The sequence below is a fragment of the Lycorma delicatula genome, chromosome 4 (genome assembly GCF_047948215.1).
Source record: "Lycorma delicatula isolate Av1 chromosome 4, ASM4794821v1, whole genome shotgun sequence".
Lineage (NCBI taxonomy): Eukaryota > Metazoa > Arthropoda > Insecta > Hemiptera > Fulgoridae > Lycorma > Lycorma delicatula.
In genome coordinates, this window is record NC_134458.1 from 110,365,023 (window position 1) to 110,490,339 (window position 125,317).

Consider the following 125,317-nt stretch of genomic DNA (forward strand, 5'->3'; position numbering starts at 1 on the left):
TGGCTTGCTCATTGAATTGAATGTTTAATTTTAGTCACAGACGTATTGAAAATATTAATTCCTTTTGTCACATCTTCCCTCTGTGAAAAGGGGTTTTCCATCTATGGTTGCGCAAAAAACTAAATATGGGAATTATCTTTTATCATTTCTTGGAAACAATTTGCTTTTGTGCGTTTTTAACATAGATCCAGATATGGAGAAACTTTTAAATGAAAAACAAATGTAACCATCTCATTAATTTATTTTCTTTATATGTGTACTTATAAATTAAAGTAAAATCTTTATATAAATGATTTTCTCATAAAAAAATAAATGTCTTTTCTTGTAAAATGATTTCATTATTGTTTACATGTAAAGTTGTAAGATAATTTTGCAACCCCCCCCCCTTCATATCACCATAACCCCCAGATTTAGAAATGCCTACCCCTTAACTATAATTTCAAGGTAAGGAGGTTTTAGAGATGCTTCACAATTAAGACAACCTGTAGAAAACTTGTACTGCAGAGAACAAAAAAAAAATTGTTATGGAGACATTAGTAGAGCCTTAAGATGACAACCAGAAAGATTTCCTTCTGTTAGGATGGAATTATTCAAACAGGTTTATGAGAAATTCTAATGATATTGAAATTCAGGTGTTATTGGCAAAGATTACTTAATGCACTATGTAAAGATTTTGATAGAAGAAATTTTGTAAGGAATCTACATTGCTGTAAACCAGATTCTCATTTCTCTACTTCAGTAATATGATATGTTGAAGAATGCCTCAAACTGAATAACCTAGTAAACCATTGTAGTAGTGTTTGTTGCCTGAGAAAATTATCTTATAATTAGGGAGAAGATATTTAATGGATATTCTTTAATGGATGCATAACAGTCAACTCACATCTTGAAATGTTAAAGAGATACTGTTATTCCCTTGTTAACGATCCTGTGTTTGATACTGAATGTCCCTACACTTGACAACATAATGATGTACTTTCTAATTTCACAAGTTAAGTTACCATTTTGATTAAACTTTCCCAGACTGGATGCAACACAGAGAAGGAAATAAATGACAACCAAGCACATGTAATTTGACAATTGTGATATTTCATTCAAATGAATCATCAAAAATATTAATAAAATTAGTTATATGCTGCATTAAATGTATAAGGGTAGAAGAACAACACTTTTCTGATGTGTAATTTGTGTGTATTTACTCAATTCTTATTACTAATTAGGGAATGTTTATAATTTTTACAAATGAATTGAACTTATTACAATATTTAATAAATAATAATGTTTCATTAGTACCGTTCTTGTCACTTCCTATATGCCTTCATCTTATATTTCATTTACTTATCTTACTTTTGGTCATTTTAAGTAGCTAATGAAGTTATAGCAATGCAAAGGTGGCAAAATATTTATATATTGTATACAAAAAGGATAATTTAGTACAAATGTATAGTAACCATTTTACATTTAAAACAATGGATTTTCAATTTTGCCAAGTTTAATCATTTGAATTATATGAATAAATTAATAGCAATTTATTAAAAACATTGAAAACAGCACAAATCCAAGTATTTACCTGGAAATCAACAGATATTAGTAATGCAACAAAAACAACCTGGTGTTATTTCCTTATTACCAGTTAATAAGAAATAATATTTTTAAATATATACTATACGTTTTTTTAATTAAATATAGTAATTACCACAGCAGGAGTATGACATTAAGAGTTTTAGTGTAATATTTCTGTAAAAGAAATAAGTGATATACAAAGCTAATCATTTTCCACACAATCAAATTATGATATAAAATTGGGACATTCATTTTGATTACTTTAACCTTATTTGAAAAATGAGCAATACTAGTAAACCATATGCTAATTGCTCAATTTGGATGAGTACAATTACAAGTTGTTTTTATTATAGTATATTTTAGAAGTTTTTTCATGCTTCATACAGATGTAAATTCAAGTTAGGTAAAAAATCTATCATAAAATTGTACTTTTAATTTTTCTCCAATTATTTTGAAGGAAAGTTTAATAATAAAATAATACACATCAGCTCAGAGTAAAACAAATGGAAAAAAAGAATAATTACTTTTAATTTTTTACTGTCATAATAAAGCATGTTTTGGGCTTAAAATTCATCAGTGAAGTGATAGCATGACTAGAATTAAGTGATGGGGAAAAGCTCATAGTTTCCCAGGATGAACTGTAAAGACTGGTACCTTATTATCACAGAAGCACTTTTTTTCAAATTCACATACTTTTAAATTTTTATCTCTCAGGATTTCTTTGTTTTTGATAGGTCAAATCATAGTTCGGTTCACTATGTTTTGAAAGGTTTACTTTTAACAATTTACAATCATTTTGTAATTACTAAATGTCAAGTAATTAATTTTAGCCCTTCTTCGTACTGATTTTTCTTTAGATTTTTTTCATCTATTATATACAACATACCCATAAGACTAATTCAGCATAACCTGTTTTACCTTGTAATATTTATAAAATTCATATTGATTTTGCTTGTACTTTTGTATATAGCCGAGAGCTTCAGCACCAAAAAGATTCAAAATATTTTATCATGGTTAAAATAATACTTTTGAATTATTTTACAATTCTAAATTTAAAGTTAGCATACTTTTGAATTTGATTCAACAAGATAAAATAAGAATATTAAATTAGATAATTAATATTTTACAGTTACCATTTCATTTACCCAACAGTATTTCTTGATCTTGATCTTGATCTAGGTCAATAACATTAACCTATGTTTCTTGAAAAAAAATCAGTTTATCCTACAGTCTAAAATTCTTGAATTACAGGTTTCTCAAGTTTTCATAAATATTTCAAAACAGAATTATCTGAAAGCGATACTCTTATCACAACTAACTCAACTAGCGTGACTTGAACTGTTGTCACATAAATAGTTTATATCTATTTGAATGGCTGTTGCAATTTGCAATAACCTTGAAATAATATAGATATTTCAAGATTATTATTATTATTATTATTATTTTCAGATTATTCTTAGATACCTTAGATATTTCTATATTCTTAGAGCTTTTATTTTACAAAGCTGTTTTGGTGCACCATAAAAATATTACACTAATAAAACTGCTAGTAAAGGAAAATTTGGATGAAATAACAATGAAAAAATAACATAGTGGAAATTCAATTCAAAATAAAAAAAACTGGGCTGTTTTGTATACCTAATAATAATAAATAATGTACACAATAATTATAAATAATAATAATAATAATAATAATAATAATAATAATAATAATAATAATAATAATAATAATAATAATAATAATAATAATAATAGAGATAGTCTGCTTTTAGTGAAGTTAAAATTTAGCACTATTCTTGTCTATCAGTATTTTTGTACTAACAAGAAACTAACATAGTGGGATTCAGTACTAATTTGCTACACAATCCCACTTATATTTGTATAATTTGTCCACTCATAAACAAATTGCAATAATAAAATTGTTTTTTTTATTAAAACAACATTTATGATAACATAACATTGTTATCACATAATATTGCCTGAAATCACAGTTGAGTACATATATTAATATTAACTTTATAATGTACAGTGTATCAGTACACTGAGATCACAAAAAACAAGTTTCCTTCCCTGAACATTGTACATCATTAGCTCTAACAATTTATAAAATTGTGTTTTTTCCTCTTAAAGAGTAATACCTAGCAAACAGCATTTTTATTTATAAATTGTAAGTGGTTTACAGTCATAGTAAACATGAAATTGAATTTCCCAGATGTTATTTGTAACAAGAATCAAATAAAGCGAAGAGTATTTTTAAAGGTACAATTGATGTTAAAATTCAACTTTAAATTTTTTTAAAGAGCCTTTTATAACCTAATAAAGAAAGAAGACATCTGAATTTTGAGTTATAATTTTAAAACTAATAATGAAAAAACTTAATACAAACCAAATTTAAGCTTGCTTCTCATTTTTTAAGACAGACTAAAAAAATAATATTTTTACACACATGCATTTTGTGCAATTTATAAACATTTCCAAAAAAATTCTGTAAGAGATAAGTAACCACAAAAATGTGTAAGTCAACCACAAAAATTGGATGGATGGTTGAAAAGGAAGAGTAAACTGAATGGAAATAGATATTAAAAACCTTCAGTCAATGCCTAGCTTTACTGCATAACTATAGCCGCCTTGAGCAAAAGGTTCCATAAGGTATGAAAATAGCTCTAGACCTTTGTCAATTATTTTTAATTTAAGGTTGCTTTCAAAAATCTATGTAGCAATACTTTATTTGTGCTTCAATATACTTAACACTCTGGTGGTGACACGAGGTGGCATATGTCACCCAATACATAGTTTCTATAGATTTATTACAAAAGAACTCAATGAATTAGGATGAAGTTTAACTTACTATGCAGTTTATGTAATGAAGTGTAATGTAATGTAATGTAATCCTCAATTGGACTTTAGAGAGCTCATACATAAAATTGCAGGCAATATCTATTATTCAGTTTTTCTAAGTTTTTGTTTAAGAACCTACACTTGGGTGTCATTCACACATATGTCACCCGTGCTATTGAAAAATGTGAAGTTGATGTAAATAATTACGTTATTGCTGCTAAACAGGGACGTACACAAACACTATCTGCATGATTACATTTTCCTGGTTGATATTTATATTTTACTATAATTACAGTTTATCATTTATGTTAATTTATTACTCACAGTTTATCTTATTTGTATATATTGATATGGCTAAATTTGTTAGCGTATTATGCGTGTCATATAATATGTACTACGATGATATATCTCATCTTTCTGCATTTTTTTCAAAACACCACTGTTGCTGTTATATTTGTGAAATGTTTACCAGTATTATTTAAAGGTTTTCAGAGAAATATAAATTTGATGTTTTGTTTTGAAAAGAATGCAAATAAAGTTTTAGTTTAACTACTGTTAGGTATATTTGTTGTATTTTGCGAAAAAACCTTTTTAATTCGAAACAAATAAAAAACATAAATAACCAATAATTCAAGACAAAAAATAATTTAGTTTATGTAATAGAAATTATCTATAAAAAATATAGGTGGGTGTGACATATCACCCACATGACTACTCTCATTAATATTTTGTTTGCATCTATCTTTGTTAATCTACTTCAAAACCTACAAACAAACAAAAAATCATAAACAATTCCTGTCTACACAAACTATGATATGAATAATCTACTGTCACGCACAACTTCATGTTATGATGATTTTAATGACTTGGTTAACAAGCTGACATAAATCATGCTTTACAACAATAGCTAAGATTATTATCACAAAATATTTTTAGTTTTGTTTATAAAACAATGAATACAAAATTTCCATAAATATGTTGAAATAAGTAATAGAATAATACTAACAACAATAATGGATAGCGTGATAATTTATTGTGTAATTTTGTTTTATTCTGCAAATTATTTTGTATACAAATGAAATACATAACTCTCAATCTCCAAATAATTAAAATATACCACATAAACACAGTCAACTGGGCAAAATCAAGCCTACTCTCATACCTCATCCATAATATAGTCACTGGCCAGTGATGAAAGTATTACGAAGTGCTTTTATAAGTAATAGTCAAATAATTTTATTATAATAGTTATAATTTTAATTCACTTATAATAAATAATTTCTATTAAGTATTATTATTTTAATAATATCTACTACACCAGAGGTAATTTAAATTTACATATATGGATTTTAATATTTTAGTTAATATTTTTAAATATTTCAATATCCGAATTTAATATTTACCAAAATTTATTTGCTATTTGTAAACATATCAGTCTTCAGTTATAATATTTGAAGTGGTTAATTGGTCTAAATGGCTAAAAAATAAATCTTTTATGTCAAAAATAAATGCTCTTATACTGTGTAAAAAATGATGTTACATCTAACTCATTATTGTTACAATAAGCAAAATAAACACTGAAATAAGCAAGTGTCATTTTCTTAAGGATTTATTGGTTAAAAAGTCTTACAAAAAAACTTGAAAAATTAGTTTATAACAATTAAGGAATGTTATAAAAAAAAAATTAAACTGCTATATTAAATTATTAGAAGATTATCAGTATTTTCTTTAATCAATGATTTTGGTAGAAGACTTATCAAACTTCACCACTCAGAAGTCTTGAATAATGCATAGATTAACCCAAGCAATCTCTGTTACTTATATTATTATCTAACACAAAAAACAATATATTATACTAATAAATAAACAATTATAAATGACAATTGAGTAAAATAAACAACTGTCATTTATAAAAGTTGTTTGTTTATAACAACTTTACGTTTTATTTTTTTATTCAGAGGGGTAAAAAGGGGATAAAAAATTACAATTAAAAAAAATCAAAATTACAATAAAAAAATGGAGTTTTACAGTAATTGTTTACTTAAAAATAAATATCTTTATTAATAAATTATAAATACATTATGAAAATATACAAAAAATAAATATTGGAACAAAGCAAATAATATCAATAATTAATAAATATGCCAGAAAATTTATCATTGATAAACTATAAAAAAAAATTGTTAAAAGTCGAGACAATTATTAACTTTGTTACAAATTTATAAAAAAATTTGTACACAAAATTAAAATGCATAAAATAAAATTGTAGAAAAAATGTCTAAAAATGGGCTTGTTACACTGGACCCTAAGAATTAGTTTTATTTGTAAAAATCAGTAAATTTCTTTTATTATGTTATCCCTTAAACAGTTAAAACTTTAAAATTGAACACATAATTTCAAATTTTATAATCTGTAATAAATGTATAAAAAAATATTTTGCTTGCTTATTTCACCTGTCTGCTAATCTTATTTTAATTATAGCAATCAGTTTTCTAAAACTCTTGGAAGTTCAACTACAAATATAATCTTTAACAATAAAACAAACTCTTGGAGTTACGACAGATATTGATTTTCAGTATCCATAAAGGAATCACCATCTTATGAAAAATTAAGGTAAAAATAAAAAACTAATTAATGCAGAGATATCTACAATTGTTAGCACATTTAAAAAAAATAGAATATAGATAAAGAAAGTTCAAGTTATTCATATATAACTTGAACAAAAACAATAGTATATATTCATAAAGCAATAATAAATATTGAAACAATGATATAACAATCCAAATAATAAATTCTTCTTCCCTAATGTTCAGAAGCAGCAATTATTTTTCATGTAGAAATCATAATTAAAAATTATGACAGCTCACAGATATTACATTTCATAAGAGTGAGGCAGGAGGCAGTGTTATTGAACCATGTCCAGACAATGTCGTTGGTAATTCAGCAATACCACTTAACCAAGCACCTCTCTGAATATTCCAGCTTTCAACATCATTCAAAGCACACATTCGTTCTGTCGATACACCACCAATAACAAGCATAGAACTTCCTTTAAACAAAAAATTAATTTAGTTTTATAACTGTCTGAAATGTTTATAAGTAAGATCCACAAACTAGGTCTTATTAAAAGACTACAAAATTAGTTAACATAAATTTTCTATTATGAAATATAAATTGCCAGCATAAGCAAGTAAAGAAATTTAGTAATAATACCTCAACCACGCATGAGTCATGGATGATATAAATCCAGTGTTTTTTGTCTCCTTTACGCATCACACGCTAGCGCATGGTCGTGTTTTTCAGGTTTTTAAAACATTTTATATTCCAAGACATGTATAAATGTTGATAACCAGTATACTTAAGCGAGTTAAAAATAAAATAATTCATCATGGACGGTTAAATACACCGATGAAAAGCAAGCGGTGAATGTGCTAAAATAAGATTACAATTCTTAGATTAAGCATACTTTGAACTAATTATTAAAATAATGATTCTAATACTTACATTAAGAGAAAATTTTAATTTTTAATAACAGTTCTATACAAAAAATAAAATCAGATAATTTTTTTTATTCAAAAAGAAAACTATTTGATTTTATTATTTTTTTAATCAATGCTGAAATTATTGCCACAATTAAAAAAGATAACTTCAAAAAATGTTTAGTCCAAAAGTGTGGGAAAATAGCTTATAAAAACCTCAGAGAAAAAGCAGTTTCATGTTTAGTTAATTTAAACCCCTAATACCATAATGGCACCCTGATGAAGCATAAGGATCTTTAGGCCATTCATATTCTATTTCTGCTCATTTTTGCTTTTTTTATTGTCTATTTACATAACCCCCAAAAGTTTGAATTCGTTGAGGCAGTTTTCTAAAATTAATAATTTTAAAATTTGTTTACATTGTATACACAGAGAAAGTTTTCTGAGAACATGTCATGTAAGATTTTTCCAATAAATAAGGAGGAAACTCCAAGAAGAGAATGTTGAGTAAGATACTAGTGATTTACCATTTTACTTCAGTTAATATTCTTTTGTACAGAATGAGGAGGATGTGTTTATCAACAAAAATTAAACTGATTATCAAAAAACAGTTTAAACAGAACTGAGCTTTATAAAGTAGTTTTTTTTAATAACGTAAAGTAGTTTCAAAATAAAAGAAAGGAGAATTAAAATATATTACAATGACAATAATTTTCTTCAAATTTCCAAGTTATTCTAAAAACTATGATAATATATATGAACATTATATATGATTACATATAAACCAAAATTTATTCCTTTTGATTAAAATTTAATTAATTTACCAGAAAAGTATTCCATTATTAACATTTTACTTTCCAGATAAGAGGGGAGTTTTAAAATTTATTCAAAATTTAGTGCCTGTGTACAGTCAGATATATCCAATTATAGTTGGACAAAAAATACATAAGCAAAATATGTAACAATTTTTGGTTCCAAATAACTGCCAATGCAAAGTGTTGTGTAAATGTATGCAAGGAGAAGTGGTTTCAATAGGTATATCCATAGTTATATAGCGACAAAAAACCTTATTATAATGAACGTGTGAAAAGTAATTTCAGCTCTCTTTCATGGAAACTGAATAAGCTGTGATTAAAGTACATAAACAAAAAAAAGGAATTTTCAAGAAAACAGATTTGAAGTTGAAACTGTAACAATTCAAAAGTTTGACTCCATCTTCTTGCTGGTCTTCTAATTTCCTTTTTATCTGCTTGAAATCAAATTTGGTAAATTTTTGTGGTTAAATTTTGAATTCTTGATTAAATTTTTAATTGTATTTAAAATAATATTTATTACAACAATAAAAAAATGTTTAATTTAAAACATGTTACATCAAGCTCTCTTGGCAGTTTCATGAAATACATACGAAACATGATCTGTTAGCTTATTAAGTTATAATTTCTTTATATACCTACTACAAAGATAAAAAAAAAAATTGAACAACATAAGATCACATGAATACAGTGCAAGCTAAAGATTATGAACACAAACTCCAGGTAAAAATTCACTCCACTAGCATTTTTTGATGCTCATAAAAAACAAACTAATTTTTTGAATCCATTTTTACTTTTAAGCAATAAGATAGTACTTTGTAGTTACTATTCATTTCAAGTCCTAGTAAAGCCAGTTATTTTTACACGGATTTGAATACTAGATCGTGGATACCGGTGTTCTTTGGTGGTTGGGTTTCAATTAACCACACATCTCAGGAATGGTCGAACTGAGAATATACAAGACTACTACACTTCATTTACCACTCATACATATCATCCTCATTCATCCTCTGAAGAATTATCTAAACTGTAGTTACCGGAGGCTGAACAGGAAAAAGAAAGAAAGTTACTATTCACTTAAATGCAATAAAATAAATGTATATCATGTTACTAACAATTCTGTACTGATATTGCTAGGTAAAACCCAAAAAGACTTTGGATCCTCCAAACCACATTTGAATAGAAGTCATTAAAAACTGGAAAATTTTTCTGCTGGTCATTTCCAAATGTTATGGCCCATCAAAAATAAGATGTTGGAAATTCACAATTGAAAAATCTTGCTTCTATTTTCTGGTAGTCCATCTAAATTAAAATAAATTCTTTCATTGTCTCTAATTATAGTCTAAGCTATAATTCTGACTCTCCACTCTTTTTACTACTATAAAATTATTTTCCCAGAGTTGTGATTATTTAACTCAACCTTCAGTTTTCGAAGTAACAAGTTTAATAAAACAATATCTCTGACTTGTATGTTTATTTGGGCTCAGAAGTTTGGTCTGTTAATTTTATTTAATCTATCTCTTGGAACTCATCTTGTACATGTTCGAAATATTTGAGAAAAGTGTACTAATATCTAAATCACAACTTTTGGTAATTCTTCTTAATGTACCTCACCTGTGTCATTTTATAATGTGAGATTCTAGATCAAGAGTTGATACTCCATTTGGTCAACTCTCATGTTGGTTATCAATATAACAAGTACTTACAAGCAATTGTTCAGCAAGCAGTGAAAATTTGTACATTTTATATAATTTTTGATATACTTCTTGAGCATTTCGGTGTAAATTTCAGATGGTTTTGCATGCTCTAAACATAAACCTTACCGCTGAATATTTTTCTTCAAAGGAACAATTTTCAGGAGGTCTTAACATTGTTTAATGGTTGATAATTAATTATGAGTATTAAAATAATTTTCAGTTAGACTTTATAAATTGATGATAGGATACCAACTTATGATTTTCAAAGTATCATTATATCTTTCTATTTTATTAGTTTTTTAACTACTCATATTTATCAGTTAATTTATTGAATAACACTCAAAGCTTCAAGTACTTTTAAATTGCTGGTAAGAGTAATTGCATGAAGTAAATATGAATGACATTCAAGAATTAATTCGCTGTTAATAAATAATTTGTTTGACATAATTAGGTAGCAATAGTAATGCTACTACAATTGTAATGATTTTATACGTGCTGTAATATTTATTAAAAAAAAGCAAAAAAAAAACAATATAAAATTACTAACATGTATATAGTACATGTCACTACCCGTATCTTATTAAAACTTATACTAATTATTAATTGTTAAAAGGAATTGAAACTGAAATGTTAGTTATAACCATGAGTTCACATTATATTAAAATTATTCCATACCTAGATAGCACACAGAATGAGCATGACGAGCAGTATTCAGCTGAGAATGTACCCTCCATTCTTGTTCTCTATCATCCCAAACATCTACATCACTTACGCTTATTATATTTCGATTACCAGTACTCGTATTTTCTGTGAAATCATTACTAGCGCCACCAATAAGGAATAAAGTATCATTCATAACAAACAATGACGTGAAACTACGAGGAATTCGAAGTGGAGGATTTATATGCCATCTGTATTTATAAATAAAAAACAACACTGAAAATTAAATAATTAAAAAAATATATTATTACATAAGTTATTAAACATACAATCAATACTATAAATAAAGTATCACAAAACACATCACTAAATACAGCAATCACAAATTAATAATAGTTGTACTAACAATTTGGCCTATTTATTAGTAAGTTTAATTTACACAATTGAATAACACTGGTCAACACAATTTTTGGAACTGGAAAGATAACTGATGTTTTACAAAATATTTTTCATGCTAAATCAGAATATATATTCCAGACATTACATTTTCAAATTATTATAAAAAGTTATAGTATGTGTATAGTATGCAAGTTATACAACATACAAATTTGTTAATGTTCTTTTAATAAAATGTTTAATCAGGTCTAATTTCCTGCATGAATAATGCTGTTGATCTAACAACATAATGCTATAAAAATACAGTTGTAATAGCCACTTAAATGTGAATAAGTAGAATGAGTCAAATAATGAGTCATTCCACTAGTTACATCAATTTCCTTCAGGATGACTTCATCTCATTACATTAATTCATACAGTTTACTTTTAAAATTTCTTTTGAAAATTTACAATGTGAATAGAAATCACTCTGGTAAAAATTGTTGTACATCCAAAATTATTTCAGAAGTGATAGTAGCTACTAACAATCATAACTTTGAGATAAATTTTCTTATGAAATTATTATACTGTTAATCAAAAAAATTAATTAAACATTAGAACACTAAAATTTTAAGAAATTGGGTAAAGGAAAGGGTCACTAAATTAGCAAAATCATCAAAATGATGGTTGTGAATTTCTAGCGTTATGAGGTATTTATCAAACATTGGAAGACAACACACTGTTTTAAATTAAAATAAAAGTTATTTATTTTTTTTGCTAAAAGCTTCTCAGTACTACTTATGATGACCATTTATTAGATTCTAAATAACACATTTTAATCTGGCAATTCAGGGTGCAACAAAGTACAGGTACATTAATTACATTTAAAACAACAGGATATAGTTTCATAAAGACCCTAAATTAACAAAGCTGCACTAGATAATTGGAGATTTCCAAAATACCAATCAATTTGAATCAAAATAAAAACACAATCAGTCAATTTATTTTTATCACTAATACATTTATAACTTTAACATCACTGTAATTAAATGTAACACAGAAATGTTAAGGATAAAACTAGACCTGTTGAAAGACTGGTCATTTATAAATTAATTTATAAAAACAAAAAATGTACAACAACAATAAAGGTTATGCCTTCTCTTAAATTTTTCTCATAGGAAAGGTTATAATTGATAATAAGGTTCATGCTACCTCTGTCTTCCTTAAGATAATTATTTTCTCATTTAACTATCAGGATTATGCCCAACTCAGTGGTTTAAAATGTTTAAAAAAAAAACTTTATACACTTTCTTTTGGAATTGCCTAAAATAATACTTCTAACAACTTCTGTTTTTACACCATTCTATGGTGTTTTTTGTTAACAGGTTTTTTATTTGTTGATTTAATGTTCATTATTTTTTCATTGTTTATTTATTTATTACTCTTTTTGACTTCTAATTAATATTTTTATTAATACTAATGGTGATGATTGTTTAGCAATTCAAATAAATATCTTGATTTTAATTTTTTTTTTTTTACAAAAGGAGTTTCAGCATTTTCTTGTTTTCCAATTTAATTTAATAACCAAATTAAAAAGCCCTTTTTTATACAAATGCCTTAGTACAAAGGACTTTTATTAAAATATCTATTTTGCTTTAATTCTTTTATGATACAAATATCTTATTACATCGATGAAACAATATCCCAGTAAGTTAAACATTAGAAATCCTATAAGAGTAAGAAGTCAGCTTAGCTTAAAGTAAAAATAAAAATAAATTAGCATAGGAAAATCTACTAGACCTTATTACTTTAGTTAATGAATGATAACATATAAAACAATTTACCCACCCATTAATTAGGCAGTATTGTGCTAACATTCTTAGTCCTAACATAAACCATGTATACAGTGTTGAACCAAAATATTGTTAAAAAATAATAAATTTGACCATCTTTAGTGAACCTGGAGATGCACAGTAATAAGATGTAAATTTCCGTTACTGAAATCTACATAAATAAAAATGTAAATGTTCATTTGTTCAAAATCTTAAATCTTCTAAAGTTCTTCACAGATTGCTTTGAAATTTTGACAACGCTGCATTCGAATACGCATGTGTTTTTATATACCCACTTTATATACCTAAGATGTCAACACCTGTGACAGGTAAAAACATGCTTTTTCTGAAAAACAGAGCTATTTGTTGGATGTAAAAACAACACACGCTGTACTAATGTTTTACATTTCCATTTCAATGTTTCTGATATGTGTGTCCGCTACAGACTAAAAAAACTACTGGACCGATTTTCGCACAGAGAACAAAGGAACAACAAGAAAAGGGAAATTGGGAAAAGTCAAAAAAGGTAAAAAGGAAAAAAGAAAAAGGGAAATGAAAAGGGGTAAGTAGAGAAAAGAAAACTGGGAAAAGGGAATGGTAAAAGAGAAATGATAAAAGGAGGAAGAAAATGGGAAATGGGGGAAGGAAAAGGGAACAGGGGAAAGGAAAGGAAATGTAACTTGGGAAAAAAAAATACAAAGGGGGAAGAGGAGGAAAAGGGGAAAAGGATAAAAAGGAGAAAGGGTAAAGGTTAAATTTTGTGAAGTTTCATAATGTACATTTTATTAATGTTTTTTATCAAACTTTCAATTGTGTTCATTTAATCTATATGTATATATATATATACTCAAATCTAGCAATAGCAAAGCATTGCCGGCTCTTTTTAAACTATCATTGCTAACTGTCATGGATAAAAACATAGCAAAATAGAATAATGTAGTCGAGTGGAAGCTTGTGTTGCGGTCGGACGTATTGTTGTGCGCTCTGTCTTATACTGTTTTTTTTTTTTTCGGATCAACGGTTTTATATCTGATTTTTGGAATTGGGAATTGACGGTGGAAAATTTTCGGAAGTGTTTTAATATAATTTGGTGATATTTGGTTGCGGACTGACCTTTTTATTGAATTTTTTTATCTGAGTAGCCTTATAGCTATTGGCAATAAGGTTCATAGTTGACTGCTGGTCGCAGTGGTTAGTGTGTGTTAGTAGTGGTGTACCTTGAGTTGTTTTCAATTCGGGTGTAGCTTATTTGTAGTGGATGGCATAGACAATTGTAACTGGCATCGACTGATAATATTGTTTATTATTATTCAAGTGATTATTAGTTATTAGTTTATTATTAATTTCGGTTGTTCACAGATAAATTTTGCAAGTCAAGCGATAAGCTCTGGCTTGTTCGTGACGTCATTGAAATACAAGTAAACAAGGACTTGTAAAAATTTTCAGAAGTTTTACGGTGTACTAGTAGAAATTTTTCTAAGTGTTTGCGATACTTCACACGGGCAAACTCCTATCCTCCATATCTCCTATAGTTTTTACCATAGAACCAAAATTCCCAAATATCTATCCGAAACCAAAGATTTCTGACCTTCTGACCCCCCCTCATATTTTGACCCCCCCCAAAATTTTTGACCCCGGATTTGGACACATACATTTTACTTCCCCCCCCCCAATTTTTTTGGGGGTACCCGCCCGTGTGGGGTATCATAGGACTCGGAATCAACCCCTGATTTCGAATCCGAGTCATGAGAAGACGAAGCTCGCTTCCAATAGAAGATAAGGCCTCTCCAGAGGCTGGGCCCTCGAGGGGAACTGCCGGAAAGATGGATGGTGTTTCTGAAGTCTCAGAAGACATGGACATTGCAGGATTAAATCAAGGAAAAGCAAAGTGGAAGACAGTAGAGGGGAGAACCGCCAAGCGGCCGAGAGCAGGCTCATCAGAAGAAGAGGAGGCCCCCCTTAATTTGAAGGAGGTTACGTACAGGCTGGGTAATGCACTATTACAGCTTAGGCAACTAACTGGCAAGGCCAGTGTAACGGCAATCAAGGCTCATGAGAGGGAGCTGACAGAAATTTATAAAGATTTACAACGAATAAATGATGAGACTCCAGACACAGTCGACCAAAGTACGCAAACCGAAAGTCATGGCAGGAACGAGATGTCAGATATTCTAGATGTAGAGCTGACAGATGAACAACTGATAGACAGATTACCCACACGATGGTCAACCTGGGTAATGAACAGGCTGACCCAGGAGAAAGATCTAAGACCAGGAGATGACAGCTGTTTTTTCATCGATTTGAATGGATTAAAGCCATCCAGCCGGTATGCTGGGACGGCACCTGGGGCAATGATCTTACAAGACTCCACCATCCTCGAAGATGGAAAGATCACAAATACCGGAACTAGGTACACGGTAATCTATGATTCTAGAGAAGGAGATAAGATAATGGCCTCTCATATTATAAAGGCCTTACGAAGAGCTGTAGGTAGGCTGGAGTCAGCTGTCTTTGTGGTTCCCAGTGGTCCAGCGAGCATCATAGTGAGGAAAATAGTAATATACATGATGAGGAAGGGTAAGACCTTGCCGAGGATGTTACTCCCCAGCCTGAGCGAACAAGGGAGGGCAAGGTCGAGGTTGGTATCAACAAGAAGGGGAACCCCCCCGGTCGTTGAAAGTAAAACGGTCGTAGTAAGGGCCCCCGGTAAATCTTATGCCGATCTGTTGAAAACCATGAAAGAAAAGGTTAAGGTTGAGCAGGCCGGCGAAATACTGTCAATTAAACAGGGAAGGGATCAACAACTAGAGGTCCGAATTAGTGTGGCGCAGAAGGCGGGGGAGTTTTCCTCCCTGCTGAAGAACAGAGCAGAGGATCTCCAGGTGGATATAAGAACAAGAGGAGACCGTAGAACAGTTGTTCATGTAAAAGACATGCTAGGCGACACTACTGAGCGAGAGATCAGGGAAGCGGTAGAGAAGGTACTAGGACAAGGAGAAAACTTTCAGGTCACATCACTAAGGGAGGCATTTGGAAACACAAAAAATGCCACGGTGGTCACAAGTCAAAGGAATGCAACGAAATTAATTGCAGCAAGGCTGAGAGTAGGGTGGGTGAGTTGCAGGGCCTACATCCGGACGGATATAGAGAAATGTCATCGATGTTGGGATGTCGGTCACAGCAGAAGAGTGCAGAGGCCAGGACTGTTCAAACCTCTGCTTCAACTGTGGTAAACCCGGCCATGTAATTAAAGATTGCAAGGAGGCGACCATATGCCTGGACTGTGGAGCCACTTCACATAGGACCGGGAACCCGTGCTGTAACAAAGGTCATGACTAAAGTAATACTAATTAATAATAATAGAAGTCGCTTGTCTTGTGATCTGTCTGAGGAGATTGCAACAAGGTACGATGCCGACTTCTTGGTGGCCACGGAACCAAATGTGTACTTGGCGGCCAGGGGACATTGGGTGACTGACAGGAATGGGGATGTGGCCATCAGAAGGATTGCTGGCAATGTGGACTACAACCTGTATCATAGGGGTGATGGTATGGTAGCCGTAGAGTTAAGCAATATAATAATAATAGGAATTTAGATTAGTCCTAATTGTACTACGGAAGCTTTTAAAAATAGACTTTTTGACTTACAGCAAGTCATGACGCGCTCCTGTAAGAGAACGCTTGTCCTAGGCGATTTCAATTGTAAGACAGCGCTAGCTGGTGCGGCCTACACGAATATTAGAGGAAGAATACTAGAGGAACTGCTTAAGGCTAATGGCGCGAATTGTGTTAACGACGGGACCGCCACTTATAGCGCAAGAGGACATAATTCGATAATTGATTTGGTTATAATCGACAGTAGGATCCGTACTGACTCAATCGACTTTGAGGTCCTTAACGAAGAAACTGCTAGTGACCATAGGGCCATTTTAGTCACCCTTAGAGAGTACCCACCAGGAAGAAGACAGTTAAACATCTTCAGTAGAATGACAGAACAACAGATTCACCGCGTTACCAACAATGCAGCAAACAGAATCAAAAATTGTCCACAAATAACTCCTGAGGCGTTCCAGGATATAATTAAAGAGGAGATAGCTAAAATACCGCCGAGTAACAATAAATATCACCCGGTTTATTGGTGGTCTGCAGAGATAGAAGAGCAGAGAAGAATCATGCAACGATACAAAAGAGCAGCTCAGAGATTACCCGCTAGAAATAGAACGGAAGAAGGTCGTCTTGCGATAGAGCAATACAGACAAGCTAGGAAAATACTTAACTTCCTTATCAAACAAGCTAAAAAAAAGAAATGGCTGGAGTTGTGTGAAGAGCTTAACGAAGACCCCTGGGGAAAGGCATTTAGGATAGTGACCAAACGCCTGGGAAGATACGTGCCGACATTGAGTGCTGAAATGTCGGCACGACAGGTTAAATTGCTATTTCCCAGAATAGAAGATCTCAATAGAGAGGTAATTGAGTGTCAGGCTGGCAGGTTCACTCAAAAGGAGGTTTTGGAAGCCATCATGAAATTAAAAAATAAAAAAAGTCCAGGACCGGATGGCATACCTGCCGCCATCATTAAAGACCTTGCCAGGATCATACCCTGGGAATTAGTGGATGTTGCAAGTTATGGCTTACAAAACCGTAACTTCCCCAATAGTTGGAAAGAAGCCAGAACTGTTTTCATTCCTAAAATAGGACCAAATCAAGAACAAGTAGGATACAGACCAATCACACTAATAAATAACATGGGTAAGGTAGTCGAAAGATTACTAGAAACCCGACTCAGAGAAGAAATCGAGGAAAAAGGTTGTTTACATGCTGAGCAATATGGTTTTAGAAAAGGCCGGTCTACGATAAACGGGATCGACAAAGTTAAGACCTGGGCATTAAATAGTAGAAACGGCACGTGGAGAACTAGGAAAATCCCACTTATTATAATGTTGGATATAAAAAATGCTTTTGGATCTGTTCCTTGGAGAGCCATTATCGCAGCATTACAAGCCATGAATATAAGTGATTATCTAGTCAACCAGATTAATCAATACCTTTACCATAGATTCATTGAGGTTAAAACGTTAGAAGGAAAATCCACATTTGAGATATTTGGAGTTCCACAAGGATCAGTCCTTGGGCCTATACTGTGGAATATTTTTTATGACAAAATTTTTAGATTAGATTATCCCGAGGGGGTTTTTGTTGTTGGATATGCTGATGACATTGCTATCCTAGTAGAAGACAGAGAAGTTAATAACCTAGAGGATAAAGCAAATCAGGCGTTACGAATAATTGATGAATGGCTGGTAGGAAGCATGCTACAGATATCCCCTAACAAATCCTGTTGTTTGGTGTTTTCAGGTAGAAGACCTATTACAAACCTCAATATAAACATTAGAGGAGAGAGAATTAAGGAGGTCAAAGAAGCAAAGTATTTAGGGGTTCTTTTGGATAAAAGCCTAAGATTTAGCAAACACGTAGAGATGATTTGTAACAAGGTCACCCCTTTGATTAAGGCATTGAGGACTCTTTTCCAGAACCATGGTACACCGAAAATGGTAATAAGGAGACTGATAACTGCGGCTACCACGTCAGCAATTTTATATGTGGCCCCGATATGGGGAGATACAATGAATATTCAGAGAAACACAACAAAATTAAAAAGAGTACACAGGCTTGCTTTACTGCGTGTAGCCGCGGGATACAGAACAGTGTCATACGACGCGCTGTGTATACTAACGAAGGTTCTACCCATTGATTTACAAATTAAACAAAGAACATTTAGATATAGGGGTATGTCCAAAGATGAAATTGAATGGCTAATTGATCAAGAGTGGCAGGATACATGGACACACTCTAGAGTTGGGGATTGGACCAGGCGACTAATCCCCAACATAAATATGTGGACTAGTAATAGAATAGGTAATGTAGATTTTTATACGACACAACTGTTGACGGGGCATGGCTCGTTCGGCCATTATCTGTTTAGAATTGGAAAAAGACCTACCCCACAATGTGTGTACTGCCCAGAGACTGATGATGCGGAACACACTGTGTTTGTATGCCCAAGATGGGCTCCAAATAGAAGAGAAATTTCGGACAACGGACTTACACCTGAAAACCTCTTAAATTGGATGGTCTATAGTGACGATAACTGGGATTGGTTCCGTAGGTTTGCCGGGGAAATCTTATGCACCAAGGAAGAAGAGGACAGAAGAAGGGGTTTATGAAATTAGGGTAGGGAGGACAGTCCCTCCGTGGAGGGCCCGTACGCCGTGGTGTGCGGGTTCCTGAGAAGGGGGGGAACTCCTGGGGAGTGTGGGACAAATAAAAGACCGAGTCCCGGTTGGCGGTGCCGCTCCTGCGGGTGTCTCAGCGCTTAGTGGGGGCGGTACCGCTGATTAGAGGCAAAGACATAATGACCGAGACCCGGTTCCCTGCTGAGGGGATGGGAGGTGGCGTAGCCATACCCCGTCTCCGAGGCGGGGGATTAGAGGCAGGCGAATAAAATAAAATTAAAGATCCGAGACCGGGGGAGCTAACCTGCCGTGCCGGGTGTACAACCGGTGGGCGGGGGACACTCCCTTAAAAGGACACTCTCCCCGACTGAGTATACTTAAATGGATATCCGGTCGGGGAGAGTAGGGGAAGAAAAAAATAAAAATAAATAAAAAATAGAATAATTTATTAGTATGACTATTATGTTTTATCATTTATTATTATATAAGCTACTCACTCAATGCATGTTGATATATGATCTGTATTATTTTTTGATTTAAGATTTTTTTAATCAAGTTTTGTCTTTATTAAATAAATGTTATTAATATTTAATATCTTTACACAAGAAATAATTTTATTATAAATCATCTATGAGTATTACTTTTCTACTTCTATAAAGGGCGCTGAAAAATGTAATAGTGTACACACTGGAACCTAACAGAAGAACAAAATTCCAGACAAATTGTCAGGTGCAGCCATCTTGTAGTTTCATTCCCTTAGTACTAACATTCCAAAACTTGCTGACCTACACTCTCATTTCCTGTCAGTCACCATTGTTAGGGAGTTATGTCAACAAATTTTTAAAAATGTGCAGTGACTGAACAGTAAAAAAGTGAACACTAGTGACATTCATCATTGTCTAAAAGGCATTAAGGTGATGAGATTGTTGATTAAAGTACTCTGAGCAGATGGGTAATAAAATTTTGTGCATCAGAGCTGATAAAGCAAATATTGAGGATGAACCTTGCAGTGGTCATCCATTTTCTGTGATTAACGAGTACCACTGAAAGGAAGTGGATAATTGATTCAAATTATAGACAAAAATTCAAAAATAGCTTGGGAAACATTTGTCATGTTTTGACAATTCACAAAACAATACCACTTCATCATCAGCATCACTTGCAACATCAAAAGCAATAATGCTTCAACATCATTTGCAATCGCTGAGGCTCTTGTGGAGTTGAAATTTTAATTTATAACATGTCTTAAATATTCACCAGTTGTGCTCTGTGATTTTCACTGGTTTCTTCAATTAAATAGGTATTATTAAGGGTATTCATTTACCATGGATGATCAACTGAAGGATGCAAATCAAGGAAATATCCCTAGCATTATTTATTAACGAAATGAGAAAACTGGTTCAATGTTGAGAGATATGTAATTATATAAAGAGTGACTAAATTAAAAAATAAAAATAAGTTTTTGTAGCCAATAAAATGTACTTTTAAGTTGTATTCATTTCATTTGACTATTTCTACTTGCAAGTTATGAATATCTGTGCATTACATTTCAGCCACCCCAGTATAAATTACATTACTACAATTAAATGTGTGCTAATTATGTTCACCAAGTTAACTTGATAACACTGATTTCATGTAAAAATGTCTGAATATAAATAAAAATTCTTATTTCTTACAGTATGTAAAATCTAAAGTTGGGTCCCTCCTACAAACTGTCTACTTGCCTCCTTTACCCTACTCCTGTAACATTTAAAAATATGGCACGAATTAATGTTTTAATTAATTAAATTAATTTTGACATTTATTATAGTACTAACTTTTTTTTTGTTTGTTTTTTAACCACTCGAGAGCTTAATATCTCATAAGTATTCACAATTTTTTTATAATAAATATAATGATGATTATAATTATATTACTTCAACACTTTCTTTAACTCTATGTATTTTTTTGTACAATTTACTATTAGTTTTGTAGGCCTATAAAGCTCAAAAAAATATTAGTTACTGGTGCATACATTTTATTTAGAAATAATTTTCGTAAATAATTACACCACATCAAAGAAAACCATAACATTATAGCCTATAATAAAATATACAACTCATTTCATATACTTTTGTATTGCATCATTGTTACTTACATCATTTATAGCAAAACCTTAGTTTAAAATACTTCAGAAAAAAACGTACTTTCAAGAAATAAATAAATTACTTGATATACATCTTGAACAAAATATTACGCATACTTTTATTTGTAATAAATTGTGTTCTACTTTGATGAATCAGTTCTGGGGATCATATAATGACACCAACATTTCAATACATAAGTTAAAATAACTCATGTTGAATAATGTATCACTAGCTTTTTATCCAAATGACATTCTGTTAAAGTATGCAGAGATTTATATAAGCAATTAACTATGGTAAACACTCAATATAACATAGTTACTGCATAACACACTTGCACCTAAATTCAATCTAGGTTCAGCTTTTTTATAAAATATAAAACAACTACATAATATTGTGGATTTGCTGAAGTATGCTGGTAATTTTTCACACAGTGAATCATGAAGTGAACAAGTTATTTCTATTCAGAGTTAGTCTATTCTATTCTATGAACCATGTCTCTACCATAAAACATTATTTTGAAGTATTCCAACCTTATGATCTTCACCATCTAATTAATTATACATTTATTCTATCTATTCTAATTCAAGAAAGCAAGCATTAGTGATAAGCAGGTAACACAAAAGAACAAAATTAAAATAAACTCTTACATATTCTGTCGCTGATCGTAACACTCAACACTTCTTGAAAGCATATTCCTTTTTGAGGGAATAAAACCTCCAGCAACCCATATAGTATCCCTATATTTAGTAGCAGCTAGACCCATACGTGCTGTATTTAATGGTGCTACCTCTTCCCATGTTTTTCTTAATGGGCAATAACATTCGACTGATGAAAGTAACCTGGGAAAACTAAATTGCATAGTTTACTTTTATTTTTAAAAAAAATGTTTATTTTTAAAAATTATGCAACTAATTATTATTTTCTTCAATATGAAAAAAATTCAACAAAGTTGAATTAATATTAAGAATAATGTTGAATTCTACTATTTTCCCTCCTCTACAAAGAATATTGGATATTGTTATTGTAATAAACATGTTATGAATTCAGATGAGGAAAAAAATACATATAGGCAACATGTATCTTAAAATATGAAACATACACATATATATATATATATCACCAGCCACTAGAAATACATACAGTTTGTTAACTGTAATTCCAAAAAGTTTTTTTTAAATGAAACTCTTATACATTATTGTATATACTGATTTTATTTTTAGAGCTGATGACTAACTTTTACAATCATTTGTTTTGGGTTTTTAAAAGCTGAAAAACTAAGGATATAATAAACACAACACTTCTAAAAAATTAAATCAATACCTAACAATGAAAAGTAATTTATATAATTTATCATTTCCTACGCTACAACTCCTTAAAAAGAAGCTAGTTTTCATTAATATGTAACAATTCTCAAAAAATATAGCACTTTCAAGAACACCCAAATCTTCAAAAATTTTAAATCTTTATTTTCAAAATTAAATACTAATTTAAATTTACCCTGATTTTTTTTTATAATAAAAAAGTGAAATTGCTGGAATTCCAGAGTATAAAACGATTTTTTTGTATCTCCTTTCTGCACTTCAATAATTTTTTTAATGCTAAGACATTTTGCTTATTATTTGACATACTGTATATAATAGATTATTTTGCATGTATTTACGAGAGGTGGATTAAAAAGTAAGTTACACCCTTGCCATGTTCTTGAACTGAAAAGGATATATTACTGTCTTGTGATGGCAGCACTGGCTGCATTGTCTTCACGCTCCCACAGCAGCAATTCTGTACGACATTCAGTACATGTGTAGTATTCACTGTCAATATGGCATGTCCTCTAGAGGTTTTGTCCAGCATAGAAGTGCGTTGAGTAGTCAGATTTTTGTGCGAAAAAAATTATAATTGTGAAATTCATCGCCAAATTGTTGAGGTATGAGGTGAAAATGCAATGTCATGTCTGATGATCACAAAATGGTACAAAATGGTGCCAAATGTTCAGAAATGGAAGAACAAATGTAAGTGACAAACTGCGTGCTGGCTGTCCTTCAACTGCAAACTGTGAAGGTAAATGGAACGCGTGAATGAAATGATCTTGAGTAACTGGCTCATTAAAATCAGAGAGATTGCAATTGAATTTAACATCAGTTGTAGTAATGTGTTTGTGATTATCACGATCAGCTTGATTACCATAAAATGTGTGCACGATGGATCCTACATATGCTGACCGACAATCACAAACATCATCATTTTGCATCTGCTCTTTCTTTTCTTCAATGTTATTCCAGGACTGGTCCACAGTTTTTGAAACAAATCATCACAGGGGATGAGATTTGGGTGCTTCATTACACTCCTGAGACTAAATGAGCATCACACATGAATGGAGATATAAAAATTTTCTGCAGCCAAAAAAGTGAAAACATCCATACATGTTCAAAAGGGTTATGCTGACAGTCTTTTTTGAATGTGAGGGAGTTGTTTACAGTGAATTTATGCCCCAAGGAACAACAATCAATGCTGAATCTTACCATGAGACTTTAAAAAAAAAATTGCATAAAACCATTAAAGATCGAAGACTCGATGGGGTGAGTGATGGGGTTGTTTTTCTTCATGACAATGCTACTCTTCATTCAGCTCATGTGACAAAGGAGTTACAGCAAAAATTCAAGCGGGAAGTGTGGTCTCGTCTGCCTTACAGCCCTGACCTTGCGACTACTACCTGTTTTGTCCTCTCAAGTGAGACCTGGGAGGAGAGCATTTCACTAATGATGATGATTTCAGTTCATCATCATTAGTGAAATGCTCTCCTCCCAGGTCTCACTTGAGAGGACAAAGAAAGAAGTCCTTATAAATGGTTGAAGGAAATTGGATGAAAATTTTTAAGAGAGGAACTGAAAAACTTGTTGCAAGGTATGAAAAGTGTTTAGAAAAACTTTGTGATTACGTTGAAAAATAGATGAAAATATGTAGTTTTTTGTTCAATAAAAAAAAATAATTGTCTTATAAATATATTTTTGTTTCATAGATGGGGTGTAACTTTCTTTCTGATCGTCCCTCATATATGTATGTTGCTAGTGCTGCAACTGCATGTATACACGTGCATTTGCTCATTTGCAATTATTTGACATCCATCAGTTTTCTATCTATTGATAGAATTAAGAATAAACAAAATTTTCTTAATATTAAATATTACCCTTCAATTAAATTTTAGGCAACATCTAACTAAAACATTGTATTTAGCTAAGGATTTTATGTTGGTATTTAACCCACTTTACATACAAAGAGCATGTTAATTCCTTGGTATGTAAATTTAAAAAACCTTGGGATTTGTGTTGAGAACATATTCTTTATTTTGTGTTTGGTAGTTTATGCTTTTTACTTATACATGTATTGAACCAAAGTATTATGGAATTTACTGCATTTTTTGTTGGAATTATCTAAAATTATATTCATAAAATAAAAAAAATTAAAATAATTTCTGTGTTATATTTATTTTGAATGTTTGGATGTTTTTGTCATGCTGGCTTTCTAGTTGATGAATTATAGGAATTGTTCAAGGTTCTGCCCTTGAGTGTATCAAAATATTTTATTCCTGCAACTACTGTACTTTCTTTGCATCATCAAGCACAATTAATCAATTTTATTCCCCAGTGTTGAAAATTTCTTGATTTTTTTCAGTGTTAACTGTAGATCTTTTTTTTCGGATATTTGGACTCTTTAAATCTTAATTTTTGTAACTTGCTTTCATATAGCAATATGGTCTTTGCAGATGGTTTTTCAATTTATCAGATGTTAAGAATTCAATTAATTTTTTTGTTATTAAAACTTGTTTTTTTAGCATTGTATAATTAGTTTTTTGCTTTTGTACATTTTTTTTACTCCAGTAATTTTTTTTATTCTTTCTCTGAAATAGTAAATAGTTTTTTTTGTAATTTGTATCAAAAAATCAAGGTTTGGTAGAAAATGTTGCTGCTACCATTTGTTACAAGAAATAAAGTAAAAAACAAATTTAATCTGTATCAACTTGATTCTAGAAGTATGTTATGTTTAAATGCATGATTTAGCAGATGTTTTTAAAATTGTCTGAATTTTTGAGGAGCTAAAAAAACATCATTTCACTGACATCATGGATCATGGGCATATGTAATCAGTTTCTACACTATATATATTATGTTGGGTAAAGTTAACAAAAAACACACAGCTAGTATTTGCCAAAAGAAATTGGACTTTATTGAAAGTGTAACAAATGAACTTATGTTAATCATAATCTTAAAACATAACAGGAAATTATGAAATTAACATAACTTAATAATACTTAACATATCAGCTGAATCAACAAAGGAATAATGCTGTTAAATACAAAAATACATGAATAGACCTTTTTTAAAATACACAATGTAACAGAGCCTGAAAATAAGAGAACGTAAAACCCCTTAATTTCAAATTAAATACTTAAGACATACACTCAACAGAAAGTGGAACTGGAAAACAGTTGCACTACTAACATGTACTGAACTATGAAGATTAGCAATGAACAGATTTCATTAGGTTAGGAAACATTAATTAGAATAATTTCAGTATAGAAGGCGTTAAATCACAATATAATCACATTAAAATAAATAATAATATAAATAGAATTTATTCTAATAGTAAGCTTTCTTGAAAATATTAAGTTACAAAGAAGTACAAAAACATAACTTCATATCAGGAGTATTTTTCTTTAAATTAATTTAAGAGAATATGAATTCAGTGGATGAATAGATAAGAATTAATCTCGGCGATTAACAAGTTATATTAGATTAAATGATAGAGTTGATTGCAATAAACATTTCAAGTAAAGGTAATTTGCTCTGAGTAACTGACGTTTGAACACGAACTTTTGATGAACAACACGAAATATAATAATAGTTATCAATAATAATATATGAAATATATCGCACATAAGTTTTATAATTCTGAAGTAGTGTTTAAATTAAAAGTAGATTTGATAAGAACGATAGTTTGCATTTAATAACCCATAAAATGGGCTACACATGAACGAGGATAACATAAACGTTTAATATGAATAATAATGAATAATCTGCACTTGCCTGTATCACACACAAATATTAGCAAGAGATGAACTCGTAAAGGCAAGTACCTATGAATACATATGTAATCCTGGGCGTAGTCCGCACTGGTGTATCAGGAATACAGAGGTGTGATGTGGTTTAGTGGTAGAATGATGCGTAGAATCTCAGATGTGTAGTGACGAGTTTTGAGATTCTGCTTGAATGAGAATATTACCACAAAGTTTGCAGGAGAGTATGGCCATAGGCGACTGCACTGGTGTTGGATCTACTCTGCCGAAAAGATGGCGAAAGAAAAAAGGGGCAAACCAGATCCAGGTAGTGGACAGGAGAGAGTATGTGTAAAAGACAAGAAATGTGTGCATGTATTAGTAAGGGAACGAAAGAATAACGGGTGTATGAAAAGGGTAGTCAAAAATAATTCGATAGAAGAATGGACGCGGTCACTAAGGATGACGGAGGGAGTGTCGAATGCGAGAACAAATAATAAAACAGGAATAAAAGACAAGCCCAGAAATACGAAACAAAGTGAAATTTAACATTCCTGTAACAAAACAACGGGACCCACGCTAGTTTGGAATTCATTGAAAATAACGGAAACTTTACGCCAAATGGTGTAAACATATTATTTATATATTTATATATATTTATATTTTTTGATTTTCACTTATGTACTTTGTTTAGTGTAATGAAATTTGTGTAAGTATAAGTTTTAAGTATTTTAATAATCGATGGATGAAGCCTTTATTTTGTGAAAATCAATCTTAAAAAGAAAATGAAAACAAAATATACTTTTTGATTTTCACAAAATTTATTTAAAAAATGACAGCTGATTCGGTACACAATTACCTTCCAGAAGGTTCCAGGGAGGGAAGTTTTTGTAACCTGTATGTAACATCTGTGGAGGATACTGTGTATCAAAAACACGTCATTTTTTAAATAAATTTTGTGGGAATTGAAAAAAATTTTTTTTGTTTAATTTATCTACAAGTAGCTACAAGTATTTATCTACACTTATAAAAAAATTGAATCAAAGGGTTTTACTCTTTATTTGTTTTTAAAGCAATTATTTGCTGATTTTTCTTTTCTTTAGAAGAAACTAAAATTGTTATACCCAAAAGAAAAAGAAAACAAAAGAAAACAAAAGAAAACGCTCATAAAAATGATGGTAACGGTGGCAGTGATGATGAAAATGATAAACCAGAGAATAAAAAACAAAAAGAAAACATACAAAATGATGAAAGTAATAATGACGATGCTGATAAACTGCAAGAAAACTTGGTAAATTTTTTGCTTATTTTATACCTTTATTTCGTGTTTTTTTACCGTTACGAAAAATATAACATTTATAGTTATATAACACTAAGTTTTTTTTTGTGATTTCTGCCTTTTTTTAAGACAGACTTTTTATATTAATAAACTTTCAATAAAATCAATAATTCCATAAAAGTAATCGGTTACTGTGCATCTAGAGAACATCATGATTTTTCTTATTATACATAATAGTATGCGAGTGTAATTACTGATTGATTTTATCCAGTCTAAATTCTTCCTTCCTATCTTAGTTCTGGCAAACAAAAATGTATATTATTTCATAGAGAACATCAGATGATCATATTGTTTTTCAGGAAACATTTTTTGATACAATCACTTTTTTGTGTTAAAGCCAGATTGTTGATTTTTCTAGTTCTTTGGCCATATGTATGTTCTCCAGGTAAAATTTTTGACTGACTAAACTTTTCATAATTTGTGTTTGGATCTATGCCAGGTAGTTTCATAAACTTATCAATGTTTAAGATATAATTATTATATCGTGGTTTTATATTCAACCAAGATAGATATATTCAGCAAAATATTTCCCTTTTTATATTATCGTTGATGAAATAATTAATCTTATTTACAAACTTTTTTTTTCTTTTTTTATCCTGATTTATTTTAATTTCACTAATACTTGTGGGGTAAATAAATAATTTTAGGTAAAGATGAAATTTTTCACCATTAAGAAGCTATTTAATTTGTCATATTTATTTTCATGTACAAAAACTATATAAAACAAAATTAATAAATGTTAATTTAATGTTTCTGTGCAATTTTAAAAGTGTAATGAAACCACTGATTGGTTATGTTTTTGTATTGTTTTTAAGAACTATCTTAAAATTTATAATATGGTTGTTCAGAAACTTAACCAAAGCAAACAAGTTATAATTGTAGAACTACATCAGTGACATTACATTGTTTCTTTCATTATTTTGATAAATAAATTCTTAGTTAAAACCACAATTTGCTTCAATTTGTTTGGTTTCTATATTTTTTCACAAATTAATACAAACTAAAAACAGTTTTCAGTATAAAATCATGTTACAGTAATGTTATTTATGAAATCATGAATATTAAGATATATTTTTTATATATGGAATGGATGAAAATACCTTATACAGAAAATTTGGCACTTTTTCAGAACTAAATTCGTAGGTGATCAAATTACATAGTAGTTCAGGAACTATCCCCATCATTTAAGATTTAAAAATTTTTCTTCTGATTATAATCTGTTTTTATACAAAAAAAAAAAAAATAACGTAACTCTTATCATCCCAATGAATATATTAAAGATCTTGTTCAAAATTAATTATTTTGTTTAAAATATTTTCAGAAAAAGAAGATGGCTGTTGTGACAGGAAAAGTTACTGCTCCATATCCAAAGGAATTAATAAAGAAGGCTGAACAGCAGGAATATAAATTAAGAGAAAAAATGGTTCAAAAAAATATAAGAAGTTATATGCTAGCATGATGAAAGCAGATAGAAAGAGAGATAAAAATGTTTTGAATAGGAAACAAATTAAAATCGAAAAGCAGAAAAAAAGAGAATCATCTGGCATGTAATATTAATTATAAATAAATCTGATTGTTATACATTTTTAATAAACTTCTGGTTAAAACTAAAACAACATTGGTCTCTTATTAAAAATGCAATTTAACATTTGTTTCGTGATATTAATTCATATTTACCCATTCACTAACAAAAAATGGTAAGAAAATTCTTCAAAAAAATAATAGAAGTTTAGCAAAAAGCTTATACAAGCATCACATGAATAGACATAAAAATTTGCTGCAGCCAAAACAGGTGAAAACATCTCCCTCCACATGTTTGAAACGTTATACTGACAGTCTTTGATTCTGAAGGAGTTGTTTACAGTGAATTTATGCCCCAAGAAGCAACAATCAATGTCAAATCTTACTGTGAGACTTCAAAAAAATTGCATAATGCCATTAAAGATCGAAGACCCGGAAGATTGAGCAATGGGATCGTTTTTCTTCTCAAAAATGCTATACCTCATTCAGCCTCATGTGACAAAGAAGTTACTACAAAAATTCAAATGGTAAGTGTGGTCTCATCTGCCTTCCAGCTCTGACCTAGCACCCTACAACTACCACCTGTTTGGTCCTCTCAAGCAAGACCTGGGAGGGGAGCATTTTGCAATGATGATGAACTTACGGAAGTGGTCCTTAAATGGTTGAAAGAAATTGGACAACATTTTTATGAGAGAGGGATTGATAAACTTCACAGGGTATGAAAAATGTTTAGAAAAACTTTGTGATTATGTCAAAAAATAGAAAAAATATGTAATTTTTGTTCAATAAAAAAAAATTGTCTTGTAAATATGTGTTTGTTTCATACATGGGGTGTAGCTTACTTTTTGATCATCCCTCCTATGTGTGCGCGCACACACACGTGTTCATGTGTATTTGTTTTTCCATCAAATGCTGCAACCATCTGGGAAATTACAACTTTGTCTACAACTCTCTGAAATAAAGGACTGATTAATCTGAAAACCCCTACCTTAAATCCTTCAAACTATAAATTATTCTTTGACCTAAATTTCAGTTTCCCACAATTTCATCTTGAGTATGACATGAAAGCCAATGCTTCCCTGAATGTCTTGTCACAAGACTGGATTCTGAATTTCAGCACAGGAGTTTTAAAACTGTTAAGTCTTTTTTTAAGAAAAATGTTAGATATAATAAGGAAACGATTGTGTTGCCATGTATAATTGTGCTGCTATGCATAAAAACTGAGATAAGTTGATTTTAATTTCTTTGCGAAGAATGTGTTGCAGTAATAAAGTAAAATCCATAGTAGATTACAATCAATCTGAATTTGTGGAATTTTATTTTACCCATGCTATAGAAAATCCACTTAGTATAATAATTATGAAGTAACCTGCTTTATAAAAAATAAATTAATTTATAAATGATTTCCATTACATTCAGAGAATTACAGATTAAAATTTTAACACTAAGAAACTTCCTATGTTTTTGTCCATGACAGTTGGCTCTTTTGATGATGAAGATATTTAAAACTACCAACTTTTTAAATTATAACTTAACCAAATCTAAATACAGAATTTTGAAAATCACACATCATACTGCTTTCAGTTGTTCTTGCAGCTAATCTTCAGTGATAATGTTCTCACTCTGGTGTCTGCTGATATCATTGCTGGAGATTTTTTTTTTTAAATTTAGAATATGGCTGTACATTAAGTCTGAATTTTATTATTTTATGTTACATTGTTTGTATTGTGTTTGTGTACTGCATAACAGTTGGGGGTTCATCTATATGGATAAATAACACATTATTTTTTAGCAGAATTAAACATTACAAAGTATATAAATCATTATAAAATATTACTAAATGAATTAACACAATGTAAATCCAACATACTTTAAGACAACACTGTAAATGCTTGTTTACCTAGCTAAAAAGAACAGCCACCAATATTATCAGCTGGCACCAGATCGAGAACAGCAGTACCAATGACTGAAATGATTGCTAGAATGACAAAAGCATTATAATTTATGTTTTAAATATTCTACATTCAATAAATCTATTTGGTTTGTCATGTTTAGAGATGATAGGTTTAAATAAAAGTTTTGTGTAAAACTACAAACAACTGTACCTACTTGCAGAATAAAAATTACATTTTATGTTATAAAAACCAGTTAAATTCATATGAATAGCTGTCAGCCATTTTTTTTATTACATTTTTTTATTTCTGTGAAATCTCTTAATGTTTCAAAATTAGCAATCTGTTTGTATATCAATATTTTTTTTTATTAGAAGAATGAATTTTATACTCCATCTGTTTTATCCTAAATTGCTGAGATATGTAGTTGGTTATTATTACTGTACTGCAATTATTTAGAATAAAGAGAACTTGTAAATTAAAGGTAATGAAGCTCTTTAACTTAAAGACACCTATTATAATTCTTCCTCTTCATGGTTTACAAGTTTAATATGTTATTTAGAGATAATAACATCATTACATCAGGTATTATTCAGCTGTTCATCATAGTTATATATTCAGCTGTACTCAGCTCTTCATTATAAAGTAATGGCATCATTCAGTTTGGTCAAAAATATTCCTCTTCAAAACTACTAATGTGGAATCCATTACACAAGGTCTGTAAAAATATAGCCACTTTTTCTAAATAAAATATAATATATACTGATTTTTTTAAACAAAACTCACATTAGATGAATGAGCTGTCATGGTAAAACAGCTGTAAGTTGTCACAATAAAATTCAAGTCTCTTCTTCCTCACATTTTTGGAGTTTTCTGATGATTTCTAGGTAGCAGTGGCAGTTGACAGTTTCTCCTAAAGGTAGAAAGTCATAAAGAACAATGCCTTTAATATAAAAAAGACTGTCAGCATCACTTTTGTTTTGAATGTCTTTTGGGTGCCTTTTTCATCCTCAGTAATTTTCTGACTCACTACAATGACTAAGATTGTTTCAACATCAAAACCATACATATATATCTCACTGCCAATCATAATTTTGACAACGTTTCATCATCATATGCACAATTCATAAGTTCTTTACAGCTTGCTATACGATTGTCTTTCTGCCCTTGTATCAGAGTTTTCAGAACAAACTTGCCAGTGACAATGCATTCCTAATTTTTCAGTAAGGATTTTGTGACATGAACCCATTAAAATCAAAGCCTCTTCTGCATTCTCACCAATCATTCATTCAAGTAATGTGGGATATGTGTCCCACATTACTTGAATGTAATGATACTTGAATATATAAATAATATATTCATTCTATTTAGGTTGTTATGTGTATTTTTTTAAATTATTTTTTTTGTGGTAGTTTTAGTTTAAACGGTCTACTTGCTGTTTAATTTAATTTATGATTGAATTTTTATTATTATTTGATTATATTTTGTGTTTTTGCTGTATGTTTATTTAATAAATCTAGGTTGAACTGGTAAAGGTCACCTTAACAATCAAAATAAATTTTATATATATATCTGCCTCTAGAGATATTTGATATTTTTCTTCCAAAATCAGAAGTAATAGTTATCACCAATTTGTTTAACATTATACAAATATAATGTTAATAGATGTATATTTTAATACAGAGATTATGTAATATATTTCTGAGTGCAGTATCAATATGATATGCAGTTAGTATATATGCAGTTACTATACAATATGTAGTATAAGTTTCTTACAGTCTCAGGATAAGAACCACAATCAGTAGTATTTATACCTAATCACAAATATAGAGCTAAACATAAAATAAATGTCATATATAAGTAAAGTTTTTATGACTCGTTATAATTTATAGATTTCAATTAAAAATTCTGAAATTTTAAATCTATTAAGATTATTATCACGAACTAGATTACTTTAATAATGCATACATAAATATATATTATATAAAGTTGTAAATACCTTTCCTGATTATTTTCACCACCAATAGCATAAAGTTTTCCAGAACAAGCAACTAATCCAAAATTTTTTCTTCGTATGTTTAATGGTGCTTCAACTGACCAAATCCTAGAGACTGGATCAAAACTATAAACAGTTCCAACAACACCAGATTTATTTTTTTCATTTATACCCTGTGGATCAGCACCACCTAAAAATAAAATGATGTAAACCACTTAAATTCATTAAAACTCCCTAACATATTCTCTTAAGATAATTAAAAATATAGTCGCTAACTGTAATAAGTTTACAGATAAGAAATGGACTTCTAAATAAGCCTACATTTGATTAATGGTAACATGATGGAATGGTTATTAATGAAAAATGGTAAGCAAAAACTGTGAATCATACTCAATACCTGTAAGCATACAACTCAGTTCCTCATCTTCTGAGCTACCATAAATTTGGTCATCCTAACAATAAACAGTTTGGCAATGGTATAAACTAATGTTTAATTCTTATTTAAAACATTTTAAAAATAAAAATCATTAAACAATATGTATAAATCACACATTGCTCTTTTTAAAAAAGTTTTTTATGAATCACTTGTTGAAACCAGGCATAAAATTATTGCAAATAATGAATCTGATAATTTCTGATCACACAAAATAATTAAGACATCATTGGCTTCTGGTTTCACTAACTGGTCATTGATATAAACACAATTTAATTTTCGTTATATTAGTTTCAAATGAATTCCTGCAATCTTTCAATAGTTTTCTTGTCAAAATTCAAAACTGAGAATGAGAACCACTTACATAAATGGAAGCAGGCTATGTGTAATACTGTAGGGGTATTCCAGAAGAACTTCAACTTACCCCACTCGCTTATAACAAAACTTACATATAGATTACTAATAAGTTATCACACCTATTCAAATAAGATGTAAACTATAGGGGCTGATTGCTCTCCATTGCCATTTTTTACATAATTCTTTTTTTTAAAATAATAAAATTTTATGCAACAAAGAGTAATAATAAAACTTTATGTTCTAATTAATTTTTATTATCTTTTCCAATAAACCTAACACCTACAGAGATTATTACAGCAAATATAGCACTCAGGGTAACTAACTACAATAGACACTATAAAAGTAAATTTTGATAATACTAAAAATAAGGCAACTTAATGCGGTCTTAATTTTCTTTAGATTGAGTAAAATATTAAGCTATTATGTCTCTAAAGACTAGCTACTAATTATTCTAAATTTTAATTGCATATTGCCTTGAGTCTGTTGAGGTTTGTAGTTCTAGGCTGCAGTGCTTGATATTCCTTCACACAAAGAATCCCAATTTCAATTAGAAATAAGGAATTCTAACTCCTTATTTCTAATAAAACTTATTACAATTAGGAATTCTAATCGCACTTTATCACAAAATGTAAATAATCATTATTTATAATTGGTACATAAACTCACACAGTTAATACCAACCAATTAAATAAACTTTTCCTTTGAAGAAAGTAACAGCATGATGGTGTCTTGGTTCTGGTAATTTATCAACAAGATCCCAAAATCGTCTATTTAACACATATCTGAATACACTTTTACCATTATTATGACCTGCTCCATAATCATGATGTGGATCAACACCACCAAATACTAAAACTGCTTCTTTATTTGGTAAAAATAATGATCCATCTATAAGATATTCTGTGGGAATACCACCAATTCTAACTGGTCTGGAAAAAAAAGACTATCAGATTTTTTCCAATGAATAATTATACTTTTCATAATAAACTTTTTTTTTTAAATTATAAATAAATTATTGTTAAGGAATTACGGTTAAGTTTATAATAAAGGATTTTGTTAATCCAAAATTTTCAGATTTTGCTCAAAGATTTTGAAATTCTAGTAGAAAAGGAAGCACAGCCTGACATTCATGTGAACAGCAGAGGGAAAATGGGGCAGAAAGATTAAAAAAGAATGCTTAATTGCCACAAGAAAGCAACACTGCACCTATGACTAGAGACAAAACACTAATAATTTTAAAGACATATTCCAATGTTCCTCCTATTATTTCCTATTCTATGGAAAAAGATGCTAAAAATAGCAGCACTTATACTAGTCAACATTTACAGGTGTAGCCATGAACATAAAACAAAAGTATTGCAAGGGTAAATAATATAGGTTCATAAAATAACAATAAAATTTATGAAATGTGGATTGTTGCTAACTTACTCAAACTGTTTGTTGAATTTTTCAAATTGTTGAAGGTAGGAAATCAAAAGAAGCAACAGAGCCAAGTTCAGAGTATAATGATTTGTGGAGCAAAAGCAAGAAATGTATGTTAAACAAAAAAAAAACTTTTAATAACTTTAAAACTTTTGATAACAGATACAGATGTTCTGAAAAGATGAGAAGCAGAGAAGATTCTGGTTGAATAGTTAGGAATGATGGCAAAGAAGAAAGTATTCAAATGGACAGGGATATCATGGGCAATATCCAGAAAAAGCAGTTAACAGCATGGTTTGTCCATTGAATAGAATGAATGATTCGAGACTTCCCAAGAAGCTTTTATTCCTTTTAACTACGCACAGGAGAAAAATGAATAGCTGAAGGAAAATGTTCATAAATGGTGACTGTGAAGATGGACACAAGTAAAAACTGAGTTCAGAATAATTCCCCACAGTAAAATATATACGTAAATATGTATGTAATATAAAATACATATAGTAAATATGTTGTAGGTAGGGTCTACATTTGGGTGGAGACTGAAGAGCTTAGGCTTTGTAGTGTCTATATTTCGCCAAATGTATCAACAGAGGAGTTTGTGCTAGTGCTTGACGGTATCAGTCAGCTTAGGTGGTGCACGTACAAGGACATGGTGATATCAGGTGACTTTAATGCTAAGAAAGTGGCTTGGGGCGGAAACATTACTGATGCAAGAAGCACATACCTCGATGAGATTATGACTGGGTTGGGGCTCACCTTTATGAATGACTGTGAGCTTCCGACCCTGGTTCATGATATGGGTGTGTCTTTTATAGACCTCACCTTTATATTGCCACAATTGGTACGTGGGAGATGCTTCAAGAAGAGAACCTTAGAGACCACGAGGCAGTTTACTTTGAGATGGGGGCTTCATGGTCACAGGATTTAGCTGTTCCGTTAAGAAGACTGATTAGTGTGACGGGAGTAGAGAGAGTCAAACAGGTTTTAGTAGAGCAGTTGGCACATTTGGGTGAGATTACACCTGAGTTTCTGGAGGTTGTTTCGTGTGCTTGCCGTGTGCAAAGCCGGCTAGGAAACCAGTTTATTGGTGGTTGCTCCTGGTGGCAGAGGCGAGGTTGGCTTGTTTCAGAGCTTAGAGGCGGCTCCAGAGAGCGAGGAGAAGAGGTGTAAGAGGATATTGTGTTAGCACAGCGGGAGTTGAAGAGAAGCAGAAAGGCTTTTCGATATGGGACTGCTAGTAGCAAGAGGGCCAGATGGAAAGAGCTCTGTGAGCAACTTGTTGAAGACATTTTTAAAATTGTGAGCAACAGGTTTGGCAGGTTGCTGTCGACACTTGAGAGTGTTATTCTAGAGAAGGCTGCAGAAGGAATATGAGGAAGTTGCCAAGGTGGAGATACCACTATTTACGCATGAGAATTGCACAGGGCTCCAACTAGAATGGGGAGAAAGAAGAGAGAGTCCTGATATGGATTAAATACCTAATGAGGTGGTTGATGATTTTACCAGATAGGGTTTTGTCTGCATTCAATAGGGTGCTCCATGAAGGGGTTATTCCATGACGATGGAAAATTGCAAGGCTTGTGCTCTTAAGAGTGATAGGCATGAAGAGGACCCCACCGGTTACAGGCCTTAATGCCTGCTTAGCTGTATTGCAAAATTATTTGAAAGAATGTTGTCAGAGCGGTTGATGAATGAGATCAATGGCGGTGTGGGTCTTAGTGATTTATAAATTCAGCTTCCATAAGGGCTGCACCACTGTGGATGCCATAAACTGCGTTATGCAGCTGGTGGATGAGGCAGTCAGTGGTGTCTGGAGAATGAGATCATCCCAGCGGTGGTATTGTTGGATGTGTTCAATGCATTCAACTTGCTGCCATTCGGGTGGGACCTCAAAGAGTTAAGGCACAGATAAATAGGGCCTTATATTTATCACCTTACTCAGGACTATTTTAAGGACAGAGCCATAGTTGGGATATGCTGATGGCGTTCTAATGGAAGTGGAGATGCAGGCTGGCATGCCACAGGTTCTGTCATAGGCCCGTTACTTTGGTATATTGTCTATGACGGACTCCTTCAATCAATTGGGCTTCCTGGAAGGGGTTTTCCCAACTGGATTTGCTGATGACTCTCTCTGGTCATCACTGCAAAGACGGAAGTTGGGCTTATGGCCAAGGGGAATCTGGCGGTTCATATGGCTATTGCCATATGAACGTGGTAGAGAAGACGAAATTCATTGTCATAACAGGTAAGAGAAGATTGAGAGATGTCAGACTTACAGTTCCTGGTACGGACATTCTACCAGTCCCTCGAGTGAAGGAAGACTGCAGGAGAAGTTTTCATCCACACATGATCGAGGCTGTGAACAAAGGAGGGAGGACCGTGTCAGCCATTTCCAGGCTGATGGGTAGGGTCGGCGAGCCAAGCTCATCTATGAGGAAGGTGGTGGCGTCTGTGGCAAGGTCAGTCATCCTGTATGGGGTGTCAGCCTGGAGCAGAGCACTTAAAATGCAAGCTGTCATAAGTAAATTGCTATTGTTAAGTAATTTGCTATTGTCGACCGAGGTGCTATTAGAGATTGCGGCCATACCGCAGTTGGATTTAATCACAGAGGAAGTAGTCGAACAATTGTTTGGCAAAACTACGAGCCAGGCAAAGGGAGAAACACTCGAGAAGTGGCAAAGATGAAATTTGTCATCAGTGGGTCTGTGGACCAGGAAATTAATCCCAAAGATAAAGTTTTGGCTGAAGAGGAGGTATGGAAAATTGATGTTTGAAATGATTCAGGTATTGTCAGGACAATAAAAAAAGGATATCTGATGGTTGTTGTACTGCGGTTTGTGCAACACAGTTCTAGGTGGGATGAGAAGAGAGGTGGTTAATGTGGTTGGAGTAGTGACGCCAGAAAACATAGTGGAGGTAATGCTGTGCAGGAGGAGGAATTGAGACACCATAACTGGTATGATAAGGAAAATTATGAGCAAGAAGTTCCAGGAGGAGGTAGAGGATGAGGAAGCTAATGATAAACAAGGTGAGTGTCCTAAGAAGTCTGAAGGTCCAACTTGTGCCAATTGTAAACGTCTTTGGAAGGATTCCAACCACTCTGTGAATAGTAAAGACTGTGGTTGTTATCAGAGGATTGTCACTATGTACTTGAACTCATTAGCATTAAGTAGTTAAATTCGGGCAATTAAACACACAGGGTGCTTATATAGTTCAGATTTAGCTCAGTGAGACTGCTCTATGTAGAGGATTGGATGTTGTTTTAATGCAGCACCCATATGTTGTGTCTGGTTTCTCTGTTGGGGAGAGATTCTACTGTGGCTCTGAAATAAATAAATAAAATCTAACCATAGTAATCACTTAATTATTACACAAACTATAAAGTAGGTATTGAATAATGTAATTTGAAAAAACAAATTATCAGAGCCTACATGAACACAACCTTCCTCACTCACTTTCATTAGCACACTGAAAAATTCGACGGCAAACAGCCCTCGCATTGTGGAAGGCGCAGGGCAATTCAGTTGTTAGTCTTTGATTGAAATTATGAAAAACCCTACACTGATTTCTTAGTGCACACATGCAGTCTTCCTACCACCAAGGAACACCAGGCTGCTGTTTTGGCTTTCCAGATGTTAAAAGGATGATTTCATTCACAATATTGAGAATTTGATGTGTAAACTTACCAAGATGGTGGATTGTGCCACTGATCTTGTCATATTGACCAAAGGAATCTTTATAACCAATCCAGTCTGCTTTCTGAACCACTCATCTGTGTGGCTGACTGAGGCAAATTAGTATTATTGACTGAAATTAAAACCGGTCTATGATCGCTTCCAAAGATGTTTTTGGAAACACATAAGATGTGGGAGTAAGACTGCTGAACATAAGAAGAGATCGATGCACAAAAATGTACCTAATGAAGATGACATGAATGTGTACGAATCATTGTTAAATAAGCAGAGATCTAAGTTTTGCTCAGTCAGTCAACTATATTGGCTCGGGAGAACATGATGATGACCCCCCAAGAATGGTGATTGGCATTGAAGTTGCTAGTAATTAGGTCGGATATAGGAATTTTGATAAACACTGGACAGATCATCCTCATGGATACCAGAATTTGGAGAAAGATACAAGTTACAAATATTCATTTTCAATGGCGCCAGTATTTTCACTGAACTGCAAGGATATTTGTCACTAGCTGAACACAGATGGCTATAACGATTTCCCTCGGAAAAACAGCCACACCGTATCCTCTGCCCTCAGTTATATAGTCGCATCTTTTACAAGCGTGTCCACAAAAGGACATAGATTCCATTCTTCCTGAGAATGGAAGTGAGTCTCCTGAATACACAGTATTAAAGAATTTTCTTCCTTTAGAAGGATTTCTAAATCTTCACGATAAAAACAAAGACCGAAAACATTCCACTGAATAATATTTGCAGCCATAGAAAAAACTTATTTCCTGTTATATATAAAAACTCTGCATGCAAATTATTTATCTATTACTACCTGGTTTATGAAGTGTTTCGCTTCTTCAGACACTTCATCCGCCACCATATCTTCGTAGAATTGGGTGGTGGTGGAAGGGATCTGGAAGCCCGGGAGGAAGATGATCTTCACAGGGATTTTGGTTTTCATGATAATGTAACAACTGACATAGAGTTAAGACAACTTGTTCCGACAAGGCTTGGACCAACTTGGTCAGTTCTTTACATGATATGCACTCGCTGTCCTTCAGTACATTCTTAGAAAGAACTTGGACGAACTAACGCCAGTAATACCAGGCTGAGCATTATTCCTCATGCTGAGGGGTTTCTGTATATCCGATGAACCACAGGAAAGGACACTTTCTGTTCAGAATAATAATCCTTAATACTGCCTGTTCTTCCTTAATAAAGGGGACATTTCTCAGGACCTTGCCAAATGTGAACCCTTACAATTTAAACACTTTTCAGTTCCAGAACATGTGCTATCGTCATGTCCCATACAGCTGCAAAGCACACAGACTCGTTCCTTTGTGCAACCAATTTTGGTATGACCAAAACCCTGACACTGGAAGCAGTGTCTAGGGTTTTGCATGTATGGTCGTACACAGACAGACAGGTAGCCTACTTTAATTCGCTCAGTTATTGTCGAAGTAGAAAAAGTTTAAATAAGAGAGGATGTTGGCACATCTACACACTATTCTCCTTCCTCATTATTCTTTGAACAGAAGTGACTGACTGCAGGGACAGTTCTTATATCTCAGATAGTTCAATATCAGCCAAATCACAGCAGAAGATAACCTTTATCTTGCTGGAATTTAGGGTTTTATGTGGTTCAACCATCACCTCATCCTTCCCTATGAACTTAAGGGCCAGTAGCTTCTGACTTCAATGAACAGGGTGCCACACACTATAACAACGCACGTGTTAATTAAGAAAGGTGAAACTTTCTTAAATGATTTCCTTTCTTCCTTACATGAGATTACAAGAAACATTATTATTGACTTTTTGTGTTCTTTATTTTATCTCTCGTTCCATTATCACCAGACACATCTTCAACTGACGTCTGTCAACATCTTTTTAAGCTTCGTTTGTTGGTTTTTCAAGTGAACCAACAACCACTTAAGAAGAATTAATGGGACAGACATATATGGTTTCCATGAATACCGGCAATATAACGGACCACTCCAGCAGAGCACATGCATACTGGAGCTAGAAGTAAATACAAATGGGTTTGCCCAGGTGCCCAGAGAACATCGTTTCGAGACGATGTAGAGCCATCCACCCATCGGCATGATAGTTTTCAACTTGGGTTACGATTGCATTTTGTAAGGTGTCACAACACCACCAAGTGTGAGTGTAAGAAGAATTAGTGCAAAATGTTGTTGTGTAGTTGTGAAAGGGTGTATGTTGTAACTTGTGAAGTATTCTTGGTTTAGTGCATATGTATAGTATAACGTATTCTGCAGCTCTGTGTGTAGTGGTAAGAAAAGCTGCAAGGCTAGGACCATGGGGATGACACACCCAAAGTCTTTAAGAATAAGACTCCCTAAAGTCTTATTTTTCTGAAGAGGAGGGTGTAGTAATAACAATGAATTCCAACTGAGCTCAATAAGACTCCCTATAGAGTCGTATCTTCTTGAACAGGAGGGTGTAGCAGTAACAGTGCATTCCAATTGTTACATGCACATGATACACCTTTTTTTCTGCCAGAACTACAGATGTTAAAACTTAAAATATGATAGGGCTACAGCTCACCCTGTTAGACATTCCATGAACACCCTACGGGGAATTTTTCCCGGTCAATAGCTTTCCAGCTGTGTCCCTTGGCCTTCTCAATCTTCCGACCTCAGTATATCAGACTTCTTTTTGATTTATTTACATGTTAATTTTTACAAGATGAAATACAGAATATATACAATATTGATTTAAAAGTTACAATATAATATGACAGAAAATGAAATGAAAATAAACATTATAAAAAACAAAAGTACCAAGGAAAGAAACAAACCAATGACCTTATACAAAAGAAGAGTGGAAAAGTAAAACATAACTGGTACAAGTTCCACATTAACAGAAGATTGCTAAAGCATAAACAAAACAGGAACAAGAACAGCACTTAACCAAAATAAACAGTTATTTTGATGGAAAAAATATTATAAATTTTAGAAAAAACTAAATTCTGTTGTTTTCAATAGAGAGTACTTGTTGATTGGATTAAAAAGAAAGGCTAGAGTCATTCAACATACAGTGATAAGAGGAGATTTGAAAATTTAAATGGACAGTGTGAAAAATGAAGTAAAATAGCAAGAGAATGAATAGTTTTGTCATACCACCAGAACAGAAAAGTTGATTAAAAAATATTCACAGTAGTATTTGAGCTCTCACTTATGCATCATTAATAATTAAGATTACTAATAATGAAATAAAATATTAGTAGATTCAATATATATAACAGTATTTATTGATTTAAAATTATTAACTCTTGTGTACTTATTTTGCAAAACAAATTATTACTGTAACTGTTGTTTCAAGAATTACCTAATCCATCAATTATTTCATTATTCCTTCAGAACACTAGTTCATCAACATTATTTTTTGTCTTATTTATATTTCATAAAACTGACCTTCACAAACAATAAGTCAAAGTAAAAATTCACAGGCAAGCTCTCAGAACAATTTGAGATTAAAACAGGACTGCATGAAGGCAATGGGTCCTCACCACTATTATTCAACTGCATTCTAGAAATGGTAATGAGGGAATGGCTCAAAAAATGCCCCCAAAAGTAAAAATAGGCTGAAAAATCAAAAACTGTTCTTGGTTTCTCCAACAACTTGGCACATGCCAAGTTGTTGCTTGTAAATGTCATCAACGAAGCTAACATTGCAAATAAAACTGGCTTCAAAGTATCATTAGAAAAGACAGAAATTATGCCCCAAAAACCAACATAATTAAAAGAAGTAAACATAAACTATAATAAAATCAAAATAGCAACCCAATTTTAAAAAAAACTCACAATACGAACATTTTCAGTACTAGAAAGGGCACAAAGATCGGAAAATATGAATAAGTATTGGGAGGACCGCAAGGTCCAAAGAGTCCCATATCAAAGAGACTTGGATAATGGACTGACTAATGTGATCCTATGCGGTCATAAAAGATAATAATTTGAAAAAAAAAATAATTTTTTTTTATACAGTAAAATATATGTTACAACTATCAAAAGGGGGAAAATAAGGAGATATAAAGGGATGAAGAGAGAAAAGTCTGCTGACATGTATATTGAATGTGTAAAACACACTTATCTACTTTTCATCTATATTTAATCAAAGTCTAAAAAGTTAAACTTTTTTCTCTGCATCTTTTGGAAAAAGGCTTTTGAGAAGAGTGTACACATTCCTTTTTTAAAAGTTCGTCTTTTTTAAAGGCTTTTTGAGAGTTAAAAAAAGGTTAAAAAAGCATTATATTGGTATAATTGAAGCTATTAAAAGATCAAACCTATCTGAGTGATTATATGAAAATTGGGCTGAGAAACCAAATGCAGTTTTAGGTGAAAGCTGTTAATTTTCTGCTTATGTGGTTAATAAGAAGAATGTTTAATAAAAGATTATTTTAAATGTAAAAAATTCAAAACATGTGAGGAATTATGAACGATAAGATTTTTTGTAAAGAATCATTTTTGCAGTTCGTAATACTAGTTAATTAAGTATCATAAATATTACTATTATATTTACCTTGGTAAAGATGTACGGCTTTCATCTCTTCTTTTGTTTAACTGTGCTTCTGAGCTATCATCATTCACAGCAAAGTTTACTATGGTTGACTTCTTTCTACAAACAGGATTAATCAATAATTCTTTTTCTTTTGAAGTAAGTTGCATTAATTTTTCTTTTTCTCCAGTTTTTTCCAATTCAGCTTCGTAACATAATTCAGTTTCATTAGATAATTCATTTTCATTAGATAATTCATTTTCATTGGATAATTCATTTTCATTAAATAATTCATTTTCATTAGGTAATTCATTTTCATTAGATAATTCATTTTCTTTATCTAATTTTTGTTGTTTTAGTTCCATAAACAATTTCTTGGCTCTATAACTTCTATATTTTGTCTGTATGATAATAGCAGCCTGTAGTTTTAAACTTGAATAATTCTTTAACTGATAATTCATTTTAATGTCACCAGCACCACTTTTAAAATCTTTATTAGTGCATTCACCTTTTCTTTCATCAAAATCATCACATATATTTTCATTACCAACAGGAGCAGTAAAGTCACTTAATTGTTTTATTTGAGGTGTACTTTCCCCTCTTTTAAGCGATATTCTTTTTTCATTATGAAACTTAAATTCTGTATAATTTATTGTATTTCCATTACCAATCATACTTTGATCATTGTAATTTGTTGAATATCTCTGATTACATACCTCCTCATCACATATATTTTCATTATTTTCACTAGTAATAGTTTTATTATAATCAATAAATTCCTCTTGATATTTATAACAATTGTAGTCAACATTTTCATAACCTCTCCTATTTATAAAATTATAAAATCCACCAAATCGATCATTCTGTACCAAAATTAAACAAAAATCAAAATAAAATGTTAATAAACAAAAAATTATGTAATATATTATAATTAATACTATCTGCTTTTGTAATTGATATAGTTTCCTTTCAGTAATCTATATTACCTGAAACAAAGATAATCTAAAAACTTATTATATTTGGACCAATAAAATTCAGATTAAAAAGAATAATTGATAAATTAGCTGGATAATAATTTAGCATACCTTAACTACAACACCCATGAAGAATTACCATCATTACCATCATTTTAATAGGTTCTCAAAATGTTAAAAAAAGTGTTTAAAAAGATTACATAATGTTTAGATATTCTTTGCAAAAGTTAAATTTGCTTCCACGTGCTAAATACATCAATATGCTGTTTTCAATTTATAGTTGATGCAGAACCAAATCTCATTATATCTCTTTCATTCTATTAATTGACAGCCACCTTAACTTATTATTTTAATAAACACAAATATGAAATTGAACAGTTTATTCTTTTTATATTTACTTAAATATGGGTGGTTTCTTATTTAGGATGAAAAAAGTTTCATTACGAAAACCTAAAATAAAGTTTTTCTGTTTGGAATATGTAAAATTACTCTTTACTTTTTATAGTATTTTTATATGTGGTAAAATCACTTTCTATGTAAATAAAATTTCAACTATAAATTAAACCGTAAATAAAATTTATTAAATCCAGTTCATTAACTAAATCAACAAAAACAACTTGCTTGCTAAATACATGGAAAAATCTCTCGTGAAAGGTTTCTGATCTGAAATAAGCCATCCTTATATGCACCTTTCTATATACATGTCTTAAGAAACTATAACTACATAAAACTCTTATCAGAGAGTGGTAAGTAATCATCTGACAAACAACCTACATTTTTATATCTTGAAAACTCATTCTGACATTTTAAAGGAGCCCCAGGAGATATTATATTTCATGCAGGGATATTCAAATGCATAATAAACAATAATGACTGAAAAATTTGGATGAAGACAATATTATTGACCAAAGTGAATAATAGTGAGCTAAAAATTCAGTTATTTCCTAGAAGACAGGGTTGAGAACCACTACAGTAAAGTCAACCTAATCTTACCAGGGATATTTATCACTCAATTTAACATATCAGTTGTAGAGAAAAAAGGTCTGATCCAGGTCTCTATTAACCTTATCTATTGATGCCAGATTTGATCAAACTCTTCCAACCTAGAACCTTCAAACTGGTTAAAGATTACAATACTCTTACTTTCCTTTTAGTTTTAACAATATAAATTGGCATATGCAGAAAATTATGATAAAAAAACAATTTCTTATAATTCTGCAATTAAATTTTATCCTGAAAAAATAATTAAATTTATAGATTACCTTTACAGAAAAATGGAATGTTCATATTAATTAGATTACTGAAAATCTTATATTACAAATAACAATATTTGTTTACTTATTTTTAATTATCTACTATTTGTGTTGCGTCATGTTGTGCCATCTTATTACAATCTTTACAAGATTTTCTTTTTGTTTCTCATAAATGACAAACAAAAAGAAAATCTTTCACATGTCCTGACAATAAAGGTTTACTAACACTAACTTCAATAAGTTGAAGAGTATGATGAAAATATATAAACACTTGAAAATGATTAAATAACACAGTTCACATTCAAAATATACAACTTTTTTTTATAAGAGGCCTTTCTCAGAGCTAATTAGCAGTTATGACCCCACCCCCAAATACATCACTCTACTAGTAACTCCAGTAGAGAGTGCTGATTTTAGCTCAAAAGTTCCTGTATTTTGAAAACAGCTTCTTTTTATACTTAATTAGAAAATTAATGAATTATAAACTTTTACATTTATATCTATGTATATAACCACCTAGTACAGAATATTGAGATAAGACGTACCTTATATTAATTTTATTAAAGTACTTCGAGATTCCGCATGAATTTACCAGAGTGCTGGTATCTGTTGCAATTTTTATATGACTCCCTCAGACACTGGCTGATGGTTTATCAAATTAAAATTTTGTTTGTATTTATAATATATTTTGTCAGTATTTATAGAATGTTTATTGTTTATTAGATGGTCTACCATATTAGATAAACCTAATTTATTATTTTTGTAATTTCTATAATTTTCTAGAAACAGTTTTAAAGGATCTATTTATTTTTCCTATATACATAGTATCACAATCAATTACATTTAATTTTATAAATTCTGCACAGATTGTTTATTCTATTATAATTATTTTTGTATTTTAAATATATTAATATGTGGTTATTTGGTTTGTACAAAAGAGTGAAAAAACATACATAACTATTTATACACGAATAATATCACTGAAAACATTAATAAAACTTACAATAAAGAAATATTTAAACCAGCATACAAACATAATATAACTACACAAAAAAATATTTAAAATACAAAAATAATAATAGAATAAACAATCTGTGAAATTTATAAAATTAAATGTAATGATTGTGATGATATATAAGAAAAACCAATAGATCCTTTAAAACTAGATTTCTCGAACAGATAGAAAATACAAAAATAATAAAGAGATTTTCTACTAAGGCAGACCATCTAATAAACAATAAAAAATTTATTTCTGATATTTAACACAACTTCAGAAATATTAGAAATTAATAAAGATGACAAAAAACTTAAATATATAGAAAAATATTACATAAATACAAAATTTAGATTTGATAAACCATCAAGCAGTGTTAGAGGTAGCCAGCTTATAAAAATTGCAACAGATAGTAGCACTATTATAAATTAATACACAATTTTCACTATTTTAGTATTTTTATTATGTAATAACAGAATTATTTCAATCATGAGTGAGGATGTGGGATTTCACGGTACTTTAATGAAAAATTATGGTAAGATATGTTTATCTCAATATTCTATACTAGGTGGTTTATTTATATAGGTGGTTTATTTTCTATACTGAGATGTAATTTAACAGTACAGAGGAATAATATGAATCTTAAAAAGATTAGTTTCAGTAATACATACACACGCGTGTGCACATACATGCACACATCAACATACACATGCATGTGTGCATGTGCACACATCAACATACACACGCATGTGTGCATGTGCACACATCAACATACACACGCATGTGCACACATCAACATACACACGCATGTGTGCATGTGCACACATCAACATACACACGCATGTGTGCATGTGCACACATCAACATACACACATAGATGTGCACATGCACACACATACGTGTGCACATGCACACACATACATGTGCATATGCACACACATACATGTGCACATGCGCACACGCACACACACACACACATCAGCGTACACACGCACGTGTGCACATGCACACACACATCAACACACACGCACATGTGCACATGCACACACACATCAACATACACACGCACATGTGCATGTGCACACACACACACATCAACATGCACATGCGTGCGCACACACATTTACATACATACACACACGCATGTGCACGTGCACACACACAACATACTCATCACTGTGCCAATTCAAGTTGGTTTGAAATGTTATTGGAAAACTAAGAAGGTTAAGTTCAAAGACATTGGGCAGTGGAATTTGGACCACCACCACCAACCAAGAGAGTAATAACTGCAAGAATTCATGATACGTTTGAAACTAATAAAACTGTGGAAAATGTAAACAAGGGCCAGTCTGAGTGGAAAGAAAAACAAATTTTGACTAATTAAACAGAATCCTGCTTATTTACCATGTGTAACAGTATGAAGTGGTTTATCTTGGGATTATTAGGTCATTATTCTTTCAGGGGACTGGTGTAATTTTGTACTTACAAATGCTACAAAACAGCATTATTCTTGCTCTACATAACCTTATTGTTTTGAAGAAGTCTGATGAAGAACACTGTTATATCTGACGAACAATGTACATAGCACCATTGATGAATAAAACTGCAGCAGCTGAGACATTAAATTGAAAATAAAAAACATTGAAAATAAAAAACATAAAAAATTGAAAAATAAACATTTAACTTAAGTACAGTTAGCATGTATATTGATCTTAATGGTGGTCATTTGGAACATTTATAAATTCAACTTAAAAAAACACAAGCGCTGAGTATCTGTTTTCTTTAATAAAATATAACTGTTAAGCTTAAAGAGATTTACTTGAAAAATGTAAAATATTAAGTCTTAATCAGGTCTGATTGGAAAATTAGTATTGTAAAAACTAGTTTTGTAACACAAATCAATAAAACTCTCTCGCACATATTTATTTAATTTTTCTTAAATAATGTAATTTTTTTTAATAAAAGCAAAAATAGATTATTTAAAAATTTATACTATAAAATGCATTATGATTAAGGTGTAATAATAGCAATAAACATTTTATTTGACATTTCAGATGATATTTATTTATCTCAGAGACAAATGCATATTATTTTAATGTAAATAAGTTTCTTTTCAAATAATAATAATAATAATAAAAGCTGTTCATTTAACATTACTCATATAATAGTATGGACATAAACCCAATGATACTAATAATATTTTCTAACAATAAATAACACAATATTAAATTGAATTCACTTTCAATAAAAATACCATCAACAAATACATTCTTATACATTCACTAAAATTTATCTTAACCATGCATTCAACCTCAATACAAAGTTAGAATTTCATGAATGCAAATTAATGCTTACTCAAACTGATTGACTGACTGATTTAATCTGGATACATGCCTTTACACTGTAAAAATAATCTGATTGAAAAAAAATTTAAAGAAAAATACATATAAAAATTATGAGAATAATTTAATATACTCACAATCACAAAAACTACTATGATAAAAATAACAGAAGTTTTTAAAGGATAAAAAATGAATAGAATTAAGTAATAGTCCAGACCAAAATATACCTCCCTTATATAAACATAATAAGGAAACAGCTACACAAGAGTAAGACAAAATTAATTTAAAAAAAATATTAACTAGTAAAAGAATATAGAAATAAAAATTCTACAAAACTTATTTACATATGGATATTGTTTGATATTTAATTTAAACAAAAAATACTGGCCTTATTGCATAAATTTTCCAATCAGCCCTAACTTACAATGTATTTAATATTTTTAAAAATTACTTAATAAAATTAAAATGCTCTTTAAAAAAGATTATATCTCACCATTAAATAATCACTGTTTTGATGTCAGAACCAGTCCACAAATAATCTTCACTAAAGGAGATGAAAAGCGGTAAACAATTCATGATTTTTCTCTTTACATATGATTTTATTAAACACGTAATGCTCATTAAGTGAAAATAAAAACACATTACTAACACTTGATTTCTATTTTGTTTTTCTTTTTGTAAGAAATAAATTATCATAACAAATACAAGTTATTCAAACTAAAAAATGATCAAAATAATTAATTAAAATATTTTTTCTTAATGCACTTTTGAAACGATAATTATAACAGCAATAAAAAATAAAAACATTAAAATAGAAAAATATTTTTAAAATACTTATTTTTACCAAGACATAAAATGATACTACTTTTTTTATTATTAAGGCTGGTTGTAAAGAATAGAGGCCAGTATTTTTACTGGGAATTTAAATAAATTTTAATCAGAAAATGACTTACAAAAACTAACTTTACAAAATTTATAATGAACATTTGATTATTGTGAATTAATATTCAACTATTTAAGATTAATCAGTAAAAAATAATTTTTTTTAATTTGTAAATAAGTTATATAAACAATTCATTTAAGGTAAATGTATTTTAATACTGTCTCGGCCTTAAATTGCTTTTTACAAAAATGTTAATATTAAACTATGTAGGAATCCAGTAAATAACATTCAGTATTTGCAAGCAACAAAACACATTAATTCATAATAATAATTTTATTTTAATTACATTTATTTTAGCAATGCAGGCTAACAACCAATTATAATTACTTGTGAAAGATGAATTTTGTAGTGTATAAAAAATACCAGGACTGACTAGAGAACTGAACTCACAACTTCTACATGAAAGGCAGAGATACTACAATTCCACCATGGAGGTTGATGAAGAATATAATAATAATAATAATAAATACTAAGAAAAAAAAATCTATAAAAATGTAACAAATGATTTAACATAATTTTACAAGGAAAATATAAATATTACAACTCTTGCTTGGGCCATGAAAAATCAATAGAATTAGGTTCTCTTTATTAAATTAAATTTTCCAGCAGCAAGTTAAACTCATTTCACCTTCCAAAGATATCTTTGAAGTTTAATTCAGTGAATAATCTAGAACTAATATAACATAATCTGAAACTCTTAAAAAACAAAATAATACCTATCTTGACATCTAATTAAAGAAGTACATGCACTCTAATTATTGATCTTCATATGCCATTCTTGATATCGCTATTGAAATAATTATAACTTATATGAATTATTTTTAGAATAACATTTATCATATGTTCTGTTCAGAAACTAGGACTCTATTTCTAAAGGTGTTATAGTTATTTTCATAAGTGGAATAACTATTTATGATTGATGTAGCAAATCTATGACGTGTTTTCCCTAGAAATTTCAAAAATAATGAGCCAAAATAGCAATTTATAACCAAACATTTCAACTGCTAAAGTTATTATTAATAGTTTTAGAATATTAAATCTCTATTAATACTGTTATTTTAATGTATAAACAAAGAAATACAGCAGGAGAAAAATTAAATTAAAAAACCATAAAAAATGTTGAAATTCATTAACTCGCTGTAATTGGTTAGTCTAAGTAGAGTTCTGTTTGTATAGACAATACTGAAAGTTTAACTTGCTTTAACATGGTCAGCTAGTTGAAAGTTGTACGACTTTATTTCAATTTTTTTTTCTATTTCTTAACTTTTTTGTAAGTTATCATAAGCCATTTTTCTCATTTACATTTATTTTTATGAAATACTAATGAAAATGATTGCTTAACCATTAATGCATATACATAATTCTACAATTTGGCTTTTCATAAATAGTTCTTATACACTGTCTTATTTTGTTATTTTATTCCTATTAACAATTTAGTTACTGTCCATTTTTACAGAAAAGGTGAGAAGAAATAACTTTTAAAATTTCAAGTAGCACTCATCAAAGAAGTAATTAATAATAATAAATCTAGTTTTCAAAAAATTTAGTATTTATACAAATTTGAAATAAACAGTTTTCCAAATACAAGTACATACACAAATTTGAAATAAAACAAAGTAATATTGTGAACTGGTTGGAAAGTAATTGAAAAATTATATTGGCTTCAATAAAAATAATTGTTTTCTGAAATCAAATAATGGTAATTATATTTATTAATGATTACTACCAAATAGCTCTTTAATGAAACCATTTTCTTCTGATTATGGGAATAAATTTTCAAATTACATCTTAAATAAGAACCCTTGTAAATAAGATATTTATTTTTTTGCTATGTTTTCATCCAGAATTCTAAGTGATTAAAACTAGCAAATGTTTTTTTAGCAACAAACCTAAATAAAAATAAACTTTATTATAATGTTTTTAATAATTTTCTTTAAATCTTTTTTTTAAACAAGATTTTAAAAAATGTATTTAAAAAATGATTCAAGTTCTAAAAACATAGTTAAAAAAAGGTTTTAAAACTGAATTTAATAGAATTTGTTCAACTTATATAAAAATGTTTTCCAAAGAAGAAAAATTGTTTATTGTGTATTAGTGTTATTTTTAATCATCTATGCACTGCTTGCACAAGCTAAAAAGGTTTCTGCAATATGGTTTTACACGATATATTAACAGATTAAATTTATGAGTAACTTAATCCTAATTATTAACAAGAAAATATAAAAGAAATAACTTACCTAAAAATAAGATCGTAGATAATAATTTTTAATAATAAATAAATATCCCAACTACAGTTTTGTCTTAACATATTACAAAAAAATAACCAAAAAAAAAAAACATGTACACAAGCCAATATTTTTTTCAATTTGAAACTCATGAATGGTATCAGCATCAACAATCCAAACACATTTTCGCACTAAAAGCAATAATCATCAAGCTGCACGTAAATTGCTTTTTACAAAAATGTTAATATTAAACTATGTAGGAATCCAGTAAATAACATTCAGTATTTGCAAGCAACAAAACACATTAATTCATAATAATAATTTTATTTTAATTACATTTATTTTAGCAATGCAGGCTAACAACCAATTATAATTACTTGTGAAAGATGAATTTTGTAGTGTATAAAAAATACCAGGACTGACTAGAGAACTGAACTCACAACTTCTACATGAAAGGCAGAGATACTACAATTCCACCATGGAGGTTGATGAAGAATATAATAATAATAATAATAAATACTAAGAAAAAAAAATCTATAAAAATGTAACAAATGATTTAACATAATTTTACAAGGAAAATATAAATATTACAACTCTTGCTTGGGCCATGAAAAATCAATAGAATTAGGTTCTCTTTATTAAATTAAATTTTCCAGCAGCAAGTTAAACTCATTTCACCTTCCAAAGATATCTTTGAAGTTTAATTCAGTGAATAATCTAGAACTAATATAACATAATCTGAAACTCTTAAAAAACAAAATAATACCTATCTTGACATCTAATTAAAGAAGTACATGCACTCTAATTATTGATCTTCATATGCCATTCTTGATATCGCTATTGAAATAATTATAACTTATATGAATTATTTTTAGAATAACATTTATCATATGTTCTGTTCAGAAACTAGGACTCTATTTCTAAAGGTGTTATAGTTATTTTCATAAGTGGAATAACTATTTATGATTGATGTAGCAAATCTATGACGTGTTTTCCCTAGAAATTTCAAAAATAATGAGCCAAAATAGCAATTTATAACCAAACATTTCAACTGCTAAAGTTATTATTAATAGTTTTAGAATATTAAATCTCTATTAATACTGTTATTTTAATGTATAAACAAAGAAATACAGCAGGAGAAAAATTAAATTAAAAAACCATAAAAAATGTTGAAATTCATTAACTCGCTGTAATTGGTTAGTCTAAGTAGAGTTCTGTTTGTATAGACAATACTGAAAGTTTAACTTGCTTTAACATGGTCAGCTAGTTGAAAGTTGTACGACTTTATTTCAATTTTTTTTTCTATTTCTTAACTTTTTTGTAAGTTATCATAAGCCATTTTTCTCATTTACATTTATTTTTATGAAATACTAATGAAAATGATTGCTTAACCATTAATGCATATACATAATTCTACAATTTGGCTTTTCATAAATAGTTCTTATACACTGTCTTATTTTGTTATTTTATTCCTATTAACAATTTAGTTACTGTCCATTTTTACAGAAAAGGTGAGAAGAAATAACTTTTAAAATTTCAAGTAGCACTCATCAAAGAAGTAATTAATAATAATAAATCTAGTTTTCAAAAAATTTAGTATTTATACAAATTTGAAATAAACAGTTTTCCAAATACAAGTACATACACAAATTTGAAATAAAACAAAGTAATATTGTGAACTGGTTGGAAAGTAATTGAAAAATTATATTGGCTTCAATAAAAATAATTGTTTTCTGAAATCAAATAATGGTAATTATATTTATTAATGATTACTACCAAATAGCTCTTTAATGAAACCATTTTCTTCTGATTATGGGAATAAATTTTCAAATTACATCTTAAATAAGAACCCTTGTAAATAAGATATTTATTTTTTTGCTATGTTTTCATCCAGAATTCTAAGTGATTAAAACTAGCAAATGTTTTTTTAGCAACAAACCTAAATAAAAATAAACTTTATTATAATGTTTTTAATAATTTTCTTTAAATCTTTTTTTTAAACAAGATTTTAAAAAATGTATTTAAAAAATGATTCAAGTTCTAAAAACATAGTTAAAAAAAGGTTTTAAAACTGAATTTAATAGAATTTGTTCAACTTATATAAAAATGTTTTCCAAAGAAGAAAAATTGTTTATTGTGTATTAGTGTTATTTTTAATCATCTATGCACTGCTTGCACAAGCTAAAAAGGTTTCTGCAATATGGTTTTACACGATATATTAACAGATTAAATTTATGAGTAACTTAATCCTAATTATTAACAAGAAAATATAAAAGAAATAACTTACCTAAAAATAAGATCGTAGATAATAATTTTTAATAATAAATAAATATCCCAACTACAGTTTTGTCTTAACATATTACAAAAAAATAACCAAAAAAAAAAAACATGTACACAAGCCAATATTTTTTTCAATTTGAAACTCATGAATGGTATCAGCATCAACAATCCAAACACATTTTCGCACTAAAAGCAATAATCATCAAGCTGCACGAGATTTTCTTGTGGCCTCTTCACAAGCTGTATGAAAACACAATCTTATTTTACTCTCTACAACAGAGCAGTAATTTATAAATGGAAAAGTTAATGACAAATCATCAGATTTACATTAACATTATATGCTTCTACATTAATATAACATGCACATTATGTTCAGACTTAGTAATGCAAGGTAAATAAATACAAATAAATCAAAGGAAAATGAATTAATTTAATGAAAGTATAGGTTTTACTTACTCCTATCTATATTTGAAATCAATGATTTCTAACTTGATCATAATCAGATCAGTTTGGGTTTTTAATGCTAACATGATCAGAGCATTGTCGATACTTCAAGTATTTGCAGGGACTGCTTTTCCTAACTTTAGGCTCTATGTTGGTATTTTTTTATCATATGAACAAGCAGTTACTGCTAATAAAAACAACTATAAAAATAAAATTAAAGAAATATAAACCGACAATACTACACTTGTAATGGGAACTGAAGATCAGACACCAAGTGTAAAAGAATTTCATGCCAAATTAACTGTCAAAGAAGGTGGTAATACATATAAGAAAGGTAGTAATGGATCAAATTCCAAATATAAAGGACAAAAATTAATTTACAAAAATTAATTTATACAAACTACTTCAATTGCTTAATATATGATAATTCCACAACAGCAATAATGTTTAAAAAAACTGTGCAAATAACCCAGCGTAGTAGTGCACTTAGCATTCAACAGTGCTACATACTGTTGGAATTTTATAGTGGCTAGTGACCATAGCAGTTGATGCATATTAAAATACTAACAAATGATAATAAAAAATGTTTTTAAAGAATAAATTAACACCAAAAGTACATTAATCATTAGTGATACTATAAAGACTCACAGAATTAAAAAAATCTCCCACCACTTTAGCAGTTAGACCAAGAACCTTGACAACAATATACACAATTTTTCAGGTATTTCTGTTTCAACCATATATCACATACCACACAATGTGAATACTTGGCTTTGTACTGCACTAAGTGAAATCACAGTACTTTACAGTTTTACAAAGTGAAATCATAGCAGACAAGTACATGAAGCTTGATGACTCAAACTGAATGATGAGGATGCAAATGCATGATTAATGATACGTATTGCCCTAAGTTATAAAGCTATTAATAAATTGCTGCTTAAGGTCATAAAGTTGCTGATTAAGAGGGTCATAAACCTGCTGATTAAATAAGTCACTAAATCCTACCTATTGCAAATGAATAACAAGAACAGAATCCTCCTGTTTTAGTACTAGTAAGTAAAGAATCCAAACCCTCATGAATTAGGTTAGAAAATTATTTCTGGAATTTAAGTATCTAATTTCTTAGATTCTGTTCATCTAAATAGTAAATTTAGTAACTAACCATTATTCTAATCCACCTGGGAATCATAAACAAGAGTACAAGTTGGAATAAAAATAAAAACAAAAACTATACATAATGCAGCGTATTAGAAAAATTCTTTAATCATTATTACAAAAAATATAATAATAATGGTGCTTAAAAATCAAAATCATAGCAAAAGACATAATGGAACGATTCATAAAAAAAAAGCAATATAAGATCATATAGAATGAAAACATTCGTTCATCACAAAAGTGCAGCAAAAAAACAAAATTACTAAGATATTTAAGAGCATAGAAGAAATTACAGAACTTTATAGAATTATAGGCCATAGAAGAATATTTAAGAAATTAATAAAATTACTTAAAAAGCTGAAGCTACAATTAACAAAAAAAAAGAATATTATAAACCAAAAATCAATCAGTCAAACAGCTTCTAACATCATTCAGACTCAAGATTATAAATTTACTTTTAAAAACACAATTAAAATTTATCATGTATAATATTTTTTTACTGGCCTTATATTCTTTAACAGAATTTATAAAACTTCATTCCATAGCATTCTGTAAATGTATATTATAAATATGTATAAAAATCATCTTACCTGCAAGGTGAAATATATATATATACATATATATATATATATATATATATATATATAAATATATATTACACATTTTAACATACGTAAATTTTTACTCACATAAAGCAACTTTCCTGTAATTCAAAAAATTATGTAGTTTAAGTAATAAACTCACTACGTGTATTCTTCTCAAAATAGAAATGAGCTAAATAGAACATATATTTATTAATATATAAACAGAAGAGATGGTTTTAGAAATGTATGACTCCAAATAAGTTAAGAATAAATTCTATTAAGTATTATTAAAATAAATTAGTAAAATGATAAAAAGGTAGACTGATCTATAAACAGGAATTTTGTAGCTATCATTTACTTATAATATACACACTCTTTCTCAAAGTTATTTCCTGTCTCTGCAATGCACCTCTGGACAAAAGAAAATAAGAAAGACTGTTTGTTGAACCTTTCATGTAAAGCATGATGAACACCTATCAAATAAATTTTTTTTTTTAAATTCCTTCAGTAGGCCAGACAAATGGTGGTCTGTTGGCGTTATACTCACAATGAACTCATAAATAAGATTATTTCCCTGGTGAAAATGTTGTCTTTCAGATGATGTAGGTGAACTTGAATGTCATCACTGCATACTTCATCAACAATTCTGGGATAAAATATTTTGCTCACATTTCATTGCAGGCAGAGCCTAAAAAACTAGTGTCATCTTTTCATATTACTACAGAGCAGTGTAACAACAATCAATGTGTCACAAAAAGCAAAGAACAACTAGCACTCACTTTGCTAAATTTGAGGTTATCCCTTATTATTGTCTATATACTCCCAACACTTTTATCCAGTTTATTAGTTATATTTCCAATGGTAATTCACTGATTTTCATAAAATTTCAATTTCAAGTCTATTTAACTTTATTCACAGAGATTTACAGCCAATGAGCAAATATTAACATTCTTAAGAAATATGTTCTTAATGTTAATATTAATATTAACATTCTAAGATTCACTTTTAACATTCTCCTGAACCTCTCTCTAACTGATGTGAACTATTTATACAAACTGTGAGTTATATATACTCATCCCCAAAATGATTTTTGGTTCAGTTTAATTCCAAGGTAGAATGACCTCTTAATTTATAAAAAAAAAATATTAATCAACTAATATCTTTTGCTCAGACATCATTGATCATAACTTAAGGAAAGAGCAGCCATACTACTGATGAAAAGTTTAGATGATGAAGTGTGTGTCCACAGTCATATTTACTCTACATTCAATGTAACAGTACAGTATCAAAATTCCTGTTTATATTTGAACCTACCTCATAATTATAGTGAAATTATGTTGTAACTAGAACAGATTAATAAAAATTAACATTTTTGATTTTTCTATTATCACCAATTTTAATATGTCTTAACCTATTCAAAGAAAATAATCAGATGTGTTAATTTGAACTGATATAATTTAGAATATGTTGCACCTGTAACTGAAATTAAGCATATTTAATTTCTATTAAATAAACCACCTAGTACAAAATACAGAGATATCTTAACTTAATTCTTCATTAAGTACTCACGAGATCCCGCACCCTCAGTCATGATTGAAATAATTTTGTTTTAGCATAATAAAAATTTAAAAATAAAAATACTAATATAATAGAAATGGTACTTTTTAAGAAGATTCCTGTTAGTAAGTTGTTAGATGGTACCACTGAAAGGAGAAAATAAATAAATAATACTTTTTTTTTCTTTTTAAATACATACAGTGTACTGCAACAGCATTAAAATAATATAATGATACTGTAATAATAAAATAGTAAATAAAGTACAATATTCTTTGACGTATATCATTTACTGTATAACTTAACAAGAACCTAACCTATAATTCTGCATTAAAATATGAGTCAATTTACACGATATCATTATATGGAGAGTGTATTTCATTATATATATTTTATATATCATATAAACTAAATAAAAATATATTTTTTATACATTTCATTATATATATATATATATATATATATATATATACATTTCATTATACACGAGCGTAGGTTAAGTTTGGTTAGATTATATTTATAATTTCATTTATTTATTATATAAAGTTAGATTATAATTTTAATTTATTTATTCTCTCCTTTCAGTGGCGCCATCTAACAACTAACTACGACAACTGAATAACTATAGATAGACTGCAGGCATCTTCTTAAAAAGTACCATAAAAATTACATATTAATCTATAAGAGTGCTGCTATCTGTTGCAATTTTTATAAGTGGCTCCCTCAAACACTGCCTGACGGTTTATCAAATTGAAATTTTGTTTGTATTATTCATGTAATATTTAATTTTGTGTCATCTTTATTATTTCTAAAATTGGTGTTAAATATCATAAATAGAATGTTTATTGTTTATTAAATGGTCTGCCATATTAGAAAACCTCATTTATTATCTTTCTAATTTCTCTATGTTCAAGAAATCTAGTTTTAAAGGATCTATTCGTTTTTCCTATATAAATATCAGCACAATCATTACATTTAATTTTATAAATTCAACACATTTTATTATCATTTCTGTATTTTAAATACTTTATTATCTGGTTATATTAAGTACAAAAATAATAATAATAATAATAGAATAAACAATCAGTGTGCAATTTATAAAATTAAAACTAAATTTCTTGAAATTTATAGAAATTACAAAAATAATAAATTAGGTTTATCTAATATGGCAGACCATCTAATAAATAATAAACATTCTATTTCTGTTATGTAACACAAATTTAGAAATATTAGAAATTAATACAAGACATAAAATTACATACATTAGAAAAATATTACATGTATAAATACAAATCAAATTTCATTTTTATAAACCATCAGGCAGTATTTGAGGGAGCCAGTCTTATAAAAACTGCAACAAATAACAGCACTCTTGTAAATTAATATGTCATTTTTATTATTTTACTATATTTCTTATGAAAAAACGGAATTATTTCAATCATGACTGAGGATGCAGGACCTCGTGAAAGTAGTTCTGTGCTAGGTGGTTCATTTAGTAGAATTTATATATAATAACAAGAACAGAGGAATTACATGATTCTTAAAAAGATTAATTTCAGTAAAGTAATTAAGAATATATATTAAAATAAAATTAATATGATTTCTCTATTAAGATATTAATTAGATTCCTATCACAGACATTAGCACTATATAGTTTGCTAATGAAAGAAGACATGTGAGTTTCAGCAGTTACAATTTTATATGTACTTATTATAAAAAAAAAATAAGTAAAACTAAACCCTACTGTGTTTTACGAGGCATATTCATAAAGTTAAGGGCCATCGGCTTATATTTAAATATTCGCAGGTCTGAACACAGTTTCACACATGCAGGGCCATCTGTTGGCTATTTAGTCACTGCCGTTGTTTTGATGCAGTAGTTTTTTGCCTGCCGGTGAATGCACATAGCAATATCTAAGACAATTGTTTCTCCCACCAGTTGTGAAGTGTGTGCTGTGATTCGATTTTTGTGTGTAAAAGGATCTTCAGCTGCAGAAATTATCAGGAGTTGTGCCTAGTGTATAGACCTACAGTAATGAGTGAAGGAAAGGTTAAACAATGGTGTCAAGACTTTAAAAATGGCCACACAAATGCATATGATGAAGAGCGGAATGGCAGGTCCTGTATTCACATCAATGAAATTCTTGAACAAATGAACCGAAAACTGTGATGTGATCAGTGATTGACGATAAATGCTCTGGCTGATGAATTTCTGCAAGTTGCACGCACCTCTATCTACACGATTGTCACAGAAAAGCTCGGATATCACAAATTATGTGCAAGGTGGGTACTGAAAATGCTCACTGACCAACAGAAAGAGCAAAGAATGTGCAGTGGACAAGCGCTTTTGGACCGCTATTGACAAGATGGAGATAATTTGTTTTCCCACACTGTTATGGACAATAAGATGTGGATATCGTACACCAATGCAGAATTGAACAGTTAATGCAGTGGTGGGTGCCATTCAAGTTCTCCAAAACCGAAAATGTTTAAGCAACCTCTGTACTAGAATTGAAAAATGTTGGCTACTGCTTTTTGGGGCAAAAAGGGTATCATTTTGTATGATTTCATGGAATGTGGATCAACAATTACAGCTGACATGTATTGCGAAACACTCACCAAACTGAGACGTGTGATCGAAAATCTACGACAAGGGAAACCGTCATCCCACATAATCCTCCTTTACAACAACACATGTCCTCACACTACTGCCTTAACCAAGAAGAAGATTCAATAATTTCATTGGGGCCTTTTTGACCACCCTCCATATAGTCCTGACCTTGAACCTAATGACTATTTACTCTTCTTGCATTTGAAAAAGTGGCTTGATAGACAAGTTTGAAAACAACAAGGAACTCAAGACTGCTGCTGTTGTCAACTGGTTCAATTCCCAGGTGGTGAACTTCTATGCAAAAGGGTTAAAGAAACAGGTGCAGCATTACGAAAAGTGCTTATAACTGAATGGCAATTATGTGGAAAAGTGAAGTAGATATGTAGTAAACTAAAACTAAGTAAAAAGCTTTTCTCACGAGTTAATTTTTTTTAATGACCAAATGGCCCTTACTTTATGAATATGTCTTGTATATCAATTAATTAACAACTCATTAAAACAGCAACATGTCTGATAAGATAATACATTATTAAAACATTCATTTTACCTCTTCTCCTTCCTTATTTATGGAATTTAACAAAACTTCTGTAACATGTGAAGGTTAACATATGTTAAATAATGATTTTTATCTTTATAAAATTTAATTTTTTTTATTATTCTACATTGGTAATAAAGTGGACCTTTAAGAAAATGATGTTTTAAAATTGAAATGATGTTTTAATAATTAGTAAACAATTTTATATAATTCATTAAAAATCACAATTTTTAAATTTGGACAGATTATTGAAAGAGTGAAATATATATTTACAGAAACATGCGCTATTCTTGTTCAGGATTCATGATGTATTTTCCTATATTTTTTATATATTTTCTTCATAATTTAAAAAAAAAAAAGATTAAATCCCTTTAAGCTCTAGATATAGTCAATTCATAAAAATATTTTAACTGCAATTTTTTCTTGTTGACCAACTATTATGAACAAAGCAGTTTAATTTAAAAACTATTATTGATTTGAATTTAAATTAACATCTTTTAGAAAATCACTGACTATGAAGTAACAGCTACGAAAGTACTAGGATTAAAACTTTTTATATTGTTGATAAGTGGAAACTTAATTTATACAATTGTATTAATACCATCGGTGCCAAATGCTTAGTAAATTAAATTAAAATGGTAATCACCGAAGTATGATAAAACAATCTATAAATGATAAAACAGTATTATAAAATACAAATTGTATATTATATTTAAACTTGAAACCTTGATAATAGAAAATATATATGTAAAAAAAATAAAACTAACCTTAAAAACAATAAATAAAGGTAAAAATATCAGCAAAACATGACACACACACAAATTTTACATGTAATATTATATATAAATATATATGTATAATGAGTTTAAATGTATGTTTAAAAATATGCACAAATAGATTTAAAATTATTTCTTCAAGAGAACAATCAAGCAGTTTTGTTATTTTAAGTACACTATACACAAGTAAAAATATGTTTATATACATAAAAAAATAAAAAAAAATCAGAGAAATTGTTAAAAGATAATTTTAATCACAAAAAGTAAGTAGGTAGGAGAAGATGGTATTTCAAATAATTTTTTTTAACGCTTGGTAGATTTACCACTTACTGCAGTTTGTTCAGCATTCCGGCGAGCCATAAATTCAGCCATAGTTGGGATCGGTGGAGGTGGTTGAGCGTTAGACTGTATCATATTTTGAGGAATTCTTCTACCGCCTTGAACTAGATTCTGTGCAGCTTGTGCAGAAGATGGTAGGATTTCTCTTGATGGAACTTCATTTTCATCCTGTGATTCAGAACTATCATCAATTTGCGATTGTGATTTATTTTTATCTGAAACTGTTTTATTATGTGTTGTACGATAATTTTCCAGATCAATTAAAAATTCTCGATATGCCAGGTAATTCTGAAATAAAGTGTCAATCTATAAAACTAAAATAAACAATGAAAATGTAATAGAATTTTTTGTTTAATAATTTTATAAACTTTCAAAAAAGAATACAACTGAGGAAAGTTTATAATTTGTTTCGTACGTATGCACTCATTTTACTTTGTTTTGTACTTATTTTGAAATTCTGCAGTAAGAATAATAATTTTTAATTTCCTAATTAGATATCTTCAGATTCATAGAAATGAAAGGTTCCTGGGTCCATAATTCTAAAAAGAGATTAATAATGAATGTTTGGTAGAATACCAAAACAGCAGGATTTAAATATCTAGGGAAGTACACAGTTAAGAAGATTCTTGAACTAAAAACTTTATCTAAGAGAGATAAGGCTACTCAGAAGGTAGAGGGTAAAAGGCAAATAGAAGAAGGGAATAACAAAAAAGAAATTAGGAAAAAATGTAACATCTTAATAACATTCAACTAACAATTCTGCAGGTTGAAGTATGGTTCATGCGCATGCACACACACACACACACTTCCAACCTTCAACAGAAGACTGAAAAAAAGGGTTTGTGAGGGAGATGAAAAAAGAACACTCAAAGAAAGTATTAAATGCAGTAAATAAAGTAAGAAGATACATTTAATCACACATAACAAGAAGTCTGGATAATTAATGACTAAAAGTAAAAAAGATTGTATAGAAAACCATACAAAGAGACCCAATTTAACTACAAACTTCAAAATTGTTAGCAAAATCACCAACATTTTGAAAGAAAACATAAAAACTATCATAAAAATCTATTTATTATACATTATATAAAAAATTATTTACCTTTTCAGTGCCAGCCCAATTGCGGCTAGCAGGTTCAGTTAAACCAAGTAAATCAATCCAATGATAATAATCATGAGACTCATGCCCATACCAATATTTTATTATTGCAAACCTACCCAAAAAAAAAAAAACAATACATATCATAACAGTAATTTCAGATTAATAGTTAAAAAGCCATTAATAAAATGTAAAACATAAAAATGATTTCTGAATATACATCAACATATTATTTTATGTAAATGTCCATAATACCAGCAATTTCTTTTCCAATCCTATACATCTTTTTTATCCTGTTTGTAACTTTATCCTTACATAATATCAGCCAATCCTTTTTCCTCTTTCTCTTTTCTTTACCACATATTTCCTTCAATCATCCTTCTTTGTAAATATTTTCTCTTTAATAACCTTCCTGATCCAGTTTGCTTTCCTTTTTCTATTTACTTTCATCAAAATTTCACTTCTTAATTTCTCTTTATTCTTTATTTTATTCCATTTTTGGTTTCTCTTTTCACCGTTGACTTATTTCACAAGTTAATGATTCTCTTTCTTCTTCTCTACGTTTTCAATACTATACATATTTTTCTTACTGTTAGAAACAGATTAAATTAGGTTTTATTAACCTGTACCAACTTAACCTGTTTCTAAATATTAACCTGTCATATCCAGATTTTTATTTTTACTTTACTTTAAATCGTTATTCTTATCTCTTCTTCCATTTGAAGTCCTAATTATTTAAATCTTTCAATCTGTTTTAATTTCTTCCTTTTAACAACGCCATCCTCAATCTGTTTTTATCAACGTTGTTTCGCTTTTTAACAATCAACCAAAACTATATTCTTGTAAAAGAATTTCTTCATTCGTTATTTATAATTTTCATTTTTTTGCAACTGTCTGTCAATTCACCCATGAACTTCGTAATTTTCTTTAATAAAATAAATGTTTTATCAAAATGTATTAAAGGAGGAAATTGATGGAATTTTTATGAATTGTTAGATTCTTGAAAGGTATCAAGATATCTTCCTTCATGAATCCAACCTACAAGAGAGAATGATAAAATACCATTCTTGATCAGGACTCAAAAAAGACAAAGAAAACTGTGCCACAGTGGTCAGAGGTTGGGATTCATACACTATTTTTTTTAAATATAACACTTATTTAAAAATATATTTTAAAGTAATAGAGAGAATGTTTCATTATTCTTTCTTCTAATTAGCATGAAGGCTTATTTATTGGTTATCTGATTATTTTGATATTTGTAGCATACTACAAAGTGATAAATACTCTATTAAGTCATACTCTATTAAGTGATAAATGTTGATTTACATTTTAAATTATCTTGTATATTTTCTCCAAGTTAACTGTAATTTTCAAAATTTAAATGAACATTTATTTTATTAAATTTAGTGTTTTATATACATATTTTTTTGTAATTTTTTAATCTAGGTTTACTATTAGTTTAAAATTCTTGTTTTTTTTTTTACTTTTGAAATAGAAAATTTCAAAATCGAGAATGGAACAGTTTTACATGCACAACTATTAGATGTTGACTTCTTGTAACTGGATGGAAAGCTCATCAGCCATCTAAAAAGCAGCTTTTAACAACAGCAATGTGCAAAAACAAGCTGAGGACTATAGAAGAATGGAAAAATGTTATGTTTTACCAGACAGACAAGTCACATTTTTATGTTCAGGGGCAAAGGGTTCCATATGTTAGAAAAGAATCAGATGAAAATACATCACTGGCTCATACCCAATAATCGGTTAAACATCCCCAGAAAAAAAAAATTTTGGGGGTTGTTTCACATTTGAAGGTCCTTGTTTATTACTTCCAGTAGATGGTACGTTGAAAAGTTTGTTCATTACTTCTAATAGATGGTATATTGAAAAGTGACTTATATATCATGATTCTGAAAGAAAGAGTTGCAACAACTTCAAAACTAATTACCACAAGGCAATTGAGTGTTCCAACAAGATTTGGTGTCATGCCATACTGCCAAAAAGTGGGAAAAATTTTTGAAGAACAAAATATTAAAGTGTTCCCTTGGTAAGGCAACTTCCAAGACAAACCCAGTTCAAAATCTTTGGGCAATAGTCCAAAAACAATTCTCAAAAATGGATTGTACCACAAACATTGACCTCATTAAAACAATATAAGTGTTGTTTCATGTTTAAGAAATCAAAAAATATGTTTTACACTTATTGAATTGATGCCAAATCATTTACATTAAGTGATTAAGTAAGAATAAAAGAGGGCATATTAATTACTAGATATTCAAAAATTGTACAGGTATGATTTTTTTGCTAAATAAAGTTACTTTTTATTACGTTTCTGTTCAGATTAATTAATTGCAATTATATAGAGCAATTCTGAACTGTATGGCAAACGTCTCAGGAAATTATTCTATAGCTAAAATTAAGAAAAAGGTTTCTAATAAACATAGGTTTAAAAACACTTGTTAGCGAGTTACAGCTAGCAAAAGATTTTACCCGTATTTCTGATCCACCAGTAATATGAAACCATACTGAATTTCACAGGGCATAATTACGACACAACTTTGGCTATTTGTGACCTGAAAAATTGGAAAAACAGGTCCTAAAACCGTATATCTCTTGTAGTTGTTGAGAGATTATTATTTTAAAACCCAAAAAATTGAAATCAGAAAACAATTGTTTAGGTTTGATGTACAATAACTTTGTTAAATGAACAATTAAGTGTTCAATATTTTTTACTTGATTTATAAAAAATTTAATTCTGAGTTGATTGATGTAAATAAACCCCAAAAAAATAATGCTTCAAGAAATCTTAATTTTACTGAATGAAAAACAACACAGAAGCTGCAGATAATTATTACAATTTGTTCAGTTGAATGAAACTTTGTTTATTTTATTACTTTTAAAAACTTTTAAAATTTACATTAATACTTTTTTTTCACCTGTGCATGATTTATACCGCAAGATTGCAATAATCAAAAAGAATTCTGCCAATTGTTATTACATAAAATCACAGATTACAATTGCTTAAACAAATTCTAGTTACAGATAAATGTAAATTTTCAATACACCCGTATATTTGGGCAGAAGAAAACCTAAATGTAACTGTCACACTGCCACAACGCTGTAATATGTGTGTGGAATTCTTGCTGACAGTTTAACTGGGAAGTTTTTCTTACCTCCATGGCTTAATGGAGAAGAGTACCTGAATTTTTTACAAACAAATCTGTATGAACTTATGGAAGTTCTTACAAGAGTACCTTCCAAAGATGACCTTTTGGAAGTTCTCTTCAATACAAAACAGGGATGTGGTTTATACATGATGGGTCATCAGTTCACTTTATCAGTATCAAATTACTTAACTATAATACATATGGTAACCAGTGGATTGGTCGAGCAGGACCCATAAAATGACCAGCACGATCTCCGGATCTTATATCATTAGACTATTACCTTTGGGAATCAATGAGTTTGGTATATTCTACACACACTAATACTTGAGAAGAACTAAGGGATCATATATCACTGAAGTTGCAGCAACTCTCAGAAATAGTCCTGACGCCTTAAGTAAAGTAAGAAAATCTTGGATTCATCATACTAAATGCTGCATTTAACAGAATGAGAATCACATCAAACCACTACTTTGATAATAATTTTATCATATTTTTAATAATTTTTGTATAGTTTGCCATGCAATAAAATTAAGATTTCTTCAATTATTAATTGTATTTTATTAGGTTTATTCACATCAATTAACTCAGAATTAAATTTTTATAAATTAAGTAAAAAATATTGAACACTTAATTAATTAATTGCCCATTTAAAAATGTTATTGTATGTCAAACCTAAACAATTGTGTTCAATTCAATTTTTTGGGTTTTACAATAATTTTCTGAACTACAAAAGATACGGTTCTGGGACCTATTTTTTCAATTTTTCAGGTCACCAAACTGATAGAACAACCAAATTTGTATCATAATTTATGCCCCGAGAAACTCAATGTAGCCACATAATACTCAATGTACACAATACTGGTGGATCAGAAAACCAGGAGAAATCTTTTGCTAGCCATAATTTGCTAACAAAGCGTTTTTGAACCTATGTACATTAGAACTTTTTTCTTATTTTTAGCTGTACAATCATTTCCCAAGAGATTGTGGTGCACTTCATAATCATTTTGCGCGCGCGCGCGCGCGCGCAAAATGATTAGTGCGCACACACACACAGACACACACACACACACACACACACACACACACGGTGTTCAAGAAAAGATGGAGAAACTTTCAAGGCATGTTTTACTTGTGAATATAATGAAAAAAGTTCATATAAACATAGATATGTGAACGCTTTGTTTTTGAGTTACGGTTAGAGACTTCACCTAGATTTCAGCTTTTCTAATACAAAGAACCCCTACTGTAATTTTTAGAATCCAAATTAAGGAGTAAAGTTGGTTGTTTTGTTATTTCCATACTTACACCAGTAGACCTGAAAGTTTCTCAATTTCTTCGTGGGACACTGTATGTATGTATGTATGTATGTATGTCAACAAACAAATATAGCTATTTTAAGTAAATTAATATAAAAAATCCAAGATACATTCAAATTTTACTAATATCTGCTATTACTGTTGCTTTCATGGGGCTTTCCACATTATCAGCTAAAAATTATGTAATTTATAAATAACACCTTTTCTGGGTTTTCGTATGCATTTATCTACTTAACTTTTCCTGTAAAAATTATTTAAAACTTCCTACTCATATGGCAGATAAGGAATATATACCACTCTACCATTTATGTTTTATATGTGATACCATTATCAGTGCTGCAATATGTATTTTTTAATAATTATTGCCCAAATAAATAATAGTTTCAATAATCACTATTTGATATTTAATTATTTATAAGACTAATACAACATATAATTATGATATTCTGCTAAGTCTTCAGACTAAATCCTATTATGAATAAATTATAAATAATTTGACAGTACTGAGTTTCTAGCATCAAATCGGTCCCCAATAAGAAAATTCTAAAAACTCTGTAAAGGCCTTTCACAATTAACACAAAATAAAAATAAAAACATTTACCCAGATATTAACAGTAATCTATATCTTATCTATCGATGTATCTATTTTACATTTATATTTTTATTATTCTTACCCACTTTCAGTATTGATATACTGCCAAAATTACTATACTCATGATAAATGGCAGTTTCATTTTATGTGTTCTTACCAGACATGCTTTTAAATTACAACAGTTTCATAATATAAATAAGGCCAATTATTCATTAATCTCATAACATATTCAACTACACATTACATAAGGTGGTATATGTGTGCGTGCGTGCACACACACACACACACCTTATACTCGCATGCTTCTGGAAAACTCATGACTTAAAAAGAAATTTTTAAAATCATACCGGAATGTAGACAAAGCATTATCTTAATTCATTCTTAGGACATTATAATAAGTACGAGGGTTATTTTTTTTTCAAGGTCCAAATGGTCACGAAATTAAAACCACAGTGAAAATAAAAAATTTTTTATTTGTAATAAGCACTTACATAGTTACGCTATTTCTCTACATAAGTCACCACTCCGATTTAGACATTTGTCGTAGCGTGGTACCAACTTTCTATTACCCTCATCATAGAACGGAGCCGCCAGAGTGTTTTCAACTACGTTTCTACGCGGTCTGCAGCTCGATGTCTGCGCCAAAATGTTTTTCTCCTAGCCAACGTTTCATGTGAGGAAAGAGGTGAAAATCAGATGGAGCCAAATTCCGAGATGTATGGTGGGTGAATAAGAATAAGCGAAGAGGAATGTTGTCTTCAGGCATTATAATTCTCCATGACAATCCTCGGCCGCACACTGCAGCTGTATGTAACAAAGAAGCTCCTGCAGCATTTTTTTCATTGGGAAGCCATACAGTACGGACATGGCTCCATCCGATTTTCACCTCTTTGATAACATGAAACTAGGAGGACAACATTTTGGCACAGACATCGAGTTTCAGACAAGCGTAGAAACATGGCTCAAAACACAGGTGGCTCCGTTCTATGACAAGGGTATTGGAGAGTTGGTACCACCCCACGACAAATGTCTAAATCGGAGTGGCAACTATGTAGAGAAATAGAGTAACTATCTAAGTACTTGTTAAATAAAAAATTTTTTATTTTCACTGTGGTTTTAATTTCGTGACCAATCAGACCTTGAAAAAAAGTAACCCTCGTATTACCATTAAACTTAATAAATTTTATAATGAGTCACTTTTTTAAAATTAAATCTTTTTAAACTACAAAATGTCCTTTTCTCAAGATATAAAAATAATATATACTTACGCAAGCCCATCCTCAACCATTTTTTGCACATCACAATCTTTAGTAATTTCAATGAACTCAGGAGATTCTGGATTACGTCGTATGTCAACTAACTGCCATGGAGCAATTAAACCAAACCTTACACAATGCATCACGTCAACTAAATGTACATTTCTTTTCGGCCAATCGTGCATTAACCAACGTACCCCAGACATAAATACTTCCATTTCACAATGAATACAAATATAATTAGATCTAAGAAATACTGTTACTTCATCGACCTGTAGATCAAGCCAATCTTTAGAGCTGACCAATGTTAAGAAAAATCGTTGAATTCGTGGTACCATAAGTTCCATTACAGCTGAGTTACCAAGCTTCCTTGCATCTAAATAAAGCAAAAATGCAGTATCCTCAGAAAACAGCTCTTCATTATCAACAAATGCCCAACATTGTTCTTCCAGCTCTGAAATAGATTAATGTTAATGAAACATACACTAAAAAAATAATAAAAGAAATTGAAAAAATGTTTAAAAATTTATAGTTATAATTCATCTTTTTTTGTTTTTATTTTTAAAGAATTATCTTGTCAGTTACAAAAGTGAATTTTAGAGACATTCCAGTTCAGCAAATAATAAATAATATAAACAAGGTGAAGTGAACAACAATTATTTACGAGTTAAGGGTAGAAGATAAAGAATATAAAGTTCACATTTTAAAATAAATCCTCAGACCATGCATTAGTATCTAATTATTTATATTCTCTTTTAAATATCAAATAATTCAAAGTATACACAATGAATAAATAATCTTCTTACAGTTTTGTAAAAACTCAATTTCTGACTCATTTAAGACAAAAGTTGTTTTGAAAAATTCATAACTTATACAATATTATGTTAAAAAAAATTTATTTATATGCATAAATAATAAAATAAAACTAATTTAAATAATAGTTCTAAAAATTAAAAAATGGTACACATTTTTAATTTTTTAAGTTTAAAATTTTAGAAGTTACCACCCAATTTATAAACAAACAACTTTATAAACCATTAATTTCTATAACTTCTAAAAATTGAATTTTTAAGAATCAGATGTATATTTTCTAGTTTTTAGAGCAATATTTAAATCAGTTTTATTATTATTACTTTTAAATTATTTTTAGTTTTATTTTTATTTAAAGTTTGGATAAGCTTACAAAAACAATTAATTAGCTACTTTAAAAAATACAAAATTAAGAACCTGTATTTTGATAAATATAAGAAAAGAAATGCAGCAATATGACAAGCATGGGCTACAAATTGTATAATGAAGTATTTTTTACAATAGGTTTTTCAATTAAATTTTTACATGGAAAATATTTTTGCACAAAAAATCTTTGAATGATTTATGGTCAAAATGATATCAAATATATATCACTAAACTGTAATAATCCAAGCATGACACAAAAAAGGAAAATATTTTATACAATATTAACCTTTAAAATGGCAACAATGCCCTCCTAGAAAGATACAATATATTCAGTTTTTTTGTTATTCCACATTAAAAGAAAAATTATAAATAGAATTTATTATATTTTATACAAACATAAAAGAGAATGTAACTGTAATATTGAAATGATTGCCTCACCTTTTTGAGTTCAGTTTTTTAAATTGCACTCACTGGAATACAATTAATGAAATACAACTGTATTTCATTAATTGAATTTTATAAGTACTCAAATGGTAATCCAATTAAAAATAAAAACTTCTTTAAAATTCATTACACACAAATTAAAATAAATTTATAATAAAAATAAAAACAAATGATAATCAAAATACATTGTTTTTATTAAGAAAAAAAAACGTTTTTACCACAAAAAAAAAAATATATATATATATATATTTAAAAAACTGTTTATCAACTAGTATATGATATTCATAATGAAAAATTTATCAAAATGACAATGTTATAATCCAATGTTACAGATCTGATTTTATAACAATCAGTTGAACAAAGAAAATCATTGTACTGTAAAATAACAGACTGCTGGTTTCAGTGTTAAGAAAACTATCATGACTGAAAAGGTCACTGTTAAAATAAATTACATAGATTATAGAAAAAAATAAATTGAAATATATAGAGAAAGAATTATCTTAAAGTTTTATCTTAAAACTTATCAAAGATATTTGTTTACAAACCTCAAAGTTCTATCCTAGAATGGTGTAAGTGTCCTTTTAAGTACACAAAAAATTTAACAAAGATAAAAAATATAGTTTATCAAATATGGACAATATTAAAATTTGTAATTTACATTTTACCTTTCACACCCAAAAATTGAGCAGCCATAAATACTTCAAGTATGTTATCTCTACGCAACAATTGATAACTATCTTGTCCAAGATGTAGCATCCATGCATATAATGCCTCAAATGCTGCACCAGTAATATTATTCTGTAATTTAAAAAAGGAACAAACATTAGTAAGATTTTCATGCAATTATCAATAAAATTTGTTACAAACCAAAATGATGTTACATTAAAACTGATATTTTTGATTTTTAGATAAAAATCAACCATTTTCAATGTCACAATATAAACACTTCATTATCACCTAAACATAAATATCAGACTTTAATATCTTCTTTAATTAGTTCAAGTTGACAGAATGTTATTCTTTAGTAGTATAACTGTTGATCCATCCTAAAAGTGTGTTTTTTAGAACAAAAAAAGGTGTTTTTGAAATGCTCAAATATAGGTCAATGAATATAAAGTACACATTCTTAACTTTCTCAGCAAGATGTTTTGCGTTCTTACATATGAGTTGTCTGAAAAGTTTTTGAGCCAACAAAGAAAGATATATTCTTTCTGTCAAATATAGTTTTATTTTTCAACAGTCTCCTTTCAAGTTGATACACTTTTTCCAGCAATGCTATAACCTCTTTAACTCTTCCAAACAGTAGCTGTCATCTTTCTCCTCAAAGTAGGCGTTTACATATGTGATAACCTCCTCATCCGATGAAAATTTCTTTCCTCCAAGCAAAACTTTAAGGTTAGGAAACAAGAAAAAGTTGCTTGGGGCACGATCTGGTGAATACGGTGAGTGGTCAACTAATTCAAAGTGTAATTCATGAATTTTAGCCATGACGACGATTGAAATGTGAGCAGGTGTATTGTCCTGATGGAAAAGCACTTTCTTCTTCAAATGTGGTTTTTTTTTTCAATTTCTGCCTTCAACTTGTCAAGTAATGATGCATAATAATGTCCCGTTATTGTTTTACCTTTCTGAAGATAATCGATAAACAAAATTCTGTTACTATCTCAAAAAACAATCGCCATCACCTTCTCGGTCGATGGAACAGTCTTCACCTTTTTCAGAGCAGCCCTTTGCAGTCCACTGTTTAAACTGCTGTTTTCATCCCAGGAGTATAGCGGTGGATCCACGTTTCATCTACAATTATAAATCAACACAAAAAATCTGACTCATTTTGCTTTAACTGCTCTATCAGGGCCTTGGAAATGTTCAATCAAATGAGTTTTTGGTCCAAAGTGAGTAAACGCGGCACCCAATATGCAGATGGCTTACACTTATCCAATTCTTCAGTTAATACACGACAAACTCTTTCAATATGCCATAGCCTCTGCTATCTCTTTAACCATAATTCGTCAGTCATCCATACAATTTGGTGAACTTTTTCAATGATATTGGTGGTGGTTGCAGTTTTTGGCCGTCCCAAACACTCATCATCAACCAACACAGTGGCAAATGATGGAACAGAGTCCCTGTAGACAGCGTCCAACTCTGCTTTAATTTGTGTATATGTATTACCTTTCAAATGCAAGTATTTAATCATGGCACAATATTCTATTTTTTCCATTTTCACAAAAACACAATGACTTACTCAAACAACAACTGTGCGTCCAAAATGGTTGAAATTTTAGTGAGTACCATTCAGCATATACAGGAATTCATTCCCTAATTTTTGTTGACGAGTGTTGCCATCTTCATGTTGAGATTCAAAATTTTTCAGACAACCCTCATATAATCAGGAGAATATTTATATTAAAATGGAAATATATTTAAATCTTAAAATTGTATAATATTAATTATATCATACTCCAATAAAATATAAACAAAAACAATACCATGCTCATATCCATCAGCAAACTGTACTTCAATTTACATCAACACTATAAAGTATAAAACAGCCTATCACTAAATTTTCCTAACCTCAACTCAGCCAAAATGTAACAAACTTATATTTAATATGAAGAAAATCCATTACAGTGTTTAACGTGACACATTATCTTCAACATTTCTCCTCACCTCATCTAACATGCTGTTAGATTATTATTTTTTTTTTTTTTTTATACAACATATAACAACTTGCCACAAATAAATCAACCAACTGAAAATAAATTAAACTAAATTCAATGAAACATCTTGATACAAGTTAACAAAAATTTTGCTAATATCTTCTGGCTTTAGTTAAAAAAAAAACATCATGAGGAACATCAACTGTCAGTGTGAGAACACACCACAAAAAAAATTTTTGAAGTAAGTTTTTTTTTTACAAACTTTTATTATAGAATTTAGTTGACTGTCACTGCAAAGTTTAAATTTTTAAATTAATGTCACCAATCATCATGGTTTAAAGCAAGTATAGGATATATAAAAATAAAAATATGCACATTAGAGTTGAACAAATTTTAAACTTTCAGTTTCAATTCATCTATTGTTGAATAAGGTGTTACTAGCCAGGTTCCACACCCAGATAACTAACTGGCAATTGTTGCCATTTGGAGGCGAATTTGTTTTATCTACTTTATCTCATGATGTTACATTAAATGTACAATTATTTCTACTATTTTTTTTATTCAACTGTGTTACTACTGTACTGCTTACATATGTTAAATATGTTTATAGTCAGGAATCTTTTTAAAAAAATTTATAAATCCTTGAAAAACAATTACGATTTAATTTTAATAATTGCTTATAATTCACTCAATACTTACTTGCACCGTAAATTGTAATTGTACTTACTTGCACCATAATTAGCAGGAATTATGAGGTGTATTCATAAAGGGCCGTTTGGTCATTAAAAAAAATAACTCTTGAGAAAAGGTTTTTACTTACAGTTTTAATTTACTGCATATCTACTTCACTTTTCCACATAATCGCCATTCAGTTCTAAGCACTTTTCGTAACGCTGCACCAATTTCTTTAACTCCTCTGCATAGAAGTTCGCCACCTGGGAATTGAACCAGTTAACAACAGCAGTAGAGTTCCTTGTCATTTTCAAACTGTTATTCACAAAGCCACTTTTTCAAATGCAAGAAGAGGAAGTAGTCACTGTGTGTAAGGTCAGGACTATATGGAGGGTGGTCCCAAAGTTCCCAACAAAAATCTTGAATCTTCTTCAGAATAAGGCAGCAGTGTAAGGACGTTCGTTGTCATGGAGGATTATGCCGGACCACAGTTTCCTGCATCATCAATTTTGGATTGCACATCTCAGCTGGGTGAGCGTTTCACAGTACATGTCAGCTGTAATTGTTAATCCACGTTCCATGAAATTAACGAAAATGTCACCCACCCTTTTTGTCCCACAAAACAGTAGCAAACATTCTTCGACTCAAGTACGGAGATTGCTTAAACTTTTTCGGTTTTGGGGAATTGGCACCACTGCGTTGACTGTTTCAATTCTGCATTGGTATAGGATATCCACATCTCGTCACCCGTAACATTGTGGGAAAACAAATCATCTCCATCTTGTTGATAGCAGTCCAAAAACGCTCGTCCACTGCACTGTGAGCGTTGGTCATGAGCATTTTTGGTATCCACCTTGCACACAATTTGTGATATCCAAGCTTTTCTGTGATAATGGTGTAGATAGAGGTGCATGCAACATCATTAATCATCAATCGCCGATCACATCGCAGTTTTCAGCTCAATCTTTCAACAATTTCGTCAGTCTGAATACTGGGCCAGAAACTCTGCTCTTTGTCATGCACATTTGTGCGGCCATTTTTAAAATCTCAACATCATTGTCTAACTTTTCCTTAAGTCATTATTGTAGGTCTCAACTCCTGATGAATTCAGGCACACAAAAATTGAATCACAGCGTACACTACACAACTGGTGGAAGAAACAATTGGTCACAAACTTTGCAATCTGCATCCACCAGCAAGCTAACGACTACTGAATCAAAACAACTGCAGTGGCTTCGTAAATAACGAATAGATGGCCCTGCATGGGTGGAACTGTATTCAGACTCACTAATATTTAAATATAAGCAGACATCCCTTACTTTATCAATATGCCTCTTATATTGCAATAACTGTTCACATTTTGTAGTAGGGATGTCTCCATGACACAATTTGATGTTATAATTTTTAGATCATTTGATGTCTAACAGATGTTCTGTGGAGTACAAATATCACAGCCTGTTGATGTACTAAGGATATTCTTATCTCAAATTATGTCTTAGGATGTTTAACAAACTGCATGTAACGGATTCCAAGAATGTCCCATGAGTTTTCCTGTATCTTTGTTTTCCTGTTTAATGTTTTGCTGCAAATACCTGGACATCACTACAATCAGAAACTTTTATATAAGGATGCTTCCATAATCCATGAACTTAATCAGGAATATTCCAGGATATCCCACATATCACACTAGGGCATCTATAAACTTTCCTCTGGTCAGATATCCTCAGGATACCCTTGTATTATGTGGATTATTATATATCTGAAGTTACAAGCTGCCCAAAGACAGATTTAATCCAGCAGGACAGTTTTATGCTACTGGTGGTTTGATCCATTAATATTATTGTAATTCTTACATAATACTGTCAAAGATTCTTTAATGTTCACATACAGACAGCTAGAGAGAATACTAAGCCATGAGTGATGAGACCATAATTTCCTTCTCACTCAGAAGTTTAACTCTTCATTACCAAATGATCTATGTATCAATTAAGCCAAAACATACACAGAAACTTTAATTTACCTTTTGCACATATTGACATTTACTAATCAGCTATAAGCATGATCTACAAAATTTCTAAAGTAAAAAAGAGTAATTTATGGTCAAATATAATGAACTGCAGGACCAAAATCCCTCCTTTAAACAACAAAACTCTCTTCCTACTGATAGCTAAAACTAAACAAATTTGAAAAGAAATATATGTCTTAATGAATAAAATAATAATAAAAAATTAAAATATACACTTACGTTCGAGAGATCCATCAATTTCACATTCTTATCAACATTCTCAAAGAATGCTGCATAACACTGTAAAACTAATAAGTGACATCGATATTCATGATTTCCAATTTGTATCATAAAGTCAGGGTTTCTGAAAAAGAGAATTAAGAAAATATTTATTAATTAAAGTAATTAAAGTACTACATAAATCTGGTTTTAATCTTTTGAATAATAATATATTTATTTATTCTCAAAACTATAGCAGTAGTAGTTGTAAATTAAAATTATAATTTATGGCAAAAATTGATTAATTTGCAACATTTATGGTAAAAATTAATCACTTAAATTATCTGCAACAAAGTGCAGTAGGAATTTTCTTATCTGGGCCTCTGTCTAAACAGGTCTCACTTAATTGGGCTACTAATTCTATTTAAGCTGGATACAGATGATTAAACAACTGATCATCACTATTAACATCATCATGGTTTTATACAATCCATCCTATCAAGACAGGATATTTTCATTCTCAGTATAATAATTTCATTATTAACACAAGGATTACAAAAATATATACAAGGGTACAAATTTTACACATCACACATAAAACAAAAATCTTAACAAACTTGAACAATATGAAATTTTACAAACACAAGAGTATATAAATGCCTGACCTAATAGCACTCAAATAGTGTAGTGTGATAACATGAATTTAACAACATATATTAGTGGGCTGATAGACACAACAAATTTGAGCCTATGTTTACAACACAAATATTGCATAACAATCAGTAATAATCACTTTTATCAAGTAATTATAGTAAAATTGTTATTATACTTAACCCTTATTTATTAGATGTTCATAAGCATTATCATTTGATGCTAATCGCATAATCAGTTTATGCAGAATTACATTAAATCAATGTATAATTGTTTTTTGCTAAAACTTTCAGGAAGAGGGATACAAAAATCATTTTAAAAACTACAAAAATTCACAAGATCATACAGTAAACATGAAATACATACCGAAAAACACAACAACCTGTGTTTACAAATAAAAATTCAGCAATTGCAATAAATACAATCTTTTATATTGAATGCACATTCAACCACAGAAAAAAGAAATACACACAGGTACCAAACAAAAAAAATCAACTTTATAAATTATAGAAACAAGACGCATACAAAGACGTTTCACAACATGAAAATTATACACATTGCACAAAACAAAAATCTTAATAAAGTTGAACAATATGAAATTTTACAAACACAAAATTAAAAAAACCAAATCAAATGAACAAACTAAAGATTATACTTTATTACACTCAAAGAATTTTCTAACTACAATTATTTTTTTTCAAGGTCCGATTGGTCGCAAAATAAAAACCCACCCAAAAATCGGATGAACCTTTGCACATATGTGTTGCGCAGCATCTCTAGTATGGCCTTCAAACACGCCGCGTTACTTCATTTAGTTCTGAACACGTAGCTAGCACGTAAACATGTCTATAACAATAGCATCTTCTGCCAAGTGTGAAGTGCATGCGGTAATTCAATTTCTTCAGGCTGAGGGGTGTAATGCAGGTGAAATTCATCAACAAATAAATAATGTGTACGGTGAAACTTCAATGAGTGACAGCAAAGGGCGACAATGGTGCAGAAACTTTAAAGCAGGACGTGCAGATGTTCATGATGCAGGTGGTCAGGGAAGGAAGCGAGTGTCAACCAACGATCTCGTTGAGCGAGTGGATAAGGCAATTCGAGTTCACAATTTCTGTATTGAGTGATTAGTTTCCTGAAATTTCAAGGTCAGCTCTCTACACCATTGTGAGTAACAGACTTCAGTACCGCAAACTGTGTGCAAGATGGGTCCCCAAAATGCTGTCCAACCATCACAAAACAATGAGAATGAACGCCTCCCTAACGTTTCTCCAGCGCTACCACAATGGAGAAGATTTTTTAAACAAAATTGTCACAGGGGACAAGACATGGGTCCATTTTGAAACTGAAGAAACAAAAGAACAATCCAAACAGTGGATGCATTCTCATTCTCCCAGTAAACCAAAGAAGTTCAAGCGAACCTTCTCCAACAGAAAGTGTATGGCTACTGTGTTCTGGGACCGGAATGGAGTTCTCTTGGTGGAATTCATGGAACGTGGCACGACCATCATCGCAGCCTCATACTGCAATGTCTACGAAGGGCAATTCACAATAAGTGGAGAGGAATGTTGTCATCAGGCATTGTCTTTCTCCATGACAATGCTTGGCCGCACACTGCAGCTGTAACAAAGAAGCTCCTACAGCGTTTTCATTGGGAAGTGTTTGATCACTCACCATACAGCCCGGACTTACTCCATCAGATTTTCACCTATGCTCACATGAAATGCTGGCTAGGAGGACAACATTTTGGCACAGACATCGAGCTGCAGACCAGCGTAGAAACACGGCTGAAAACACTATTGGAAAGTTAGTACCACGCTACAACAAATGTCTAAATCAGAGTGGTGACTATGTAGAGAAATAGCATAACTATGTAAGTACTTGTTACAAATAAAAATTTTTTTATTTTCGGACCTTGAAAAAAAAATAACCCTCGTATATGTACTGTGTAGGAATTTTCTACTATATTTAACTCCATTAAAGAAGGGTGCTGCTAATTACCTTCTAAAAGATTCTTTGAAGGAACACTTTCCATTAATTTGAAGGTAAAATGTTTGTAATTTTACCTTCATTTTTAGTGAATTTAAATATATATGAATTTATTAATTACAATTAATTTATAAATTAAATATATAAAATAAAACAACAGTGTTGTCTAATAAATAAAGCACCTTCGATCTGACTAGCTAAACAGTAATAACAGCTTAGCTAAAGAACAGATATACTTTTTAGTATTATTTCCCCTTGATAGCTCAAAATTGTGCTATTTCTAAAGAGAAGTTAATTGAATGCGATGTATTAACGTAATGTTTGAATGACTAATTGACATTACTGGTTTGAACTTCAAATTATGCTTTTGTTAAATGTTAGCAGTACTTTCAAAATATTTACAAAAAATATAAAAGTTTAAAGGAAAAACTCCAAAATACATTTGCAGAGAACATCACAGAACATTCTTTTCCAGCTTTTTTCAGACTGCATGCTGAATAATTGTGCCAAATGACTAATTCATTAGGAGTAGCAATTTGCTACTCCTTACCCTTATTTCCTACATGGCTTCTAACACATTTGTTCTTCATTGCTGTCAAATACAGGAACCTCAAAGTAAACTATACATATTCAACTGACACACTACAACAGTATAATGTGTTCTTTGTTCCACCACAACATAATATTTTGATATCCACTAACAGTGCATGTACACTTTTATTATGTGTATGTTTTAAGCTCCTTTCCATACTTAAATATCACAGTGAAGTAGTTTTACCTAAGAGTACTAAAATGTCAGACCTTTGTTTCCTTTTAAATTTCATTTCAAATCATTAGAAGAGACTTTTTACAGTCATGTTTGCTGCCTGAAAAGAAGCTTACTCCAAAACTTGGTATAGGCCTGTAAGTAAACTAATAACCTTTTCTTTCATTCTACCTCAATCCAATTTAATGTAACTAATCTTTTTTTCAGGATTTTAATACCTTAATAATTTGAATGGTCCTCCACTATTAGAATTGATAAACTTATTGATTACTATAATAAATACTTTGTCCTCTTGGGTAAGGGTTAACAAATGACACTTTAGGCAACAGTTAAAACAAACCACCAGTTTTTTCAGATATTGTTCAATAACCTTCAGAGCTGAATACTTGCTATTATCACAAGTTAATTGTTACTAAATAAGTAGATCATAAATATATAAATTACATAGAAATTACTTTTACAAATGCATCTTCTCATGTTATTTAAAATGCTTTATAAAGAAAAACGGTACTTACGTATTAACGCCACCGCAGCTACAGCTTTATTTAAAAACAAAGTAGTCAATCGGATTTCGGTGGAAAATGGGCCAATATAGAGTTTAACATAGATTCAAAACAGTCTCTTTATTAATTTTAATAAATGGTTATTTATATTTATTTATTTTATAAATATAATTTAACCAAACTTAACCTACGCTCGCTAACCTTGACTAATTAACAGGAGTGTTTTGATTATTTAAATAATAAATAATTGCAATAATTACTGAATTTATTAAATAAATACTCAAAAAATTGCGGTGTTAATTAGTCAAGGTTAGTGAGCGAAGCGAGTGTAGGTTAAGTTTGGTTAAATTATATTTAGAAAATAAATAAATATAAATAACCATTTATTAAAATTAATAAAGAGACTGTTCATTTTCTACCGAAATCCGATTGACTACTTTGTTTTTAAATAAAGCTGCAGCTGCGGTGGAGTGAATACGTAATTACCGGAAATTCTTTTGACAAATGTATGGTAAGAAGATAATTAAAATTGTATATATGTTTTTAGTAAAAATTTAAAAAAATGTATGTGTGTACACCACACTATAAAAAATTCTGATCAATAAGTTAAAATTTACTAGTAAACGTTTACTTGGCTGATTGAAATGTATTTAACCGAATGATTGTGGGTGAAAAATATACATTACTCTTTTTTCCGGTTTTTTATTTCAGTTTATATCTGAGCAAATCTCATTGAAAAACAATTGGATATAAATACAATTTTCCACCCTAAAAAAAGAAGAAAAAGTTATTTCATAACGATTTGACAACGTTCTGATAAAGAGTAATTTTTATGTTGATTTTTTTACAAAAAATATATGAAGCCGTGCAGCATCAATCATTAATTGTTTTTTTTTTTTTTAACGGAAATCGAAAGTTAGTTTTTAAAATTACATTGCCAACCTACAAACTACTAGTACTACTTTTTGAATGTTTATATAAATTCAATTTTTGTAATTTGTATTTGAATGTAGTTTTACTTTAACTTATTTTTTCATGTGCTAGTTATTATTAACTGTCGCTTGGATCCATTACTATATTAATATTAAAAACCTAACGAAAATTATAGGGTAGTTCTTAACAGTGTTTATTTTTGTCAGGTTCTTGCCATCTTGATTACTTAGATTCTTTGTTATTGTTTTTTCTTGTTTTACATATCTATGAAAACTAATTCTACTATAATTTATACTTTTTTTACGTTGGGTTTATTTTTTCGTTAAACGGGTAACAGCTCTACCAGAAGAAATAGTTCTTTTTAAATTTTCAATTGAAAAATAAATAATTACAAAAATTAATAACTATCCGATTGACTACTTTGTTTTTAAATAAAGCTGTAGCTGCGGTGGCGTTAATACATAAGTACCAGAAATCCTATTTCAAGGGATTGAGGACTGTAAAACTGTCTATTGCTTACAATTAATTGTCTGTAGTCTGAAGACGTCTTATAAACAGAGCTTTCATTAAAAAGTGCTGTGATCTGAACATTTTATTTACTTACTTTTCAATTTTAAAACAATTACAATTCTGGTGTATCACAGATGTCAAGGTCAATTTATGAGTATTCACGTAGTACCTCTGTTCTTATGAGATTTAACTAAGACTTTGTTACTAAAGTTTATTTATATAATTTGTACTGAATGTCAACTCATCTAACACACACTCATACAATGTTCATTTAAAATTTCTCTCAATATTATGTTAAAATTTTATAATATTAATATACATAAATCCACGTTCACCATAACCTTATATACTCATGCACACATAAGCACAAATCATAAATTATATTTAATTCAACACATACTTACATGTAATTAGATATTCGATGATGAAGAAGTTTATGAAGATCTGACTTTAGAGGTAATGTAACCTTTGTCCAATCTATCTGCTCCTTACTACAGTAACCCATTCTGGAAAAAAAATTTCATTAACTGTCATTTCTACCTAGAGTGTAGTACAATTTATAAGCTAACATATTAATTTATAGTTGATTGATAACAATGTGCAGGCAGCACAATGTGTCGATAGTAGCCCTTACCCATAATTTTAAAATAAGCGTGACCACCCTATATGCCTGTAATATTAATTTGACAATATTTATGTTCCTTTTTTCTCCTGAATGGTTAGACAGATTTCCCTGAAATTTTTATCACTGTATCTCTATAGTTTTATACAAATTTCCTACCAAATTTTAGATTTGGGAAAATATTTACAGATTTAAAATTCTTTTTTGAATTTCTATGAAAGTTTTAATTTTCTATGTGAAAAATAATTAACTTTTTTTTTTTTAATGAAAATATAATCATGAATTTGGTACCAGCCAAGTGAAATAGCCCCTGTAAAGTCCTGTACAAATTCAGCTACTTAGCTCTGATAGGTTCTAAAAAAAAGGAACATACGTGAAAAAAAATCACATTTCTGGTTAACAAAGTTTAACAGTAAATAAAAGCACCTACTTGGTTAAAAAGGTTCTGAGCCAAAGCTGCCTCTTTTGAGTCTTCTTTTCTCTTTTCTATTCTTTTGGTATTAATAGGCTCTGTCATTGAAACTTCAGCTTTCTCTCACTTGTGCCACATCTAGACTCCATAGCACCGAAATGACATTTTTTTCACTACATTTCAAGTTTAATTTCTCTAGAACTTTTAGTTGGCCACAAAATCCATCGTTAAACACCAACAATTAATTCATAAATCCCTATTTTAAAAGTATCTAACCTAACAAAAATAGTTTTTGGAATTTTTGACCACACTACATGAATAAACTTTCATTAGGCTTACTCTGGTTTTGACAAATCATTATAAATTTGCATAATTTTTTCAGCAATAGCAATACTGACTGGTGTTTTATGTTTCATGGAAATATTATCTAATATTCTTTCCCATTTCCTCAATAGTGTCACCCTCCCTCATAGCTTGGCCATAGTATAACTGAATTCTATCTATTTTGGAAAAGGTAGGCCTGTTCCTACAACCAATGGGTTTTCCATATGGCAGATGTTGCTCTTCCATGTATTTTTTAATTTGCCTAGAGCCCATACGCTTTTTGTATGTGCCTGAGACATTCAAATTTTTCTATGATTACATCATTCCCATAAGGGTTATCCACTACCACTTTTTGGAAACCTTTACTGTCCCCAACTCCCAGGTACTCAACACATTACATTTCTTTCTGTACTCCTAAAAACTTAGACCCCGACAATCTCCATGCCTTCACTTGTCCCTTCATAATTTTTGGTGCAGTTATGTTCCTGTGCATTCTGAGTTGCACATTCCTGACAATATTTGCTCAATACACTAACATTAAGAATTTTACTAGTTACACTCACAAATCCATTGAGTGAATTGTGACTCTCTTCTACCCCATGCCGTCAACAGCCATCCTTAACCATTGCTTAGTTACTGTTTACAGATATGGCTTCCTCAGTGGCTCCTATCATACTCTTCTTCTACACAACTTTTCAATTTTGTATATGCATTAAGTTTTGTCAGTAAGCCCATTAGGAAACAAAATAGCCTACAAGGATTCAGCCCCTTGCCAATAGTTCTCATAGCACACACAAAACACAAGTTTATATAATATTTACCAATCTTTGATTTATCTCAATTCATTGATTTATTACACTTATCACAAAATAATAAAATACTTTGGCCAAACCAACTCCGTTCTTATAAGAATAAATCAAGTTTACACAGTCATTTTCAAAAGATTTACAACTAACAAGTGTTTTTAATAACTTAATAAATTAAAATCAAATATCCCTTCGCTGATTCGGTGTAACAGGTAGATCTTACAGAAACGGTCTTTTTGATGTACTGGTTTCCGCTAAACTTACGTATTTTATAAGCCTTTCGGATCTCGTTAATTGGTACAAACACTTGTTATATAAAACTACACGATACACAACAGTTTCACAGATTACAAACTTGCCACATTAAGCCACGAAAATATAACAAATTTTCAACATAACCTTTCAGTTGTAGCGTATATAAACAGCAACAAATGTCATATGTTGTTACCAACATTTAGAACAAAACTATGGTGTATAAAAAATAAGTATGGTACTAAATCTCTTGCAGTATTATGTAGAAAAAATCAGAAAAATTTAGAGCTTACAAAAATATTCACATCTTCCGTATTTTTTATCGAATAAGCAAAGCATTTACATTAAATTGTACAGAAATAAATGTATAATCACATGGCGCAAAATTAAAAAATTTTACTTCTCACTACAACAAAATTTAATTCCAGAAAAATAAAAAAATTAAAATGAAAAAAATAACGATCTATAAGGTCTTATCGTCTCCCGATAGTTTTTGACTTTTGATGCTCACTGCGTACCTTAAATAAAATGTTTTTGTATTTTCACTTTTGTAAATCAGTAACACTATTTTATAAATTTACTTTTCCATTATTACTACTCTTATAAAATTATAATCATTAGTACTACTAAAACAAATCAATGTTTTTATTTTCCATGATTGTTGGCAATCAACATATACAAAATGTTTTCAGTTGGCAGAAAATATTTTGATGTTAAATGAAAAAGTACTGTTAAATTAATTTATTTAGATTGTCAATAAATATTAATAATTTCATTACATCTAAAATGATTAGAATAGAACAATACTGTTGCATACACAAGGCAGCATTGATGAACATGATTCTGTAATAGACAATAAAAAAAAAAATTTTTTAATCTTTTATTTTTATAGGCAGGCAACTAAGGAGGTGAAAAACATCACCTGAAAAACACAATCAATAAATGTAGAATTACAGATAAACTATAATAAACCATTATATTTTTCTTAAAACCCTCTCAACAGGCAAAAAATAATCTTTGAGGATTATCAACAACAACTTTGATTGATGTAAAACACTTACAAAATAACACAAATATGTTTGATTTACAAGGTTAATAAAAAAATGTTAATTCTGGTTAAAAAAAGAACTGCTTAAGGTGGAGTAAATTCTTAAAATACACTCTTCATAAAAATACATATTTTTTATAGAAAATAAAGGACAAAAGTTAAGAAGACTCACCTTTTAATATATCTATGATATAATTCATACCATTCTATTACAAATTAGGTGTATTTTTTTTTTAATTGAACTGGAAATAATTGATTTGGAAGAATAAAAGGCTCCCCCCAAAATTAATGCCATTTTAGAAATACATCATTCAGACAAAGACTAAATAATAGGTTTCAGAAATCAAAAAAAAAAAAATGTTAAATTTTACCACAGCAAATATACGTAGATATTTCAGTAGAATAAAACACTATATACAAAAATATTGTTTTCAGAGAAGAAACTTAAAAAAAAAACCAAAAATAAAGTAAATTATATTTTTTCAAAAATTAAATAATAAATTTCTCAGAAATTATCACAAAAGTTAAGAAAAACTAATAAATACTGTCATTGAAAATTGTTGTAATTCCCACCAATTTCTCAGTGCAGGAATATATTGTATTTAAATGTAATTGAAATTTCATACCACTAACTCATGCAATTTTTTAAAAAATCAGTATTTTTTATAAAAGGACTTAAGATAAAGTGCCTCAAAAAGTATATTCAACATAATTTAATTGTAATGTTACAAATATCTTTAAATTTATATTTCTAGGTAAATTCAAAACTGCTTTTATGAAAGTGCAAAGAATGGTGTGTAATAATTTAAAAAAATAACTAACGTGTAGTAATTAAAAAATATATACAATCATCATTTTAAATTCAACACTTTTCATATTAACTGCCATTATTTTTTTTCATCATTAAAAAAATCTGCTGCCAAATTCATGAGCCACTTGGTAACAGCTTTTTTGACCTCATCACTTCAAAAATGGATGTGGCCTAAAACTTCTTCCAGTTTTAGAATAAATGAAAGCCACTGAAGGTCAGACAGGGTATGAAGGTCGGTCAGTCAGTCATAACTACTTACCAGCAAAACATTTTAAGCAATCCTTGAGTTGTTGCCAAAAGGTTTTGAAGGAGCAAACAAGTTGTTGCAGCTGAGATATTAATTTTAAAAAAAACAATGCCATTTAAAACACAGGAGATCATATTGTTTGTTTTGTACGACAAGTTTTATTTCAATAAGTAAATTTTGTTGTTCCTTACAAACCAAAAGAAGGTTTTTCTGGTCCTAGAACACTTACCTTCATTTTCTCTAAGCTTTAGCTAACTCTTAAAGTTAACTGATTTTTTATTTATTTTGAAGGCTTTCCTGAATGTTGCAATTCCACTGGTTAGTATTTATTTTGAGCATTTTTGTGAAAGATTCATGTTTAACACTATTATGTATTTCGAGTTTGTGATAGATCAAGTTAGTAAGAAATTCTTGCTTACATTGATCAACAATCACAAGCACACTATTTGCTGTATATGACTACATCAGATAGTAAAGAGGTGAACCTGGCTGTTAAATGAATTCACAACCATAAGATCCCCTCATTTAGAAAAACATTTCTATAAGCAAATTTTTCTTCAAATATTGAAAGCTGAAACCATTTTATAGGATTTTCTATTATATCTGTACATTTTAAAGCTTAGGGAGGTGGTCTTAATGGATTTATTATCTCAAATCTTTGTACTAATACAATAAGGAATTAACTGACTTTGCATCACTGGTGGAAGGTCACCTATATAATACATATTATGCATATATCTTCTTTTCTTTCTAGATGTCTAAGAAACCTTTAAGAAAAAATGAAGTCCAAAATTTAAAAATCAACACTTAAAACATATTTTCCTGTATTATCAACCTACCTTTGCAGATTCATTTCTGGTACATGTTTAATTTTTTTACCATCCCTTCCAGCTTCTTCACTTGATCCATCCTCACTACGATTAGGAAAGCTTTGAGCAGGTGGTGCAATTCCACCAAAATCACCATCAGAACGTCCCATTGCAGCCATTCCAGGTGGCATCCTGTTTTGATGCAGTGGAAGGCGATTTAAGAGATCTCTCTGTAAATAAATAAAATTCTTAAATTATTAAAATCTACGTAGTTCTAAGGAGAAGCAGCAGAATCAAAGTTTTAAGATAAAGGTTTTATAAGGTAACAGGACTTTATGGACCTAAAACTTTACATTGGCATTATTTAACAGAATGAATTCCACTCTATCTTTAATAAAATGGCACCTTTAATGAAAACCCTCTGCTAATGTACATTCCCTCCTTACAATAATGTATCATACTTTGTGGTAAATTAGTTTGTAAAAACTTGATCAAAATAAGTTTAATAATTACCTGTTCACTTAAAAGAAAAATTAATTTTTATTTTAAATTATAGTTTAAGCTTCAATTTACATAAATTATTGGACATATTAGGTATAAACTATTTACTTTTTGTAGTAATAGAGGTAGAACTGAGGTTCTTTATCAACCTCTCCCCCTTTCACATTCACTTTCCTTATTTTTCATTTGTTCTTCCTTGGATAAATGTCATAAGAAAACTAAGTCACCACCCTAGTTGCATTGATAGCATCATGCTAGCAATAATAGCTAAAAGGAAAGCCACTTCTTTTTTGGTTCAATGAAATAGATCTTTTTTATGACTGTGGAAATCTTCAAGAATTTTCCCAGAAGCTGCACAAAAAGGCTAAGATTCCTATGGGTAAAGCCAAACCTTCTATTCTTCACCAAAATTTAATCTATTCTTCTATCTAATTTAATCTAAGCTTCAGTAGGAAACAAAGAAAATAAAACAATGCTGCACCACTTACTACTATAAGTTGCCAGCATGATCCCTCAGATACAGTTAGCTGTTGATATTTCCACAAGGTGTAAGTATTTCCACAAACCACACAATGTGAGGTTGTTCCTTTAGGACTTATTTATCTGTTCTCAGGTAACTCTTATCTCTAGAGGAAAAATAATTTTGTTACAACATATATTTATGCTGTTCAATTCAAATCCAAATAGAAATGTACTGCTCTATCTGGTGAAAATGCCCTGATTTTTCAAGTAATTAATTGTAACTGGAATGAATGCTTGAAGCCAAGAACAAGTGAGGGGTTGTTTGTTTTACACTACATTTCCATTGAGTGTAGATTGTCCTCTCTCACCAGCTATCTCCTTTTCTTATCTTTGCTCCCTTCTACTGTATTTTTAGTTCTATAGATGAAGATCTGACCTCGTTAAACCCATGTTGAGGATGAGAGGACCCACAGACACTATGCATTCTTAGTGTGAAGTGTTGGGGAAGCTATCTGTAGGCTAACTCAGGGCTCAGTTTTCTGTTTGATGGCTACATATAATAAACTTTATGACAAAGACTTATTGAGTAAAACCAGACCTCCTAATCATTTTTTAAAATTAAGAATAAATTATTGTTAATACTCAATACTAACAACAGATTAATATGATATCTATGATATCTATGATATCCGACATAACATACCGGAACAGGTGGTAACTGCATGTGTGATGGTAGGGTTGTTGATCGGTCTTCAGAAGAATTAATGATTTTATCATCAACATCAGCCTTCACATTGACTTTTGTCTTTTGTGGATCTGCCACCAATACACTTACCTTTCTAGATTCAAACACTACCTAATAAATAAAAAAACAGAAATATACATACATAGAGTACAAAAAAAATTAATAATAATAATAATACATAAATATAAATAAAAATGGGTTTCATAAAAAAATGTATTTTTTCTATGTATGGAAACTTATGGAACACCTGTATAACAAATTATTAATGTAAATCTTTATATTTAGGTCCTTCATATAGGTTCTTAAATTGTTATGTTACAAGAGGATATGACAAGTATAAAAAACAGACCTACCTCAGTTGACAGCCAATACTATTCAATAGTTAATGAAACTTAATACTAAACCTATTAAACTTTACTCCGTGAATCTATGAATGAGTGAATTTATTGAAGCAAAATGGATTAAAATTATACATTCATTACATTCCATCTATCATGAATCAAGCCAAACTGAGTTCAAACAATTTTGTATACTCACAATTTAACTTGCTAACAACAAAGAAATTAAAAAATAAATAACAAAAAAAATAATTTTATGAAACTTTATATTAAAAATTATACTCAATGAGGTAGTTATCATTGCTATAACTCCTCTAAAATGTCTGCTTAAATCAGAGATTTTCATAAATTGGAATATAGTTTGTTTTTTTTGTATTTTGCTAGATGATTGAGAAAAAGTATAAATCAGTGCAGTCTAAAAAAAGTTTGTAAAACAGACAAAACAAAATTTTATTAACAACTTAGTATATATTTATATTCATGCAGTGCTTTTATTGTTTTCACAATAACAGTCAATTTAAAAACTCAAATCAAATTTTAAAAAAATAAATAGAATGAACTAATCAAATTTGTAAACCCATTTTCAACCATAGCCAAATAAATGTTGAATATATAATTACAACTGTTTATCATAAAGTAAGTTCAGACATTCAGGTTTTCTTATTTACTAAGTAATGTTTTTTAATACTTATGAATACAATAGAAATATATAAATTCAGACTCCATTATTACAAACTAAATGAAATAATCCAAATGACGTGACATAAGAAGCATTGATATCACATACACAGTAATAATGTTAATTTTTCCAAAGTTAATATGTTTATTTGATTCTATTTATTTGCAATTTAAATAGTAAAGAAATAAATTCAAAATAATATACAAAGAAACTGTAGTATTCAATCTTAATCTGCTGGTAGCAGTTTAACAGGGTCAATAATTGTTTTAGTGTCACTTTTCAAAATATTTAATATTTAGTTTCCAGAATTTGCTATAAAAAATGTTTATAGTATATAATAAATAGCAAGTTTTATTAATATCAGTATTTGCTGTGAAATGTGTATTAAGCACCACTGTATTATATTTATAGGCATCAATTCTATTTTTTCAAACTAACCCTTAAGCATACCTGAATATGCATAATATATATATATATATATATATATATATATATATATATATATATATATATATATATAACATATATATATATATACATATAACATATATAAAAACTATATATGTGAACAATCTGCATTGCTAAACAGTCATAAGTACCAAACAAATATAAATTCAAATCACACACAATTTCATAAATTTCAACCAGAGGCCACAGAATGGTATGTTAATGTATTTATTTCACCTATATGTATCACGATTTACTCTTTGTAGGTCATATAATGTCTTTTTGTACTTTGTGTTATATAGACTTTTGCAACACTGTTCAATGGGAAAATGAAAATTATGTTTATTACTTTAATATTCTTCAAATTTTTTCCCATTGTTTAGATGAAAATTACATATATCACAAAAGAAATATTGTGAAAAAAGTAAAGTTAGTATGAGAACACAATCAGAATAAATTCTCTATCACAAATAAGGTGGTATATTATTACTCCATGCCAAATAAACACCAACTTAATTTTTAAATGAATTTATATACTTTTTTTATTTTAGATAGTTAATAGAAAATATTTAAAAAAAGATAAAGATAGCTAGCTGAAAATTTGGGAACAGGTTAAAAAGATTTCAGGATGTTTGTATTTATTGAGACTAAAATTATTATCACAAAATTATAACTATATAATTAAATAATTTGTTGCATACTATTGTAATAAAATTTTCAATTTTTTTAATATCTAAATAACTTCATAAATAACATTAGCATTAAACATACCTCAATCTTTTGTATGCATCTTGTTAATTTTGATGTTAAAATAAAAATAAAAAATATTTTGTCTCATTGACATAAAATCATATTAACTGATACTTTATTATTTTAATAAAATAATTTTATTAGTATAATTTAAAGACACGTACATGTATTTCAGTAAAAAAATGTTATTGTTAAAAAATGTCATCCATAAAAAAAATAAGTAAGTAAATAAATAAAATTTGTTTGTTATAAAACAGCTGATAAAAGTTTTCTCTCAGTGCTTCTCTGATTACATGAACAAAAAAAAAATTATAAGAATTAACTTTCCTCAAAATATACAATATATATATATACACATTCACACACACACAGACACACACACACACACACACACACACACACACACACACACACACAGTTAACATCATAAGATACTACCATAAAAAATAATTAACAATCTAAAAAATATTAACAAAAATCTTACCTAAAAAGAATTTCAAAAATATTTTTCTATAATATTACTTCTAACAATTCTTTAAATACCTGAGATTTTAATATCTAATAAACAACAAAATTTAACAAATAACAGATACTTCAACTAATAATAAATAATTCAACTTTAAATACTAGCAATTTTTTCTCAAAAACATGCTTTTTATGCATTTTGTTCATAATTGAGTCTATTCATTAAATTTAATGAAGACATGAATATGAAAAGATGTATAACAACAACATTACCTGACAATTAATATTTCAGAATTCAAATTATATGAGTGCTATGTGCATTAATACTCTGACTTTATAAAATAATATTATTCTACAGGAATAATCATTAAATTATAAAAATATTTATGTACATATTAACCTGTTTTGGCCCAACTTTAAGGTTACCACTTGGTGTAGGTTCAAATGGGAATACACGTTTAATTTCTTTATTTTTTGATTCAAGTGGATGTTTGTATAGGTCACCTTTGAGCATTTCCCCAAAACATTTTGGAAATATATGTCTATCATTTTCTTCACAATACCTGCATAAAATATTAAATGCGTTTATTACATGCATTATTAAAAGTAGGAAACTACAACCCAAATCTAAATCTTTAATTAACTTAAAGATTTTTTAAGTTAATTAGCAACGTAAAACTAGTTAGAAAAACAATTAGGAAAGTAAATAGTTACAAAGCATTACAAAATTCCACAATTTACTAAAAAATTGTATTAGATTTTAAAAGTATAATATTTAATACACTTTTTTCCCTAAAGGTAAGCAAAGCTATCACAAGTTAAGAAATTTTAAATTTATTATATTTAGGTAAATACTTTTTATTTAAAAGCAATATGTATCAAAGCACACTTTAAAAAAATAATAAAACATAATAAAATTAGAGCAATAATATAATAAAAATTATTTTTTTTAAAAGTTTACTAAATAATTGTCTTATAAAGATTAAACAATGTTTGTAATGGGCTAAAGCAGAGAGATATGTTTTCTCTTCTTTTGTTTAATTTTGAATTAGAATATGTCATCATAACCAGAGGTGGAAGTTTTATTTTTGAACAGTAATACCTGTTTTTAGTTATGTGGATGATTTGAACATAGGCAATAACAGAAATATAGTTGAAAACAATACCAAAATAAACATTACTGAGTATGGAGAAAAAGGTGTTCTGTATGAGTGATGAGAAGTGAATGGTAGGTCTTTCAAAAGAGTTTGATGAATTTAAATATCTAGGGATGATTTTAACAAGCTGTAATGAAACTGATAATGAGATTAAAAAAAGATTACATTCTGGAAACACCTGATTTCATTTTCTGATTGAGGTCTCAAATCTGTTGAACAGATTAAACGGGTTTAAACAGGTTTATATGTAATTACTGATTTCTTGTATGATTGTGAGACTTGTTCACTGAGGTTAGTGGATGAAAGAAAGTTTAGTTTTTGAGAATAAAATTCTAAGAAAAGTATTTAGTCCTATATTGAAAAACATATATTAGGCAGTGCAAGAAGTACAATAACTTTGAGCGGCATAAATTATATTTGAGACCAGATATATTTAGAATGATTAAAAGTCATAGATTGCGATAGATGGGACATGTCACATGAATGGAAAATGAAAGAGTAGCTACTAGGATTTTAGTTGGGAGACCTAATGAAAAAAGATCTTTGAGGAGATCCAGACAACATTGGGTTAACTCCCAGGGTTGGTCTAGTGGTGAACTCGTCATCACAAATCAGCTGATTTCAAAGTTGAGAGTTCTAAGGTTCAAATCCTAGTAAAGGCAGTTTCTTTTATATGGATTTGAATACTAGATCGTGGGTACTGGTGTTCTTTGGTGATTAGGTTTCAATTAACCACACATCTCAGAGATGGTCAACCTGAAACTCTGCACTTCATTTACATTCATACATATAATCCTCATTCATCACCTGAAGTAATACCCTATGGTGGTTCTGGCTCTCTCTAAAAAGAAAGAATGTAATGGAAGGACTAAAATAAATAACAAGTGAATGTGAATTAGGAAGAAAATTCTTTTATGTATGGTTGAAAATTCTTTTATATACTCACATTATTTTTTTAAGTGTGCAAACAGGCTTATGGTGTTTTAATCTCTCACTCTGATTACTTCCCTGCCTACTTGGATGAAGACTATTATATTTTTGATTCTGTTCTAATTGTTCTTCTGTGTCCTGTTGTAAATAATGCTTATTATTTTCACCTTTTTTACATAATACTGGATCATATGATGAAATGCATGTAGAACTTAACCCGCTTTCGCTTGTACTTCTTGAAAGTGCACCTAACCTCAATTCACAAATGAATTCAAAAGATATATTTAAATAACATTTAACTAATATTAAGAGATTTTTTTATTTATAAATAATTAGATGCATTCAATCAAAGCATAATATGTATGCCTTTCAACACATGCATGAATAATTTCAACACTCATCAGCTTGAAAGTAGAATTCTCTTTGTAATTATTACAATATCATAATAACTAGAAAATATTGAGTGTGTCAACAAAAACATTTATTCCTACTGAGAATACAGTAATAAAGGATCCCACACAATGAAAAAAAATGCTACAAAATTATTAAAAACCATAATTTTTTGAGCTATTACAATCAACTTAATAAAATTAAGTACTGTTAATAGTAAGATGCTGGTAAAAAAAAACATCTGCAGTGAGACACACAATTGTTTATTTGGTAACAGGGGCAATAATGACTTTTACCTGGTTTTACTTTTCACTTCGATAATCATATTATCCAGACTAACTAATCAGCAACATACTAGCTGGAACAACATGATAACATAAAAATACTATAAAGATCATATATATATATTAAAATATATGCACACATCATCATCACACGATTATGCCCTCTGAGACGTACCTTATCCACATTCATCTCTCTACACTATTCCCACCTAAATTTCTAATATCATCATAGTGACTATTTCATTTTAAATTGTGTATAATTTTAATCCTATGCCAGTCTCTCTTTTTTGCATCTCATTTAACCCTTCTAACACCAATTTAATCTTGCTCCATGATATTATGTCCCAGCTAGTTATCCTTCCTGATAGAAATTTATTCTTATTAACTCTGATCATTACTTAATTTTCTGACCATTAATATTCTCAAATCTCTTCTGTGCTTAAATTTCAAATGCTTTCAAGGTTATTTTTTCTTAGTACCCATGTTTTATAGCCGCACAGAAGTACATTCCAAACAAACACTTCATTAAGATGCTTCATTTCTAAAATCACTTCCTCATAACTGTTAAATGCTTACTTATCCATTGCTATTCTTGTTTTTGTCTTCAATTTTGAAATCCTTTATTAACATCATACTAAAGTATTTATACTGTTTAACTTATTAAAATCTTCTGTCTTTCGTGCAGACATTTGTTGGCCTAATGTCTCCTACTCCATTACTTTAGTTTTCCTAACATTAATTTTCATTCTATAATCTATCATACTGTCTTCTAATTTCGAAATTGTTTATTGAATATCTTGTTCTTCATTTTCTAAAAAAAACATGTCACCTGCAAACCTGGTATAATTTATTATTCCTCCTATCTTCATAAACATTGTTGATCATATCTTCAAGACAAGATTGGGAGTAGCCACCTTCCCTAACTCTTCCTCAGTTAAACCACTAACTTCAGGATTTTTATATAGACACATAAAAAAACTTCTAAAAACATTATAATTCAGATAATAAATTATCCAACCAGTAAAATTAAAAGTTACTTACAGCATCATCAATTTTATAAAATGTCAAAATATATTTTATTCAAAGAAAGCATTGTGCAGTGAAAAGGTGTTTCTCATAATTGAAAAATTAATTAGCAAAGAGATTAACATAATATAGTATTATTATCGTGAAAAAATGAAAATAATACAAAAGTATAAAATATTAAACATACAAATAGAATAACAATAAAACTAAATCTAGAATCTCTGTGTCAGACTGCAATGATCACAATAAATTATCATAATGAAAATAAATTAATAACTATATTTTTACTTTCACAATTTTGAGAAATGTATGTGCCTTTTGCTGGTAAAATCTGATCACTTTTACTTTTTGGTGGTATTCTGAAAAACAGAAAAATTATTTATGATAAAATAAATTAATTTTACAAAGAACATTACTTCCATGTAATAATAAAAATAATTAAAAAGATTTTTTTTAATATTAAAATTTTTAGCAACTCATTAAAAGTATATGGAATTCATTCCCAAATTTCTTTTAATCTAATCAGATGACTTCTTTATTAGTGAAGTTGCAGGTGGCTTTGTCAAAGGAGTTATATATAATTGCAATGCAACATTTTCCAGAAACACAACTCCATTGATTTTTAATTGGTAATGAATAAATTTAAAAAAAAGTATCATTGTGTTTTATCACACTTGTCAACAAGACTTTTTTATCAAACATGTTTATACTTTTGAAAATGGTATTATACATTTAAAAAAAACAGTTAATTTAAGGAAAATTAAACTATTGAATCCATAGCCAACAGCTATAAAAAATATCTTACTTAATTTCTTTATGATAATTTTCGGATGTTATGAACAGGCAAGGTGTAATTGTCATACAAAGAGAAACAAATATGATTCAGTTATCTTCATTGATATCTAAAATCGTTATCTAATGTTTGAAAGCTATTCCCAATAGTGGTTTTAATACATCTAGGTCTATATCGTGCAATGTCAGAGGATAAACAAATCCAACCTTCTTCCCAGTAACAGCAAAGTGTGATTAGCATTAGGGTAACCTGTTGCCAACAAAGATGGACAGCTGATGCTGTATATGTCAGATTTATCATGGGCTTCCACAAACAAAGACAAAAAATAAACTTTCTTAATAGATAAGATCTGAAGTATGGTAAACCAAGCAGCAAATCATCAATTATTTGCTGCTTCGTTTACCAATTTTCAGTCATAATGAAAAAATCAACTAAAATTCAATAAATAAGAAAGAACACAATATACATATTTTGATAAAAGAAATGGTGGAGATGAATTTATTAAAAAAATTAAACTAAATTATATGAAAAACAGATGATGATGATGTTTTTAAAAATAAAGCAATCAATCTATTATTAAAATAAAGAATAAAAACAGGTTTAAGTGTCAAACTGCAATAACTGTATAGCAACACACATGTATAACAAACTATAATTATTGACAGAGATGTTGGTTCCCTTTAATTGCAGTTGTACAACAAAAATAAACAATACTTAAAGGATAAATAATAATAACAAAAGATGATTTTTATTGGAATAAATGTAATAAACTAAAATTTAAATAAAAATCAAATAGTCTTACAATTTTAAGTTATTTAATTTTGATCTGCTACCTCTTAATTGATTTATAGGACAGGATTCGCTTTTCAAACATCTAAATTCTGACCGATTACTCTAAAAATTAATATAAAAAAAAGAATTATATTAGTTTGAAGATCATTAAAATAAATGAATCAAATTGATAAAATTTTATTATGTAACAAAAAAAAGGTCCTAGGTTACTATCAGATTGGTTGTACTCATTATCTGTTTGTATAAGAAATTCAGATTCTTTATGAGTTTGGCTGTTTTCAGTTGGAGCATACTCTACCTCATACATCATAGATTCTCTACATCATAGTTTCATATACATTCTTCACTCTTTTACATGGAGCATACTGCAGGAGATAACAAAAGCATACAACCTGTCAAATGCTTTGCCACCAGTCAACAGTCAGTAACTGAAAACCCAAGACATTCAATTATATCTAGTAACAATAAGGTTGTTAATTGATTAATAGTGTTATTGCTGATTGAAAAGAATAAAGATTTTAGATTCATCCCTTGATAGAAATAAATTTCAATAAACAATTATTTATTTGCACAAGAGACTTGTCAGAGGATCACAAAAAATAATTTTAAACTTCACCATTATTTTATGAACACTATCTCTCTCTCTCCCCCTTTCTCTTTCTCACACCCACTCACTCACTCTCTTTCATTAATCAAGTTATTTTTTTCTCTATGATTACTGCTTTATTACTGTAGTAGTGCTTAAAAAAGTAAATTCTACCACCAGAGTAGAAAACATAATTCTTACCTTAACATTTATTTAATGAGAAATTATATTTTTGGTGCGCCTTTGTCTTCAGATTCTTTTTATCTTTTATTAAAACAATTCATGACCTTTCAATTGAAATTATACCCATTAATACTTTATCAATTTAAAAATTGGAATTTTTAAATGTATTAATGATAAAGTGCAACATGAATGACAAATTGTATAAGGATTATTTTATAGAAACAAAAATAAACTGAAGATGGGAAGGAACTATGAAAACATAATTTTACCAAAAAAAATGTAAAGTAAGAATCATTGTAAAGTAAGAATTATTTTCCAATTTTAAGAAACATCAATACCTACAAATGAGAAATTTAGATGTACAACTAAAACTTCTTCACAAGCACTGAATTTTTAATTTTACGAGTCACTTTTTTTAAACCCTCAAGGAATGTCAAGGAAAACAATCCTTAATTTTTCTAAAAATTTCTATAGAAACAAGTATATAAATATTTAAGCTTTCAAGATCCTTGATAAAGATAGAAATTAGTAATATGTGATTCAGGTAGGGCTTCCCAATCATAAAATATAAAAAATTACTATATCAGCAATACTTCACTTCTGATTTAAATGTTTTTAGCATGTCTGGAGTATAAACTAAAATATAAAGCCCCTTTAACCTGTTTTAGTCTTTTAAAAATAATTTATACGGAATTCTTGATCAAGTATATTCTCAGAATTATGTACCTGCAAGTGAATCTCTAAACGAAATTTTTAATTTCTACTCAGCGTTAGAAATGTCTATGAAATTACGGAATGTTAGTTTATGCTGTTTCATCCTTTATAAGAGCAATTAAAGTACTATTTGTGCTGAATTTCAAGCATCTTCACAAGTTCAAAAGATATACAGATTACAGAATGCTACTATAATCCCAGTTATCCTCTTAAAGGTGAGGTTTTAGGGAAATTCCTAAATTTGGATTAATTGTTACTCATAATATTGTTTTCTGAAGTTCCAGAGTTTTCTGATAAAATTCTGTATCTCAATTGAAGTTAATTGTTTTGAAAATTTAGTTTACTCTACTCTTCTTTTCATCCTCTTAAAGATGTAAGAAAAACTGCTTTCTCATCAGTAGCTTCTAATAAAGGTCCCTATCACATTTTAAGATTCCAGTCTCAACAACCCCTATTTACTATAACCCCCAAATATTATAATAAAAATAATTTTTTGCTATTTCTCCCATACAGGAATAATTGTGCCAAATTTTAGCCTTCTCGCTATTCAGAAAATGGGAGAATTAGTGACAAGTTTATCTCTTTTCCAATACATTACTCATGTATACTCATTCATATTCTTGTCATAACAAATCCCACAGCTATATCCAGAGAAAAAAATAAGCAACTAAAAGGAAAGTAAATAGGTTTGAGGAGAAGAAAATCAACTCCTTAGAGTAACTGAAAATCCCTTGGATGATCAGAGTAATCTACAGTTTTGTTATTAACTAATATCTTAAGTTATAAAGCATGTTTGCTGTAGCCATAAATAGTATAACAAACAGCGTGCCTTAATAACTACAGCTAAAAATGCATATAAAAACCTTATTTATGTCTTCCTTAACAATACAATCTTGATGTATAGAAATGGAAGTTGATGATAGTTTATTAAAAATTAAATTGTTAATGTTGTATACTTTTTCTTGTTTAATTCTACTATCACTGGGCTTATTATGGTTTTCATTCAATAACTCTTCATTTAACACACTGCTTTGTAAGTCATTATGATGACTATGAAGATGATGTTCATTATATCTACTTAAAACTGTAAAAAAAGAAAAACATTTTAAAACAGACTGATTAATTATTAACATTAGTATAGATATAACATACATTTAATCACTACAATGGAGCATTATAATTGGATGAAAAACATAATAATATGTGGATAAATAATAAAATAAAACTCTTTACCAACATTTATTGTTGTGCCAAAAAAGTGATGCACCTCAAAATCAATCAACAATTGCAATGTGCAAAGAATCTAACTACAATATATATGCAAATTCAGACTGGCAATATGTAAAAAATAAAATAAAAATCACACATTGATTAAATAAATAATCATGTGTATGATTAGTAAAGAAAGTAGTAAAGTATGAGGTTGTCATATCTACAGAGAGTATCAGAGATTTGAAAAAAAAGACTGGAAACTGCTCACAATACTACATACTTAAGACTAATTATGGAGTAATGAAAAACATCACAATAACAGGTTAACAATGTAAGCTCATACATCATTCTTATTTCTGGCAGGAATAAAACTATCTCACAGTAGGTAAGACAGTTGGATACTTCCACTCCTTTGTAAAATATTCTTAAAATATTTAGAGAAAATTTTCAATTACATGTTTTAAAAATTAAATACATAAATTTTTATATGTATATATTTTACATATAGTTGGCTGCTAAAGTCATTAATAAAACAAAACATGCCAACATATACAAACATTCTTAACTTTATTGATCTAACGGAATTAGTCTATTGAACATGGCTTCCACTTTCACCATCTTACTCAAGATAGAGAAAATAATTCTGCAAGGTCCATACCCACCCTGCAAGTAATCTGCAATATGTTCAATTTGCTTCTGCAAGCCAGTCAGCTGGTAACCTTGAGACTAGAAGGTGTGTCTGGTTCTTTATTATTCATTAAGTGTTCATCATATTTGAATGATTGAGACCGAGCCTTTCCAAGTGTGCTCAGAAGAGTGTTAACTTTAGAACAGCAAATATTTATTGTTGATTATCTCTTCTGTGAGCAGGGTGAGTACCCACAGAAAGTGAAAAACCAGTTTTCTGTTAGATTTCCAGGTGCATAGATTCTAATCTACATGACTAAAAACACTAAACAAAATATTTAGGGAGATAGTTCGGTGAAGGACTATGAGTTAGTGGTAAACCATCACCACTCTATGAAGAAAAATTGCAAGATGTATCACCTTCTATATAACGTAGTTCCAACAAGTACATGTGAAAGTTAGCCCAACAGAAAAACATCGCTGTTGCAACTGCACACAAGGCAAGCAGCTCATAAGAAGTCACATCCTGTATAAGATGAAAACTGTTCAAAGGTTATTGGCCACAGACTATGGAAAGTGAATTCAGTGCTGCAAATTTTTTCAGTAGTTTTTAGCAGACTATTCTACAATATTTTGGACTGTTTTCTATAGTTATGAGGCATGGTTCCATTTACCAAGGTATGTGCATGCACAAAACTCATGTTTATAGTCTACCAACAACCTATACACCTACATGAAATTCCTCTACATGCCCAGAAAATGGGGTGTGGATTGCAACATCTAGGAGAATAATTATTAGCCCATCGAGTTGGTCTAGTGGTGAACGCGTCTTCCCAAATCAGCTGATTTGGAAGTCGAGAGTTCCAGCGTTCAAGTCCTAGTAAAGCCAGCTATTTTTACACGGACTTGAATACTAGATCGTGGATACCGGTGTTCTTTGGTGGTTGGTTTTCAATTAACCACACATCTCAGGTATGGTCGAACTGAGAAGGTACAAGACTACACTTCATTCACATTCATACATATCATCCTCATTCATCCTCTGAAGTATTATCTAAAACGGTAGTTACCGGAGGCTAAACAGGAAAAAGAAAGAAAAGGAGAATAATTATTGAGCCAATATTCTTTGCAGAAACAATAAATTCAGCTCATTATTGTGAAGTCATTCACCAGTTCATGGAAGAGCTAATAGAGGATGAAAGTAATAACGCTTAGGTTCAACAAGATGGTGGGACCACACATACAGACGGGCTGTCCATGAATTTATTACAACAGGTTATAGGAGTTTGAGAGATTTCTAAGGGTTTGTTGCAACCTCGTTCTCCAGATTTAGGCCCACCAGATTTACTTCTAGGATTATGAAAAAATTAATGTTTATCAAGGAAATTCCCATAGCCTCCAGGAATTTCAAAACTGCTATTTATGATTTCACCAATAACAATCCACATAAACACCTTATGAGAACAAGAAGAAATGCATGCAGATATAACTGGATGTTCATGGGATCATTTCCAACAACTACTGAAAGGAAAATTGATGTTACTATTGTACTAATGCATGGTAAGAGTATAGATACTTTTCAAGCTTACTGTATAATAATACATTATTATTGCTGTTGTTACTACAGTTACTATTTTTAGTTATCTAAAATACATTTTACTGGAAAACAGAAAACATGATTCTTTTAAAGACTTAATAATTATGATTATTTAAAAGAATCATAACAACATTAGCAGCTTTGCTGCATTAAAACAAAAATTATTACATCATAATTTTAACATACCTAACACATGCCTTTAATGGGATTACAAAACAGAACTAGTAATGTTAAGAATCACAATTCATTCTATTAACACCTAGAAATATGTTTTCAAATGACTTTATCAGGACTGTAATCCAGTTCTTTTTTTTAGAAGTCTTTTTCTAAGTAAGAATTGGTTCTATTTGAAAAGCCAGTGATGGAGTTTTTTTTTTAATGATTAATTCACTATATAAGCTCATAGGTTCCAAGCTTGTGCCATGGGAATATGAAATGGAGATTTTTAGTGTATGAAAAATAGCTGTTATTCAAAAGTAGGATCTCCAGATGAAAGACTGAAACATTACCACTTCACCACAGGGATTGACAGTTTTGGAAGCAAAGAATTTTCATAGATATTATTTTTTTATTAGTAGTAAGAATTTAAAAAATTTTTTTTTTAAACCAGGGAAAAAATCTCTGGGAAAATCTGTCATCTAAGAAGAGGATTGTGAAGGAGAAAGTGAAGTAAAATAAATAAGTAAATAAAATAATAGTAATAATAATAATAATTGATGATGAGATGGTAATGGTGATGATTTGCCCTGAGGTAGATAACCCCATATCCAGAACTTACCATGTCACTTACATTCCAAGTCCAGGGTAGTAACAGCTGTATCTAAGTACAATATATATAGCTGGCTAACGTGGCTTCAAATTTATTCCTCAGAAATGTTAAGTTACTTTTAATCTGATTTCCATCTTCAGGTCACTAAACTTTTCGGTCACCAGCAGATTATGCACAATTGAAAACTATTTTGGAAATTGACTTATACCACCTTTAGACCTGGTGATTTGGCAGCCAGAGTTGATGTGATAGCAAGTGTAACAAAAACCCTTCCATTGTCCATATGCTCCCTGCAATGGCAAGCATGAAATAAGGTGCCCTTGAATGTGTTATTAGGGAACACTGAAGGCTTTGGTGACTAATGCCGCAGACGTATGCCACGGTTGAACTGGAGTACAGGAACTCCAGGTTTGGTAGCCTGGAATGGGGCTGTAGCCTTGCTATAGAAAGGATTAAATCTTCATGAAATTTGAACAACTTAATGTGGCAAAGGGTTCACATACACACCTTCATTTAGAACAAGCCTTGTAGCCAGAAGCGAAGCGGAAGTCATAAATCAGAAAAAATTTGACATGAAGTGAAGAGTCTTTAGAGAACTGTCATGAAGGGTGATTCACCCAAACCTAAGTACCTTTTGAACATGAAGGAAGATGATAATTTTGCAAAGCTATGCCCTTTTCTTATCACTTGTAAAATACTAGTTATGGTGATACGCAGTCTTGACGTAAACGTCAAAACAACCAATGAAATCCAGTTGCAAAAAATTCTTGCATTAAACAAAATAGATAGGTTTGCTGTACATGTCAATTAAAAATAAAGCGCATAAGGACAGGACAAAAAGGAAAACAAATTTCAAGTTAAGGATCATTGCATAGTCTATCAGATGAACGTGTTAAGAAGGCTTCAGAACCCTCTAAGGAGCATCTGAAGCCATGTATTATTTCTCAGTCAGTGTTACAACCCAAACCATAGAGACCATCTAAAACCACACAGGGAGTGACCTGGACAGGGAGTTTACCCCTTTCCGAAACGGAACCTGATGCAATCCCAGTCACGGATGTCTCACCTGTTCATGCCTTTAAATCGGGTCTAGACAAAGCACCGAGCTATACCCATCCTTGTCCACCACTTCCTTAGTCTCAGACTCTGAGCTAAACAGGCAACGATAATAATTTTTGAGCTTGAAGCACTTCGGAAGATGGAAAAGAAAAAAAGTTTAACTGAAACATTAACTGTCTAGTATAAACAAGTTGATTCTGCAATGGAACATCAATGGATGTTTGTCAAACATCTATGAACTGCAATGCTTATTACATGATGTAGACTCTCTCTATTTGTACATGTCTGCAAGAAAAACACATTTTTGCCAAGATGTAAATTTTAATTTAAGAAAATGTAATATTTGTCAGTGAGTTCAACTGCTATATATATAATAGTTAGATATTAATGTTGACTAGAGCTACCACCAAAAGTGGTTGAAATAAATACAAATCTGAAAGCAGTCGCAATCAGAATGAACCACCCGCTGTAGATTATTGTCTGCAGCATATACTTGCCGAATTTTGATTGGAAAGAGGATGATGTAATGCGATTAATGCTCAGTCTCCCCTAACCATATTAATGGATGATTTCAATGCACACTACTATATTTGAGAGTTGAACAGATCCCCCAGGGAAGAAATTTAGAAAAATTACTTTTAAATTCTGTCTTTATTTTAAATGACGGCTCAGGAACATATTTTAATTCTAGAGACAATTCGACGTCCTGTATAGATTTAACTTTCATATGGGCATCGATTACAACGAAATACTTTTTCAAAATTTGACAAGACCTTCGAGGAAATGACCATTTACTGATGCAAATTATAACTGCTGCTTCAATATAATTATATCCCATCTTCAAAAAATGGTTTGACAAAGCAGACTGGATGAGCTTCATTGCTGATACGAAAGTCCCCGAAATAACTGGAGTTATCAAAAATGATGTTAACGCTACCACCAAGGCCACATTTGACTCTGTATCAAGATATATTACCAGAACATCCAGGAAACACCAGGTATGGTGGAATGACGAAATACGTAAAGCGATAAAGAGGAGGAAAAAACATACATCGCTTTCAAGAAACGTCTAATATCAGAACGCCTATTTTTCTTAAAAAAAACACAAGGCGTATGCAAAAAGACTTATGACAGATTAAAAAAAAACGATCCTGGCAACAATACGTTTCATCCATTAACAGAGACTGGCAGACGTTTGGAAGAAAGTAAAGGCCACCTGCGGCCGTATACACTTTACTCCATTAACTTGCCTTTAATCTGAAGATCATCTAGTAGATTCTCCAAACGAAACATTGCTGAATTACCATTAGAGTCAATCAGTTTGGAAGAGCCAGTAAAACGGCGATTATGACTAATATTTCCAAAATCAGAAAACAGAACGAGGGTCTCTTAAATTTTGAAACAAAAATGAACCTTTCGTACAATGCATCTTTCAAAACAGACGAACTTGTGAAAGTGTTACAAATACAGCAATACACTTGTACATCTAGTACACAGACATCTAGTACAGACGAAATACATTACATCATGATCAAACTGCTAAGCACCGTTGCAACACTTAGATTACTAGAATTATATAATCAGATTTGGCAGAATGAAATGTCCCCCGTGGCAGCGGAAGAAAGCAGAGTTCCAATACAAAAAAATAAATATAAATCTGATCATTCCCAATAGTTACAGTCCTATTTCCTTGACATATGCTAATGGCAAAAATCCTTAAAATATTATAAATATAATCGACTCATTTGGATTTTAGAAAGAAAATCTTTTATCCTAGCACCAAGCAGGATTTCGACAGTAACATTCAAGTATTGCCCATATGATAAATTTAGAAAATCGCTATATACAGCATTTTTATCACAAAAAACACTGTGTCGCAGTCTACTTTGATCTGCAGAAGGTTTTTGATATGACTATGGGTCATGGAATAATGCTTTAACTGCATGAATGGGGCATTCGTGGCAATCTACCAGTATTACTTGGTCACTACATAAATAACCGTACTTTTTAAGTACGGGTTGATAACGAGTACTCGTCAGAAAAAAGTTATATGCCTTGTGGCATACCACAAGGCTTGCCATTGGGCAGTACCTTGTTTACGATCGCCATTAATAAACTTAATATTACAGGAGAAATCAGCAAAAACGTTTACGTCGATTATCTGGCAATCGTATTGCCAGTAATAATACAATTACGGTGAAGTAAAAATTGCAACGAATGATATACGCCCTGAATGGAGTTGCAAAGAATAACGGATTCAAATTTTCAAATACATTATTGCGTTTATAAAAAATTTAGTTCAATAGAAACTCGATAACGGGTGTATTCATCCTCTAGGAAGTCGCATTAAGAAAGTTAGAGTAATACATAACAAATTCAGATATGCTACAAGCGCTGTCCACACAAGCCCTTGACTAGTTTAATATTTGAATGCCATTACATTATAGAAGAGAGATCTTACTATTAAGATATGAATAAGATATACTGAGGAGACTTTCTTACTTATATAAAGTAGAAAACGTTTAATAATAATCCTTTGGCTGCTTTGTATGAATACCACGCTTCCTATTTCAGACCAGCCGGAATTCGGTATCGTTTGTTAACAAAAAACACGAAATTGATTTGCCGGATAAAGTAACAGTTTCTACGAGAAAAATACTACCATGGCTTTTACCATATATAAACACCAAATTTATCTTTTACTGAAAAGTAAAAAAAAAACCAGCAGTTATCATCCAACAGGAATTTTTGTCAATCATCAGTAACTATGACGGATATATGAAAATTTATACTGATTGTTCTAACAACTGAATATTGTGTTCGATACTCTATATACATAAATGGTAAAACTCATTCACGGAATCTGCCAAATATGGCCAGTATCTACACGGCAGAGCTCATTGCTATAAAATAAGCTCTTCCCTACTCAGAAAACATTTATGGGAAGAGAGAGTGCTTACTGTGTGTATCGACTCTTTAGAGGCACTAATTGCTATTCGGAACAAGATCACTGAGGATTCCTTATCGCAAATATCCTGTCAATTTTGTATGTATTAAATCGAATGGGGCAGCGATGTGCATTTGTATGGATCCAAGGTATGCTGGTAAAAGGCATACAAAATAATCTCTAAGCGATTTGGAAGGCGTCTGCCCGTATTAAATAATGAGCAGGTAGAACAACAAATTAATGAGCTATTCCCCGGTAGAGTAGAAACTGCAGGAAATGCTATAGATTGCGAACCCAGACGCTTCACGTTCTCTGAACTGCACTTGGCTGTAGCACAACTGGGTAATAGGAAGAGCCCGGGTCTAGACGGAATTCCAGCGGCACTCCTTAAAGGGCTGATAAAGAGAATTTCTTATGCTTGATGTTGCCACCCATGGATTAGAAAACAAGACATTTCCAGGAATCTAGGGTAGTGTTCCTCCCAAAAGGCACAAATGACAATGGAGAACCTTTATACAGACCATTGAGTCTTTTAAATACCATGGCGAAGGTAGTGGAGAAGATGCTCGCTAGCCGAATCTTTAAGGAACTTGAGGAAGGAATAGGCATTAGTGGAAATCAGTTTGGATTCATGAAGGGTCGTTCGACGATACAGGCGGCGACAAAGGTGATCGACTGGGCTAAGGATACTAGGAGCGGAACATGGAGAACGAGGCGTATTCCCCTATTCATAGCTTTAGATGTAAAAAATGCATTCGGTTCTATCAAGTAGGAATCAATAAATAGGGCATAAGTGGAAAAAGGTATCAGTCCTTATTTAAGAAGGCAGATAGGGGAATACCTCTCAAATAGAGAATGCTTGGTGGACACGCAGAGTGAGTGCCTACGTTTCAATATTTATGGCGGTGTGCCACAGGGCTCTGTACTGGGACCCTTACTCTGGATACTGGCCTTCGATGGGATATTAAGACTAGTCTATCAGGATGGGGTACAAGTAATTGCCTATGCCGATGACCTGGCGATACTCATCAAGGGTAAAACAACTGTCGATGTACAAGAGAGTGCTAACAACACGTTACGGAGGATAGATAATTGGTTGAAAGAGAGGGGACTCCAGCTGGCAATAGAGAAATGTAAATATATTATGTTCACAGGGAAGAGAATTTTAGACCGTCCGGCCATCCAAATTGGAAACCAACAAATAACAGAGGTCGAAAAGATTAAATACCTGGGTGTGACTTATGAGAGGAATTGCCGGTTCACCCAGCATATAATAGACATATGTGCCAAAGGTGAACAGATGACTAAGAATTTGAATATAATAATGTCTTCGCAGAGAGCTCCAGGACCCTCTAAGTGAAGGGCAATAGCGTCCACAGTGACATCCATGATGTTATATGCAGTACCAGTGTGGTGGCACTCAGTCAGGGTTAAAAGAAATTTGAACAGACTGGTTAGTACTCGTAGGAGGCTGTTGCTGAGGGTTGTTTCAGCTTACAGGACGGTTGTGCGTATTGTCTGGGGTGCCACCAATAGACTTAATGGCCCTAAATAGAGTCGAGAGGGCGCAAGGCCTCGAAGCAAATGAAGCAAAAGATAGACTTAGACATAGATGGCAGGAGGATGGACCAGCCAGACGCACGAAGGAGCTGATTCCAGATCTGGCACTATGGTTAGACAGGAAACATGGTGAGTTAAATTATCATATCACGCAGTTTTTTACAGGTCATGGCAATTTCAATGAGTACCTCCATCGTGTTGGAAGAAGGCCAGGTCCAGAATGTATGTACTGTGAGAGAATTGACAATGCAGAACACACATTTTTCTGCTGCGAGAGGTGGGCAATTAAAAGGAGGAACTGTGGCATAATAGGTATGAGCCCAGCAGAGGTCCTAGAGTACATGTTGAGGAGCGAAATAAACTGAAGAAGGTTACGGAATTTATAGTAGAAGTATTAACAGAGAAGGATATAGATGAAAGGCACCAATGAAAGGCAGCCTCGTAGGAGGCTGTTGCTGGGGGTTGTTTCAGCTTACAGGACGGTCTCCTATGAGACGTTGTGCTTTTTAATGTACTTTAATGTGCTTTTTAATGTGCTTTTTAATGTAATGACTTTTTTAATGTATTATGTTGCTAGTGTAGAATAGGGTAGGGTGGACAGCCTCAGTGGTGAGAGACGGCACGCTGAGGTGTGTCGTTCTCAATGATCCACTGAGGACTCCAAGGGTTTAGATAGGTTCTGATGAAGAAGAAGAGTAAGAAAAGACCCGGTGCCACGTTACGGCTATTCGAGGTATGTCGTGGTTACCAAATGGGCAAACAGAAAATCACTCAAAAGAGCTGACACCGGCGAGCCGACCTGCCATGCCGGACGTTCAGCCGGTAGGCGGGGAGGCTCGTTAGAGTTTACCAGATACTCCCCTGGGTGGCGCAATACCAACCAGTCAGACCGGCCCAGGGGAGTAGAGTAGAAAAAAAAAAGAAAAAAAAGTATGCTGGTAAAATCCACCGGCTGCGTCTTTCCAAATCAGCTGATTTGGAAGTTGGGAGTTCCAGCGTTCAAGTCCTAGTAAAGTCAGTTATTTTTACACGGATTTGAATACTACATCGTGGATACCGGTGTTCTTTGGTGGTTGGGTTTCAATTAACCACACATCTCAGTCAGCAATGGTCGAACTGAGACTGTACAAGACTACACGTCTTTTACACTCTCACACATATCATTCTCTGAAGTATTATCTGAAAGGTAATTACCGGAGGAAAAAACTAAAGGATATGCTAATAAACCCACCGGGTTGGTCTAGTGGTGAACGCGTCTTCCCAAATCAGCTGATTTGGAAGTCAAGAGTTCCAGCGTTCAAAAGTACTAGTAAAGACAGTTATACTTTTATAAGGATTTAAATATTAGATCGCGGATACCGGTGTTCTTTGGTGGCGAAGAAAGAGTGAATGTGTTAAACTACTTGTTGCTAAGCATCTAGTGGAAGTGTACAATATTTAAAAACCTCAGAAAAAGTTCGAACTAAAAAAAAACTACATTACTGGTGTTTATAAAATTGCAAAATAGTAAATATAGCTAGCTGCTTACCAAGAAGCCAACAAATAACGAGTTTGTAGTAAACTTTCGACGAAAGTCAGTATGTTTGATCAAGCATCCCCTATGTGAAGTCCTTTACACCCAATATAGGAGTCTCAAAATTATGTGGTACGTGGTACTGTCAAGACTTTTTTGTTCATTTTATTTTAATGTGAGTTTTATATTTCTGTTTTAGTTCTTTTATGTAAATGTTAGGGCACTTTACACAACAAACGTGATATATGTGTCTGTTGAATTTAATATTTCATGTTTGCATTTATTTTTAAGTTGTATTAAAATTAAGGGCTCTATACACCCTCACATTTGACGATCCGACTGGCGATTTATTATTTTTTGTTTTTGTTTTTAAAACAATGTGACTAATGACCTTAGAAATCTATACCAACGTGGGAAAAAACAATAAAGAATAGTATTTTTCTGGACAAAATCCAATCCCACGTCCGTGCGGTTACATCTACACACACATCAGAGGCGTTCAACGACATGGTACTTCTATCCTTTCACTTATACTCGCCCCTGGAGCAATACTTTTGCTCAGGAGTTCCCTTGTGGCGTACGGGTTTGGCGGTCCCGAACTGTCCGCGGTAGTGCTTCTCGGTTTCGCTGCATTCAGCGGTGGTTGGAGGCATGACCGTGATCTGTTTTTTACCGACGTTAAGCGAAGTGCGGACGGGGAATGCTTACCCCTTCTCCCGGGTTAGGGATGAACTGATGTGAGCTTATTTTGCTAAAGTCTTGCGTCGCTCAACGTCAGTCACTTTGGCCCTTGGCACCGGATTGTGCCATGGGTAAGGGTATCAGAGCCCTACTGCTACGTGTGAGCCCAGGGATGTATGTATCAGGCAGAACCTGACTCCCTAGCCTGGGCTAAATCTGTGGGAAGCACTAACTGGACGAACCCGGCCAGGATCAGTGATCTGGGGCATGCCCAACCGCCTTTCCGCCCGCATCTTGCGACATCATGACTGGCGTAACCTTTTTATAGAAACATTCGTTTTTACAATTTCTGTGACAGAGGGTTCGCATAAAAATCCTTGTCCTTGACAGCCTTTGACTTCAGAAGCAAAGCGAAGGAGGAGTGTTGAGTTCGTTGATATTGAAAAAAAGGATCAACTAAGTTTCAACCCAAGAGCTGTCGATCAATTCCATAATATTTGTTGATAAAGAGGAAAGGGGATTTTTCTAAAATCAGTCCACAGAAGCAGTTGGAGCTCCTGTAAAGAAGTCAAGAAAGACTACTATGAGACTGTTTGTTGAAACCATCAACAACCTACAATCATCATAGCTACTCAAAGCAATGAAGACTAGAGTCATAGACATTGAGGTTGCACTGCATGATATACTAAATAACTCAAAGAGAGTAATTTTGAGTAGGGACTTGCTGAACTGCACAGAACAGGAAATTGTCATGGAGCTTTATGAAAAAGGAGTTGTTTGCATGTCAGTAATTGAACACATTATGAAATGGAGAGGTTGTAACCTTCGAGATAGATATTTTGAAGTTCAACAAGCCTAAGTGTCCTGAAAAAAATAAAGGCTGGCTTTCATAGACTAGATGTTTATCTGTTCATCCCAACTCCATTCTTATGTTTTGGATGTTAGAAATTTGGTCATACAATGACACAATGCACGAGAAACTAGTGCTTGTGATGATTCTTTACACCCAGATGACCAGCGGAAATATCCACCAGTTTGTGTCAAATGCCGTGGGCATCACACTTTGAGATCACAAAATTGTCTGACTATAAATATGAAGAAATAGCAATACAGGAGATAAAGACCCTTCAAAACGTAAGCTACTTTGAAGCCAGAAAAATCGTACTTAGCAGATCACCAAATGTTGCGTCTTATGCTAAGGTTGCTGCATCTCCTGCAGTTTCCAGTTACCCAAAGGATGTAATCACTGAACTGGCATCAGCCCTAGTGAACATGTCAAACACATCACCAATGAGAAATTGAAAAGTTGATCAGTTACAGAAATTAGTACAAAATAGACAGAATAAGGCAGATGTTTCCAAACAAAAGCATTGTATAACCTATGAATGAACTTTAGACCAGTCAAAAGGTAAAGGAAAATGAAGAAGCTAAAATGCACAGAAGAAGCCTGAACATAATCATAGACAGTGAAAGTTGAAATAAAGAAAATCCCCATTCAGGAATTCCAGAAAGAAGATAATGTATAGCAGAAAAACAAACCATTCACCAAGTAGCAACAGGGTCCCTGAAAGCATGAAGACTTCAAAAAGAAGGGGCAAGAACTTTAGCTGCCCCAAACATTTCAGCAGGGTGTGCATCAAGCCTAGACTCTGATGAAATGCTCATCGCATCATCTGGGTCAGTATCATCTGGCCGGCAGTAAAACAACCTCAATGATTTATTGTGGAGATGGGAACAATAAAGGTTTCATTTCTGAGGCCTAAGACACTCTGAAATCAGAGGTGAAAGCCATCAGGAGGATGAAAAAAGAAGCAAAAAAGAGTAGCCTAAGGGAAAAACTAGACGATTAATGAATGTTATTAGTTTATTACAAAGACAACTTATTTTTTATGATTTTGTATATTCTGTAATTTTTTAAATATTAACAACCTTGTAACTGTTTAAATAAGTACAGGTTCTTGCATCTGTTTTGATGATTTAATAACATTTATTTAAAAATGGATTGGGTTTTTAAGAGGCAAAGGTCCTATACACTTTTGTCATTTTGTGTTCTTTTGCGGTTTAAATGTATTATGATGTTTTTGTTTTCTGGGTGATCTAACAAGAGACTATTAAAAGATTTTTTTCTTTTTTCAGACAGGGGCTAATGAAACAGCAGTCAATGACCATAATCTCAAAAAAAAAAGTAGTAATAATAATACGGAGGAGGAGAAGTAGAATTATTTTTCCAATTATTTTACAAGTGAGATCTTGATGGATAGGAATGTGGACTTCCACGACTGATCCATTTCTCCGGGAAATGGTGATTTAAGCGAGTGGGAATGGAACAACAGAAGTGTAGAGGCACGCCATCGTGCTTGAAGTATACTTTGCGTCTCAGTGACAAAGGAACATTTTCAAGCAGCTGCGACAATTAATTCTTGAAGAAAGTTCAAGTAGACATCAGCATTTAAGCCACCAGGTAATACAAAACGTCCAAACAGCTTATTTTGAAGAAGGCCGCACCATTCACTGACGCAAAAACTGTGTTTAAAATTGCTTTCCACCGTTTCATGAGTATTTACTTCTGCCCATGTATGCTCATTGCCTAAGTCACTGTCGCCATCTCGAGTGAAATTTGCCTCGTCGGTAAACAAAACGTATTTGTACAGTTGCCGATTTGTAATCCACCAGTTGCAGAACTCCAAGCGAAGCGGACCGTTTCCTCATGTAGATGTTGAACTGGCTTGTAATATGGATATTTATTTGTTTAAGTGTCCTCAAACATCGAATGCAAAACTCCAATCCGCTTAGAAAGAGACGTCGTATGCTGACGCCTAGTCCAGGCGTCAGCAGTTCAGCGCAGTCCGCGCTGAACTGTATCGTACTAATTTCAGCAGTCACAGCATCGTGTTGGACAGATCGTTTTTATAAAACTAAACTTTAATATATATAACTATAACTTTATGTTTTATATATACTGAGTTTATCACGAAGTTTTCCCGAGACTTTCATAACCTACTCTACTCGTGAAGATTATGGAAAAAGTTCGTATATATTTTTTACACTGTGTGTGACTCAGGAGCTAGGAATAATTTGGGAAGTGATTCTAAAGAATGAAATATAACAGTTTATACAAACATATGTAAAATTAGGTTGGCTACACTTACCCGTTTACTTCGCAATTATTTGTAGTACCATCGTTCTTGTAAAATTGTGGATACGTGTTATAAACATTAGGCGGTTTAGTTTCTGACATAATTTTCATTGTGTTTAATTATATTAAAATTTATGTTTTTTTTTGTTTTTATAGACTTTATTACATCAGTATCTCAGTATTAATTCTCTTCAGGATTGATAAGAAAAAATTTACGCATTTATTACTCATTTAACGAAGTTATTGTAGTTCAAACATAAAAAAAATGTGTTTTGTGTCACCAAACTTTTCTGTTATTACGTTGGATATAATGAAAACTATCGGAGGTACAGTTCTGGGAACTCCCTTTATTCGATTTTGCAGAACAAAAACATATGAAACTGTCAAGTTTACCCATTATATACACCTAAAATCTCAGTATGAACTTCAGCGGGGAACTGAAATCCAGGCTAAGTCTTTCGCTATCCGTAATTCCATAAGAAAGCGTTTTTGAACATATGTTTGTATGAACTGTTTTCCTTTTTCAAACTCTAGAATCGGTTCACAGATTATTTTCCTTTCCTCTTTATCACCCTTAGGAAATAGAAAATAAACTTTAATACTTTCCTGTACCTGATATTGGGAAGAAAGAGCCCTAATCCATAACACTTTATGCAGCATATTTTGACGTAGGTAGAATTTATACGAGCGTTCAGAACGTCGCTATGCAGTATGCTTTAGAATTATGTGGTGCATTCAGTTTTTTCGGCATTAGGATGGTTGCTGGGTGGGTTCAATGGGCATTGCCCAGTTATAAACCAAGACGTCAGCTGAGTTGTGATTGAATGATCTTCGTTTCGTGTATAGGAATCAATAGTTGCGAGAATACTTGTTCAATGGTTCTTTTGGTAGAGAAAGGATTTTTCTCGTGAAGGTAACAAGTATACTAATTTAATGATGCACAAATTTAATGAAAAGTTTCCAAATACTCCTTTTCCTCACCGCAATGCAGTTCCAACTCTTATTGAAAATCGAAAAATTTCGGGCAGTAGGCTCTGTTAAAGACAACCTAAATTAAGCGAATAGAAGCTGCTTGAAATTTTGGAAACTATGGTCAAAAGTCCATCAAAGTCAATGCATAAGTTAACATAGCAGCAAGATACTATTGCTCATAAAGCTGTAAGAAAAGAACTAAAACTTTTCCCCTACAAAGTGTGTGTGTGTTCAAGAACTGAACCTACAGATCATGCCAAAAGACTAAATTATTGTCAATGGTTTTTAATTGTTTTATTGACCAAAATACCACAGGTAATTCTTGACATTACTTTTTTTACAGATGAAACACTGTTTCATCTGGAAGGGTATATCAATTCACAAAATAAATATTGTGGTCAGCAACTAATCTCCATGAATTACACAAAGTGAAAATTGGAGTCTGGGTCAATGTGAGAACACACATTGTGGGTCCAATCTCTTTTGAAAATATAGTTAATAGTAAATTATTACTGTGATGTTTTAACAAACTTCATCAGCCAGTTAATAGACGTGGAAATCAATCATTGTTTCCAACAAGATGGCACCATAGTGCACACAGCTAACAGGCTAACAGACTTTTTTATGAAATGTCTTCGGTGAACAAATAGTTTCGAGGGGTTTTTTGGCCTGCACTATCATCCGATCTGACTCCCCCAGATTACTTTTTTACAGGGGAAGCAGCAAAACAAGCAGTGTATCATAACAAACCATGCACAATTAAAAAAATTGTGCTAAAATCAAGCTACAAACAAGCAATAATGGCTAAACAAACAAGATATTCCAGTACATCAGTTGGTTAAAGTGTTTGAAAACAAATTGAAACATGTGCAGTGTTGTACTGATGTTGAAGGAGATCATTTTCAACACCTTTTATAAACTATTCCAGTTATTGTAATATCTGTTTCTATAAAATAATGAAATAAAAATATAAAGTAATAATTAAAAATGTTTTATCATTACACTTCCTTAATTCCAGTGCACAGTAACTTTCCAAATGCACTGTACAATGCCTGACTATGTTTAATGAGGTTCAATTACCCTTTTCATTATATTAATACAAACATTAACTAATATGTAGATCTATATAAAATACCTCTTTGTTTATTACTTCCACATCTTTTGTTGTCATCATTAACAATGCCATTATCAATATCATTATCATCTTCAGCAGTAACTTCATCATCACCACCACTACCACAAACAACACCACTTCCTTTAATGCATTTTTTTCCAAATGGATTCTTTTCAAGCAGAAGATGTTCAATTTGTTTTCTTCGTAACTGAAAATCAGAAAATGAAATTCTAGAACTCTTTTTGGTAATATTTTTGTTTTTACTTCCACTTTCTTCTTCTATTATTATTTCTCCTTCTTCCTCTTGTTCTGTTTCAGTAATATAGTATTTTACTTTGCTTCCAACACTAGATGAATTACGTTTTATGACACTAAGTTTTGACTGGTCTTTATTTAATCTAAAAGAGAAAAATTAAAACATGAGTAAGTACAATAAAAGCATTCTCTTTTGTATTATCTACTACAAAAGGTAATATTAATAGGTAATTTAATATAAGGTAATATTAGTTAAAAATACAATTCAATAAATACACTTATCTTGAAATTTTTCTAGATAACTTATTTAGTTTAAGTTTTCTGTTTCAATGAAAAGTTAGTTTCAATAAGTTCAACAACATATAATCGAATATAATTATTGAAATATATATTCTCTAATAACTCAATTGTCTAGCTATGTGCCTTGAAGCCCTTGTTTTGAAAGTACAGTTGAACAAATGGATGACCCTATATAAGGGAATGTATGAATTCACACTGGATCTAGGCGAACGGTATACTTAGGTTCTACCACACCGTGGAAATTTCACCCACTTAAAAGGTTTGCCTATTAGCTGATTACTATTTCATCTATGAAGGGATGGTTCAGTCGACCTAACATCTGAAGTTCAACTGCCGTGCTCATGAAGGAGCTAAAAACTTTATCACCTTGGAACTCTAAGGTCAGAAAGTAAAGTGACTTCTCATTATAAAGCTGTGTAACAAAACATTTTAAATCGAGGAGAATAACACCTTACTGCCATCAAACAAAAGGTTAGAACACATTATTAGAGAAGTCACTCTTATTTTGTAACTATACAACTCATATCTGATTACATAGTTCAAACACAGCTTCTAATATTTCAATTATTTAACTTAGTTTAGTTTTAAAATATTTTTTTTTTTAATTACCTTTAACAGGTCCCCCTACACTTGTATATCTCCTTTACACATTGGTATATTTTATCATTTATTTTATAATTCCCAGTACGCTTACTACAATTCATATAAAAAAGTAAAAGTCAAACATGAATTTTCTGCCAGTTTTTTACCAGATAGTAATTTTTAAAAACTGTTTTTATAATAGAAAACAAATGCAGGGATGAGACAATTTTTAGTACAGATGACAAATGTAGATTATGTTAAAAAAATTTATTCAAAACTTTCTATATTTGATTACTCTATAAAAGTAATTTTAACTAATTCTGCACCTTATGTGAAAGTTTACAGACAAATTCTTAAATTTGAAGATAAGAAATTATGGTCAGAAATTTGAAGATAAGACACCACAAGTTTCAATTTCTTTTTCTGTATAAAGCAGTGATGTTTGGATATGTTTTTAACAATCTGTTAGACATCCTCCATGATGGAGAAATAAAAATCTACTCAAGATGACTGTTGCATAATCATACTAATTACCTCTCAAATGCAATATTAGAAAATATCTTTCAAATTTTTAAATTAAAGGAAGTACATCTTCTGCTTGATTAAGTTTTAATACCAATCTTTATTTTTGTGTGGCAAATGTACCATTGATTAATAATCATCTTATTATAAGATCACACTGTAACTAAACTAACTGTTGGGAAACCAGTTAGTTTGTATGAAAATAGACTTACCAATCAAGGATATACTTGACATTAATAATTACGTATTAATGTGTATTCTCTAGAAAAAAAAATGTAATCACCTTAACACAATAAATCCCTTATAGTCAGTAGTGTTCTCATTGTTAAAATATTTACAGGTTAAAACAAATTAAAATGTAAAAATAATTTTATTCTTATCCTTGCCATATGTTAGAAACCTGTTTTTTTCTTTTCAACTTGGCAATTTTCTTCAAATATATTCAGAAATATCATGAGCAAGATTTTCAGCTTTTAAGTGGTAGTCCCTAACACAATTAATATTTACTACCTTTTACTGGTTCAGTGCACGGAAAGTCATCTATTAAAGATAACATCAAGATTAATTTACAGTTCAAAAAAGTTTGATTTTAAATTTCTATTTAAATGAAATGTGATAGTTACAATATACAAATGTGTACAGTGTCTTTAACAGACATGTGTCAGTATAATTAGCAATAGTAATCTATCATGTAGTTATGGCTGCAGCAGGTTAAATAAATATATTGTATTATTATAATAAAAAACCAACTTGAACAACCCAAGCACGGAATTACAAAGTAAATGAAATGACACTTACCTTATTTTGTCTTTTCTTTATTCAAACAGCACTTTCGTGGGATCCCATCATCAGTTGTATATAAAGTATATAAAATTACATTTCAAACATAACAATTTTTTTTTTTAGAATAAAAATTAAAATAACTACCATATACACAAAACATGAAGTCAATTAAACAAAATAACTACATATATTTAAATATGAAGTCAATTAAGAATTAAAAATTAAATTTTAAATAAAATAATTAGAAAATTTATACCATATTACCTGTCCAGCCAATGTTGCATTACTGAGTGAGTGGATTTGAAATTATTTATATACATTCTGATTATATCTATTTTTATCTAAAAACGTGCTGCCTAGATAAAAATAAATATAATCAAAACGTATGTAAATAATTTCAAATCCACTCAACAATGTAACATTGGCTGGCCAGGTTACATGGTATAAATTTTCTAATTATTTTATTTTTAAATTTAATTTTTAATTCTTAATTGACATCATATTTAAATATATGTAGCTATTTTATTTAATTGACTTATGTTTTGTATATAAGATAGTAATTTTAATATTTAATTGTTATGTAATTTTATATAATTTATATACAACTGATGATGCGGGATCCCATGAAAGTGCTATTTGAATAAAAAAAAGAAAAAAATAAGTGTCATTTTATTTTCTTTGTAATTCTGTACTTGGGTTGTTCAAATTTTTTTCATTATAAAAATACAATATATTGGTACAAAGGATTATGAGTCTTTAAAGTATTGACTTTAGAAAAATAAATATATATTAAACTTTTTTATATTTATCTTCATAAAAAGGGGTTTTCTTTTGTCCCAACTTCCAGAAATTATTATATAAAATTTTATTGTACTCACATTACCAGAACAAAGGCTTAACTCAGACACATTATTTAGAGAATCTTCAAAATAAATGTAAAAAGTTAAAATTACAATATCAGGGTTTATTATACTCAACAATATATAAGATGTGTTTTTAAATATATCAGATTTACAATCCACTTAAAAAATAAATTCTAACTTTCAGTAATGCATTAAAAGCAATTTTAAAAACATAAATGTTGTAAGACATTCCTTTAAAATAACCTATATCACTCCAGATCATTTTTTTAAATGTGTTTAAACATGAATAAGAATTTAATGTATGTCAAGATATTAGCATGGGAATTCAGAACATGCTTACAAACTTCAGATAACAAGAAAAATCATTTACATTTTACCAAAAACAGTGAACATTTTAAATTTTAATAAATTAGATATGATCACAAGAAGCAATCACTGATTAAACCTCAACAACAAATGGCAGCGAGCTAATAATGAAGTTATAAAACTTAAATGAACAGCAATTGAAATCAAAGCCAGCCATTAATAACAACACTTCCAGCTCATGAAAGTATAATAAACAAACAAAAAACAAAGTTAATAAAAACTACAGTAATTAAAATTTAAACATGATGACAGATATGTTTACCCTAGTTTTAATAAATCTATTTCAGATGAATTATTACTACATGAAGAACCTTCAGTGTTTAAATTATTTTCAATCTGAAAAAAAAAATTATATTACTTTATTATCTTAATACAGAAAATTATTTATTAATAATAAATAGATATTTTATTCCAATCAGTAAATAATTGTGTAGATTACACAATTATATACTGGTACACACGTAAAGAGGGCATTTACTAGCATTTATTTGGATGGATCAAGGAAACCATGGTAGAATCCTGATCAGAGCAGCATGCAAAATAATTTATTTTAAAGTATTAAAAAATTTAATTGGTTGAAGTTCATATTTTAATACATAAAAAAGTGGGAAAAATATTGTATAACTTGCTCAGCTATTAATAATAAAAGTTAAAAGAGTAAGAGCAAAAAAGTAAACAAAAAAAAAACCAGAAAAAATATATTATACAGGTAGGGAATAAATTCTAAGAAACATTTTTCTAAAAATATTCATATAAAGATTAAGCTTAACTAATTTGCTTAAATAAAATTTTCTCTAAATCTAACCACTTCAATAAAGGCTAAAATAAGAAAAAGAAAATTTTCTACAAAACTTTTTTGTGTTTTAGGTCTGGCATCTATAATTTTTTTTAAATTGTAGACATTTCTTAGCAATATATACTTCATATATATTGCTAAGCTTTATAAGCAAGTTAATAAACTTTCAAACAATTTTTAAGAAATATTTAAACTTAAGGGAGATAGAGCATAAGAATAAAAAATATTTCACTTTTAAGAAGTAGTAGTTGATTTTTTCAAATGATTTAAATATGCATTGTATTTGCTTTAATAGGATATTTTCTAAAATGTTTGAAGAAAATTGAATTTTTTTTTACAATATCTCCTAGCCCTTTAACAAATTTTGAAAGCAATTAATATGATGAATGCATATTAATTGAAATATACATAGAAATATTTGATCCAAATTTGAAGAAAATCAGTTTGGTCAATTCTGAGTTATAAGGTCAAAAGCAGCTTGACACAGATTCATACATACACATGTTTATTGGTCTAGATGAATTAGTTGGACCCTTAAACATAAGAATTTGCCTGACACCCCATTTTTGACATGATCACCATATACTTTCTGCTTTAATACAGCTATATTCAGTGTTAAAGTAATATATAAAATAATAGTCAAAAATGCAAAATAAAAAAGAAGAAATTAATAGAAATTAAATTAATTGTTATTTTGAATAACTTAAATGAAAACAATATATCAGATTTATTACTTTTTAATTAGTATTAAAAGATACAAGGCAGATCCTCGACACTGAGTAAATATTGGTTTAGTAAAATAAAATCTCTTCATTTTAATTTAGGTAAATTGCAAAAAGACTTTTTAAATGTGTTTGTAATTAATTAAAAATAAGAACTGAAGCATAATGTGGCCCTTTCTAGTACTAAGTATTGTTGGGTTACATGAAAATAGTTGTCTGATTTGAAGAGAACATAATTGTTTTTTTCTAGAAATAAAGACTAGTTTATATAGTCTACATAAGATATGAGATGTGATGTAAAAAATGATGTATAAAGGAATTTTATATATAATCGGTACAGAATAATACTTTAGAGATCACATCAGGAATGGGTAGGTAAGTTACCTCATGGATAAAAAAGAACATTCTTCGGCATTTGCTTGAATGGACTGAGAAACCAAGGTAAAACCTTGATCAGAACAGCATCAAAGAATACTCAGTTAATTGTAAGACAAAAAATACATGTATTTTAAAGACCATATTAATTATGGTAAAACTAATAAAAATAATTCACAATTGAGGAGGCAGTAATAAAATATATTTGAAAATAATATCTACACACATGTTGAATGGATGCAGGAAAAACCCATTTTTTAAAAGCAATTTTTAATTAGTATTTAAAAATTCATCAACAGAGTAATATTGTTATGGTAATTATATTCAACTATGAACTCTGGTCTTTCTTTCTTTTTCCTGTTTAGCCTCCAGTAATTACCATTCAATTAATACTTCAGAGGATTAATGAGGATGATATGTATGAATGTAAATGAAGTGTAGTCTTGCACAGTCTCAGTTCGACTCCTGAGATGTGTGGTTAATTGAAACCCAACCAAAGAACACTGGTATTCATGATCTACTATTCAAATCTGTGTAAAAATAACTGACTTTACTAGGACTCGAGCGCTGGAACTCTCGACTTCCAAATCAGCTGATTTGGGAAGACGCATTTACCACTAGACCAACCTGGTGGGTTATGAACTCTGTACTTATGTTTTTCATATTAACATATGCTACTAAAAATAGTATTTATATTTCAAAGAATGACTAATCAAGAGTCAGAAATACGAAAAAAACATTAATTTTTCCACAAAAATGTCACTATCCTGGAGTTGAGGGTCAATGTCAAGAGATTCTGATTTTCTTCACCATTCTATATCTTGCCGATAGCTTTAAATAAAGCATGAATATGTGATTTATATTGTGGATGCAACCTGAAAAAGATGAATTGAGTGTTAAGACTATTTAAGTGTTTTCTGTTGCTTTATCTTGTCATGGTTCCACATACCTTTCACTATGTCCTTTCAATGATTTGTGTATGCACTCCTGTATCAGGATCAACAAATTTCTTGGAATGGTTGACTGTCAAATGAATATATCCTTCCTGGTGTAAACAACTGTAAGATTTCTAACAGTCACTAATTTTTTTTTATTGTGCCAGGGAAAACTTACTTCTTAATATCCATGTACTGAACAGTCTATATAGCAAACTTCTTATATCAGCAAATAACATACCTAACGCTCGCTCACCTCAACTGTTAGGCCATTGTTTACATTCCTGATCTTTAATATTTGTTTCTAATTCATGCCTTAACCATCTGACTACTAACTGCTTTTTTCTTTTTGAGGACATTAATTTTTTTAATTATTCATGAATAAGACTAGTTTACTGCAGTATACTGTTATTTTTGGAAGGGGTATTTTGGGGGCTGGAACATAAGTGTCCCACTAATAATTCAGGATGGGATACTGGTGTCCCAATGATTCTGTAACTAAGGATGGTGCTGATGAAGGAAATCAAGTAAACAGACCTTGAGTCAAAATGCTCTTTTATTACAACATTCATTATTGTGAATAAAGCATCCGTAAATTGAGTATAATTTTAGTAGAGGCAATCAAAACATATGTAAATGAGAGGACATAATGCACATAATTTATAAAATGTAAATGAATGTTATACAAAAAATAAGTATATGTACATAATACTAGATAAATATAATGTACACCAACAAAATAAATAAATTACATAATGGATACATAATATAACAATATAAAAATAGTACATCAATAAAAATAATTAATTCTAAAACCCTAAAGATAAGTACACGAAGAAGCTAAATTTATTCAACTATGGTAGGGTGAAAAATAACTTTTGCTCAATGGAGTTTGGCACATATTACAAAGCATCTTGGTGCAAGTTTCTTTTTTAGCTGTAGGATATCTAGTGCATCTTCTTTGAGTGTTTTCTTCAAGTGGTATGTGATCTCCTATGTTGATCATACTTTTCATAATTTTTGAAGGCAACCGATACTTCATTTTCACTAAGCTTCGCAGATGCTTTTTCAAAGAGCCTTGAGTTGTTCAGCTAAAGGTACTAGAAATAATAACTTTATTTTTTCTGGTCAAATACAACCCAGGCATTTACAACACTGATCATCAACAGTTCATAGAATACCTTTCTCCACCATTCTGCTGACTTTCTGTTAAAATCATAGACTGCCACTTTTTCATCAGAAAGGTCCACGCCACCATAATTTTGTTGTAAGACAATATAGAACTGGGACAGTCAGTTTCTGATTTAGAACCTCTCTTTGTTTAGACTTATTTTGCATGTATTTGGCTTATGACAGCTGCTCAGAACCAAAAGCTCTTAACCGTCTTGCCGCCAAAATACCAGAAGCACAGACTGAATTCATAGACACCTTTCTTCAGTTTTCCATCAAATCTTGGCATATTTCTTCTCTGTAGAATACAAGTACCCAATGCAGGAAAATTTGGTTTCTAACAAACGAACAGTTGTAAAAAATTTATCAACTAACACTGTGATATAAGGATTTCATATTGTTTCTGTTAATTTCTGTACTACAGTTTCACCAAGAGTAATGTTAGGGTTATTGTACAGAGCTTGGTTTTTACCAGAATATACATTTAGGTTAAAAGTATAGCCAGTATCTGAGTCACACCATTCCCATATTTTAATGCCCCTTTCTATGGGCTTCAAAGGTAAATACTATTTCACACTAGACTTACTTTTGAATTTAACCATAGACTCATTGATACGGCTGAAATGAACTGTCTTCTCTGGCTCTATGGAAAGTGAACTTCAAGCATGCAATCAATTCATCAATGTATGTCATAGAACTATTATCAGGCTTTCTAGGATTATTGGAGTATAACTTGGAGAACAAGAGCTGACATCTGTTTTGGGAAATAGCGTGTTTTATAGCTTCATTTCCAAGAGACTTATTATTTGACCAATAATCAGAAAAACTTTGAACATGATTGTAACACATTAAAAGTATCACACCAAAAAAAAAGCATTACTTCACTATAATCTGTGTCTTGTATACTTTTGTTGTTGTTTCATAATATTTCATGCCTCTTATTCATGCAGTAAACAATACAAATCATTAGGCTAAAGGGGAAAATTTGTAGAAGACAGTCTAGTTCAGATGTTGCCCTAATAATTTTATTTGACAGTACTGGCTGTTGGTCTTCGAGTTAGTAACTCTAAATGTTGATTAAAAAGATTTACTTACATTAT

The 125,317-nt window shown here is 30.4% G+C and overlaps 1 protein-coding gene across 4 annotated transcripts; it reads right to left on the minus strand.

Annotated features, from left to right (window-relative positions):
• Positions 1-6,451: 6,451 nt before the first annotated feature.
• LOC142323745 (uncharacterized) lies at positions 6,452-85,352 on the minus strand. Of its 4 annotated transcripts, none has more exons than XM_075363913.1 (13): positions 84,710-85,352; positions 83,193-83,294; positions 77,458-77,581; positions 72,546-72,678; positions 70,273-70,714; positions 63,933-64,044; positions 62,822-62,998; positions 43,847-44,685; positions 34,884-35,131; positions 33,416-33,602; positions 22,262-22,462; positions 11,065-11,300; positions 6,452-7,450 (listed from the first exon to the last, which is right to left on the minus strand). In XM_075363913.1, the coding sequence occupies exons 1-13, from the start codon at positions 84,715-84,717 to the stop codon at positions 7,281-7,283; spliced, it is 2,979 nt and encodes a 992-aa protein (XP_075220028.1). In that variant the 5' UTR covers positions 84,718-85,352; the 3' UTR covers positions 6,452-7,280. The 4 variants fall into 4 exon arrangements, with proteins under 4 accessions (XP_075220028.1, XP_075220027.1, XP_075220025.1 ...); XM_075363912.1 differs by having other exon boundaries at positions 22,262-22,453; positions 62,822-63,118; XM_075363910.1 differs by having other exon boundaries at positions 62,822-63,118.
• Between the last annotated feature and the right edge of the window lie 39,965 nt (positions 85,353-125,317).

Excerpts from the sequence above, each read along its gene's own strand:
- LOC142323745 (XM_075363910.1), bottom strand. Across the intron at positions 64,045-70,272 it reads ATGGTTGAGGATGGGCTTGC|GTTTGCAATAATAAAATATT; the intron begins GTAAGTATATAT and ends TTTTTTGGGTAG. Across the intron at positions 11,301-22,261 it reads TACGATCAGCGACAGAATAT|ATGGCATATAAATCCTCCAC; the intron begins GTAAGAGTTTAT and ends TTATAAATACAG.